The 144,179-nt window shown below is 39.4% G+C and overlaps 1 protein-coding gene and 1 long non-coding RNA gene across 25 annotated transcripts in view; both read right to left on the reverse strand.

Moving 5' to 3' along the window:
• The window catches only part of LOC100436713 (uncharacterized), a 20,776-nt gene extending 20,625 nt beyond the window's left edge, over positions 1–151 (reverse strand). The window contains exon 1 of the long non-coding RNA XR_008522147.1: positions 1–151. This exon is cut by the window's left edge and continues 208 nt beyond it. This is a non-coding gene — a long non-coding RNA (uncharacterized LOC100436713).
• Positions 152–39,136: 38,985 nt separating this feature from the next.
• Positions 39,137–105,387, reverse strand: SOCS5 (suppressor of cytokine signaling 5). Of its 24 annotated transcripts, XM_063713691.1 has the most exons (6): positions 103,332–103,837; positions 69,174–69,296; positions 65,997–66,060; positions 48,633–48,695; positions 48,331–48,418; positions 39,137–43,397 (listed from the first exon to the last, which is right to left on the reverse strand). In XM_063713691.1, the coding sequence occupies exon 6, from the start codon at positions 43,383–43,385 to the stop codon at positions 41,775–41,777; it is 1,611 nt and encodes a 536-aa protein (XP_063569761.1). In that variant the 5' UTR covers positions 43,386–43,397; positions 48,331–48,418; positions 48,633–48,695; positions 65,997–66,060; positions 69,174–69,296; positions 103,332–103,837; the 3' UTR covers positions 39,137–41,774. The 24 variants fall into 24 exon arrangements, with proteins under 24 accessions (XP_063569761.1, XP_063569758.1, XP_063569765.1 ...); XM_063713688.1 differs by lacking the exons at positions 48,331–48,418; positions 48,633–48,695 and adding an exon at positions 74,100–74,173 and having other exon boundaries at positions 65,997–66,065; positions 103,810–103,947; XM_063713695.1 differs by lacking the exon at positions 48,331–48,418 and having other exon boundaries at positions 103,810–103,931.
• Between the last annotated feature and the right edge of the window lie 38,792 nt (positions 105,388–144,179).

A 144,179-nucleotide genomic window follows, 5' to 3' on the forward strand; every position in this document is an offset into this window, starting at 1 on the left:
TAAATGTGCCCATGAAAAAGAAGACCTTTAGAGATGTGCTCATGCAGATGATTCTATCCCACCTGTCACAGAGGGAGGCACGGCAACCATCTGCTAGATTCTCTATTCCCACCCCACCCCTTACATTTTTAACCACAGATTTTCACAGTTTGCCTTACTTATTTAAATCTGTTATTTAGAAAGACACATGTATTGCTAAGTAAGGAAACGGCAGCTTTTGCCCATTGAAGCCTGTTCTTCTCATATTCTGTAGCTGGCTGGGGTCCGCTGAGAGACCCTTATATGTGCAAGCCTGGGTGTCCTTTAACCAGGCTGGATTTAGGACTGAATCCACTCCAGATTATCGAGTGCTCTGTACTAGACGGGGAGGAGAGCTGACACTTAATGTGACTTATCTTTCAGAGTAACAGTGAGACCCCAATCTCTTGGTCTCTACTGCAGGGGATGTGGATCCCTCCTTTAACCTGGAGACAATACTGTATATCCAAATGCTATGCTCTTGAAGTCATGCTGCATGGCCAGACCATTGAATCAGTTATTTGGCACCCACTGTATGCCACACATCTTGTGCCAGGCACTGGCAATGCGTCAGGACGAGATGAAGTCCCCACCCTCATGGAACTGACACTTTTGTGGGGAGAGAAGAGCTAGAAAGCCCAACACGGACAAATTGTGTTAAGTGCCCTGAAAGGAACAAACTGTGATAGAGAATGGAGAACAGCAAAGAGGACCGGGGGGAAGGAGGGTCCGCAGAAGAGTGACGTGGAAGCCAGGCCCTAGCCGGGGAGAGGCAGGAAGAATGCAATACATGCAGAGGGAAGGCGAGTGCAGTCCGGGAGGAGAGAGAGCTTTACATTATCTGGGAAGCAGGAGAAGAATCTGGCCCTGGGCCTCCTCCCTACCTCCTACCTGCAAGCCCCGGGGTCCCCCTGGCCTTCTCTGTCTTTGCAGCTCCTTAGAGTGGGAAGGATCAGGCCCTGTGTTTCTGCCCATGGCCAACAGAGCTCCCTAGAGAGCCTGGGCTGCCAGCTCACCCAGTAGTTCCAGGCTATGCCAGAGCCTGCACCTGGACAGAGGCCCAAGGAATTCTGACACCTCCCCCAGCCCACACGACTCCCGCCCCACCACAGCCTGATAGAATAACAGAGCTTGCAGCCTCGCAGCCACTGCTGCCATCTCTTTGGGCTTCTGGTCACCTCCACACAGCCTCATCACCCTGATCATTGCTGCTGCAGCTACAAGGCACCACTCACTGCCCTGCCATGCCTTCAGCCTTCAGCACGCTGTCAGGAATATGCTACTGCCTATTCCCCTTCTTTCTGGTGACATCTGGTGACTTCTTTGATATCTCTTCAAATGCTGCTCCCTTCTGCACCCCTCTCCCACGCTTTCCTGCCTCCTTCCCCTCTGTTCCTGGCACTTCACTATAAGGCTTACTTACCCTGCTGTTAGCTATTTGAGTCTCTCCCCAGCTTCCCAAGGGCAAGGTCTGAATCACTTTTATACTTGCAGTCCCAGGAGCTGATGCAGAGAGTAAATCATCAATACAGCTTTGTTGAATGAATTCTTCATGTGCCCCTTAGAATAATAATCTCCTTCATGTATTCAGCATTTAGCAAGCTCATCCCAAACTTTGTGCCATTGTATGCTTGCAACACCGTAAGACTAGGTGCTGACCTGCTGCACAGGTAGGGAAATGTGGAGAAAGGTTACATGATTTATGTTAGATAGCACACAAATTGGTGGCAGGGCTAGGGCATGGTCCTAATATCCTTACTCTTAGTTCACTGCTCTTCATTAACTTCAGAGCACTCAAGCCTGGAGTCAGAGAAAAAACACATTTCTCAGTAATACATCTTAAGATATAAACTGAGTACACACCTGTTTTAACACAAACTTTAAAAAAAACTACACTATATTTGATCTTAGACTTCCCAAGCCAAATAAATTAATTAATTAAAAGTACGCTATAAGATATGAGGTAAGCCTTTATTGAGCACCTATTACATACTGTTATATACGGAACTCAGTATTCTGGGAGACACAAAAGAATTACAAGACTCTTTTACATAGTACTCACAATTATTCAGGGAAAACGACCCAGGGACAAACACAGCAAATGGGGATAATGTATGGGTGGGTAAATGCAGAAGCTCTTGGAGCAGAGTTGTTCCTGAGGGGCCCATGGAGCAGGCTCTGGGAAGTCATTCCCATCCATGGGAGAAGAGGAGTGATAGCAGAGAGGAGACGTGGGGATGAGAAGCAGGGGTGGGAAGGCGCACAGGACAAGGGGGCGACCCAGGGGCTGGCCAGAGGGAGGGGCTTTATAGGAACACTTGTGAGAGTGCTCCTCTGAGGACCAGAGAGGACCTAGATGTGGTCTTCAGGGATGTCTCATCCACAAGTAAAGCATGACTCTTTCTCAGTTGCCAGAAACAGTTTTGAGAATAACAAACTCAATCTCTGGCATCAGAAAGGGTGCCTCATCCCCAGTGATTCTAAGAGGGTAGGATTTGTCTTTCCAACTCAGCTTAACTCAACTCAGCTCAGCTCAACTCAACTCAGCTCAGCTTGGCTCAGCTTGGCTCAGCTCAGCTCAACTCAGCTCAATTTGGCTCAGCTCAGCTCAACTCAGCTCAATTTGGCTCAGCTCAGCTCAACTCAGCTTGGCTCAGCTCAGCTCAACTCAGCTCAGTTCGGCTCAGCTCAGCTCAGCTCAGCTCAGCTCAGCTCAACTCAGCTTGGCTCAGCTCAACTCAGCTTGGCTCAGCTCAACTCAGCTTGGCTCAGCTCAGTTCAACTCAGCTCAATTCAGCTCAACTTAGCGCATTTCAGCTTGGCTCAGCTCAACTCAACTCAGCTCAGCTCAACTCAGCTTGGCTCAGCTCAGCTCAGCTCAGCTCAGCTAAACTCAACTCATCTTCACTCAGCTTGGCTCAACTCAGCTCAACTCAACTCAGCTCAGCTCAACTCAGCTCAGCTTGGTTCATCTAAGCTCTACTCAACTCATTTTAGCTCAGTTCAGCTCAGTTTAACCCAGCTCTTCATATTACCTGTCAGTCATGGATCTTCACTTCCTATCCCCAACTGCCACAGACAAAGCTAGTGAAGTAAGACACATGAACAGAGGTTCCTATCTCCTCTCTGTCCAAACCGTAATCATGACATCCACTCCCCGTTACCTCCGTCTACCCCCATTGCAGGTGCTCATAACAATGTCCAAGGACCCAGCTTTGTTAGTGAATATGGAATTTGCGGGATGGTTGGCAAAGGCTCCAGCCCTGATGGAGAGCCCTGGAGGAAACTCGGCTCAGCTGAGAGTGTGATGATTCTCCTCCCATTGCAAACTGAGACCATGGTGAAATGGACAGAAGGAGAGAAGGGGTTGTTGTAGGCTGATGACTCTCCCTGCCTGGCCCCAACTGACCTGGCCATTGAAGTTGTGCTGGAACCCAGGCGAGTGTCCAATGTGTCCCTAGGTGAACTTCTAAGGTTGTAAGGTGGTTTCTGAAGGACACGTAGGGGACTTATGGAAAAGCAGGTTTGGTAGGGGCCCTTTTCTATTCTCTCTTTCAAAGCCATGCATTGGGCTGGTTCAGGGCACCAGGCAGGGCTCTGCTTCTTTCACTCTGTCCTCAGGCAACACTACTGCATTTCAGCAGCCCTTTAACCTCAAAGACCTGTGAGTCAGCGTAGAGCAGGTCACACACAGAGCAGGTCACACACAGAGCATCTCTAGTTGAGCCCGCTGGCCTCATCACAATGCCTGTGAGCTGTTCATGGGCCTGTAGAGTTCATGCCCCTCCTCATGTGTCAACACAGGAGCTAGTCCATGCTGAGGAAAACATTTATTGTACCTTTCCCCAATAGAGTTTCTGTGGAGAGATTCCCCACCTATTTTCATAACTTCTCTCAAAGTTTGACAGCATTTGTTCAGCTGTAACCTGGATCTAACCTTCTAGTACAACACAAACCAGTTCTCTTTGGTCTGATCCTCAGAGACAGAGCCTTGAGTGAGAAACTCCAGGATGTACACCATCACACTGGGCGTGGGAAGGTGGAAGAGAGAAGAGACAACAGAAAGGGGGATATGCCTATAGCCACTGCAAAACCAACAAGCAGAATGGTGGTAGAGACTGGCCTGGCCAACATGGTGAAACCCCATCTCTACCAAAAATACAAAAATTAGCCAGGCGTGGTGGTGTGCACCTGTAATCTCAGCTACTCGGGAGGCTGAGGCAGGAGAATCACTTGAACCCTGGAGGTGGAGGCTGCAGTGAGCAGAGGTCATACCTGGGTGACAGAGCAAGACTCTGTCTCAAAAAAAAAAAAAAACAAAAAACAAAAAGAAAACCCAAAACCATTTGTGGAGTATGTATTACATGCCAAGCACTATTCTAGGCATCACGAACATACATGAATACAAACACGTGGACAGATATCTCTGCCTCACTCATTTCAGAGTTGTTCACAGAGTCACAGCTGCAGTGGAGAGAAGCAATTATGCACAGATGGGTGAGAGAGCCCAGGGATGCTGAGTGACATGCTTTCAGTCACCCAGGAAGTTGAAAGGCAGAACCAGGTGTCTCGTCTCTTGACCTCTCCTTGTTATTCTTCTCATGGTTGGAAATGAACATTTCCTAGGAAGACAAAAGAATCCTTTATTTTCTGGGTTCCTAGCCAGGAAGTCCTGTTCACTGCCTTGGAGGGGTTTTCCTTGCCCAGGGAGACCCTGGCAGGTCAGCCCTTGCGTTCGTGGTGCCTGCTTCTTGCAGAGAAAGTTATGTTCCTGGACCTTCATCTTCTGGAAGTATGTAAATGCATGACATTACTTTTTTTTAATGCTTGGTATTTATGAGGCCTTTTCCCCCTGAGGCTGCCCCATGTTCTGAAATGTGAACGTGGTAGGCAGGATGGATACATTTTTGGAGCAGTAAGTACAACCAGATGTGTGGACGGGGCTGAAGAAACACACCAAGCTTTTGTGAGGGATGCAGAGCTCAGAGACCCAGCCTGTTTATCTCCTCTCAGGGGAAATTAGTTTAAAACTGGCAAAAAAAAAAACAAAAACAAAAACACAGTTCAAGGTGTTACCTGCATACGAGTTTCACATACCCCCTGCCAGACTGCGAACCTGGTCTTGCACCCATTCACCCAGCTTTCAGTGACGGCAGATGGCAGCCAGGTGCTGACACAGTTCTCTCATTTCACTCCAACAATACCACCCAAGAAATGGATGAGGAAGCTGAGGATCAGTTTGGCTAGGTAACTTGGCCAGGGCCACACAGGTAGGCAGCAGGAAGGGCTGAGATGCAAACCAGGACAGTTAGGCTGCAAAGGCAACCACACTGTCTTTGCAGACCTGCCTCTTTCCCCCAGAGGCTCTCTGTCCAGTGGCAGAAGATCTACAGGGTTCCAGCAAAGATGGGAGGCTCCATCGCAGGCAATGAGAAACAACTCCTGGCAGTATTGTAGCAGCCAGTTGTGAGGTTTCAGTGGAAAAAAAGTAGTACTCATCCTTGCAGAATTCAAAAGCAATGGTGAAGCAAGACGTAGATGCATCAAATGAGTTGTGAATGATACATGTCACTACACAACCATGCTTAATTTTGGAGAAGCAAGTGGTGGATGCTTCAAGCGTTCTGCACTGTGACCTGGAGTAACCTGGAAAACATTCAGGCTGGAAGGATTTAAGCTGCACCTTGAAGGATGGGAGGAATTTGGAGAGGCACAGAGGTATGAGAAGCACATTACGCTGAGAGTGTGTGAAAAGAGCAGGAACACAGAGAGAAATTAAAGAGGTGGTGCTGGTGAGATGAGAAATAACATTTGCTGAGCACTTATTGTGTACCATGAATGGTGCTGGGGGCTTAAGCATATTATGTCACTTATTAAATCAACTATATTTAGTTTTAATTTACATATATAAGAAAATGCACACATTTGAAGTGTACAGTTCAATGAGTTTTGGTAAGTGTATATACCTGTGTAATCATCATCACAATCAACATACAAGACAACATTCTGTACCTGCAGCTCCCCTTGTATGAATTCAACCAACTGCAGATAGAAAATATTTGCAAAAAAACCACAATAAAAAATAACAATACCACGCCTGTAATCCCAGCTATTTGGGAGGCTGAGGCAGGAGAATCACCTAAACCTGGGAGGTGGAGGTTTCAGTGAGCCGAGATCGCACCAGTGCACTCCAGCCTGGGCTACAGAGTAAGACTCAGTCTCAAAAAAAAAAAAAACAATAAACAACAATACAAATTTTAAGAACAATAGAGCATAACAACTATTTCCGTAGCACTTACATTGTATTAGGTATTTTAAGTAATCTAGAGATGATTTAAGTATACAGAAGGATGTGGGTGGGTTATATGCAAATAGCACACAATTTTATATAAGGGACTTGAGGACCTGAATTTTGGCATTGGCTGGGTTCCTAGAAACAACTCTTTGGTGGATATGAAAGGACAACTGTATGCATTTCCATCATTCTCAAATTCCATCATTCTCATGTTTTTGTGTGTGTGTGTGTGTGTGATAATTCACCAGCTCCCTCCCTTCAGCCAATCACTGATCTACTTTCCATCACTGTAGATGAGGTTTGCTTTTTCTAGAATTCACATAAATAGAATCCTACAGTAAGTGGTCTTTCATGTTTGGCAACTTTGGCTCAGCATATTTCTGAAATTCATCCATGTCGTTGCATGTATCAGTAGATGTTCCTTTGTAATACTGAGTAGTATTCCATTGTAAGGCTATCCTCCTGCCTATTCATGAACATTTGAGTTGTTTCCAGTTGAGGGGGTTAATGAATAAAGTTTCTATGAACCTTTGTGTGCAAGCCTTTGTGTAGGCATGTTTTGATTTCTCCTGGATAAATATGAAGAGGTGGAATTGTTGAGTCATATGGTGAGTGAAAAATTTTATAACAAACTGATGAATTGTTTTCCAAAGTTGATTAATCATTTTATATTCTCAACAGCAATGTATGAGACTTCAAGTTGCCCCACCTATTTGCCAACACTTGGTATTGTCAGTCTTTTTAAACTTAGCAATTCCAGTAAGTGTATAGTTGTAGTTCATTGTGGTTTTAATTTGCATTTCCCTGATGATTAATAATATAGAGTATCTTCTTGTGCTTATTTGACATTTGTATATCTTCTATGAGTGGCTGGATTTAAATTAGTTTAAAATAATTAGCCCACTTTAAAATCGGGTATTTGCCTTCCAAAAATTGACTAGTAAGAGTTCTTTAGGTGTTCTAGATACAATTCCACTGTAAGATACATGTATTACCAATATTTTCTCCAAGTCTGTTGCTTTTTTATCTCCTTAACGGTGTTAAAGAGTAGGAAATTTTAATTTTTATGAAATCAAATTTATCAGTTTTCCTTTTATAGTTTGTGTTTTTTGTGTCCTATCTAAGAAATCTTTATCCATCCAGAGATGGCTGAAGTTTTCTCCTATGTTTTCATCCTGCTGTTTTACAGTGTTAGCTTTTACATTTAGGTCTATAATCCATTTCAAGTTAACTTTCGTGTGGTGTGGGGTAAGGGTCAAAGTTTGTCTCCTTCTATATGATATCTTATTGTTCTGGAACCACTTCTTGAAAAGAATATCCTTTCCTCATTAAATTGCCTTGGCAACTTTGTTGAAGATCAATTGACCAAATAAGTGTGGGTCTATATTTGGACTCTATTCTGTTCTATGGATTTATATTTCTGTCCTTATGCCAATACCAATAGTCGTGATTACTACTGTGAAACAAAAATGAAATCCAAAACTCCCTGACTGACTAAACACACCCCTTTTGTCCAAAGAGACCCCCAAGAACCTTAAAAACTAAGTTTTCTGGCCATGATGAGATGGGAGGTTGGTCACGCCTCATTTACCCTCTCCCTTGCTAACCACCATTAGACTTTTTCCCTAAGAGTTAAACAGAAACCAGTCCTGGAAAACAAAGAACAGAAGACTCACTCAACAACCTGGTACCTTGGCTAGACTTCCCTCCCCTTTCAGTTTCAACAGAACAATCAACCAGCATTCCTTCCTGATAAGAGACTGCTGACCACGGACTGGCTCTGGCGTGTCCACGGAGGCTGCACACAGAGCACCTGGGTGTCCTTCGTTTTAACTTTTGATGTGTAGATCCTAATTTTACTGCATTTTAATGTTAAGTCTCCACCCCAAAGTGAACATGGGACATACATAACACATGTTTGCTTACTATGCATGTGTGCAACGTCCCCTCATGCATATTCATAGCCCCTCCTGTAACCTGTTAAATATGTATGTCTATCCAACTGACCAAGCATGAGACTCCTGTAACACACTCCCTCCCTCGAAATGCCTGCTTTCAGTCTCTGCCAGAGGCTACACCTCCAAGTCTTCAGGTTGCAACCCTTTATAAGAAATAAAGTTATCCTTTCCAAACTTACAAATTTTGTGATTTTAAGTAAACACTACTATTAAGTCTTGAAATCAGGGCATCTAAGTTATGTAATGGTATTTTCTTCTCATTTTTTTCCTAGCTATTTAAGGTCTTTAGTATTTTCTTATAAAGTTTAGAATAATTTCCATAAAATAATAATTTTGTAGAAATTTTATAAATTTCTATAAAAAAGTCTGCTAGGATTTTGATTGGGATTGCATTGAATCTATAAAGCAATGTGGGAATAACTGTTTTTCTCTGTTTTTGTTTTTGAGACAGGGTCTTACTCTGTCGCCCAGGCTGGAGTACAGTGGTGTGATCATGGTTCACTGCAGCCTCAACCTCTTGGGCTCAGGTGATTCTCCCACTTCAGCCTCCTGAATAGCTAGGACTACAGGCACATGCCACCATGCTCAGCTAACTTTTTGTATTTTTTTAGAGATGGGGTCTTGATATGTTGCCCAGGCTGGTCTTAAACTCCCGGGCTCAAGTGATCCACCCACCTCAGCCTCCCAAAGTGCTGAGATTACAGACGTGAGCCACTGTGCCGAGCCTGACACTTTAAACACTATTATTTGTATTCATCCAAGTTCTCCAGAGAAACAGAACCAAAAGGATGTGTGTGTGAGCACATGTGTATGTCTTAGTCCTTTCTAGCTGCTATAACAAAATAACTTAGACTGGATAATTTATAAACAACATAAATTTATTGCTGGAGGCTGGGAAGTCCAAGATCAAGGTGCCAAAAGATTCAGTGTCTGGTGAGGGCTTGCTTTCTGCTTCAAAGATGGTGCCTTCTTGCTGCATCCGCACATGATGTAAGGGACAAACAGGCTTCTCATAGCTTCTTCTATAAGGTAGCTTTTTACCTTTTTCTATAAGACCTCATAGCTTCTTCTATAAGGTCACTAATCCCATTCAAGAGGGTGGAGCCCTTCTGACCTAATCACCTCCTAAAAGCCACATCTTTTAATACTACCACATTGAGGAGTAAATTCTAACATGATTTTTTTGGGGAAATCAACATTTAGACAATAGCATACATATATTTATTTAGAGAGATTTATTTTAAGGAATTGACTTATGCAATTATGGGGGCTGGCAAGTCCAAAATCTGCAGAGTAGCCTGGTAGGCTGGATATCCAGAGAAGAGCCAATGTTGCAGTTCAAGTTCAAAGGCCATCTGCTGCCCAAATTCCTTCTTGCTTGGGGGAGGTTAGTCTTTGTTCCATTAAAGTCTTCAATTGATAGTATTAGGCCCACCCACATTATAGCATATAATCTACTTTACTCAAAGTCCACTGATTTAAATGTTAATTTCATCCAAAAAGAAATCTTCACAGAAAGAGCCAACCAGTACACTGACTAGCCCTCCAGTACAATGTTGAATAGGAGTGGTGAGAATTGATATCCTTGCCTTGTTCTTATTCTTGGGAAGAAAGCATTCAGTCTTTACTATTATGGATGATATTAGTTATAGGTTTTCCCTAGATTTTCTTTATCAGGTTGAGGAGATTCCTTTTTATTTTCAGTTTGCTGAGAGTTTTATAATAAATGATGCCGAAATTTGTCAGATATGTTTTCTGCATCTGAGATAACTGTTTTTTATTTTTTACTTTGTAAAGATGATGAACTACATTGATTAATTTCTGAATGTTAAATCAACTCTGCATTCCTTAGATAAGCCCCATTTGGTCATGATGTATTATTTACTTTATATATTGCTGGATTCTTTATGTTAATGTTTTGCAGGAAATTTTGTGTCTGTGTTTATCAGGAATATTGGTTGGTAATTTTCTTACAATATATTTTCCTGGCTTTAGTATTGGTAATGCTGGACTCCTAAAATGAACTGAGAAGTATTCCTTTCTCCTATATTTTCTGAAAGAGTTTGTGTAGCATTTGTATGTCTTCCTTAAATGATGGATAGAATTTCACCAGTGAAGCTGCCAGGGGCTATATTTTTCTTATGGAAAGTTGTAAATCAAAAATTGAATTTTTAATAGATATAGGGCTACTTAGATTTTCTATTTCTTCTTGATTCAATGTTGGTAATTTGTATCTTTCAAGAAATTTATTCGTTTTCTCTGCATTGTCAAATTTATTTAAAATTGTTCATAGTATTTCCTTATTATTCTGTTTATAAGATCTTTTAATTTATATAGAATTCCTGATACTGGTAATCTATATTTTCTCTCTTTTTTTCCTTGATCAGTCTAGCTAGAAGTTTATTACTTTTATTGATATATATGAAGAAACAATTTTTTCATTGATTTTATTCTATTATTTGTTCATTTCATTGATTTCAATCCATTTCATTGATTTCTGCCTTTATTGTTTCTTTGTTCTACTTACTTTAGGTTTAATGTACTCTTATTTTTCTACACTCTTAAGCTAGAAGTTTAGATCACTGATTTTAAAGCTATTTTCTTTTCTAATATAAGCATTTAAAGCTATAAATATCCTTCAAACACTGCTTAGCTGCATCTCACAAGCTTTGACATGTTGTATGGTCATTTTCATTAGGTTCAAATATGTTTCCATCCCCTTTGTGATTTCTTCTTTGACCCGTGGGTTATTAGAAGTGAGTTTTTATGTTTCTAAGCATTTGCATATTTTCCACATCTTTCTGTTACTGATCTATAATTTAATTTCAAATTAGTATGACCATTCATATTAGTATTAGTACTCTGGATTATTTAAATTATTGTAAGTTTTTTGAGACTTACTCTCCATCTCAGCATATAGTCTATTTTGGTAAATGTTCTATGTGCACTCGAAAAAGTGTGTCTTCTGTTATTGTCACGTGAAGTGTATTATATATGTCATTTCTGTCAAGTTAGTTGATAGTGTTAAGTCTTCTATATCTTTATTTGTTTTCTGATTATTTATTTTGTCAGTTACTGAGAGGAATTTGGGGGTCTCCAACTACTTTTGTGGATTTGTCTATTTCTTCTTTCAGGTCTGTCATTTTTTTGCTTCATGTATTTTAAAGTTTTCATATTGGGTACATATACATTTTGGATTGCCTTGTCTTCTTGATCTATTGACCCCTTTATCATTATGAAATGTTTCTCTTTATCCACAGTACTACAATATTCTTTGTTCTGAAGTGTACTTTGATATTAATGTAGTTACACTGGCTTTTTAAGTAATTAATGTTGTGCATGCTATTACTGCATGGTATATCTTTTCCCATCCCTTTCCTTTAATTTAACTGTATCTTTATATTTTAGGGTTTTTTTTTAAAGAGTGTATAGTTGGGTGTTGCTTTTATATCCAGTCTGACAATCTATGTTTATGAATTATAGTGTTTAGATAATTTACACTTAATGTGATGATTAAGTCAGATATATATCTACCATCTTGCTACTTGTTTTCTGTTTGTCCCATCTGTTCTTTGTTCCCTTTTTATTCCTTTTTGTCTTCTTTTGCATTCATTGTACATTTTTTAGTATTCTACTTTATCTCCACTATTGACTTGCAAAATATATCACCTTGTTTTATTGTTTTTAGTAGTTGCAATAGGGTTTAAAATATACATAATTAATATATCACCTCTACCTTCAAATAATATTATACTAATTCACATATAATATAAAAACCTTCCAAAAATATACTTTCATTTTTATATTGTCATCATACACTTACTTTACTGCTGTATGTTATTAACATCACAATATATTCTTTTGTTTTAAATCATTGTTTTAAAAACTAATTTTAAATAAAGGAAAAGGAAAAAAGGCCTTTTCTTTTTATCCACATATTTGCCATATCCTAGTCTCTCCAGTTCTTTATGTTGATTCGAGTTTCCACTGGACATCATTTTCCTATTGCCTGAAGAACTTTCATACTTTCTTAAGTCCAGTACTACTGGGAGCGAGTGCTCTCATCTTTTGTCTATCTGAAAAAGTCATCATTTCACCTTCATTTTTAAAGTGGGTTTGTGCCATAATCTTAAAAGACATAATCCTAAATGCCATAATCCTGTTAAAATTCCAAGAGATCAAAATCCCTAAAGTCTTGAAAATCATAATGCTGAAAGATCAAAGTCTGAAAATCTAATTTTTGGAAAACTAATTTCAAAAAATTCTTTAAAGACATTTATTTACATTTTTAAAGAGAGATTTACTTGAGAAACATATAAAGACATAACAGAGCACTTCACACTTTACCCAATAAAATAGGCAATCATAACATACATATTTTTACAAGCATAAACACTCAGGTACACTAACAGCACATGGATATAACAGTTATAAGCAGATGAATCATATTCATAAAGGAATAGGTGAAAAAGCAAAATGTATAAATGCATATCAGTATGGTCGGTAATTGTGTGCACCCAGCTTTATAACTGCTGTCATTTGAAATAACATGATGGGCAACCTAAGTCTTTTGAAGATATCAATCAAAAACCTCGGTGGGTCACTATTGTATATGAAGTGGCCCAAAGAGCTAAGATTTTGAGACATCTTTCTCAAGTGCAGATGTACAAAAAGAACACCTTTTCATTTACTGAGGAAGTTTCAATATTTTACACACATGGACAATGCTTATACAACAAATTCAATTCTATGATAATGCACTTTTGTGAAATTACATTTGCAAAAATTTCATAAAACAAATTAGAACTCACTAAAAGTCTTTATATAATTTATACTTAGTACTGGAAATGATGTGAAGATGAAATACATAGCATAGCAAATTGGTGCTATCTGTGAAGGGGCAGAAATCATACACAATTGAATAATTTAGCAGGGGAGATTTCTTATATTTTTTGCCTGCATTTTCACTTCTATGATCTTTGAAACACTCATTGAACTTGTATTTGGAGAGTGGTTGTGGTGTACAAATTTTGTAAGTATACGATGTCCTTTTGAAATTTTGGTTATTGCTTGGCTGTTACAATTAAGCAATTTTCTGTTTTTGCAGCGTCAAAAATAATCGTCTCTCTTTTTTTCCCCCCCTGAGACGGAGTTTCACTCAGTTGCCCAGGCTGGAGTGCAGTGGTGCGATCTCGGCTCACTGCAACCTCCACCTCCCGGGTTCAAGCAATTCTCCTGCCTCAGCCTCCGGAGTAGCTGGGATTACAGGTGCCCACCGCCATGCTCGGCTCATTTTTTGTATTTTTAGTAGAGATGGGGTTTCACCATGTTGGCCAGGTTGGTCTCAAACTCCTCACCTTGGGTGATCCGCCCGCCTCAGCCTCCCAAAGTGTTGGGATTACAGGTGTGAGCCACTGCATCCGGCCATAATTAGCTTTTTTTTTTTTTTTTTTTTGAGATAGGGTCTCACTCTATTACCCAGGGCTGGAGTGCAGTGAAACAATCTCAGCTTACTGCAGCCTCAACCTCCTGGGCTCAAGTGATCCTGCCACCTCAGCCTCCCAAGTAGCAGCTGGGACTACAGGCTTATGCCACCAGGTCCAGCTAATTTTTTAAATTTTTGTAGAGATGAGGTCTCTGCCATGTTACCCAGGCTGGTCTCAAACTCCTGGGTTCAGGCGATCCTCCTGTCTCAGCCTCCCAAAGTCCTGGGATTGCAGGTGTGATCCACCATTACTGGCCTAAAATTAGCTTTTAAAAATTTATACCTTTCACCATTAAGTAGCCTTGTACACTTTTAACTTTTCACTTTTTTTTTTTTTGTAAGGAAACAATTTCACAGCTCTTTTCCATTGTGCTGTAAGGAATGCAGTAAGAAGGAATGATATTTGGCTTCCCCAATACCAAATCTGTATTAGGCAGTGTTCTCCAGAGAGATAGAAGCAATAGGATATGTATATAGGTATATGAGAGGAATTTATTAGGGGAATTGGCTAATGTGATTATAGTGGCTGAGAAGTCCTACAACAGGCTATCTGCCAGCTGGAGACTGGAATGGGAAGTGTGGTTCAGTCCAAGTCTGAAGGCCTCAGAGCCAGGGAAGCCAATGGTGTAACTCTCAGTCCAAGGCTGAAAGCCTTGGGACCCAGGCGGGGGCTGCTGATGTAAGGCCTGGAGTCTAGAGGCTGTCAAGTCTGGATCTCTTATGTCAAAGTGGTAGAAGAAAAGCCTGTCCTAGCTCCCAGAGAGAGACTCATTCACCTTCTGTATCTGTTCTCTCTGGATCCCTGGATGACTGAATTGTGCATACCAACAACGAGGGTGGATCTTCCCCACCTAGTCCACTCAGACTCACACAGCAATCTCCTCTGGAAACACCCTCACAGACCCACCTGAAATCATGCTTTACCAGGTTTCTAGGTATTCCTTAATCCAGTTGAATTGACACCTAAAATTAAGCGCACAAGTCCCCTTGTCAATTTGGCACATATATGCATCTCTTTAAATCAGACTTAATTTCCAAATAAAGACAATAACGAGGTAATAGTTCTGCCTAACATGCTGCAACCAACATGATGCAACTATCTTGTGTACAACTGAAGACGCACTAATCCCTTCTCCAGAATTTGGCTTTCAGAATTTCAGATTGAGATTTTAATCTTTTAGGATTGTGATTTTTCAGGATTTTAGACATTAGGGATTTTAATCTTTTTGTTTGTTTGTTTGTTTTTGAGACGAAGTCTTACTCTCACTCAGGCTGGGGTGCAGTGGTGCAATTTCAGCTCACTGCAACCTCTGCCTCCTGGGTTCAAGGGATTATCCTGCCTCAGCCTCTGGAGTGTCTGGAGTAGCAAGTGCCACCACGCCCAGCTTTTTTTTATTTTTTATTTTTTATTTTTATTTTTAATAGAGATGAGGTTTCACCATGTTGGTCAGGCTGGTCTTGAACTCATGATCACAAGTGATCTGCCCGACTTGGCCTCCCAAAGTGCTGGAATTACAGGGATGAGACACCATGCCAGGCTGGATTTTAATCTTTGGGATTTTGACATTCAGGATAATGGCATTCAGAATTATTATTGGCAACATTTTAAATTATATTTTTGCTAGACTTAGAATTCTGGGTTGGCTTTTTTCCTTTCCATACTTTAAAATGCATTCCATTGTCGTCTGAATTGCATTGTTTCTGATGAGAAGTCTGCATTAAGTTTATCTTTTCTCCTTTGTACAAAATGTTTCTTTTGTCTCTGGATGCTTTGAAGATGTTTTCTTTGGAGGCTTTTTCAGAAATTTGGTCATATATTAATAATATCTTTGTGTAAGACATTTGGCTCTATAGATTTATATTTCTCATCAAATTTAGGGGGAAATTCACTATAAAATTTTGAAGCTTTTTTCTATTTCTTCCTCTCTCTTATCTTTGTGGCACTCCAATTTCATGGGTACTGGACTGCTTGATATTGTCCCACAGGTCATTGAGGCTATGCTGTCTCCCCCTACTCCCCCTTCAAATTTTCTTTCTTTCTTTTCTTTGGTTTAGATAAGTTTATATTGCTATGTCCTCAAATTCACTGTTATTTTCTTCTGTAGTGTCAAATATGCCGCTGTTAGTCTCATCCAGTGAAATTTTCATTTTATCTCTTGAAATCCCATTTGGTTCTTTTTCATATCTTCCGTTTCTTTCTCATTACATTTATTTTTCTTTGACTACATAAACTTATTCATAATAGCTGTTTTAAAGTTTTTGTGCGCTAATTTCATCATCTCTGTCATTTCTTAATTAATTTTTATCTACTGATTTTCTTCCTGGTTATGCGTCACATTTTCCTGCTTCCTTTCATGCCTTGTAATATTCTTTTGGATGCTGGACATTGTGGATTTTATTTTGTTCTGTGTTGGATTTTGTTATGTTCTTTTAAAGAATGTTGATCTTTGCTCTGGCAGGCACTTTAGTTACTTGCAGATTAGCTTGACCCTTTTGAGGATTGTTTTTTAGCTTTGGTAGCACTTCTGCTAAGGTGTGACTCTTTTGTAGTCTCTAATTGAATGACTCTGGAGCTCATTGTGGACTTCCTATTCCGGCTGGTTGAATACAAGTATCTTGTAGCCCTGTGTGACTGCTGGGAATTGTTCAGCTTATATCTGCCTAGTACTTCTTTACTTAGTCTCATGGAGTTTCACCATACTCAAGTTCAGCTTAGTGTTCAGCAGCAGATTCAAGGGGACCCCTCTGCAGATTCTGGAAGCTTTCTCAGCATAACTCCCTTCTTCATGGTACTTTGTCACACAAAGTCTGGCTGACTCTGCCTCCCCAAACTCTGATCTCTGATAATTCAACTCAGTAAGACCACCATGCTCTCCCAGGGTCCTACTCCCTGCCACATGGTCCCAGAAACTGTCCCCAGGTAGAAACCTGGGGCAACTAGAGGGTTCACCTCATTAATTTTTCTTCTCTTATGTATATAGTCCTGGGCTGACTGTTGTCTAATACCTGAACACAGTTGTGGTATATAATTTGTCCATTTTTGTAGTTGGTTATGGTAGGAGGCAAGTTTGGTCCCTGTTTCCCCAAAATAATATTTATCATTTTTAAGAAAATGAAAAATTACAAGCACATAGAAAAATATGGAGAAAAGTCAACTAGTGAACATGTTAAAATTTGCCATATGTGCTTCAGAATTTTTTTTAAAGAACAAAAGTATTCCAGATACAGCTTAAGTGCTTTAAATCTTTTTTGATTTTTATAACAACCCTGCCAGGTGGTGATAATTACTTGAATTTTATTCAAGGAAAAGGAAATTTTCCAAGGACAGCATAGCTGGTCGCAGGCAGAGCTGGGTTTAGACCTTTTTAGGCCATCTTCAGCCTACAGAAATAGACTCTCAGGTGACCTGCACATAGCATGTTGAGGAGCAAGATGGCGTCTGGGCTGACGGGGTGGCAGTGGAAGGGTCCATAGGGAGTAGTGGGAGAAATGACTTTAGGTTAGCTGGGTGTGCCCACCGACAGTCTTGAAAAGCACACAGGAAACTGGCTTTCTTTCTATGAGTCAATGATATGTGAACCTCTTTAACATGCATATGACTGGGCTTTTGAAATGAACCCCAAAGCAGTGTGATTTAGCCAGGGCCAGATGGCTGTGGGAGGACATGAATAGCCAGTAGGTATGGATGAACTCATTCCCGCACAGGATTTTTCCTCAGGTGCTGCCATGAATCAGGTTAAATAAGGCTCCCTGAAACATCCCTATCATCACCTGAAGTGACCATCTGTGGCATCACTGCCGAGGGGCTCCTCTCATTGTCTGTGATTTAGTGGCTGCTTTCTTCCAAATGGCTGCCTTGCTGCTCATGTGATCCACCCACAGACTGCATGGCTCAGGTCCATGTTGAATTTCACAGATTGTTTCATTATCAAATTTTAGTAGTTGGAGAGGAGGTGAAAGTTTTCACGCAGGTGTGCAAAGTTCTAAGCAGGATATAGGAGTGGGAGGTGTCATCTGGAGCCCTCCATGGATGGAAGAACAATTCTTTTTAACCAAAGAGCCAGATTAAGCAAACACTAATAATCATGGATATCATGGAAACTTCTTGTTTTGTTTGGGGTCCCCTCCCTACTTTCTGGGAACCATCCCATACTCTCACTACACAGCTTCGGGGGGAGGGGGACAGTCATATTCTTATGTGGCTTGGCTCCTGGCCATAGTGGTTCTCTCAAGCTGGGCCATGAGTCCCTCCCCAGGACCTCTGGACGTGGGACCTAGAGTAGCATTGGTGTGTCTCTGTGAAAAAGGAGCTGTGGGCTGTCAACTCTGTCAAATGTGGGGCAGTCTCTACATTTCCTGCCCCGGGGAAGCAGAGGCTGCTGGTCAGCAGAGAGAAAAATGGAGCAGGTGCTTTCAGAGGTACACAGATAAAAGGTGGAGAGAGCCCCATCCCATGGCTGGGAGCCTAGTTGTGTCCTTGAATCTTATGACACATCCCAGGTTGTTTCTTTTTTTTAATCTCCATCTTGTGTAAATTCAATGTGAGATTATGTAATAATAAAATCTGTGATGGGTCTTCATAATGATAAACATTACATACTTAATCTCACCTAGGGCTAACAGCAACTATAGCATGGCAGCTGCAACGGGCATTAAGAGAATTGTTGGGGGCAGGTGAGAGGGTTTCCCTGGGGTGGAGTGGGGGCTTTAGAAGAAGGTCCATTTTAGCTGGACTTGTTGAGGCTCAGCATGCCTGGAGGCAGGAGGTTACGTGTGTTGATTCCTTGAGACTTCAATTTCAGTACTGGAACTAATTAATGTGATTGCTAAAATATCTACAGTTCTTCTTTCTGGGGTATTTCAGTATAAGGCAGGGTATTCAGTAGAAATATTTAATATAATGTGAACCACATATGTAACTGTAAATTTTCTAGTGGCCACATTAAAAATGTAAAAAGATACAGGTGAAATTAACTTTAATAATATCTTTATTTAAATTGATATATCCAAAATATTCTCATTTTAATATAATCAATATATAAAAATTATTAGTGAGATATTTTACCTTCTTTTTTTGGTTCAGGGTGCAGTGTGAAGTTTAGACTCACAGCACATCTCAGTCTGGACCAGCCATAGTGCCACAAGTGCTTGAGAGCCACGTGTAACTAGTGGCTACTGCATTGGACAAGGCAGGTTTCTAGCATTATCCTCAACTAGCCAGTATATCTGCCCTTGATAAGCGGAGGTTCAGAAACAGAGACTCCTCCTTGGGCTGGCTCAGAAAAGAGGGGTTTTGTGCAGGGATCTATGTTGAAGAGATGGTGTCTCAGAACAGGAGCCTTGGCCTGGGTGGCTCTCGTGGGATCTGGGACTGAGATGGCAAAGCTGTCGCAAGCTAGGGCCACATTCCCACCTTTCCAGGAACCTGTGGAGCATTGACTCTGCTCTCTGAGCATCTGCTCCATTCTCCTGACTCTGCACCTGGCTCCTTCATGCCCTCGCCTGCACATGACCATCATGGAGAAGACCTGTTTCTCTTTGCTTCCCCACTTTCTGCACCACAATCCTTCTGCTTTGGCTCTCACTTCAAATGTCAACAGCCGCTCAGTTTCCTAAACTTACGTCCTGAAGGAGGAATCTTAAGAGGCCCGGATCATCTTTTTCACCAGGCCACAACTCAGTGGCCTTGGGAGAGGCTACCCTTAAGTCAGAGCGCACCCTGATCTAGCTAGTTACAGCTAAGAGGGGAGGAGGGGCAGATTCCTATGGGGGTGGTCTCTGAGGAGCTGATACAAGATTGGCCTCTCATCTGACATCTTTTTCCTTATGGGAACAAAGGAGACAAAAGCCACTCTTTTGAGGCTTCAAAGACAGCCTTCTCACAATACTCTATACAAAGGGAAAATAAATGTCCTTTCTACAGGCCAGGTCAATTCAGTGGCAAGTCTAGAGGCTTCACAGGGAAACAGTCTCTGTATTGCGGCAGCTAGACTCAGACTTGAGGGTTTAAAAGGAGCGAGAGACGTGAATTCCCAGTCATCGGTGCCCTTGTGGAGATCTAGGCACAAAAGCACAACATTCACAACGGAATCTTATTAGAGAGCTTCCTTTTGGTTTGATTCCAGCAGAAGGGTTTTGTAACTTGTATTTTTGAGTCCTCACTTTCCTGGGAGGAAGATGGAAAGGTTAGAGGAAAATGCTGGTCAAGAAAGGTCATAATTCCCTGGAGTTGTTGGATGTGACAAAGAAGCAGATATTTCAGTAGAAAAGGCACCAATTTGCCTACTCCTTGCTCCCCAGTTGGGAGACTTCAGGCCACTCTAGGATTCGGAGTTTTCCCTCCACATGGGATTGAGCGGGACTGAGCAGCGGGGCCAGGCCTGGAAGGACTTGGAGTCTGTGGTGGATGGATGGGGCAGGGTCCCTGCTTCCGGCTCCACAGCTAGCCTTGCCAGGAAGGCTTGGAGCTGCTCCCTGGCCTTGACCACCCCTGGGGAGCAACAAGCAAAAGGTTCTGAGCTAGGGCATCGGTGCTGCCGGAAGGCCCCCAGCATCCTGCCAGAACTGAATCTGACATGGCCACCCAACAGCCCACCTCCCCCAGGTTGGGGAAAGCAGCCTCAGAGATCACATTCATTCAGCTTCAGAGACTACACTTTATTAGTATTGCTTTCATCATATTAACACAAGCAATAACAAGTGCTTTCAACATCCTAAACCACACATCTGGAAGCTGCACTAGGCTATACAGATATAAACCCTTCAAAGAACTGGCCACTTGTCCAGGATTTAAGAGGCTCTGATGGATTTCAGGCCTGTCTCATTTGATCCTGAGCCCAGCCCCACATCACCAGGCTGCCCTGCCCATGCGCGGCCAGGCCCCACAGTCATGACTGCCCAGGCACCAGCTGAGCTCTGATGTTCTATCCAAACCTTGCCATCCCTAGAATCAATGGAAAAAAACAGGACTTGGAAATCTCCTTGGTAAAAGAGCTTTCTGCTGTTAGAAAGTCCAGCTGGCTGCAGTTGGGGCTCGAGAGGACAGATGGGTAGAAGAGAGCTGCATCTATAGGCGCTGGCTTTCTGCCCCTGGTGGGGCCAGCCCAGCCCACTCCTGGAATAGCTCTGAGTCCGCCAGCAGAGGGCCGGCACCCTTGGGGCCTGCTACAGGAGTGAAGCCACGTTGACAGGCTCTGTGCACTCCCCCGACCCATGCTACTCACAGCTGGGGCGCTGTGAGCACATTAGCCAGCATGTCAGAGGTGGGCATATAACCCTCGCCTTGCTCACTGCACAGGATGATTTTATCAGGACAAAATGGAAGAGCTATGTAAGTGGCTGGGTGCTGAAAAATGTAATGATGGCACTTGCTGAAATGCCATTTAACCTGGAGAACATATTTTATTAGCTGCAAAAGTGTAGTCTCCTCTAAGGAGTAAGGACAATGGAAATTCCAGGGCAAAAATGTAAAACAATAAATACTGGGCCAACAGCAAGCCAGTAAACGGCATTTCCCATTCCACTCCTTAAAAGACTTGGCTGAGCCGCTGCATGAACGTGGCCTCCCTGGCATTGGTCCTGGGGCCCACTGGCACAGTTCCCTTTGCTGATAGAGGCGGGTTCCCAGCCCTGATTCCTTCCCCACCACCCCCAAGGATGTCCACTGTCCCCAACCTCCCTCTTCCTCTCACACCTTCCACGCTAGGCTCCTGCCAGAAATGCCATCTGCCAACCTCAAAGCCTCACCTCATCCCTCCTCAAGCCACACCCTGAGTGTCTCCCACTCCTCCAAAACTCAGCCCTGAGCCCCGGTCCCAGGGGGTCCATCTGCCTCAGATGTGCAAAACCTTAGGACAGGATTGCTGTCTTCCTCGGTGCGCCCCCAGAAGCAGACCCTGAGACAAGGATTCGGGTGCAAGTCGTTTATTCGGGAGCTGATTCCTGGAATCACGGAGAGGTGGTGAAGAAGACAGCCAGGGAAGGAGGAGAGCTGCTGAGGGCCACGCGAATGAGCTCTGGCCAGGGAGCCACCGCGGGTCGGTGTAGGATGCACCTTGGAATCACGTCACTAATGGCACGGAGGCTGGAGTGGTAAGGAAGCTGGGGTATTTCCACTCAATCTGGGCCCTTATTGTTAGAGAGGTGCCTCTGGAAGGCATCGATCCCCTGAGACTTTCAGTCTAAGCTGCCCATGTGCAGATGGTGTCAGAGAAAGCCCTCAGGGAGAGAGTCATAGGTCCTTGGGGAAGGAAGTCATCTGCATGTACAGGAACTGTCCTCCAGTAGACCAAGGGAATGTGTGCTGGACATAAACAACACCACATTGACCAAGGCCCCAGAGGAGCTCTGGAGCTGGCAGCCAGGCGCTCAGTGCTCGTACAGGTGAAGGCCTGCAGGATTCAGAGTCGAAGATCTGAGTGGGAATCCTGGCTCTGTTCCAGAGCAAATCTTGAGCAACTTCCTTTCCCTCCAAGCCTCACCTTCTTTGTTGAAATGGGATACTCATACTTTCTCCACAGGATTGCTGTGAGCCCTGAAGCCAGGACACCAGGTACTATTAGGAACTGGCTTTCAACCTTTCAGATAATGTCTTTTTGAAGTTACAAGTTGAATGCTTCCCATTCTTACCAAGAATTACTCATTTTTCTGACTAACATTACTAATGCCAAAGCAATAATGCTGGGAGTGGGGAGTCTGAAGTTGAGAATTAGTCTTGGAAGTCATATTTTAAATAAGCATTATTCCACGTTATCCTACAAAGAACTGGCCACCTGAGAGCCTGGTACTAAAGTGCGTAGCAGCATGATACGTCAGTTCAGCTAGTGCCCACAGTTATCGGTAAATTAGCTGATTCTCTCTCACCTTACTGTTCTGAACATATGATTTTTGCTCATCTCAAAATGGGCAAAATTACCTTGTGATTAGTGGGGAAAATGACTGATTTTGCCATTATAAAATTCTTTTGGCAACAAAGATTTCTCATTAGAGGAAAATGGCTATATTTAGAATAAATAAGCCAACAGGTTGAAAATACAATTTGCTAATAATTGATAGACAGTATACTATTGAAAGGAGAAAAGTAATTAAAAATATACGTTCATATATACATACACATAAACATATATATAGAGACAGTACGTGTGTGTGTGTGTGTATGTATGTGTGTGTGTGTGTGTGCGTGTATTCAGCCCTGGCTGGGAAAATGTTACAGGTTAGATTCTCCAGAAACAGATAATGAGGCAGAATTTCAGGTGCAAAATTTTATTAGGGCTCAACACCTGTGAAGGAAGGAGGGAGCGAGTAGAATGGGAAAGAAGTTGAAAGGCAACAAGGTCTTGGCCAGTCTAGCAGGAACTCTGGAGTGGATATTGTCCTGCAGAGCAAATGAGATGGCTGTGCTTTCACACCCCTGCCTCTCTGTGACAGGATGCAAGCTGCCACCAGAAGAGCATGACCTAGTGCAAGGCAGCTCTTTGAGCAAGGCAGCTCTTTGCAGGGAGGCAGCCCTTTGCAACAAGGCAGGCCCTGAGAGAGCTGATGGCTGGCTGCTGACCAAGCTTTCAGTGGATGGGCAGCAAGTCCTTTAGAGGAAGGGGATCTAGGCTGTGTATCCCTGCGTCTATAAAGGCATTAACTCTTGGTCATTTTATTTCAACAGCTTCTTGTGGCTGACCATAACTCATCCTGGAGTTTCCCTCCCACCTCCCTCTGCTGCCCCCCACCATTTGTCTTGGTTTACTTTCAATCCTCCTTGCTAAACCAAAGGCAAAGAGGGTAGGAGAGTGAAAAATAAAAGAACTATTCCAGTCTGTTCCTTCACCTCTCAGCTCTGGATATGGCTGTCTGCAAATATTCACAGCACCAGTGACCTCCATTCCCTCAAGCTAAGCTCCATCTTCCTGCCTCTGTGCCCTCATCCAAACGAATATTCTCTTGGAATAACCCTTCTACTCTGTTTCTATCTATTTCTATTTATCCTTCAAGGCCTTTTTAAGTCTCACCTCTGTGCAAAATGAAAATCTCTTCATGGGCCCTATTCTCATTGTTTATAACCTACATTCAAGCATTTGAGGCAATATTTAACTACACATTTTCTTAAATCCCAGTCTGGAGTGTAGTGGTGCAATCTCAGCTCACTGCCACCTCTGCCTCCTGGGTTCATGAGATTCTCCTGCCTCAGCCTCCCCAGTAGCTGGGAGTACAGATGCGTGCCACCACGCCCGGCTAATTATTGTATTTTTAGTAGAGACAGAGTTTCACCATGCTGGCCAGGCTGGTCTCAAACTCCTGACCTCAGGTGATCTGCCCACCTCGGCCTCCCAAAGTGTTGAGATTACAGGTATGAGCCACCGCGTCCAGCCGCAAAAATTAATAATTGGGGAGTAGGATATGCACCTTTTGTATTCCCTTTAGTACCTGGATAGTATGGGTGCCTGATATGTACTTATGAATTTTTACATTGAATCAAAAGAAATTGCTTTTAGAAGGAATGCTCAAAATGTAAAGTGATTAAATTCCAACCATATGCGACACTTCTAATTGCTGCAGTTTCTGCTTGAATGATCATGAAATGATCTGGAGAAGCAACATGTGGGAATTTACATCCATTCATTTATCAACAGCAAAACAGCTATTTCCAGCTTTTTTTTTTTTTTTTGAGATAGAGTCTTGCTCTGTTGGCCAGGCTAGAGTGCAGTGGTACAATCTCAGCTCACTGCAACCTCCGTCTCCCAGGCTCAATCTCCTGCCACAGCCTCCTGAGTAGCTGGGATTCCAGGCGTATGCCACCATGCCCATGCCACCATGCCCAGCTAATTTTTTTTTTTCTTAATTTTTAGTAGAGATGGGGTTTCATCATGTTGGCTAGGCTGGTCTCGAACTCCTGACCTCAGGTAATCTGCCCACCTCGGCCTCCCAAAGTGTTGGAATTACAAGTGTGAGCCACCACGCCCGGCCTATTTCCAGCTTTTTAACAAGGACTGATCAGGGCTTCTAGACTCATGCTGCAAAGGTAGAAGGATTTAATGGATCAAAATGAGAATTCATGGCTCTTGAACTGTTAACCTCTGATGTCTCTTACTTCATTCAAAGCATCAGCAGCTCCTGAAGTCTAATTTTAGGTTCTACAAGGTGCATCAAATAAAGAAAGTGTAATAAGCATATTTAAGATAATTTAAACTCATTTAAAACTGATGGCTCCCTAGACCAGTGATTCATCAGATGTAGCCTGGGGACTCCAGGGGGCGCTAAGATCTTTTGAGGAGGACTGTGAGGTCAACACTATTTTACAATAATATGAAGACATCATTTGTTTTTCTTACTTTCATCCTTTCTCAAGAATATGGTAGAGCTTCCAGAGGCTACATGACATAGGATACTTTATTCTGGCAACAAGTGCTTTTCGTATTCTTGTGTTTTTTAGAATTTTCTAAGGTGGTAGATTTAGAATATATATATATATGCATTTTTGGAGATTAACTCAGTTTGTTCTTAATACTTTGACTGCAGTATCTATCTTTCATTATACCTGCTATAATTTCTGTAACCTCATTATTGTCCAATGTATTGTTGCTTTGAAATCCCGAATTTCCCTTGCATCTATTTGAAAACTCAACAACAAATAATATACCGTGTTGTTTTGCAATATTTTAAATTTTTTTCAAAACTTCATAAATTTTAAAAAATTCATCTAAAACTGTTATTGCTTTAGAGTTCAATATTCTAAAATAAAAAGAAAAGTTATTTATAGAATATTTTTCTTATCATTAAGGATAGATCATTGGCTTAAAAACAAAAGATAAGAAGGCTTGCTTTCTCAATTCCCACATGTAGCATCTACATATAAGATGCTGATGTACCTGAACCTGAAATATCAGAGTTCCCTGACTCATGGAAGGGCGGATCAACTTCAAAAAAAAAACTGGATGAAGAAATGAAAACACAATGAAAGATATCTTCCCCTCCCTTTGTGGATGCTAATAATTCCCCTTATTGTGTCTTATGCAACAAAACAATTTCAAATTGTCATTTTGAGACTGATAAGAGTATAAAGGAAAAGAAATATTTTTAATGTACACAATATGAGCTTTTTAAAAGCTAAGTATTTCTTCAGGTTTTCAAACTAGAAATGAAAAAGACACCAAAGCATCCTACGGGGTGAGTTATCATATTGCATTGGCTGGAAAAGGACATATACTATCTGAATGACAAAGCCTTACGCAGCTGACATTGCTCAATGCCTGCTGAAGGACAAGTTAGTAAAAGAAACCAGTGCCACTTCCCCAAAACATGGTACCTTGTCAAATTTCGGATTTCACTATAAACATGAAGACTAATATACCATCTGCAGAATTGCACTTGTACTTTCAAAATGGACACATCTACAGATATGACTGTATTTGTTATTTTTTAATTTTTGTTCTTATCAGCCACACTTCATGATTGAAGATATTGTATTACATAAATGCTTGGCAACAAACACATGTGCTGAAATAGTCAAAGTGTTGAATAACTTTTTGAATCTTATGATTTATCCCGATACAACTGTGTTGAAATGTGCATGGACGGTGCAAAATCAATTGTCAACAAAAGTCATGCCTTAGCATCAATGAAATCAGTATACTAGGAGTTAACTGACTGTTTACTGCTATGGCCTGGCAAAAGCAAAAGAAAGCCAGCTTCACTCAAGAATATCCTGGGGCCAGCCATGATGGTTCATGCCTGTAAACCCAGCACTTTGGGAGGCCGAGGCTGGAGGACTGCTTGAGGCCAGGAGTTTCAGACCAACATGGGTAACATGGCGAGACTCTGTCTCTGCAAAAAATTTCAAAAATTAACTGGGCTTGGTAGCGCACACCTGTAGCCCCGGCTACTTGGGAGACTGAGGCTGATCATACCACTGCACTCCAACCACTCCATGTCAAGAAAAACAACAGACAGTATTTGTTGCTAATGATAAAATCTGAGTTTTCAACCAAAAATTGGAATTTGGGGGAAATTTGTATCCAATATTATGAGTTTCCCAGTACTTAAGGATGAGATCTGTGGTGCTATTATTAAATAGGACTTAAAAAATATTGTATACTGAAATGACTAAAAATTTGGAAGAACTGTGTGACTCAGTGAACCAGTATTTTCTAAATGACCAATGCAATGCATGATGCTACAAAATCCACTCAGAGAACAGGATAGACCAGTGCATTTTAATGTAATACATTTTCACAGTTCACTGATAGGGTTTCAGATTCTACTTTGCAACTGGCCTCTAAGAAACTATGATTTGTCAAGTTTTGCTCTAATATCACTGAAGAATACCCACAATTATTTGAAAAGGCTATCAAAATACGCCTCTCGTTTTCCAACTACATATATATGTGAAGCCAAATTTTCTTCATATTCTTTAACCAAAGCAATGTATTGGAACAAATTGAATGCAGAGGCAGATGAGAATATCCAGCTGTCTTCTATTGAGTCAGACGTGTGTGTGTGTGTGTGTGTGTCTGTGTGACAGGGTCTCTGTTGCCCAGGCTGGAGTGCAATGGCACAATCATGGCTCACTGCAGCCTCAACCTCCCAGGCTCAAGCAATCCTCCCACTTCAGCCTCCCAAGTAGCAGCTGGGACTACAGCCTCATGCCACCATGCCCAGCTAATTTTTTAATTTTTTGTAGAGACTGGGTCTTGCCATGTTGCCCAGGCTGGACTCCAACTTCTGGGCTCAAGTGATCCTCCCTTTTCAGCTTCCCAAAGTGCTGGGATTACAGGCATAGGCCACTGTGCCCAGCCTAAGCCAGATATTAAAGGGATATGCAAAGATTAAAACCATGCTGTTTTTCTTATTTGTTTTACAAAATAGTTATTTTCCAAAAATATGTTATTTATATTAATGTATGTTGGGCTTATTGTTATTTATAACCAAATATATATTTCTAATTTGTGTTTTAACTTTTAATATGGTAAATATTGGTAGGTAAATCCACAAATAAAAGTGTTTTGGGGTCATCAATAATTTTATGGCATGTAATGGGGTCTTGAAACCAAAGAGTTTGAGAAGCACTGTTCTAAACTGATGGGAACCTAGGGTATGTTGAGAAGTGGGCTCAAGTGACTTGAGGTATGTATCAGTTAGAGGAAAGAAGCGAGTCTTCCTAATTCCAGAAAGAGACAAGAGAAAAAAGGCACAGGCCAAAGACCACATAACTGCCACACACCTGAATGTGTTTCTTATTACAAATGGTGGAGACTAGAGCAGAGCTTTCAAGGGTTGGGCCAAGTTCTTTCTTGGAGGAGTCATTTACTGGACACAGAGGTGGCAAGCATGAGATATCCTTTTCCTGAGTTGTGAGGTTCAGAATTCCAGATGGATGATTTTTTTTAGCCACTTAATATATTTAACCAAAAAATTCAAATTAAATATATTTTGGGCCATTAGATTTTATCCTTTCATTCGATAGCAGAATAAAACCACAGAATCAAAGACTATATAAAGTTTTTAAACCTAAAAGAACTGGTCACCCAAAGAGCCAGAGAATCAGAGATAAAGGGATTAAGATTATTTACTTCTTTCCTCAAAATTTTTCTGATTTGATTATGTAACTCACATGATGTTGGTTTTCTTTCTTGTTGTTGTTGTTTTGAGATGGAGTCTCAGTCTGTCACCCAGGCTGGAGTGCAGTGGTGCGATCTCGGCTCTCTGCAACTTCTGCCTCCCGGGTTCAAGGGATTGTCCTGCCTCAGCCTCCCAAGTAGCTGGGATTACAGGCACACGCACGCCACTATGCCCGGCTACTTTTTGTATTTTTAGTAGAGACGGGGTTTCACAAGGCTGGTCTTGAATTCCTGACCTCAGGTGATCTGCCCACCTAGGCCTCCCAAAGTGCTGGGATTACAGACGTGAACCACCACAACTGGCTTTTTTTTTGAATCGGAGTCTCACTTTGTCACCCGGGCTGGAGTGCAGTGGCACGATCTTGGCTCACTGCAACTTCTGCCTCCGAGGTTCGAGCAATTCTCCCACCTCAGCCTCCCAAGTAGCTGGGACTACAGGCGTGCACCACCATGCCTGGCTAATTTTTGTATTTTTAGTAGAGACAGGGTTTCGCTATGTTGGCCAGGCTGGTCTTGAACTCCTGACCTCAAGTGATCTGCCAGCCTCAGCCTCCCTAAATTTGGGATTACAGGCATAAGCCCAGGAAGAAATACATGCCTCTGCATGGAATAGCATGCACCTTGTGACACACCAGGACCTAAGGACAAACATGCACTAGAAGTCACAAACCATTAAAATCAAAAGACCACTTTCTTTCACTTGATCTGTGTTTAGGTGTTTGGAGGCATTTCTCATAAGTGTAATATAGTTTTCAGGACATCCTGTTAGAAGCCTCTCCATCTAGGTCCTAAGGACAATACTCCAATACTCTAAACATGCTGCCTTAGAGAATGAAAGCATGATTCTGGTATCCATCCGGTGTAAACAGAAACATCCAGGAGTGACAGCTATGTGGCCTTTTACCTATGTCCCACTGTCTCTTGTCTTTTTTGGGGGAAAACTTTGTTAATAGGTAGAACTACTTTTCTTCATTTCCTGATACACAACAGGTCCCACTTCTCAACAAATGGTAGGCACTTCAAAATAAAACAGAGATCTTCTAACTTCTAGCAGTTGTAGAATCAAAGGATGTGAATCCCGTTTCTTATGGTTTAAAGGGGGTATATAACCAGTAGAATGAGGTAATAAGGCCTAAAAAGGTTGGGTCTCAATTTCAAAATTAATAAGGTCAGAAAAGACTTTTAACTGTAGGGTAGTCAGGTGATTGAATCTAGAGTTGGAATAAAAGAATAAAGCATTATTTTTTTTTAAATTTTTTGCAACAGAGTCTCACTGTTATCCAGGTTGGAGCATAGTGGCACAATCTCAGCTCACTGCAGCCTCTGCCTCCCAGGTTCAAGGATTCTCCTGCCTCAAACTCCTAAGTAGCTGCGATTACAGGCGCGTGCCACCATGCCTGGCTAATTTTTTTGTATTTTTAGTAAAGGTGGGGTTTCAGCGTGTTGGCCAGGCTGGTCTTGAACTCCTGACCTCAAGTGGTTTGACCACCTTGGCCTCCCGAAGTGCTGGGATTATAGGCATGAGCCACCACACCCAGCCAAAGCACTACTTTTAATTAAACTTTTTGACATGAGGCAAGGTAAAACTAGCAGACAATATTATCTTATTCTTTCAATTCTTTTGAATTGAAGCGATTTAGTTTTAGGGCAAAAGACGATGTTTTATGCCTTTAAAATATTTATACAGTAGATTATTAAATATTACTTTTGAAAATTAATTCATTTTTCAACAAATATTTACTGAGGGCCTACCATAAGCCGAGCACTGGGCTGGGCTCTCAGGATGCAGCAAGGGCCAGGATGGTAAGGTCCCTGCCTTCAAGGAGCTCCCAGGAACAACTAGCAAGTGTGTAAAAGGAAGGAGGCACTAAAAGAAATTAGATGAAAAGGGACAGTTGGGAATCTTCCCAGAAATTTCTGTTGTAAAAGGAAGCACACTGGTTTTCAAAGTCTCAGGCAGCAGCTGAAGACAATGTAGATTTCCCACAGATGACACACCTGTGATGATTAGTATTAGTGGGAGAAGATAGTAAAAGAGCTCTTATGGCTGCTGTAGCCATGCCCCAGGTCATGTCGTGTGTGTGTGTGTGTGTGTGTGTGTGTTTCCTTGTCCTAGACTCCTAGCCAAGGTTACAAAATAGGATGGTGCTTTTGAAGAAAAAAATCAATGGAACTTTTATTTTTATGTGTATTGCTACATTTCTACCAGGATGTAAAAGCATAAACTAAACTTATAATAACTATATTTCTATTGATTCCAAAGATAAATTCACTTGATGGAAAACTAAAACATTTTATGAGTATTAAAATAAAATTTTGAATAGAATTATGGTTTGCTTTTATACTATCTGCTTCCTAGCAATTTTCTGAGTAAGATATTTTATAGATTTTTTTTTTCCTATGAAGATTTGGAGATAATGTTTCAACATTTTGCCTCCGTCCTTCAATAAAACTCCATAGTAAACCAATAGTATATAGGAGAATTACCCGCTGAATATATATTTTAGCCAAGCCTTAGGCAGAAAAAAGAAAGACTGCAATTTTGATCAGGACCCCTGGATTCCAGGACTGCATTTCCACGAATGGACTAGCATGCATAAATGGATGTAAGCACAAAGAAAATGATAACATTTACCAAGCACATATGCTATGCTGGGGCCCTGGGCTACGTATCTCTCAAAGATTATTCAGTTTACATTTCCACACCACCATGAGGTAGGTGATGAAGAATCCACGCCTGGGAAGAGTTAAGAAACCCACCAGTTAATAAGTAGCTGGGCTGAGCACAAGCCAGGCAGTCTGACAGCAGTTCCACAGCTACGGAAGAAATCTGAGCCCTTCAGAAGAAAAATGTTACTGAAAGAACAGCTTCTCAGCTCAAAAATTATTTTAAGTAAATCTGCTCTGTCTTATATTAATTCATGTACATATGTTACAAAATGTCCATTCTTCCCAAGTGCTACAGTTCTGAAAACTAATCACTGGTACTTTATCTGTCATTTCTTATCTGAGATGATTTCCAAATAGAATTCAGTGGTGTAGGCAGGTATTGTTTTCTTCATGAGAGGAAGAAACAAAGGTCATTGGAAACTGATCTGATCAAGATGATGTGGGTGACAGCCCCCAAACCTTGAGTCAGCCCAATTTGCCTAACCCCACCATACCTCGACTCCCAAAGATCTCATAAAACTTCATCCAAGGTTTATTCAAGGGTATTGTTTTTCATTAAAAAATAAATAAATGACTTTCAGTATCATATAACTTAGGACCTGTAGTTTCACGGCTACGGTTACCTCTAATTACATGAGCCTTAGTGTTTTCCAGCATTCATTTGTTCTATGAATTATCCACAGGCTTCTCCATTCATCACAGGAAGACCAACATGTTATCTACTTGTCTCTTTTTTAAAGACAGTTTTGTGCCCATACTGCAAGAGAGGACACAGTACCCATACCTACATTTCATCCATTCAGATGTGAACATAGGGTTCTCTTGAGCCTCATTTATTAAGACTGAACAAAGAGTAAGCCTGCACCTGTCCACTAGAGGTCAAGATCAACAAATTGAGACTATAATCACAATCCACTTGAAAATATCACACCATACTTTTGAATATTTCTCCATTTCCAAAGCAGCACTTTTTCATGGTTTTACTGAAGTTCTAAATGGTTTTAAGGTGCTAGTATAAAAGGAATCACTTTTTATTTTTGTGTTTATAATATACATACACCCCTCTTTGTGTTGGAATTCACAAGAAATTACCCAAAGAAATTTGAAAAATAATATGTATACATAAAAAATCTCTTAATGTATAAAGGAGAAAAAATATTTGAGTGTGAAAACAAGATTGAGGAAACAGGTGAAGAAGGAAAAACAGATTTGTCCATTTAATTTTATCACTCACCGGGCCCTGTATTCTGGATATTCAGGTAGAGAACACAATCTGGATATTTTTTTTCATATGAAATCTCCTCCTAAACACTTTTTTTCTTTTTCTTTTCTTTTCTTTTCTTTTTTTTTTTTTTTTTTTTTTGAGACAGAGTCTCGCTCTGTCGTCCAGGCTGGAGTGCAGTGGTGCAATCTCAGCTCACAGCAGCCTCTGCCTCCCAGGTTCAAGCAGTTCTCCTGCCTCAGCCCCACGAGTAGCTGGGATTACAGGCACCCATCACCATGTCCAGCTAATTTTTGTATTTTCAGTAGAGATGGGGTTTCCCCATGTTGGCCAGGCTGGTCTTGAACTCTTGACTTCAGGTGATCCGCCTGCCTTGGCCTCCCAAAGTGCTGGGATTACAGGTGTGAGGCACTGTACCCGGCCTATTCCTAAACACTTTCTAAAGTTTCAGATGTGGCAAATTTTCGATTTTCTAATTTCAGTGAAAAATAGCACTCTGCATTCTTTTAAATATCTAGTTGTACTTACAGCAGCTACAAAAGTGTATTTTATCTTAAAATGCAGGCTTTTCAAGAGGAACTACTTTAGAATTACCTGTTTTGGCTAGACAGCTGTGGCATATTTTAAAATGCACTTATAAAGATATTTGATCTTATTACCTTTGGAAAGTATTTTGATTACACACACACACAGGGTTTTAGTTATGTCTGAGACAGACTATAAAGGAAATGGTAGATGATATAATGTTGATGAATGATGGAAAGCTCAGCTATCCAATTCCTATTACACTTCTACTTTTTCTGGAAAAAGGCAGAACAAAAGCTGGCAAGAAGGAATCAATGGTCTGAATGGGTGAAGGGATTCTAGAAAAAAAACACAGTTACTATAAATATGTTACAATACCCTGGCCTGGATTAGTTTCTTCCAGAGAACTGAGTCTCCAAATAAAGTCTCTGCAGGTTGTCATCAAAGGTGCTGAGGCAAATGAAAGGCAGGCTGGAAGACCAGAGAGAGGTGATTCTTATCTTTAAATAAGGGGAGTCAGGTGGTTCCACAACCTGCAGACTGATGAACTTGACATCATCCTGGGCAGCATTCTGTGGATTATTAAAGGTAGGGCCTGTGAATATTTAGGGGAAAAAGTGTAATCTCCAGGAACCAGCATGGGTTCACCAAGAATAATTCATGTCAGATTAATCTTTCTTTTCATAGAATAAGTGGGAGATTGTGGAAATATGTGAAGCAATCTACATTTTAGAAGGACAAGCAATAAAGGTTTCATGACTTTTATGGGTAGACAGGAGAAATACAAATGAATTAATTATTCGTTCATTTAACAAATATTGGGTTGGTGCAAAATTGTGGTTTTTGGCATTAGAAGTAATGGCCGAAACTGCAACGCTGCACCAATCTAATAAATACCTGCTCTGTATTAAGAACTATCCTAAGCATTGAGGATAAAACAGCAAATGATAGATATGGTCTCTGTCCTCAGAGTTTCTCAAGAGGGACAGTCAAAACCCAAAAGCCCAAATAAATAACATATGCGCAAGTTTTTTGTAATACAGACTATAAAGAAAACAGAGGCAGGGCAGAAATAAGAGAATAGGGGGCAATCTCCTTTAAATAGCGTGAGCAGGTCTCTCTGAGGAGGTGGCACTTAAGCTTAGGTGTAAAGAATGAAAGGAATCTACCTTGCTACAAGGAACAGTGGGAAGATGACAGTTTCAGGAGGGGTAGCATGTGCAAAGGCCCTGAGGTGGGAAAGATACTGGAATGAGGGAGCTTTGAAAGGCGGCCAGCGTGTCAGGAGAGTGGTGAGTAAGGGGGATAGTTGTACTAGATTAAGGCTGGAGAAATCGGCAGGGGCACTCCCCAAATAAACTGCAGAAGACGAATGAAGGAGATTCTAGTGGCCAGTTCTTTCAATTCTTTTACCAATGGTTTAGAATCCATTTTTATCAGTTATGTATAGCCTATTGTTTTGAAATACAATAAAAGAGAACAAAACATTGAAAGAAATGTTAATTTGGTTGATAAAATTAGAATCCAAAGAGCAAAGTATAGTGGATCAGCACTTAGGCTCTGGTCTCAGACCAGTGTTTGAAAACTAGCACTAACATTCTCTCTACGGCCTTAGACAATTTATCTAACCCCGCTAAGCCAGGTATCAAAGACAATATAAGGGCTGGCACAGTGGCTCACACCTGTAATCCCAGCACTTTGGGAGGCCACGGTGGGCGGATCACCTGAGGTCAGGAGTTCGAGACCAGCCTGGCCAACATAGCGAAACCCCATTTCTACTAAAAATACAAAAATTAGCCAGGCGTGGTGGCGCGCACCTGTAATCCCAGCTACTCGGGAGGCTGAGGCACGAGAATTGCTTGAACCCGGGAGGCAGAGGTTGCAGTGAGCCGAGATCATGCCACTGCGCTCCAGTGTGGGTGACAGAGGGAGATTCTGTCTCCAAAAAAAAACAAAAATAAAAATAAATTTAAAAAAAATTCAAAGCAGTTTTCATACTTAGTAAAATTGAGAAATGAGAAAAACTACAATTATAATAGTGTTTTGGGGATTAAATTCAGTAACTCCCTCTTAAGACTGTGCCACTTTTTCTCAGCACTTTTGTCAAGCAAAAGTTTTTTTGATGTTGCTTTAACTTTTTTTCATGTTCCTATTTTCTCACATAAGCATAGTTAGCAGTGATAGTTTTCCTTATTTGATCAAATCTTATATTAATTTTTTGCATTAAAATGTGCCTTTTAAAATGTTATCCATAATTAAAATGTTATCCATAGAAAAGTCATCCTATTTTCTCTATGTAAGCATAGTTAGTAGTGATGAAGTTTTCCTTATTTGATCAAATATTTATTTTTTGCATTAAAATGTCTTCTAAAATGTTATCCATAATTGGATATCCATAATATCCAATATACATGTCTTACTTTACTGTAAGCTTATGATTTACTTTACTGTTGGCTTATGATTTGCTTAAATTTGGAGTAACTATGACATATTTAACTAGAAGTCTCCTAGGCAAGCAAACTGCTTGTTTTTCCTTACCGAAAATTATGCTGATTTTCCTTCCGCATGTGCTCCTGTTTGATTCCAGTGCTAGCGACCTGATCTAGGCAAATTTCACAGGACTTCCTAACTCCAATCCCTCTTGGTTATACGCTATCTTACACCTGCTGCCATAATTTCTACTTCTTCCTTGCTGCAGAGCCTAGATAATTTCAGACTGTTCAGTCCAGTGTATGCTACAATCACCTGATTCCTCCACCTCAATCCTACTCCTCTTCTGTTGCTACCTGCCACTCTACTTCTGCACCTGGCCTCTCCATCATCTTCTGCTAAATGAAATTCTCATTCTCGTGATAAAAGAAACCCAATACCTTCCCAATCATCCCTACTCCACTTGGGTCACTTTTCTGTTTTTCCTTATCACCAGTGAAACCAGTTTTTACTTAATTACTTAATTTCCATATATTCTCATAACTATACATTTATAAAATTGCCTACATCTCCACCAGTTTATAAACTTAGTAAAGTAAGGGTCTTAATCTTCTACTGAAATCCTATTTCAAAAAAACCCTTCAGTAACTGACTCAAGATGTACAACTTTATCTTTCATGTGATTTTTTTTAACTGTCAAAAATACATGAAAAAAATATGAAAGAGAATGTACCAAATATTAATAGCAGTTACCTCTGGAAAATTTCAAAACGGGAGTTGGAAGGGGCAGGGGTAGGGTTGGTGGTAGTAATGTACCTCAATATATACCCATTACCTAAAATTGTGACTGGCACATGGGTCTTCAATTAATATTTGTGGAATGAATGGTCAGAGTCTAAATATTCAGTCAACAGTATGAACTTTTTCTGGTAGGTTCTTTTATAATCTTTAGTACTTCTTGAATAGTCCATAATGAACTTGGATTTATCATATAAAAACTCAAACTAAAAAAGATACACAAGCAAATTTGACATGGAAAGCATGACAACCAAAGTTGACGTGGATAAAGTTTGAAGATTCAGCGCAAGGTTTGATTCCAGTATCTTAAAAGTTTTTGGGAGACAAGTCCTCTATTGAAAGCAGATGGGTTTTAAAAACAACTAATGATACAGAATCTTGAACTGATAAACTAAGAGAAATGCTGTCATAATTATTTCCTCCAAAGAAATTCTTAATCCCATGCAAAATTCCTAGCTGTTGCATCCTGTTCAGTGGCTTCAAATACCATCAATATAGTGACTCCCCATTTCATTTTTAATATTTTTTTAGAGACAGGAACTGGCTCTGTCTCAAGTGATCCTCCTGCCTCAGCCTCTCAAGTAGCTGAGACTACAGGCGCATGCCAACCCACCCAGCCAATTTTTATTTGGTAGAGATGGGGTCTTGCTACATTGCCCCAGCTGGTCTCAAAATCCAGGGCTCAAGTGATTCTTCTGCCTTGGCCTCCCAAAAGTGCTGGGGTTACAGGTGTGAGCCACCATGCCTGGCCTAGTGATTCCACATTTTAATTTTTCTCCCCTTAACACTACACTCATATATCCAACTGCCTACTATGCAATGTCTCTGTTAGAATTATTAATAGGAATCTCAAAACTCAATCACCCTTCTCACACCAAAAATTGGAGTCATCTTTTGATCTTTTTCTTCTTGTTCACAACTAATCCATCACCAAGTCTTATCAGCTCTACCACTAAAACATACCCCAATTCTGACTTCTCCCCACGACTATCACCCCAGTCCAAGGTCCCACCATCTCTCACCTGGATGACTGTAAAAGTCTTCCTTATCTTGTTCCACTAGTCTTTTCTCCACTGACCAGAGAAATTTACAACACACCACACATCTCCTTTGCTTAAAACTCTCCAATGGCTTCCCATCACACTCAAAACAACATCCTAAATCCCTCACTATAGGCTTATAGCCCTAAATGGTCAGGCCCTTGCCAATCTCTAAAACCTCATCACCTACTGTTCTCCACACTCAATGGACTTACCTTACTGGCATCCTTTCTTTCTCAGCAAGTAATTCCGTATGTGCTTTGGGGACTAGTTTTATTGTTCTCTTCATCTCGAACGTTTGTTCTTTAGTCTTGGTCTAATTTTCTTTTATCATTCAAGGTTACGACCCTATAAAATTGTGCCCCAGTCCCTCCACCACCATATTCTGCCTCATTTTACTCATAGCTTCGGAAATTACCATTTCATTGCTGTCTTATCTACTAGAATTCAATAAACTCTGGAAGGCAGTAAAGCTTTGTCTTATACCCCAATGTACACCCGTTACTTAAAATAGTGAGTGGCACACGGGTCTTCAATAAATATTTGTTGACTGCATGGCTGAAGAGAGTCTTAATGTTCAATCAAGCATCCAGGGCATAAAAACAAAACAGTTGCTCCAACTCATCTATACTTTGCAACAGCAACCTCTCCTCCCGTCCCCCACAAATAACCAGCTACCTCCCACAAAAATTCCACCCCAAACCTCTTTAGAATATACTATTTTAAAAGCCTATGTTCTGGATCAGCTGTTGCAAAATTATAAAACAAAACCAGAGCCTCAAAAATATGTAGCTTTTATGCACATGGGCCAAGCAGCATTGCCCTCTTTGGAAATCTTCTCACCCTTGAGTCAGCCCTTGGTATGCATTTCTATCTAATTTCATCAAAGTAAAACTGTACGTGCTGGGGTACAGGTAAGCAAACAAATTGGTGCTATTTGCTCTATGTTAACACTCTCAAAGACAGACCTGGCTCTGTATCCTTCTTAGGAGGGTCCTATGGCCAGGCGCGGTGGCTCACACCTGTAATCCTAGCACTTTGGGAGGCTGAGGTGGGCGGATCACCTGCGGTCAGGAGTTCGAGACCAGCTTGGCCAACATGGTGAAACCCCGTCACCACTAAAAATACAAAAATTAGCCGGGTGTGGTGGTGGATGCCTGTAATCCCAGCTACTCAGGAGGCTGAGGCAGGAGAATCACTTGAACCTGGGAGGCAGAGGTTGCAGTAAGCCAAGATCGGGCCACTGCACTCCAGCCTGGGTGACAAGAGTGAGACTCTTGTCACAAAAAAAAAAAAAAAAAAAAAAAAAAGGAAGGTCCTGATTCACTCACAGGCTCTTTGGCTCTACCCAAAAGCAGTATTTGCTATAAAAATAAGAGATCTAAGACCAGTCTCAGTAAAACTTACCAAATTAGTGTTTAGTGCCAGAGAGAAAAGCAAGCTTTGAAATAAACATAAATAGCAACCAGATCAAAATGTGAAATAAAAAAATTCTTAAGCTTTGGATTTTGTCAAATGAAGCTTAAAATTCAAGTATCAGTTCTTACGGTTCTAGCCATTATAAATCTTATGTAAACATAGGAGCTAAAAACAGATTGGCGTGTGGAGAATGATTATTTGGGCTCAAGTTTTGTCTAAGAAACATAAATTTAATTATAACTCTTAGTAACTATTTAATCCAAGCTGTTTTTCTTCAAATATTTTGTACTGTGTTTAGCCAGAAAACAAAATACAGATGAACTCTTTCTCTTTGTAAGGTGACTGTATTATAAACAAGGCTAAAGTAGCAAGGCTAAACTTTTAGTGCAGATAATAAAATTTGAATAGTACAAGAATACTCTTTAGGTAATATCTATAGAATAAGATATCTACATGTTTTTGTATCAGGTGGAAATGCCATCTAAAGTAATATTAACAACATAAATGTATATATGTGCACACATAAATATATAATACACACTTATACGTATGGGGAAGGAAGAGGTGTGTGTGTGTGTGTAAGGGAATGAAGAGAATGAATGAGAATGGGTACAAATCCAAGCAACCTTTTCTTGGGTTAATTATTTCAACTAAAAAGATGTATCTCAACTTCTAAAGAAATTCCTGGTTTGTATTTAAATGCACTTTAAAAAGACCGTAACACTCAAATTTAGTTTACAGGCTACAATGGGATTCAGAAAAGGACACAGTGAATATAGACTTAGGTGCAAGTTCATGCTGGTGATTTTTCTTTTTTAAAATGTAAGCCACTAATATTTTAAGACAAAAATTTAAACCAAAAATTGCATATTAATATTATACACAAACTGAAACATAAGTGACTTTTAGCACAGTGTATACATGCTTACATAAACACATTTAAAACAATTTCCATTTAACATATGAAAGTTTTGAAATACATAAAAGCATTAATACTTTCTATAAAACTACAGTTAGAACATCAATTTGCTACAAGCATATAAAAACATCAAGTGCTTTCTTGGAGTTTCAGGTTTCCTCTCTAAAACACGATCTTGCTCACATATATAGTCCTTTTCCAATAATCAGTATGAACTTTTTTTTTTCTCAAGAGGTTTATTTTCCAGGTACATTATATAAGCTCAAGAAAACAGACCCAACAATTATGCAATATAATTATGTCATAACAACTTAATTGCACATAATGCTTTAAAGTAGGTTTGGATGAAGTTCTCAAACACTTTGGTATATGATCTTCAGGGACTTTAATTAGAAACAACAGAAATTATAAGTCCCTTCAATCCCCATTTTGCTTTAAAATGGACAAGTCTTTGGTTAAAGTTCTACATTTTGGGCATTTATTTTTAATTAAGATGGTCCCCAAACCAATAAATGGTACTGATCTATTACGAATTCACAAGACTTCATTTAACCTGCTTCTGATGCAGTGGGAGGTTACAGATACTCATTTACTATAATATGTCATTGGATAGTTTCAATCTTTCACTTACAAGCAGAGAAATCAATAGGTTTATTACTTCTCTGTCAGTTTTCTGTTATAACCTAAACTGTACAGTAATTTGCAGTAACTACAGATACTGTTCCACAGTATATATAATTATGACTGATAAGATGTAGAGCATTAAATTTAGAGTTAGCTTATTCTGATAAGTCAATATTAGACTGTTCAGTAACTCTGCATTAACTATAGAAAGGTTGTTAGTTAATGCTTATTTAAAAACCCCAAACCATTCCATTTACAAGAGAAATTGTTGCAAATGTATAAAACAGCAGATATACAAGGAGAACACCAAACATACTTTATTAGCACAAAAAAAGCAGCCATAACAAGGCACAGCAAGCAGAAACATACATTAGCAGTCAAAAGGTTAGTGTTGCATACAAATATAGCTTTTCTTTTTTGTAGCCTTGGCAATAGCCATAGGGATGTAAAATAACATTCTGTAGCAGCAGGTAAGGAAACTATGGAGCACTCACCAGTGGTACAGAGCACATTAACGAAAAGACACGAGAGTGGATTCGGCTACTTTAGTGCAAAATGTCTAGGACAGAACTGTAAATTCAGTTCAGTTACTAAGAAGCAAACACTAGAACTTGATATAACTTCCAAAAGAGCTCACTCAAGTAGTAGTACATATTATTCTAAGTGACAAAAAGGTGCTAAGTAAAGTTATTTACAGTTATAATGGTTGTACAGTACCTTTTAAATCTGCAATTTAGGTTTCAGATTTTCCATTAAGAATTAACTGCACTGAAATTCTATAAATTATACTTAAGCAATTCAGCTACGAGAGTTTACAAAAAAGAGATAAATTCTGCCATCCAAATTATTAATTATAGTTTAACAATAATCTCAACATCAGCAACCACTGTAACTATTATCTGACTTGTTTGGGTGTCTTCTAGTCTTCTGTACTTCATGGTTCACAAAATCATCCTGGGCATAGGAACAGATCCAACTTTTATGAAACAACAATTAGACTGCACATCAACTTAAAAAAAAATCACACGCAAGACTACATTGCAGCAGCTATTCCAAACGCCTGTTTTAAGTTAAAGCACTCATTTAAAAAATTAATACCTAGGCCTTTCAATAAAATTCTACTACTAGCTTTGTAAGTCTGAAATTTTAAGAATGCCTATTTAGAAAATCCGGTTTACTTAACAGTACCTTTTGCAGAAGAGAAAAGGCGTCTGATTATAAACTACATCAACACATAAGTGAACTGCACTATGCCCTTGTGGCCAGAAAATTGCATTTTTTTCTAAAAGGAAGGCAGTCTTTTATTCTTTTTGGACTTTCAAAGCTTGATTTATAGTAACTACAAACATCACTTTTGGAAGGTTATAGAAAAACTCTTAGAAAAAATAATTTCAAACATTAGTCACACTGTTGAAATACTCATCCAATATTAATAATTTGTTCTTCAGTAAGAAATAGAATTCTTCATAACAAATGACCCAGAGTTGCCTCACTCAAATACTACAGCCATTAAAAACCAAACTGTTAGCGAAATCGGCAAAATGTTTTTGTAGTCTTACTGAACACCTGTAGCTCTATCCTCTGTTGTTCCAATAGGCACCATGTTTATCTGAATAAGTAACAGCAGGTAGCATCTGACAGATACTAACACTAAGCTTACATACTGTATGAAAAAGCCTAACACTGCTACGTGTGCTTGCTATAGGTGTACTGTCTGATGCACATGAAAGCGGACCTAGTTAACACCCTTTGGGGACCGGAGAGTTTACTTTGCCTTGACTGGTTCTCGTTCTAACCAGCGAACTCTAACTTTTTGTTTATAATGATACTCTTTTAAAAAATCCTGTAACATTGAGGGTAGAGGGAGCCCATCAATTCCATCATACGTAGTGCACCTGCAGATTACCGCGCGACAGATATACTGCAGGCTAAAAGGGAAAGTCCTATTTAGTGATATAGTAAGCAATGGTTCAAAAAACATGCACGAACTGGGATCTTTATAATGTTCTAAAAGTCCTGTTACAGTGGAGGAGTGAAATACACACGGGTCATGGGCGTCGAAACTAAAGTTGTGATTCCACTGCTCAATTCGAGCATGCAGGGATCTGTTGTAGCGGCGGAAGCTCACAGAGAAGAGGTAGTCCTCTTGCGCAGAGTCCCTGAGCAAAAACGTGCCTTCAGGTTTCCCTTCAAGAAGGGCTTCTGCTTCATAACGGTCCATCACTCCCCAGTAACAGGGATTCCCTGTAATTTGAAGTAAATCAGGCACGAGGCAGTGTATATAATCAATCTGTGTGTGGACTTTCCAAGCTCCCTGTCTGCTAACATGGGTATGGCTGTCTCCAGATATCTGACGCTGCTTCTGCCTCCGTGACTGCAAACACAGGGTGGTTGTATCCTCTTCCGAGTCACAATTAGCTTGTGGAATTGCAGAACTGTCCCCACTTATTTCAGTCATTCCAGGAGCTAACTTTGGTCCCAGTTTATATAATGGATTAACCTGTGCAGTAGCTTCAAATGTATGTATTTGTGCATTGGGAGGGGGATCAACCCCTTCTTCAATACTAAGCCGCCTTCTCTCTCTAAGCCTATCTTCTTCATCTTCTGTAGAAACCAAAGATGGATCAAATGTATCAAAAAATGTTGAATGTGGGCTCACAGGAGCTGTATGCTGTTTAATCAAATGCCATTTTTGGGCTAAATCTGAGCCAGCAGGAAAAGGGCATTTCTCAAGCATTAATTCAGAGAGATGGATTTTTCTTTTATTGGAAAAGAGAGGCTTTGACTGCTTGCTGTAAGTTCTCATAGGAAAACACAAGCCCACAGTATCCTGCAACCTCTGTCTTAGAGAGCGACTTCCTACAGTTCTGCTGGAAACACTGTCCATGTCGTGTACAGAACTTACACCGTAGCGCCTCTCTCTCCTTTGAAGTCCACTTCGAGTTCTACCAAACTTTTTATCAGCATCCAATGAACTCTGGGTCTTTGTAGAACAGGAATGTTTTTTCTTCCCACCCCATGGAGCATGTCGAGAGTAGGAATCTCTTCGTGCAAGTCTTGTTCCTGGGGTAACACAAGAATCATTATCTTTTTCGATGCTTATTTCAACAATTTGAGGGATTTCTGTGGCACAATTCTGATTTCTCCTTGAAGAATTCTTTGAAGGGCTTAATCCCAGTTGTAAGGCAACATTTTCTCTTAAGGGACTGCTTTGTTGCTGAGGAGTTGAGTCTCCTATGCTGATGTTTTTCTCTTTGACAGACATACATCTGTTGGAGTTCATGTCCACATTTTCACTACGGCTTCCTCCCTCATGACCGAAGAGATTCTGACACCTGTATTTGAAGTTATTCCACATTTTTCCCACTTTATCCATTGATTATAAAATCTAAAGACAAAACAGCAAAAAGAGAAAAATAAATTAATCAAAGTAGCATGTGAAGGTAGCTAAGCAGTGCCCACACCCCTTCCCGTTCGGAATTTCAGTGATACTGGCCAAGAGTTCACCTACACTGCCCTGCTGAAGTGATGAGGCCATGTGTTCTGTCGGGCAGCAGGAAGGCCACCGGGCCTTTTAGGCACTGACCTTGTTCAAGCCAGTCATTACTTCCCAAGTCCTTTCAGGTAGAATATTCTGAACTCAGGTGAAAGGAAATAAACGCTCTTAAACTCTGGTTTCTTTTTCCTGTGCTTCAACCTGTCTCCTTAATTTGAATATTACAAAGGCAAAATAGGTTCCATATTGTTGAAACACATTTGTATTCAACTTTTCAAAAGTTGTAACTAGAACCACATTTGTGTAACACATTAAAATTAGTTCAAAAACCTTTCATTAGTAGCAATCTTCCCAATTTTACTTAACTGGTTCCTTGCAATTCTAAGGTTTACAGGTTCATCACTTGTAAAAAACCCATATCTTCCCTCCCACCCTATAATGTATCAAATTTATCCATGATTTTGAAGAAGCAGTTTGAGTAGAAAAGAAAGAAAAAGAATGTAATATTTAGGAAAGGTGTCTTTTTTCCTTTTTCTTTTTTTTTTGAGACGGAGTCTCGCTCTGTTGTTCATGCTGGAGTGCAATGGTGAGATCTTGGCTCACTGCAACCTCCACATCCCAGGTTCAAATGATTCTCCTGCCTCAGCCTCTGAGTAGCTGGGATTACAGGCGTGTACCACCACACCCGGCTAATTTTTGTATTTTTAGTAGAGACGGGGTTTCACCATGTTGGTCAGGTTGGTTTCGAACTCCTGACCTCAGGTGATCCACCGGCCTCGGCCTCCCAAAGTGCTGGGATTACAGGCGTGAGCCACCACGCCCGGCCAGGAAAGATGTCTTTAAACTTCCCAATTCTTTAATCCTGGAAGAGTTGGGAAATTACAATAAAGTAATAGAGAAAGGCTATGATACTGTAGTACTCACAAAAACAAAAACCAAAAACATACAATTTGGCATCTTTATTCTTGTTCCTTAAAAAAAAATCTAAAGCAGTGTATGATACTTTACAAATAAATTCTTTTAAGACTACAGTATCGACAGGCACACTGTCTAGTTCAGTAACTAAAAGTCAACATTAGAAGAAATGGAAAAACCTAACCTTAAAATTCAATTGGTTTTGTCACATTATGATAGCAGAAAACTAGCTGATCTTGCCATAACTTCAACTGATTATTTTTGTCATAAACGCTTATATTTTCAAGAAGTTAACTAGGAGTAAGAGAAGAACAGAGAATAAACTTTCTTAGAATGAATTATAGGTCTTCTCATTAGTTTCTCACAGAAAAGGCTCTTGGACTAATGGAAACACAACACAGAAAATTAATGTCCATGATATTATAAAATGTACTTTCAGATGATTTAATTCTTTATTAAAAGCACACTGTCAGGCACATAGGAAGTTTGCACAGTAGTTGGTATATATTAGAATAAAATATATTAGACAGAACTGTTAAATCTCAGTAAAGTCTATTTTAGAACACGGCCTCCTCTGTCTTGCAAAAATCTTTCTTGTAAGCATTTTTTATGAGGTTTATGCCATTTGAACTTCACATGCCTTGTTATCATTTATTCTTCTTCTTAAATTAAGATTTCAGTTCCTTGCCCATAGTCCTGTTAATACAGCCGAATTCCTGCCGTATTCTTGGTGACTCCATTATCTTTGTAGATGTTCTCTTCCAATATCCTACCCCCTTTCTAGCCTAGTTTCTTCTCATTTATTTTAAAGTTAGTTTTTATTTTTACCTAATTCATATATTTGTAGTTTCAAGGTCAAATACCACTACAAGACTCTTAACAAAAAACAGCACCACCCACCATGTGGCTACTAAAAATTTAAAAGTAACATATGTGATTCAGGTTATATTTGTATTGAACATTACTGATGTAGAGCAAGGGCCAGCAAACCAAAGCCTGAAGGCCAAATCTGGCCCGTGGCCTGTTTTTGAAGGGATCCCAGCTCAGAAAAATTTTTATATTTAAACATACACACACAAAGAACATTTGACAGAGACCACATGTAGTCTGCAAAGCCTAAAATATTTTCTATTTAGCCCCTTTCAGAAATAGTTTACTGACCCTAATCCACCTATTTAAGATAAACCACATCACTCTAGACACTAGAAGAGCCATATTCAACAAGTCCAAGAATTTAACTCTCTTCTCTGTGTTTATAAATTTTGTAGCTATCTAAAGATACTTCTCTGACAAGCAAATTATACCCAAAAAATAACTTTTAAAAAGTGACCTAACCTAAAACCACTCATCTCCTTATATAGTTCTTTATAAGTTGTATGAATTAGTATGATATGCAGAAAACATTTGTACTTGCCAGGGCACAAAATGCAGTTTCTAACACTGAATCCCCTGGTTCAGTTTCACAGAGCGTGAAATTTAGTTATTTCTCTATTCTTATTCTGGAGCATGTTATCAGACTGCATCTTACTCCATGGAGAAAGATAGTTGATTTTTCTTGACATGTGAAATGTGATGTGGGCAGCTTTAATATTAGGAAGGAAAAAATACTGACAGTAATTCATAGACTAGTCGACATAACAATCAGGAAGGCATTTCAACTATCTTGGTATTAACAATGTCAGATTCGAAGTTCTTTTATTTTGTTAAATTTTTAGAAATGTGTTTAAGATAGAGCTGAAACCCTTTGAGATCTAAATTACAACTCTACTACTTTATGGTGTTATATGAAATCATACAGGGCTAAAAAAAGTGTTAAATTTCAATTGCATTGATTCTAGAATAAAAGTTTATCATCCATTACAATCTCTTACATTTCTACACATGCTTAGCTATTCTTAAAACTATCCAAAGCAAATTTCTAAAACGTTATTCTTTCCCCGAAGGAATAATAATTTAAAACTGATTTTATAATGCTTTTGGAAGTTAAATAGCTTTTGTTGAAAAATTATATTTAACTGGATAAGCTACAAATTAGAATTATGGAAAATTAGGTCAAATTCCATCACTACATAAGTTTACATATATAAAAATGAAATAGTACAGTCAATGGCCCTTCTTAATGCCAAGTAGTATCTATTACAAAATTTACACAAAACAAAATAATTGAAATAGTTCCCAGGAGTTTATTTCAATGGGACTTAACCCATGCTTTATGAGAAATAAACTAAGTTTAACATGTTTTAAGAATACGTTGAGAGAGAACTATTATACTTACACAATTATAAGTTATATTGTTAAACTATACAGTTATAACATAACAGTTATATTCTTAATGCTGAATGCCATAAAGAGGAAGAATGTGACAACTCAAATCCTTCCTCTTCTTCAGTCTATCTAGACTTCTTAGCCGTAACACCTTTCCTTTCCAACAGAAAGTCCTTCAGTTACAGTAACAAAAACTGGGACAGGTAGACTGATTAGAAGTATTTCTGTATCAAATTCAGGCACAAGAGGCAGTTTAGGAGACAAGCTTTGATTGATATTTTGGTGGCATTTCAATAATTTTTAGAAAAAGATAATACAACGTTTGACAGTAAAACTGACCCAGAATTTCAGGAATGTGTGGCTGTCATAACTACAGCTTCTTAAAAGAATCTAAGAATCCCCTGGCCTTTTAAAAATGATGTATTTTTAATTGTTATTTACACATCATATTGTGACAGGATCTATTATTATCTAATTGGATGGCCATTTATCCTTTATACTGTTATTTAATATTAGGTTGAACCATATAAAATTGCTATTTTGTGGGTAAAAAATAAACATATAATTCAACCTTAGAGTTACACTATCACAGTGTACATAATATATTAATACAGTAGACCATGTACACTCAAAAAAAGGTGCAGTCTTCTAATCTAGTATACCCAGACACCTCCGGTTCCCAGCAGTGAGTTACACTTTTAGTTATGTTAGGTTCCAAACCTGTTCATGCCATTTATATTAGTGTAACTATGTGATTTAATTAAATGTCAACTAACCTAATGAAGTATGGAAGAGTGGGGAGTTTTATAAAGTTGAATGACTCTGAAATACTCAATAAAAGTGAAATACTTCTGCTGCTGAATTAGGTACAGGCCAAGAAAATAGTTCAAAGAAATGGAAAAAATATTGCAAAGATCTATAAGGATTTTAAACTAAGAATTCATCTGAAGAGCCTAAATTCTTGTTCTACTTAAAAAAACCCAAACTAGAATCTTACAGGATACATTATGGGCATGACTTCCCCAATACAGACAATATGGATCTATAACTAGTAGACCTACTCTGAAAGAAAAGGCCTTGGCTCTTTCAGAGGTGTTTGAACCAGAGCAACCCCATCTTGAATAGGGGCTGGGTAAAATAAGGCTGAGACCTACTGGGCTGCATTCCTAGGGGGTTAGGCATTCTAAGTCACAGGATGAGACAGGAGGTTGGCACAAGATACAGGTCACAAAGACCCTTGATAAAACACAGATTGTGGTAAAGAAGCCAGCTAAAACCCACCAAAACCAGATGACAACCGAAGTGACCTCTGGTTGTCCTCACTGCTCATTATACATTAATTATAATGCATTAGCATGTTAAAAGACACTCCCACCAGCACCATGACAGTTTATAAATGCCACAGCAATGTCAGGAAGTTACCTTACATGGTCTGAAAAGGGGAGGAACCTTCAGTTCCAGGAATTGCCCACCCCTTTCCCGGAAAACTCATGAATAACCCACCCCCTGTTTAGCATATAATCAAGAAATACCATAAGTATACTCAGTCAAGCAGCCCATGCTGCTGCTCTGCCTATGGAGTAACCATTATTTTATTCCTTTGCTTTCTTAATAAACTTGCTTTCTCTTTTATGTATTGACTCACCCTGAATTCTTTCTTGCGCAAGGTCCAAGAACCCTCTCTTGGGGTCTGGATCGAACCCCTTTCTGATAACAGCTCCTTAATCAAAAGACTGGCAAATGAACATAGTTATATTCTTACAATTAGAATAAACTACTTAAGGTATGTATCCCTTCTATGATTTATTGCTTTATTAGACTTTACAGACAACTGGTTCTGACTGAATCAGATAAGAAGTCTTCCTCAACAATCATAATTAAAATTTATAGTAGTACCAGGATTGAGTAGCAAGTAACCAAGTCCTAAAGATAACAGGGAAACGTTACCTAGTTTCGCGGTTGGGGAGCAAGGAAGACTTTTCTGAGGAGGTGATGTTTCAAAATTTTATCCTGAAGGATAAGAAGAAATGAATCAGGACAATGTTCTATAGGCAGAGGGAACAGCATTTGCAAAGGTCCTGAAGCAGAAATGAGTATGACATGAACAATGGCTGAAGTTAACACAACCCAGTGAGTGAGGGGAAGTGTGTCAAGATGAAGTTGGAGAGGTAAGCCTCATAATCCGTGATAAGAGAGCAAGGGTGGATGCTGATATGGCACTGAAGACTACTGCAGGAGTCCAAGTAAGCACCCGACTAGGATGGTGATAGTAGAGATGGCTATGAGATGTTCAGATGTCAAATCTATAGGATTGAAGATCAACTGAAAATGGGAAATGAGGAGAGAGTGGTGTTGAAAATGACACTAGGAGTCTAGCTTAGGCAAATGCATGAATAGAGATGCTGTTTCAGAGAGAGAAAACATGAAATAAAACAGTTTTGTCAGGTAGGGGTTTGAAGACAGTCAACAAATTGAATTTTTAAAATGTTGCTGTTGTGGCTGTCATGGAGATATATAAGTAAATGATAATTAGTCCATTAGTATACATTCATACAATGGAGCACTATATAGCAGAAATGATCAACTATAGCTACTTGCATCAATATAAAATGTAACACTCAAAACATAATGCTTAGAGAAAGAAATTATAAGAGATGAATATATCCATTATGAAACAATTTACCTTTTAAACAAGCAAACCCCCAAATATATTGTTTAGGTAAACATACATGTATAATAAAGATACAAAAGCAGCAAGGGGATGTCAGCAAAGTTAGGATAATGGTTGCCTATTACGGGGGAGGGTAGAGAATTAGAAGAGGCACTCAGAGACTTCGAAAACAGCAGTCCCCAACGTTTTTGGCACCAGGGACTGGTTTCATGGAAGGTTTTAGGATGAAACTGTTCCACCTTATATCATCAGGCATTAGTTAAGATTCTCATAAGGAACATGCAACCTAGATCCCCTGTGCGCAGTTCACAGCGGGGCTGAATCCTATGAGCATCTAATGCTGCCGCTGACTGGACAGGAGGTAGAGCTCAGATGGTAATGCTCGCTTGCCGAAAAAAAAAAAAGAACAAAACACTGAACTAAATAGGTGTCTCTAATGTGGTACAGGGCTCAGCAAACCTTTTCTCTAAAAGGCCAGGCAGTAAATGTTTTAGGTTTCGTGGGCCGTACAGTCTCTATGGCAACTACTGAACTCTGCCACTGTAGCCTGAATGCAGCCATAGGCAACATGCAAGTAAATAAGCATAGCTGCATGCCAATATAACCTTATTTATGGTCAGTGACACTTAAATTTCATGTAATTTTCCCTTGTCACAAAATATTATTCTTCTGATTTTCATTAACCATTTAAAAATGTAAAATCCATTCTTAGTTCATGGTGGGCTATACAAAAACAAGTGGTGGGCCAGATTTTGCCTATACGCCATAGTTTGCCAACCCCTGATGTACTACATAAAACATTTAAGATTATGTTTACCAAATCTAACAGTCATTCTATGGAACAGTTTGAAGATCAATACTCTAAGAAGATTTTCTTAAGTGCATAAAGTAAATGGATGATCACTAGAGCATAAAGTGATAAAATAGAAAACTTTCTTAGAAAAATAATATACACACAGAATAATTAAAATACTCCAGAAATATTTTTAAAAATCTAACCCTCACTTGAAGTCCCACCACCTAGAGATAATCACTGTTAATATTCTGGCGAGTATCTTTCCACATGTTCTCTTTTATGCAAAACCTGTACATAATCTTCTCTTAAAAAAAAACCACTTGCATGTCTGTGTCTACATTCCTTTTTATTTCTTATAAAGTGTATTTTTTTTAAGTAAACTATGTCAGAGATGGAATCAGACTAGCAAAAGAGAAAAACCTCTGGCAATTACATTTTTTAACAGTAAATCTAAGATTCTTTGAAGTGAGTAATCAGAGAAATAAAACTCTGGAAAAAAGCTGAATCTTGAAAAAACAGTAATAATCTTGACAGTAATGGCTGTGATGACAATTTACATTATTGGGGGCTAACAATGTACCAGGCTCTGACATAAGCATTTTACTTCTCCCAACAACCCTACGAGTAATAATTATCTCAATTTTATAGATGTAGAAACCGATATATCTGAGAGATTAATAACAACTTGGACTTCAATTTCTTCTATTATTATTTAGTCTATTCAGCTTCTCTACCTCCTTGAGTCAATTTTAGAACAGTATATTAATTACTCTAAGTCCAAGTACAATAGTGTCATTAATAAGTTCTTTAAAACTTCAGAGAATACATCATATCCATATTTTGAATTACTGGAGAGCATAAAAAGATGGAATATATCTCAAATTGTTATACAAACTCAGTATCACTCCAACATGAAAATTTGACAGAGGTAGCACATGCATACTCAAAAGAAAATTTCTAGCCTATTCTATTTTAATTGTAATGAAACAATACTCTGACCAAAAGAATCTCAAGTATATTCATGGGCCTACCAACAATGTTTCGGTATCTGTACTTTATATGCCTATCAACTATTAAACCCATGACCCTTGTGTAGGCCTGTATACCGCTCAGAAATGTTCTGGTATTATTGTAACAAATGGTTCTATATTAGTAAGTTCTACTGCTTCTCTGAATACTACTTTTAATTACACGGTCAGTTAAGAATGTATTTTGTAATCAGATGCCTAATTTCGAGGGATGGAGTTTAATAAGTTCTTGTATTTTTCTCTGTACATTAATATAGTGGTCCATTTTTAAAAAGAAGAAAAAAGAAGACACAGAACCAAATTAAGAGTCATGTGTTATATAGTCCCTGCAATCCTACTCTCCAAAAAAGATAATTTTAGGGCTATTTCTTTTTCTAATTAAAAAAAAAGTAAGTATTTAATTTTACATTTCCAATTCCTAAGTTTTATCCACACAATTCTAACTTCTAGTATCATGTAGGGGGGCACGCCAAGCCTAGTTAAGCCCAAATCTCACATACAGATACTGCCTATGCTTTGCTTAGGGCACCAGAATGAAAAGCGGATAGGCAATAAAATAATCAAACATTTGGGAGGCAGGAGCAGAAAGGATGAATTCCAGCATTACCATTTAAGAATGCTATAACCTTGAATGTCTTTCTTCATATTTCTGAACCTAAATTAGCCCCTTGGTACAATGACGATAATATCTACCTTATGGGTTGGATGTGATCATAGAAATAATATACCTAAAATGGCTCATAGGAGACATTCAAAAGACAGAGAAGTTTTTAAAATGTTACCAGTATTATCTAGCATCTTTAGCTTTTCTCTCTTTTAAAAAATACTTCTCTCTTTCAGTTCTTCTGGGTCATGCCACAAATGTCATTTTCCTATGTACAGTATCTGCCAGAGTGAAAGTTCTATCCATGACTCCAACTTCCATATTATATCCTAAGAAACACTATGGACATTTCAATGTTCCTGAGCCATTGACTCTACAGCTCATCTACAAAAACTAAGGATAGCTAATCTGTACAGTACTGGGTAAGGTCCAGGAACGCAATCCTTATTCATTTGGAGGGGCTTCTGATTACTTTTTAGTCTATAAAACACTACCACAATTTAAATTTTGCTCTATAGATACCGTACACTAGAGAAGCCTAAAATCCTAAGAAGTTATGCTTCATTTTCTTATGGGGAAAATATCTTATGTAATATACTAACAAATACACCATTCATTGAAATGTTTCTTATTTGGCCAGCATTATTGGCAGACTGTGGTATAACACAAATAACATAAGCCTTAGATTTAGCAGGACCTAAAATCAAATTCAAGCTCCCACTAGCTGTGTAAGAGACCTAAGTCTCGGCCTTTCCAGGATAACATGACATAAGGTAAAAACAACTAAGTATATAATAGGGCCTCAAAAATGATAGCTTCTGATATACAACCAATCCAAAGCATGTTAGTTCATGTTAGTGACAGTAACAAAAAGTAAGGCTGTTTTATGTCTAGGGAGAGATTATTGCTGAGTCAGTTCTGCATTGATATCCCATCTCCAGGGAGACTACTTCTGTTAGGCAAACCAACTTAGTAAAGTAAATAACATTTTACTCAGCATTATAACCACATGTGACTAGTACTGTCAGCACTGCCTCTACTGATCATGCTTACTAGAGCACAGGGCATCAATGCTTCCCACCAATCTCCCTTAATATAAAAGATGGTTAAATATAAACAAAAGAAACCAACAAAGTAAAACAACTCTCAGTTGAGGAATTTGGCAGACAGCTTAATCCAGGAAAGAGTCTCTGATTGGGGGAACTACTTAACAGTGAGCTCATTATGATCCTGCTAATAATTTACAAATAATATTCAGTTACAAATGGTAAGTGAGCAAATGGAATCTGCACCATTTCCTTCTCTAGGGAGGATAATCATTTTATAACCCCAGCAGTTTACATCAAGTATCATAAGAAATACAAAGACTCTAAGGACTAAAATAAAATAAAATAATGTTTTGATAATAACAACTTTTTTACTTTTTATCTAAAACTGCTTAGAATACATTTACTAATCTTTAACACACTTAAAAGATACTACTGTCTCCTATGCCAAATTTTAGCTCTAAAAAAAACTAATGGAAAATAATTTGACAACTTGTAATGAATCCAAGAAAGAAAGAAAGAAAGAAACTGATCAGGACAATGTGTGCCCCTTTTTGGATCTACCTTCCCTGACACATAAGAAAAAGGAATATTTGTCTGGACACAGTGGCTCATGCTTATAATCCCAACACTTTTGGAGGCTGAGGCAGGAGGATCGCTTGAGCCCAGGAGTTTGAGACCAGCCTGAGCAACAGAGAGACCCTGTCTCTACAAAAAGATTTCCTAAAATTAGCCAGGCCAAGTGGCATGCATCTGTGGTCCCAGCGACTCACGAAGCTGAGGTGGGAGGATCGCTGGAACCTGGGAGGCTGAGGCTGCAGTGAGCCAAGATCGTACCACTGCACTCCAGCCTGGGTGACAGAGTGAGGCTGTGTCAAAAAAAAAAAAAGAAAAAGAAAAGAGAAAAAACAATGGAAACATCTCAAAATTAGTCTTTAGCAGGATATTTGAGAAGGATATTGGGAGAAGTAAAGGCAAATAAGGATAACTTTTAATCACTAAGAAAACAAATGTAGAGAAGCATGTTGAACAAAATCATCAACTAGAAGCTCCAACTAATACAGTTTAGTTTTGGTTTTACCAATTAGCATGTAACATACAAATTTAGTTTTTAGAAATAGGACAATGAAGAAATCTTTAGTTTATTAACAACTAAAATTAAACCTAACCTATCAAAAGCTGAGAATCTGAAAAGATTTTTTAAATATTCATTTTAACATTTGCTGAGTACCACATGTGGACAATATGACGATAAAGTTCAAGCTCTCAGATGTAAATATTTAAAGCTCTTTCTCTATGCCTATTTGCTCTAAATTGACCTTCAATTTAAGCAAACTTTATTTGCTAGACACCAAGTGCACAGCAGCTTAGAAACTGCAAATTAGAAGGGTTGGGGATGTGGTTATAGAGGAGTACTACGTGTAAGTACAATGACCACAGAAAGAGAAGAACAAAGAAACCTTAAAAAGTGTAACAGCCCAGGGCCACAGACTACATGGACACATTATGCAAGACATAAAAAAGGGAACACATGGAGATATAAAACAGATGTAAAAGAGACCAGCTGGGCATAGTGGCTCATGCCTGTAATCTCAGCACTTTGGGAGGCCAAGGCAGGTAGACTGCTTGAGCCCAGGAGTTTGAGACCAGCCTGGGCAACAAGGCAAAACTCTGCCTCTATATACAAAAGTTAGCCAGGTATGGTGGTGTGTGCCTGGGGTCCCAGTTACTCTGGAGGCTGAGGTGGGAGGATCACTTGAGCCCAGGAGGTCAAGACTGCACTGAGCTGTGACTGCACCATCACACTCCAGCCTGGCCAACAGAGCAAAATCCTGTCTCAAAAAAAAGTAAGAGACCACTATGAACAACTGTAAGCAAATAAATTTAAAAACTAAGAAGAAATGACTAGATTTTTAGAAAAACATAAATTACCAAAACTGACTCAAGAAGAAATTAAAAATCAATAGCCGTTAAACACTATGAATCAGTAATTAAAATCTTTGCTCAAGGAAAACACCAGCCCATGCAAAGTGTTCTTCTAGGCAGAAGAAACAAATCTGTCTAGCAACCTTGATGTGTAATCACTGATGGCCAGAACAAGAGATCAAAAGGGATGCAACAGCTAGCTCAATAAGGCAAAAAAAAAAAAAAAAAAAAAAAAGAAATAAATAAGGTCATGCAAATTGGAAAAGAGAAAATAAAACTCCATTTTCTGATGATGTGATTGTCTACATAGCAAACCCTAAGGAATCTTAAAAAAGAAAGAAAAGTAAACTAAGTAAGTGAGTTTAGCAGGGTCACAGGATACAAGATCAACACACAAAAATCAATTACATAACTATATACCGTACTAACAACAAACATGTAGAAACCAAAATTAAAAGAGATGTAACAAAAAAATATAACCTTAAAGGAGACAGGCTGATGGGATCTTTTTTTTTTTTTTTGAGATGGAGTCTCTGTCGCCCAAGCTGGAGTGCAGTGGCGCAATGTTGGCTCACTGCAACCTCCACCTCTCAGGTTCACACCATTCTCCTGCCTCAGCCTCCCGAGTAGCTGGGACTACAGGCGTCCGCCACCACTCCTGGCTAATTTTTTGTATTTTTAGTAGAGACGGGGTTTCATGAACCGTGTTAGCCAGGATGGTCTCAATCTCCTGACCTTGTGATCTGCCCACCTCGGTCTCCCAAAGTGCTGGGATTACAGGCGTGAGCCACCCAGCCCTGATGGAATATTTCTATACTCCAAAGGAGAAGATTCAAATGGCAGGAGAGAAAAGATGCTAGATATTCTAGAGTTACCACTGCGTTTGTACTTACTCTGGGGAGTGGTGAATAATAACAATGTGAGTCTATAGTCTACCTCACAACCATTTCAGGCCTATCCCTCCTCTCCATCTCCACTGCCCCCTAACAGGTTCAGTCTTCATCATTTGCATGGATGAATCAGATGCCTAAACAGTCTACCTTTCTCCACTCTCACTCCCTTCTGGAGCATCCTTCGTAATATTGATCCCAGGATTTCAAGCATCAAAGAAAAAAAAAACTCAAAGGCCTCCATGTCTGGCTACTTCCTCCACCCTTTAAAAACTGGGAAGAAAAAGTACAGCAAAACAACAGTTAACGGTATTATAATTTAGGAATATTGAGATAATATAGCTGGAATTATGCCATCTGGAGAATGAAGGTGATCAAATGTTTGTTTTTACATATACAGAGACCCTTTCTTTAAAAATGGGAATTCTGACTGGCCGCTCTTCAATCTTCTAAAGACCAAGACAAAGAAACTCTCAGGAAAAAATTAAATTTCAAATGGTTAAAAAAGGTAAATAAACAACTGAAAGAGATTTGTGCAGAGTCTTTCATGGGAAATGTTAAAGAGGATAAACAACCCTCTGTCTCTAGCCAGCCCAGGTAGTCCTTCCTCTACAAGCAACTCAATTAGCTAACCTCAAAGATCTGTGATTTTTCTTTTAATATTAGAATTTTTAAAATAAGCAGAGCATTCCACAAATGGAATCAAGTTATTTAAGGTCTAACATAGCACAACAGTTACAACTAATTCTGATCATACTACTCTCCAATTAAATTAAAGAAAAATCCTAATGTATAATACTGGGTTATTTAAATAGTCTCATACTCCATAGCTAGACATGTTTTCGATCAGGTACAATTTTATGTTCAATTTAAACAATGTAAATGTAGTGTCAGCTACAAAAATATGTAATCGAAGAAATGCTATTCTTCCAACACAAACCTTCCCTTTCCTGTCTCCCCCTAAAAGAACTTCCTACACAATTTAAGGTATAGTCATTTCCCATAAACTTGGCTTAAAATTGAGACTTCTTTTGCAGATAAAGAAAAGCAGGTTTAAACAGTCTCAAAGATGAACTGGTAGTTTAAAGCAGAATTCTCAATATTCTTTGATAAGGATGTAGTGCTACATTAATATCCCCAAAATTCTTAGACATTCTCTGAGATCTGAAATGAATTAAGACTTACTATTAAACAGTTCGCATCATAATTGTTTGAAGTATAGTGGGTAAAAATCCTTTGTTATTGCTTGCAGGTCAATCCTGGAAATCCACTTAAATGGGATAATTCTACATCTTGTTATATGGATTTTCTAATTTTCACAATAAAATGTAAAACTTTCCAGGGGAAATACTTAGACCTAGTATGGATGAACCATTCCACAACTATTTCCCAAGCACTAAATAGAAACCACAAATAGACATAAAATAAAATGTCAAAAATCTTGATTACGGCCGGGCGCGGTGGCTCACGCACGTAATCCCTACACTTTGGGAGGCTGAGGTGGGTGGATCACCTGAGGTCAGGAGTTTGAAACCAGCCTGGCTAACACGGTAAAACCCCGTTTCTACTAACAATACAAAAAATTAGTGGGCATGGGGGCATGCGCCTGTAATCCCAGCTACTCAGGAGGCTGAGGCAGGAGAATCACTTGAACCTGGGAGGCAGAGGTTGCTGTGAGCCAAGATCGTGCCATTGCACTCCAGCTTGGGCAACAAGAGCAAAACTCCATCTCAAGAAAGAAAAAAAAAGTCTTGATTATTATTTTGAAAGAACCAGTTTGGAAATATCTCACCACCCATACTATTTTCTATGTTCTAACTGTTATCAAATTACTTCACCACAAAGATATATATGTGGTTTGTATTATTTTGGCTCCCTACACAAATACTTTACCAGAATTACGCCTTAATGTTATGCTCTCAACTTCTTAAGAGTTTATCAAATAAGTGGTCTTGTATTATTCCATGTTCTATAAAAATGGTATCAAAGGGCTGGGTGTGGTGGCTCATGCCTGTAATCTCAGAACTTTGGGAGGCCAAGGCAGGCGGATCACTTGAGGTCAAGAGTTCACGACCGGCCTGACCAACATGGTGAAACCCCATCTCTACTGAAAATACAAAAATTAGCCAGGTGTGGTGGTACATGCCTGTAATCCCAGCTACTCGGGAGGCAGAGAAGGGAGAATCGCTTGAACCCGGGAGGGGGAGGTTGCAGTGAGCCGAGATTGCGCCACTGCACTCTAGCCTGGTGGACAGAGTAAGACTCCTCAAAAAAAAAAAAAAAAAAAAAAAAAAAAAGTATAAAAGACATCACCCCTGATATAAAGACCCACACAAAAAAATTCCTCTTTGACTTTACTGCCAAGGTTTCTCTTTAAAAAACTGATATGCTTCCTTTATGTAGAAAATGAGAAAAATATAACTCATTGTTTCTCTCCTTTTTTCCTATTACCAACAGAAAATACAAATGGAAGTCCTTTGTTTAAATTTCGGATATATTTGGAGATGCCCCCCAGTCCCTTGTATGACACTTAATCAATTATCATTATACTAAATGTTCAAGTATACATATGTTTGCCAGAGGCATGTGAACCATCTTGAGTAGGGGTTGGGTAAAATGAGGCTGAGACCTACTGGGCTGTATTCCTAAATGGTTAAGGCATTCTAAGTCACAGGATGAGACAGGAGGTCAGCACAAAATACAGGTCATAATGACCTTGCTGATAAAACAGGCTGCATGACAGAAGCCAACCAAAACCCACCAAAACCAAGAAGGCCACAAGAGTGATCTCTGGTCATCCTCACTGTTACATTCCCACCAGTGCCATGACAGGTTACAAATGCCATGGCAATGTCAGGAAGTTACCCCATATGTTCTAAAAAGGGGAGGCATGAATAATCCACCCCTTGTTTAGCATATCATTAAGAAATAACCATAAAAATGGGCAACCAGCAGCTCACGGAGCCGCTCTATGGAATAGCCATTCTTTTATTCCTTTAACTTACTAATAAACTTGCTTTCACTTTACTCTATGGACTCGCCCTGAATTCTTTCTTGCGCAAGATTCAAGAACTTTCTCTTGGGGGTCTGGATTGGGACCGCTTTCCTGTAACATGTTAAATATAATATATATATATAGTGGAAGGAGGAAGTAGATGAAAAACTCATAAAAAGTTAACAGTCAAGTTTTCTGAAACTAAAAAACTATACTTTGGGGCCTAAAATTGAGTAATCTCAAATGTTCCCATTAGATGAATGGGTAAGAATTTCAACGGATTGTAAAAACATAAACCTTCCATTAAAAACAGTAGTAAACAAGCCAGGCGTGGCACGTCACGCCTGTAATCCCAGCACTTTGGGAGGCCGACATAGGCGGGTCACAAGGTCAGGAGTTCTAGACTAGCCTGGCCATCATGGTGAAACCCCGTCTCTACTAAAAATACAAAAATTAGCCAGGTATAGTGGTGTGTGCCTGTAATGTGAGCTACTCAGGAGGCTGAGGCAGGAGGATCGCTTAAACCTGGGAGGCGGAGGATGCAGTGAGCCGAGATCACGCCACTGCACTCCAGCCTAGGTGACAGAGCAAGACTCCGTCTCAAAAAAAAGAGTAGTAAACGTAAAAAAACTTATGACTTCTCAAATAGGAGATGGGAAGGTGCACTTAAGCAAAATGCTGAAGCAATAAACCAAAAGGCAATGATCAAAAGACTAAATGACATAAAATTTAAGACTTCTGTATATCAAAAAATGTCATAAACAAAGGTAAATGATAAGCTGAATAAAACATTTTCAACATATGACATATGGAGACGACATGATATACGACAATGTTGTCATATGCTGAAAATTAAGATATATAAGAAAAAGGTATGTCAGACACAGTGGTGTGCACCTACAGACCAGCTACTAAGAAGGCGGGGGTGGGGGGTGGCGTATGGAGAGGATGCTTGCTTGAGCCCAGGACCTCAAAGTCCAGCCTGGGCAACAAAGCAAGACCTGTCTCTATTTAAAAAAGAAAACAAGACAAAGAAAATGGTAAAACACAACAACTCAATTAAAAAACAGCAAAGGATATCTCTAGAATAATCACAAATCAGATGTATACTTGGCCAATAAAGGTCATTCTTGGAATTTGTCAAAGACATCCAAATTAAAATGTGATACAAATTTATCACTTATCAACCTGGCAAAGTTTGCTTTTATTTCTTTTACATTTTAATGGTACTATCTAGCATGGGTATTGAGAAAGTAGCATTGTCACACACTAATGTGAGAACATAGATCCACATGACATTTCAAAAAGGAAATTGTATATTATGTACTAAAGCTTTAAAACTATGCACATCTTTCTATCCAAGGCTTCACAATTAGAAATTTATTCCAGGAACATAATCAGATAAGGATGGAGATTTATATGCAGGAAATATTCATCATAGCATTAGTTATATTAGGAAAAAATTGGCAATAATCATATTGCTCAGTGAATAGAAGAATGGTTAAATAAATTCTGGTGCCTTTACATGCTGAAATAATAGACATAAAAACCCATGTTTCTGGAGCATTTAATATTCTGGTAATGTTCACGATATTAAATAAAAATGGTTATAAAATAGTACAACTAAATAGACCTCAACACACATATATATCACAAACATTTTTAAAAATATATAGTTAGGAAATACCATTGTGGTTATCTCTGGATAGTTTCTATTTATTGTAATTTCATATTTTCTTTGTTGTACTTTCCAAAATATTAGATTCAATATTTTTAAAATGTTATCTAAAAAGGAAGTAGATCTTGGGGCCAGGTGCAGTGGCTCACGCCTGTAATCCCAACATTTTGGGATTTGTAAAAATACAAAAATTAGCCCGGCATGGTGGCGCACACCTGTAATCCCAGCTACTCGGACACTGAGGTAAAATAATCACTTGAACATGGGAGGCGGAGGATGCAGTGAGCTGAGATCGCACCACTGCACTCAGCCTGAGTGGTAGAGTGAGACTCCGTTTCAAATAAATAAAAGAAAAAGGAAGTCGATCTTGAAAAAGATCAATCTAATTTCATATTATAAACTCAAAGATATATGCAAAATGCAGAAGAAATGAATAATGAAATATTTTTAAAACTTTTTAAAGATGAAGCAATGGTGAGGAAGGAAAGAGACACAAGTAAATGGTGGGTTAGAGGGGCAGAGAACACAATCAATGGAGAAAGGAATCACAAATACAGGTCTCCATTCAAGCCAGTGTGACTTTCTCAAACAGTATTAGGAATTAGTGGTAAATAATATCACTAATGAATTTCATCTCATTTATGAGTCTCTTCTGGTTGCAAGGTTCTGACATACTCGAATGTAGGTGTGTATGGCTGAGGAAGGATCCTGATTAATAAGCATGGATTTGACAAGGAAAACAGGTCAGAAGTCCAAGAACAAAATCAGTAACACAAGTGGGTCTGGGCCTCAAGGATACTGGGACTGAGAATGGGTCTGGTTCCAGGGCTGCCCTAGGAAGCAACAAGAGGAGCAGTAGGCAGTGGCAGATCCTCATTCTAGAACTCTGGTTCTTACTGGGACCCAGCAACTCCCTGGGTATCAGCTTTAGATATGTGATTTGCCTCCAGCCACCAGCTGGTATCTCTGCTTCTAGACTCTGTATTCTTCTTCTTCCTCATAGGTGCCACTTTCTCATACCTTTTGCTAATTCTTGGTCTATCACAGGCCCCTCCTATCTCTCTCTTGATTTTACAAATTCTGCTTCCAATACTTAACTGTCAATCTCTATTTCTTTTTGTGAGTTTTATGATACACATCATGTGTATCCTTACAGTAACCAGCACTCCACCTTGTCTATCTGGAGTATATCCAGACAGAAAATTAAAAGCAAAAGCTATATTTCTTTAACCAAATATAGCCAATTGTAAGGCCTGTCAGAACCTGATTGGTTAAGCTCATTCCCATGTGGAGACAACTTTCTGTGCTTCCACCTGGTTGGGCAGTGGCCGACCAATCACTGGTGACTTTAATTTGGATACCCATGCCAGTCCAATCACCTATGGCCAGGTAAGGTAAGGTCATTCATGATCGAAAGCACAGCTACCTTGGTTTACTCCCTCAGTGAATGTTCTCCTTAGACATGATTGTAGGAATAGCAGGTACTGAAATTACTCAGTGACAAAATGTAATAACAAAAGGTCTTATCCAGTATTTCATAACTCATGTTCCCTAGAATTCTAGTATACCACATGACGTTAACAAGTATTCTACAAATAAAGGTTTCCGTTTGAATATGTTAATACCTTAGTTTTCTGAGAGAGGAGATCCTCCTGGGCATTATTTCCTAAACTGGTCACAGAAGCATTTTTCAATATTATGAAGTAGAGCAGAATACATATCTTATAGTATATTGATACAATGGAATAGTATATGCACAATGGATTAGAGAAATAAAAATATACACATGAATACTGACATGTATACATATGTGTGTAGACATGTGTACAAAAGAGGCAAAACTAAACTATACCATTTAGGGATGCACATATAGATGGTAAAAGTTTAAAGAGAAAGAAAAAATGATGTTCACAAAAGTAAGAACATGGTTACTTCTGGGGGATGCGATGGGGTGGGGACAGATGGAGTTTGACTGGGAAAAGGCACACAGCAGGCTTCTGGTTCACTGGCAATATTCTATTTCTTAATCTGGGTAGCAAATATGCTTTATAATTACTCATTAAACTGTACCTTTATAATGTATTCATTCTTTTATATATGGGTTACATTTTACTACAGAAAAGGAGAATAACCAAAAAGCAGCATACACAAGACAGACAACAAAGAAAGCAGAAAGCAGTACTGTACTTGTACTTGGAGGCACTCACAAAGTGCTACTAACAACCACCTCAGGTACCCTTCAGTGAAACCCCAATAATAGTTCACCCCTACACAAGACTATTATTTCTCTAATTATATTACCTTTCGAACTATCATTCCTGTAAGATATTACATCTTAGGACAATTTACAATCCAATAACAATGGATATAGTCTTCTGCCAAGTTTTTTTTCTCTTTGACTCCCTATGGTTACGTATGTTTTGCTATTTACAAAAAGAGCCATTCTGAGAGAGAAAGCCACAAATAAAATTTGGCACAGTTGACCCAATTAAATATTCCACCAAAGAAAAACATGAAGCATCCACTTTCTACTGGTACATTACTTCAAATGTTGTAAAAATCAAACGTGTTAAATAATTCAATAATTTACAATATTTAAGAATATAATGCTCCTTGATATGACATTATTCTGCTACAGTGTTTATTCTAAGATGTTCCTTAAAGAATCTGAGTTCTTATCCTGGTTCTGCATCTTACTTACTGTTAGCAAGATGCAGCTTACTAGCTTTCTTATTTCACTGTATGGGAAAAAACTTCAGTTTCCTGGATGTGATTAATGAACTTCATCTATTTAACCAACCTAGTTCCTTCAAGTGAAATGATGCTAATGGGAAAAAAATTTTATTTGACTTACAGATTTTTTAACATATACATAGAAGCTATGAGAACATATGTTCCTGCCTTTACAGTTATAAACAAATATTCTCTAGGACCAATTTTCACCTCCTCAAATACAACTGGACGTGTATGGGAAACACACTTGAGTCCACACATTCAACACATACTCTTCAGTCCACTAACAGCTTAAAACTCTGTCCCAATCTGGCTATTCTCCATCTCACCTCAAATTAACTATATCCAAAATTAACAATATGTCTCCCCAGGTTTGTACTTGAAATGTTATTTACCAGGTTTGTACTTGATTTCTTGGGAAAACCTTAGAGTATCTTACTCTTCCTCCACTTAATACCACCATATTTAATGTTACCTAGTTCAACAGTTTCTTTTTTCAAGATGTCCCTCCAATGTACCTTTTCTGTCTACTTTCACTGCCAGTAACTTTGTCCAGATTTCTTTTGCCTCATTCCTAGATTTCTACAACACCTTAGTCTCTCTCCTATCTTCCTGGACTCATAATAATGCCAGATTGTTTCTTTTAGGAACATTCAACAGTTAGAGCATCTTGCGCCTCGCATTCACTCATTACCACCCATAATCAGACCCTGCTTTATCCAAACTAATTTCTCCTTACACTGAAATACCTCCCTTAGTTGGCCCTCTACCATTCAATTCTATTTTTAACATCTACATCAAGTTCAAATGTCTCCCTGTTGATTTCTCTAAAAGGGTTTATAGTTAACACCACAATTTGTTCTCATCTTTTCAGATCATTTCAAGCATATCAATTTAATCTCTACAACTGTAAGATTCTAAAGATAAAAAATGGTCTTATATTGCTTCTTAAAACCCAAAGCACATAGGAGAGGGATGGAAATTTACATCCCAATTTTTTTTTTTTAGAAAAGACAGAAAGGTATCAGAGCCAAGGTACTATCTTCTATTCTGCTGCTTTGATCTTGGCTCAGGTAACTGATTATATCAACAGCTGGTGTGTGAGTTGGCCAGTAAAGCATGACTCACCATTTTGCCAAACAATCAGCTTCAATGGGAAAGCTTCTGTGAAATTCTGTTTAAACCACTGGATATGTATTCTACGTAAATGCATGAATTATTTGAAAGCTTGATCAGATAATTTTAGTAGAAGAATCTGATTGCTAATTTGGGCTATGTGCCCACTAGAATACAGACCCCAAATCAGAATTTTCTAGGCATCAGGCAAATTATTAGCAACCAAGCATCCAAAAATAATTATTGTCACCAAACTGATAATAATCAGTTATCAGATTGCTATCTGATAATAAAAGTCACGCAGTAGGAATGGAGTTAATTTTTCTTACTTTACCCATTAATAATCTTTTTCTCTTCAATACCAGAAGAATTTTATAAAAGCAAAACCATCAAGCTACAGCTGTAATATTTCTTCTCATTGTCCAGTCATGATAAAATCTCCATAGTTCAAAACAATAGAAATTCACAGATTGTATTGTCCTGTGTCTCTCATCAAATAATTAAGAGACTCTTAAAATCCAGTCTTTTATTGTGAAAGGCCACTGTATTTCTCTAATTCCACTCTTGGATCTACTTTTAAGATTTAACACCTGGATAATGTTCTTCATAACTTTCTTAGTTTACATTTCAGAAGCTAAGATTGGGAGAGGTGATAAATTACTTGCTAGAAAAATAAGTTCTTAATATAGGTGAGTGTACTTTTCTTAAATTTCCTTTCAAGAAGCTATGTGAGTACAGGTTGAGCATCCCTAAATCCAAAAATCTGAAATTCAAAATGGTCCAAACTCTGAAACTTTTTGAGTGCCTACATAATGCTCAAAGGAAATGTTCATTGGAACTTTTCGAATTTCCACATTAGGGATGCTCAACTAGTAAACATAATGCAAATATTTAAAAAAAAATCTGAAATCCAAAACACTTCTGGTCCCAAGCATTTCAGGTAAGGGATACCAACCTGTATGTGGCTTGTGTTTGTGGGTAATAGGTGTTTGGGGGTAGCACAACAACCCAAGCGTCCATCAACATATGTATGGACAAACCAAATGTGCTACATACATAATGGAATATTATTCAGCCTTAAATAGGAAGGATATTCTAACACATGCTACAACATGGATGAACCTTGAAGACATTGTGCTAAGTGGAATAAACCAGTCATAAAAGGGCAAATATTGATGATTCTTCTCATGAGGTTCCTAGAGTAATAAATTCATAGAGACAGAAAGCAGAATGGTAGTTTCCAGGGGCTGGGGAGAGGAGGAAATGAGGTTAGTTTTTAACGAGTACAGAGTCTCAGTTGGGGAAGATGAAAAAGTTCTGCAGATAGATGGTGATGATGGTTGCACAATAATGTTGATGTGCTTAATGCCACTGAACTACACACTTAAAAATGGTTACAATGAGCCAGGTGTGGTGACTCACATCTGTCATCCCAGCACTTTGGGAGGCCAAGGCAGGAGGATCGCTTGGGCCCAGGAGTTCAAGGTATAGTGAGGCCTCACCTTTACAAAACAAGTTAAAAATTAGCTGGGCATGGTGGCACACATCTACAATCCCAGCTACTTGGGAAGTCGAGGCAGGAGGACAAATTGGGCCCAGAAAGTCAAGAGGCTGCAGTGAGCTATGATGGCACCACTGCACTTCAGCCTGAGCCAGAGAGAGAGACTGTGTCTCAAAAGAGGGAGGGAGAGAGGGGAAAAGAGAGGTAGAGAAGGGGAGAGAAGGGAAGGGGGTTGGGGGAGAGACAGAAATGGTTAAAATGGCAAATTTTATGTTTTGTATATTTTACTACAATAATAAAAAAATATAACACAGAGAATCATATTACCTTTTAAATAACTCTATGTTCCATGTGGTCAATTTTGAGGCATTACTTCTACTATTGACTGTGTCTACTCTTTTCACATAATGGAGAAAATAGGAAAAAAAATTAAGTATAAGAAAAGACATCAATGTCTACATAAGCAATTATCTTTGTACACATGGGTATTTAAATACTGTCATCTGCTATGTCTGATATTTTTGCTGTACTCTTCCCAAACGTCTTTATCCATTCATTCAACAACTATGAACATGGACTATGTGCTAAACTTTATGTAAAGTGCTAGAGATAAAAAGATGAAAAACACAGTCTCTGCTAAGTCCAGAATCCAGCAGAGAAGGCAAATGACAATATAGCCTAAATGTGAAATAATTAGAGTGCTCTGGGAACGCAAAGCAACTACCTCTAGTTGGAGTAATGTTGCAGACTGCCAACTGTCCCCATACCTGTTCTCTTTTCTTCCATAATAATATAACCTTCCTTGTGGCCATGGACTAAGTTCTGGCCAATGAGATGCAACCAGATACATGGTGTGGGAGGCTTTAGGGAAGCTTTTTTAAGAAACAGCTGGTGTATGCCCTTTGTCTCTTTTTTCTTCCATACTGCTACTTAAAACAAAGACACCTCAATTTTGAACCATAAGGACAAGGGTCGAATCTGAGAGCTTCCAAAGCCATGAGCTGAAAATTACTTTGTGGAGCAGAGCTGTCATTTTAGCCCTACACTGCAAACTCTGAACTTTGATAGGAAATAAATTCTCATTTTTAGGCCATCCTTATTTTGGACTTTCTGTTACTTGCTACCATACCTAACTAATGCAGGGGGTCAGGAAAGGCTTTGCAGAAAAGGTGATCATAAGCTAGGTTTTAATGACTGAATAGCTATGTGCCAAGTGGAAAATGGAATTTCAGGCAGATATCACAAAGGCATGGACTCAGGAAAGGGCCTGGCTCTCCAAAAGATAGAAAATGATTCAGATGGCTGATGTATGGGGTGGATGATGTCAAGTAAAAGACAAAGCAACCCGAAAAGTGGGGAAGAGAGAGACTATCAAGGGTCGTCCATGCCATGTTTAAAAGGTGCTTTTATTCCTGGATGTAGTCTTATTAAATGACTAAGACTTCATTTCTCTGCATATGCTAGAAGAACCAAACGGCTCAGCTGGAAGACAATCAAATCAGTATGGATTAGGTATGATGAGGACAGAGGTTCAGGAAAAAAAAAATCTTATTTCTATAAGAGAAGGGTACATTATTATTTTAGTAAATATTGAGGACTAGAAGAAATATTATATGACATGAAGAAAAGATTATGACTCTGAGAGTTAAGGGAGAAGAGTATGGATAAATGCATACTTTGGTAATGGCCAGATTAAGTAAAGATTCAAATATCTGCCTATTAAAGTGAACTAAGGCCAATGAATTATGGTATAACTATAACCATCTATCAATAATAAAATTCCTTTTTATTATATGCCTATACCTGTATGCAGGTTTCCTTTCACAAATGGCTGTTATAGGTTAGTAAGTGATAGCTGAACAGTACCAGAAACTTGGTATTTGATGATCTGACCCTTATCAAAGAGTTATAAAGAAAAATCAGTGCTTTCAAAGGTTATTAAGAGCTTTAATTTTTATTCATACAAGTGGCATTCTTTCATTTTCCGCAATGATTGTATATTATTTTTGTAAATTTTAGTTTTCTAATAAAAAAAAACCACCAGTGTCCTATTAAGAAAATAAAAAACAGCACCAACTATTGCTCCACAGAAGTATCAGAGACAAATTACTGAAAGGGTATATGGCCTCTGTGAATCCATAATCCATTAATTATACTCTCCAAAGTGTCAAAGATCAGAAAATTCCAAAAAGTCCCATAATGTTTCCATTATTTCTTTCAAACTCTCCGTTAAGTACTAAACTTCAGTCTTTTAATAAATAGTTACTGCATACTGATTACATCCTAAATAGAGTGTGGGACAGTTTATTAACTAGAAAACTGTAGGACATGGTTTTTATGTTTTAACCTGATATTCCTGCTTTCAATTACTTTTGGTGTGTCATTAGTATCTTCAACCAGATTATGAGTTTTATCAGCACCTTACTCTGTAACAGGCACCAAAACACTTGCTAAGGAGCACTGTGGGAAAATACTGATTTTTTAAAGAGTGAGATATATGGCTTTCTTCATTTAGATGTGTTATTCAAATCATTTGTATCTAATTGTAACTTTTGCTTGAAAGAATGTTATAGCTTTTTTTAACCTTGAATTTTACTTGCTTATTATTTATTCATCCCTTACAATGGTTATTCCTTTTTTTTTTTTTTTTTTTTGAGACAGGGTCTCAGTTTCACTCTGTCACCTAGGCTGGTGCAATCCAGGATCACTGCAGCCTCGACCTTCTGGACTCATGCAATCCCCCCACTTCAGTCTCCCAAAGTGTTAGAATTACAGGCATGGGCCCCACACTCAACTAGTTATTCTTTATTAGAAAATAATCTGGAACTGGCTGGGCATGGTGGCTCATGCCTGTAATACCAACACTTTGGGAGGCTGAGATGGGTGGATCACCTGAGGCCAGGAGTTCAAGACCAGGATGACTAACATGGTGAAACCCCGTCTCTACTAAAAATATAAAACTTAGCTGGGCATAGTGGCATGCACCTGTAATCCCAGCTACTCAGGAGGCTGAGGCAGGAGAATCTCTTGAACCCGGGAGGCGGAGATAGCAGTGAGCTGAGATCGCGCCACTGCACTCCACGCTGGGCAATAGAACGAGACTCTGCCTCAAAAAATAAATAAATAAAATAAAAATAATTTGGGCAAAAATAGGAATCTAGTATGTAAAGAGGCCTTTGACCCATGTAATTATTTGCCAGTGGATATACATTAAGATGTTAAAATCTCTCCAATTATGATCCACCACATGATTTTTAAACATTGTAAGAATAAAGCTAACAGTGAAACCACCTATTGTGAAAGCTGATTATAAATTCACCTAACGCATCACCATATAAAAGACTAACTCACATGGCCCTGGCCCTTAATATCAAGACATGAAATTACGGTGATAATGATTTCTAGGAACAAAGAAAGGACACAGTTGCCAGTGAGCATCTATAGCTTTTATAATATTCTCAAAGGGGTCAAGCCTATTAAAGATACACATTGGTTCTTCCTTACCTCCAGATTCTCAGAGCCCAGCTGGGCCTGCTTCAAACTATCTTCCATACTGTCTCCAGGAGTGCCACATAAATCAGCACTGGGAAATAGTTTCTGTTCAAAATTCTTCAGTGGTCTCCACCCCTTGAAGGATAAAATGTAAATTCTTTCAAGTGGCACACTGGGCCATGATGAATTTGGCTCCTGCCTAACCACTAAGTTTCATTAACAGCGTTTCTTTTTCTTTCCAAGTTCAAACTACATAGGAGTTTTCTGGAGACACCAGGCTTCCTTCTGCATGCTATTCCACAAGCTGCTGTTCCCTCTGCTTGGAATGTCCTCCCTCTACTTACACTATACCTGGCAAAAACATTACTACACTCATTCGGCAAGTCTCAGTTCATTCATCATCTTCCCTGTAAAGGCATCCAAGACTCCTCCAGGCTGACTGACAGCTCCTTCCAGTGATGTGCTCTAGGAATGGAATAAAAGCCTTGATACAGTCAGTTCTACTATAATGTTTGTTTTGAAAACTACAATTTGTTTCAACGTGCTGGTTACACTAGGGCACAACATGAGCACATGAATCCCATTTGCTTTTGTGCCATTTAACACTAGACGAATGAAATAAAACCGCATCCAGCCACAGAGCCTGAACATAGGAATACATAACACATATACCTCAAACACCTCCCAGCTACCTCAATACATCTTTTATGTCACCAGCCACAGCCATCCACATCTGGTGTTAACTTTTCCTCAGATTTCAGGCAACTGTCCTCCCACCATTTCATAGTAACTCACAAGAGGCAACTTTTCCCATGACTACCTTCACAAGCAAACTTCAGGTCTTTTTTAAGGTAAAGTGCCATATTTATTGTAGTTTTTATGTTTCTCTTATGTAAAACTGTTAAAATGGTGCTATCATTTTTATTAGGTTCCTACTTCTTTTAAAAATGTGTTACTGATGAAACTTTTATGTGTTGTGCCCCTATCTTATTTCTCCCTACACTTGATGATTTTTAAGAATGTATACATCTCATTATAGCAGAACTGACCGGATGCAGTATTTTGCTGGTTTCTGTGGTATATGTACCAACAGTTCAGTTCTACTGGCCAAACCTGGCTCCAACATACCACATCCACAGTCCTTTGTACATATCTGTGTCATAACAATCACATTTTTGCTTAAGTCCTTTCCTGTTTATTTCAATAGACAGTAAACTCCTTGAGGGCAGGGTCCTTGTCTTAGTATTAGTATTTTCTGGCTGTCATAACGAAAACACCATAAACAGGGTGGCTTATACACAAAAGAAATGTATTTCTCGTAGTTCTGGAGGCTGAAAGTCTGAGATCATCATAGCACTGGCAGATTTGGTGTCTGGTGAGGACCTGCTTCCTGGTTCAGAGATGGCCATCTTCTCACTGTAACCTCACATGGTGGAAGGAGAACTCTCATCTTTTCAGCTCCATACAAAGGCACGAATCCCATTCATGAGGATACCACCCTCATAACTTAATCACCTCTCAAAGGCTCCACCTCCTTATATAATCACACTGGGGATTAGGTTTCAACATATGAATTTTGGGGGGAATACAAACATTCAGTCTATAGCAGCCCTTTCCACCTTAGTACTGATACTCCTTGAAGAGTATCCAGCAGATAGTATGCATCTTGCTAATGCAGACACAATGGAGTAATGGATTTAAAATCGAATACAAAAAGAATGGCTATAAAGCCTATTTCTACAATGGAGAATTAATCACATCTGCTCTGCTCCAAACCCCCACCAACCTTATTAGTAAAAGGAGAGCTTGGATTTAAACACAAGTGTTTCTGACCCCAAAATTTAACACAAAAGAGACAATGGTCCATAATAAACCTTCATATCTGAATATACCTACTAATCCAATATGCTAGCCTACATATACTTCAAGGTAAATGAGAATTATAGACTAATTAATAAAGCAGACTCCGGAAATGTGGTTGACAGATTTTTTTCCCATCAACTGGCAGGTGTACATAAAATGTCTTATAAGAATATGCAAATTAAATTTAGTTATACATTTAATATTTCATGGGAAAAAAATTGTATGAAATAGGACACATTCTCCAAATATGGGCCATTTAATCTTTTTGAGACAGAGTCTCACTCTGTCGCCCAGGCTGGACTGCAGCGGCACAATCTTGGCTCACCGCAACCTCCGCCTCCTGAGTTCAAGCAATTCTCCTGCCTCAGCCTCCCAAGTGGCTGGGATTACAGGCACCCACCACCACGCCTGGCTAATTTTGTATTTTTAGTAGAGACGGGGTTTCACCATGTTGGCCAGGCTGGTCTCAAACTCCTGGCCTCAAGCAATCTGCCCACCTCGGCCTCCCAAAGTGCTGGGATTACAGACGTGAGCCACCACGCCGGGCCAACCTAATCTTAATCTGAGCCAATCTCAAAAGTTACCCTGAAATCTAGGACAAACAGTATTAATATCCTGAAACTTAAAATACAGGGCATTACATGGCATAGTAGTTACCAGACGTGAAGTGATTTGTTGGCCAAAATCCGTATCTAAGATTGATTTCTTTACATATACAGTCATGTGCTGCATAATGACGTTTGGGTCAATGAGAGACGGCATATATGATGGTGGTCCTTTAAGATCATAACAGAGCTGAAAAACTCCTATTCTAGTGATGTCTAGATGATCCTAACCAAGTGTATGCTCAGGACAATGTGTGTGTTTGTATCTTAGTCTTTAACAAAAAAGGTAAAAACTTAAAAACAGAAAAAAGCTTATAGAATAAGGATATAAAGAAAAAACATTTTTGTACAGCTGTATATGTTTGTGTTTTAAAACAAGTACTACTACAAAAGAGGCAAAAAGTTATAAAGAATTAAAATGTCTACAAAGTAAAAAAGTTACAGGAAGCTAAAGGTCAATTTGTTATTGAAGAAAGAGATTTTTAAGTAAATTTAGTGTAGACTAAGTGTACAGTGTTTATAAGGTCTACAATACAGTAATGTTCTAAGCCTTCACATTCACTCACCACTCACTCACTCACCCAGGGCAACTTCCAGTCCTGCAAGCTCCATTCAAAATAAGTGCCCTATACAGGTGTGCCATTTTTAAATATTTTATACTGTATTTTTACTGTACCCTGTGTACAGATGTTTAGATACATAAATACTTACCATTGTGTTACAACTGTCTAGAGTATTCAGTACAGTAACATGCTATACAGGTTTGTAGCCTAGGAGCAACAGGCTACGCTATACAGCCTAGGTGTATAGTACACCATACCATCTAGGTTTGTGTGAGTCTTGTCTATGATGGTCGAACAATGAAATCGCTTAATGACGTATTTCCCAGAACGTATCCCTGTTGTTAAGCAACATATGACTACTTTTGGATCCCCTATTATATGCATACATTTAAATTTTTTAAGTCACAGTATTTATATTTTAACTACTGTTGTCTTGAGTAACATAGAAAAGTATGAATTTCAAGCTATATGTCAGTGATGTTAGTAAAAAATTAGATTTTAGCATACTAGCGTATGTCTCAAACAATGGTGAAAATTAGTTTCTTATATTAAGGTTTTGCTAAGAAACTAAACCACACATAGTGCTTGTGAAGTTATACAGCACGGAGAAACGGTTCTCAAATTAAGCATGTATCAGGATAACAGAGGGCTTGTCAAAACAAATTACTGGGTCCCACTCCCAGAATTTCTGATTCAGTAGATCTGAGGTGGAGCCAGAAATTTTGTGTGTCTAACAAGTTCCCAGGTTGATTCTGACGATGCTAGCCCTGGTACCACACTTTGAGAACCACTGGCATAGAGGCAAATGACAAAGCTTTGGGGGTCAGAAATACAAATCGCTGGCCAGCGTGGTGGCTCACGCCCATAATCCCAGCACTTTGGGAGGCCGAGACGGACGAATCACTTTGAGGTCAGGAGTTCAAGACCAGTCTGGCCAACATGGAGAAGCCCCATCTCTACTAAGAATACAAAAATTAGCCGGGCATGGTGGCACACACTTGTAGTCCCAGCTATTTGGGAGGCTGAGGCAGGAGAATGGTTTGAACCCAGGAGGTGGAGGTCGCAGTGACTGAGATAGCAGCACTGCACTCCAGCCTAGGCGACAGAGCAAGATTCTATCTTGAAAAGGAAGAAATAAAAATCCCTGCTTGTATTTAACATCTATGGACACAGGTTAACAGTTTTACCCTTAAATTTCCTCATGCCTAAAATGAGGAAAATTATTGGAGAATTAAACAAATAATATATGTAATAAGTGCCCAATACATAGTAAGCACTCAAATGATAGCTACGTGTGTTGGCTTATGAATAAATGAATGTCATACTTAACAGTACACATTGCTCCAATGCAAACCAAGATAGAGTAAAAACACTCCATCCTGTCTCTCCTACTGAATATAGCTATAAAACCCCAGAATGCTTGGAGCAGCTATTTAAAGATTCTGAAAAGTAAATGGTGGGAGGTAGATGGCAAAATATCAAAATTCAATGGTAGCATGGAACCAGTGGTAAGTTTACTTTTTTCTCCTCTTGTATCCTGCCACCTGGACTTGGGGGAAACCTGGAAGTGGAAATCAATGCAGAGATCCAGGAGAAGACGTCCAGTTCAGGCTTAAGAAACTGGGAAAAGGATCCTGGCAGTTAACAGTTGGGCGCCCACAGGTACCTAAAACTCTGAGGGAGGGAAACGTTCCTCCACAATCCCAGAAGCTGTCATTTCAAGACAGTAGGCAACCTCTTTCCATCAGCCTTTTTTTCCTCTCTGTACTCCTACCACTTAGCCCTGGATGTGGGTGCAATCACAGGAAGTGAGCAGAGTAGAAAAAGACCCAGCTTTTCCTCTCAAGGACTGAAAAGAGGTTGGGAGCAGAAAGTATAAAGGAAATTGCGGAGAGGGAGGAACTCACAGGAAAGTGAATCCATAAAGTTGATTATAAACTCCTGGCTTCATCCCAGAGCTGAACATGGCATGGATCTCAACCTAAACAGCAAACCAAAAACTATGAGAACTGAACTAAGAGAGAGATTACCACCTATCTCAAACTGACTGGAACAGTATCAGACTGATACTGCATATAGGACAGACCCAAACAGCGAAGCACTACAGGCTTTGAAAACAAACTGACATTGAAATCACCACCCACAGAAAGCTGGCTGCAACTTGAAGGTTGAACCCAACAGACTCAACTGACTGCTAAAACACAAATAGCAACATTCTCCATGGAATTTAAGTAAGATCCAGAATCTTATAATGTAATATTGAAAATGCCCAGGATGCAATCTAAAATTACTTAGAATATGAAGGACCCAGAAAATATCAACTTGCATGGGACAATAAACAGACACCAACACTGAGATGACACAGTATTTGAATTATCTGACAAAGACTTTAAAGCAGCTATTATAAAAATGCTCCGCTACTCGGGAGGCTGAGGCAGGAGAATGGTGTGAACCCGGGAGGCGGAGCTTGCAGTGAGCCGAGATTGCACCACTGCACTCCAGCCTGGGCTACAGAGCAAGACACCATCTCAAAAAAAAAAAAAAAAAAAAAAAAAAAAAAAAAATGCTCCAACAAGGGAAAACACTCTTGAAACAAATAGGTCACAACAAATAAACAGAAGCCATTAAATAGAACAGAATGAAAATTTTAGGCTGGGCACAATGGCTCATGCCTGTAATCCCAGCACTTTGGGAGGCTGAGGTGGGCGGATCACCTGAGATCGGGAGTTCGAGACTAGCCTGACCAACATGGAGAAACCCCGTCTCTAATAAAAATATAAAATTAGCCGGGCGTGGTGGCAGGCACCTATAATTCCAGCTATTCGGGAGGCTGAGGCAGGACAATCACTTGAACCCAGGAGGCAGAGGTTACGGTAAGCCGAGATCGCGCCATTGCACTCCAGCCTGGGCAATAAGAGCGAAACTCCATCACAAAAAATAATGATAATAATAATAATAATTTAGAACTGAAAAATACTGTAACTGAAATTAATCACTGGATGGGCTTAATAAGCAAAATGGAGATGACATAGGAAAGTCAGTGAACTTGAAGATAGACTGGTAGAAACGATGTAGTCTGAATAACAAAGAGAAAAATAGTGAACAGAGAGCCATAAGGACCTTTGGGATATCAAAAGGTCTGACATTCGTGTCATTGGTATCCTGAAAGGAGAGTGAAAGAGAGCAATGGGGAAAAATATTTGAGGAAATAATGGCTGAAAACTTTAACAAACTTGGTAAAAGATACAGTGTATATGAGATTCTAGAAGCACAGAGAAACCAAGTAGAATAAACCCAAAGAGGGCCAGGTGCAGTGGCTCATGCCTTGTAATCCCAGCACTTTGGGAGGCCGATGGGGGTGGATCACAAGGTCAGGAGTTTGAGATCAGTCTGGCCAGTATGGTGAAACCACGTCTCTACTAAAAATACAAAAAATTAGCTGAGCATGGTGGTGCACGCCTGTAATCCCAACTACTCAGGAGGCTGAGGCAGAAGAATTGCTTGAACTGGAGAGGCAGAGGTTGCAGTGAGCTGAGATTGCACCACTGCACTCCAGCCTGGGCGACAGAGTGAGACTCCGTCTTCAAAAAAATAAATAAATAAATTTTTAAATAAACCCGAAGAAATCCATGCCCAGACATATCATAGTCAAACAGGTAAAAAATAAAAACAAAAGATTTGACAGTAGCAAGAAAAAAAAAAAGTGATGCATTATTTATAGGGGAATAGTAATTTGACTGCCTATAAATTTCTAACCAGAAACAATGCAGTTCGAAAGGAAACAGCACATTTTTAAAGGGTTGAAAGAAAATAATTGTCAACTCAGACTCTAGGGAAGTAAGTAAAATGAGGACACTTTTGAATAAAGGTAAAATTATGAGAATTCATTACCAGCAGATCCACTCTGAAAGAGTTACTAAAGGATAGAAGAGAAATGATATCAAGGGAAAAAATGTATTATCTATAATTAAGGAAGAACAAAGAAATGGTAACCATCCAATGGATGCTGAGGTTTAAAAAAACAAAAAACAAAAAAACAGTACCCATTGGGTTCAAAGCAGAAACTACGTAATTGTCTGATAGGGTTTTATATGTATGTAGATGTAATATAAAAGACAATACAACAAACAAGAAAGAAGGCAGAGAAATACATATGGTGTTAAGATTTCTACAACCCACTTAGGTAGAAAAATACTTATTTTAAAATAGAATACTAAAAACTGTTTAAATAACTCAAAAGACAGCAGGAAGGGGGAAAAGAGGAACAATAAACAAAGAGAACAAACAGCAAATAATAAAACAGCAGAGCTAAATCTAAACATATCAGTAATTATATTAAATGTAAATAACCTAAAAATACCAATAAAAGACAAAATTATTAGATTTTTTTGAAAAGGATGACTCAATTGTATGCCACCTACAAGAAATTTATTTCAAATATGATGAGATAAGTAGGTTAGAAGTAAAAGGATGAAAAAAGATATACCATAGAACTATTAATAAGAAGAAACCTGAACTGGCTATATCATTATCAAATAGGTACATTTCAAAGCAAAGAAAATTACCAGGAATAAAAAGAGCCACAACATAATAATGAAAAGGCCAATTCACCAAGAAAATATAATCCTAAATGTGTATGCACCTAACAACAGAACTTCAAAATATATGAAGCAAAAACAGACAGAACTGGAAGGAGAAACAGACAAATCTACAATGATAGTTGGAGATTTCAACACCCTCCTCTCAAAAAACTATGCAACAAAAATCTAATAGACAAAAATATCAACCAGAAGATAGAACACCATCAACCAACTGTATCTAGTTGACATCTACAAAACATTCTACCCAGCAAGAGCAAACAAAATACACTTTCTTTTCAAGTACACGCAAAATGTTCACCAAGACAGATCACATCCTAGGCCATAAAACAAATCTTAACAAATTTAAAAGCACTGAAGCAACATAAAATATGTTGTTTGACCATAATGAACCTAAACTACAAATAAATAACAGAAATAATCTCCAAAAATTTAGATATTAAGTGATGTACTTATAAGTAATCCACAAGTCAAAAAGGAAGTCTCAAATGCAGTTAGAAAATATCTCGAACTGAAAAGGAAATAAAAATACATCATTTGTATGATGTAGTTAAGCAATGCTCAGAGGAAAATGTATGGCATTAAATACTTATATTAACAAAAAAGAAACTTATCAAATCAGTAATCTAACTGTCCACCTTAAGAACCTAGAAGAAAAAAAGAGCAAAACAAACCCAAATCGGGTAAAAGGACATGCCTACATTTAACGTCATGCTTAATGGTGAAAGCCTGAATGCTTTCACTCTATAATTGGGAAAAATGCTTTCCCCTCTATAATTGGAATCAATGATATTTACTCTTGTCACTTCTAGTCAACATTGTATTTGACGTCCTAGCCAGTGAAAGGAAGCAAGAAGAAAAAAAAAAAAAAAGCATACAGATTAGAAAGAAATAAAACTATCTCCATTTGCAGACATCTTTATTTACATAGAAATCCCAAACAATCTACCAAGCAAACCTCTTAGAACTAAAGAGTAAGATTACAAGGTCACAGGATACAGGTCAACACACAAAAGTCAATCATATTTTTATATATTACCAATGAACAGTCAGAAACTAAAAATTTTAAAAACCAATCATAATAGCCCTGAAATACTGAAATATTAACTCTAACAAAACATGTACAACAGCTTGTTTGCTAAAACTAATAACACTATGAAAGAAATAAGAAAAGATGTAAATAAGCAGACAGAGATACCACATTCAAGGGCTGGAAGACTCAACACAGAAAAGATGTAAATTCTTCCCATCTGATCCACAGATTTAACACAATTCTAATCAACCCCTCCCCAGGATATTTTTCACTGATACAGACAAACTGATTCTGAAACCAAAGGCAAAGGAACTAGAATAGCCAAATAATTTTGAAGAGGAATAAAACTGAAAGAATCATAAATCATAAGGTTTAAAAACATAATAAAACCCAACAGTAATTAAAACATTCTGTAGTATAGGGAAAGGACAGATACACGAAACAGAATAGAGCTGAGAAAGAGACCCACACAAATGCAACCAATTCATTGCTGACAACAGTGCAAGATGACTCAAGGGAGAAAGGGTAGTCTTTCCCTAAACAATAGGTGTTGTAACAATTGGACACCCATATACCAAAATACATGAACCTTAACCTAAACTTCACACCTTATACAATAACTCAAAATGGATCACAGATCTAATGTTTTGTAGAATGCAAACCTATAAAACTTTCAGAACATGAGATAAAATCATTGTGACATGGAGTGAAGCAAAGAATTTTTAGACATGACACTGAAAGTACCACCCATAAAAGAAAAAAAAATTATGAACTGGACTTCATCAAATTAAAAACTTTTGTTCCATGAAAGACAATGTGAAGAGTATGAAAAGCAAAGTATAGACTGGGAGAAAATATTGGCAAATGACATATCTGACACAGGATCTGTATCCTGGATATGTAAGGAACTCTCAAAATTCAACATTAAGAAAGCATATAGCCATTAAAAAATGGGCAAAAGACTTGAACAAAGTTCACTGAAAAGAACAGATGGAAGGCAACTGAGTACATAAAAATATTCAATGTTATTAGACATTAGAGAAATACAAATTAAAGCCAAAATGACATAAGAACAAATAAAATAAAAAGTGGTGGTAACACAAAATGCTGGCAAGGATGCAAAGCAACTAGAACTCTCATAACATTGTGAGTGGGGCTGTTTTCAGCTATTCTTGAAAATAGTTTGGCAACTTTTGATAAAGTTAAACATACATATGCCATATGACCCAACAATCCCAACCCTTTGTATTTATCCTAGAGAAATTAAAACTGTGTTCACACAAAAACTCATATATAAATGTTTATAACAGTTCTATTCACAATTGCTCCAAACTGGAAATAACCCATATGTCCTTCAACAGGTGAATGGATAAACAAACTGTTAGTGCAGCTATACAAAGGAATACTCTTGAGAAACAAAATGGAATCAACCATTGATACATGCAACAACCTGGCTGATTTTCAAAGACATTATGATGAATAAAAGAAGCCAGCTTGAATATACCCACTAATCTAACCTACTGGCCTACATACACCTCAAGTTAAATGTGAATGACAGACTAATTGAAAAAGCAGACTCTGGAGATGTGGTTGACAGATTTTTTTTCCCCCTTGACTGGCAAATGTATACAAAATGTCTTAAATCCTTTGAGTATGTGTGCATCAGTGAAACAGGAGAATGAAGATCGCTGGAAGGAGACTTTAAAAAATTACTTACAAAGATATGACGTGGGTATAAACTCTAGACTGAGAAACAAGCATATCTTTCAACCACCCATAGAGGCTATTAATACTTAATATCAACTAAACACGAATATTTAATATCACCATGTAAAAAAGAGAATTTAAGACAAAGCAAACAGAGTATATACAATCAAATAGAAGTTTAAATAAAGATTATATATTCATACTAGATATTCATTGGGTCCTTGAAATAGAAATGACAATACTGTCCATTATTAATATGGAATGTGCCTGTTTTTTCTAATAGCAGTTACAGATTTATACTAATCTATCCATATTTTTTTCATCTAATTCCCTCTGACACCAAAAACATGCACTTTGAATGTGGACTGGGATCAAGTACTTAGACTGGTCACAGTTGCACCCCTCTGTAAAACCATCCTAAGAAGGCATGAAATATTTCTTTTTCCTCCAAGATAAACCCACAGCAAATCAGTACAACAAAACACACAGAGGATTATAATTCAAAGAAGACAGCTAATTCATTATTTGTAACTACAAATATTTTGGGATGATGCCATAAAAGTTAGTAGACCAACCAGATGACTGAAAACTATTTAAATAAGTGACCTATCTCACTCTTCCTAATTTTAATTCTTAACGTATTAAACATAAGTCTAATGTGGAAGCACTAGGCTCCTTTTAAATGACAACAGCACAAGATAACTTCTCTATCTTAAACCTTCTGAGGATATGAGCTTTAAGTAGCAAATCCAGCTCTTCTTATGTTTTCCATTATGCTAAAATGTAAAATTTGGTACAATTAAAAAACTGATAACAAATATTTACCTACTAATCAAGTTAATTATTGAATGCTTAAAATATCCCATGCCCTAAGGGTCATACAAAAGAGAGATCAAAATAATACAGGGCCTCAGAGATTTGGCAAAGGAGACAATGCAGATCTGAGATAATTAGACACCAGGACTGTGCAAAATAAAGTACTATGGAGTACAGTTAGGGAATAACATCTAAATAGATGTCAAAACATTCTTTAATAAGTCTCCCATATAAATCTCTTCCATGGAAGAGAAAATAAATTCATTTAAAGTAGAGAGGCACTGCGATACAAAGGAGTCTCAGCTCTGCCATGAAAATGCTCTTAGATAAGTCTCAACTGCTGTAGTGTCTAGGTAGTAGACATGACACCTGACACAAAAAGGACATTTGTTCATTCACCTCTGATTTGGATTTGGCTAATCAAGAAAGCAGGGGCAGGCAGGGGTTCCCTCTAGAACGGACTCACTGAGGATGTCTGCACCTTGGGACAGCAAGCTCGCTGCTTAATTCAATACTGCTTTCTCAGAACCGTGTGAAAGAAAGGATGCTGACACCCAAAAGGAGGACTTGGCTCCTCTCCTTGCCTCCTCCAGAGTACACACACTTATATTAAGGGCCTCACTGTCCTGGGCCCAGCTGCACTGGCACCTCACAGTCCCAGGGACCCCCTATGATGCATCAGCTGTCTAGCTTAGTTTCACTCTGGTTCTCTGTAAACTCATCTGAAAAACACGGAATTGGACCAGATCCCTTACAATACCACAATCTACAAATACAATGAATTACAAACACTAACCACAGAACATTAATCTTACAAATTTGTCAGCTATTAATAAAAACAGCTTATTAAATTTGCTACCTGGATTTTACTTCTGGTTTTATAAGAAATATCAAGCTGTTTTAGAAATGCCAAATTGGAAAAGCAAATACTGCTGAATTCTTTAAAAGAGATTCTTACCATAGACACAAAGTAGTAAAATAGCCAGATCTCACAGTAAGACATAATCTATGCAAAAACTCATCATAGTTTGTTATTAAAGTTTTACCATTCAGAACAAAAAATATTCTTGTAAATGAAGTAATGTTAGTATCCTATGACACCAAGAGCAGTACAGTTCCCAGCAATGTCTGCAGGAATCAAGAAAAGATCAAGTGAACCTTTAAGTTCAAGACTTCAAATTCAGATGTACAGGAAAACAATCTTAATTACTGAACAGCAAGGATGTGCAGGAATTGTACTAATCACTTTACTCGGATTATCTTTAGTTCTCACAATAATCCTATGAGGTACAAGTTTTTATCACAGTTTTAATGATGAGAACATTGAGGCTCAGGTTAAATAATAAGACTTCAGAACAACATGCTCTGATCAGTGAACCCAATCACTCACATCCTTTCAGCAGATATAACCCTACAATGAAAAGGTGGGCCATCAGACTATCATAGCCTGATATTGTTTCTTAATATAAATTTTTTTAATTAGCTTTGCTTTCTTTATCAGTTTTCCATAAATCTGCTTAGAATAGAATCAGTTCCCTGACCAAACTGAGTTTCTGGATCTGCGACTGCCGAGGAATAGACTCTAGACCACTTAGGTTAAGGTCATTCTTCTTTGAGGTCTGGCATGAATGATACTTCCCTGAAGGACGCACCTATTTCTTTGTTCATTCACCACAACAATGCTTTGACTTTTAATTGTTAATTTTCTGCTATGAATTTCCAACATGTTCTCTATATAGCAAAATATGTGGAGCTGAGTCACTACAGTGAGTTCCTAAAGAGCACCAGGTCCATATGCTTAAGATGCCAGGGATACAGACGTCAAACATAATATTTTACTGAGAAAACGAAGACTATGACGTCCATTCTTTCTTTAACATAAGGACATCCACACCTGCAAGGAAGTGGGCAGGAACACTGGCTGAGAAAGCAAGATCAAAACTTCTTTAAAACCAGCTCTAGAAAAAAGAAAAAAGGAAAGATAGTAATATTAAATTTATTCAAGTGCATAAAGAACTGTTTGATAGAAACTCATAATTTTAAACTACGAAACATGAGAGACTGCCTTAGTTTCGAAAAAGTTTAGGATACATATTACATGTACAGTGTAAGAATAAGTGTTCCTTTCATTAAATCTAATTATAAAGCTCAATAAAGCTCAAGCTAAAGTACCTGCAAAAATGGAAAAAAGGATTGGACATGTATCATCCTGCTTTTATCATTCACTATATTGTGAACAGTTTCTTATAACCCTCAAAATCCAAAAGCTCTTAATTTTTCATCTCCTGTCAGTTATTTTTATTATAAGCAGTACAGTACACTAAATAAAAATTTTAAAGAACACGATTTGTAATAGTTTTATGGTATTTGGTTACACAACTATAGCATAACCTAATCATTTGAGGCTTCTAATTTTTCAACATTATAAATACCATTGTAATGAATAAGTAACATACACATTTGTGTGCATCTCTTATTTCCTTATAATAAATTCCTAAAAATTAAACTTGGGCAAAGGGTATGAACATTTTAAGGATTCTGAATATTGCCAAAGTGCCATTTAGAAAGCTGTATCACTGTATGTTCCTACCAGCAAGATATTTGCCAATACTTTATTCTTTTCTATGTGAGAGACCTATTGGAGCACACAATTATTGATATCATAACTCTAAGCTCTTTGGCTTTTTCTGTAATCTTATTTCTTAAGCCTAGAGAAAAATCTTTTAGAAAGTATTATCTCTGGTAGTAAATATTTATCTGTGGTTGAGCAGTTTTTCCCATATTGCTTTTATTTAACAAATTTAGCTCTGTTAATTAAACTTAAATGCCTTATATCAGAAATAGTATGAATGGCATTTTAAAAATAAAATAATTATCCTTCTATGAGTAGATGTGCAATAAAAGATGCCCAAAATGATGTTCATATAACTGGCAAACTTTGGGTTTGGGGATACTGAGTTATTTTTCCTTTTTTAAAAAATTTCTTCTGTAACTCTCTGTATCACTTGAAAATTAAAATATGAGCTGACATGATTTTTAAAAATAAAGCCATAGTCTAAAAAGTATAATATACCAAAAACTGTAAAGAGTTTTTAAAAAGAAGAAAAAGTAAACTCCTAAACTTCCACTTTCAATTATGATGGAGTAAACTGTACTGGGCTAGATCTTCTGTAAACAACTATAAAACTCGGCAATATACATGAAATATTATTTTCAGATATTGGACAATAGGCAGCACAGGATTGTGATTCCTGAGAAAAGAGAAACAAAGACTCACAAATGCCCTGGCTTTCTGCTTATACCCCATACAGGGGAAACACACACACACACACAAAAACACAAGAATCTCACTGAGTTGAGGAAATAGAGCTTGAAGTTTGAGGCTACTGAGGTTGCTGGAATTTGAGCAGCAAAACTAGAAGAAGGGAGCTGTGGAGACAAAGTTTCAGAAATCTTTAGAGAGATCTCCTGAATCTTTGCCTAGAGACTAAGCTGCATATGTGCAGGTAATACTCCATCAGACCAGTGAAAGAATAACATCTAGGGAAAGAGCAACTAAACAGTATGAACCAAACAACTACCTAAGCTTGTAGGCACAGGTCCCGGAGACATTAAAATTCCTAACAGCTAAGCTAGAGTAAAAAGACCTTGTTGAATACCCCATGCTTTCAACACAGACTCTGAAAAGGCATGCCTCTATATTAGAGGTAACCTAACCCTAAAATTTACAAAATTGCATAAAACCAAAGATAAAAAGAGAAATCTTTAGAGGACTGGGATGAGAAAAAAATACATACCACATTAAGTGAGCAATTATAAGAAATACCACTGACTTCTCATCAGAAATAATATAAACTGGAAGATTATGAAATGATGACCTTAAAATGTTGAAAGAAAAAAAAAACTGTTAATCCGAAATTCTATATCTGGCATGAATATCCTTAAAAAATGAAGGCAGAAGATTTCTGACTTCTAGTCATGAGCCAGAAGCAAAGTCCAGAATTGTCCTGCAGTTACAAACAAGTAGAAAACTAGACAAAATATCAAACAATAGTTTTCACACGAGAAGAGGCAATATGAAAACATGATCCCCTAAAGAAGGAAAACAAGCAAGGGGAGCCCTATGATTGCTCCAGCTTTCTGCCTAGAACCAAAACAGAGGGAGAGGAAGCCAAATAGAGTCAGTAGTCTCACTAAGTTGACGTGACAGAGCTCAGAATTTGTAAAGTCTGAGACAGCTAGAATTTGCAGGGCATCGAACCACAAAGGAAGAAGTTACACAGAGAAACTGCTCCAAAAACATGCAAAAGGGGTCTTCTTGAGTTTCTGGCCAAATACCAATCTGCATACATGTGGTATGTAACTCCATGAGGCTGCACAAAGAAAAACGTCCAAGAAAATAACAAATACTGGGACACTCTCCAACGATTTAGAGTTCACACAGGGCCAGGATCAATAACCAGCTGGGATGAATAAACCTTGATGAATACATGGGGAAATTAAAGGAGATACAAAAAAGTGCACACCTCAGTGGTGGGCCCAAACAGGCCCTAAACTAAAGCTATTCCGTATCTGTCCAGAAACAAACAAAAATTCCCCAAACAAAAAACCCTGAAGACCAAACTTGAAAGTTCAAGTTGATCCATAAAATTGGCCAAGCACAGTAGCTCATGCCTGTAATCCCAGCATTTGGGGAGGCTGGGGCAGAAGGACTGCTTGATAGAAGTTCAAGACTAGCCTGAGCAACATAGAGAGGCCCTATCTGCACAAAAAAGTCAAAATATTAGCTGGGTGTGGTGGTGTGCACCTATGGTTCCAGCTACACAGCAAGCTAAAGCAGGAGGATATCTTGAGCCCAGGAATTCAAAGCTGCAGTGAGCCATGTTTGCACCACTGCACTCCAGCCGGGGTGAAAAAGTGAGACCCTGTCTTAATTAATTAAATTTATTAGTTAATTAAATAAAAATGTTTAAAAGTCAATCCATAAATAAACTGCCTGCCAGGACAAAACTCAACAATCAAGAAACACTATATGCAAAAAAAAAAAAAAAAAAAAAAAAAAAAAAAATGAAGACATTCAACATCATGAAATCCATTAAAAATTACCAGGCTTATGAAAAATAAATAATAAACTATAATAAGGACCAAGAAATGGCTGGGGTAAGTAAAGGACATTTGAGTAAAAGACCTTATAACAGCTATTAGAAAAGAGTTTAAAGACATAAAGAAAAACATCAACACAATGAATAAAAAAGGAAATACCTCATAGAGAAGGGGAAACCATATATACGTAAGAGGACTTCTAGAACTTAAAAAAAAAAAAAAAAGGGGGGGTGTCTGATATGAAAAACTGACTGGACAGGCATAACAGCAAATTAGACAAAGAAGCTATTAACAAAAAAATCAGTTACCTTGAAGACAGGGCAGCAGAAAATTTCCAAACTAAAGGAAAAAGAAACAGATTGGAAGAAAAATGGACAGGGCCTCAGTAAACTGCGAGTTAATATTAAGTGGTTGAACATATGTGGGATTAGAGTCTGTAGGAGAAAGACACCTGAGAAGAAAAAAAACTTCAAGATAGATGGCTAAAAATTTTACAAATGTGATGAATACAATACACCCACAGATCCACGAAACTCAATAAACTTCCAAAAAGCCACACAAAGGCTCAACATAATAAAGTTGCTGTCAGTGATACAAACAAAATCTTAAAAGCAGCCAAAGGAAAAAAACATATTATATACAGAGAAACAAATACAAGAATTACAACAAACTTCTTGTCAGAAACTATACAAACAAGAAGATAGCGGAACAACATCTTTAAGATGGTGGGCGGGGGGGATCCTAAAAACCTAGAATTCTATATCCACACCAACAACTTTCAAAACTGAAAACAAAATGAGAGGAATGTTGAACTACAGGAAATGTAACAGGAAGTTTTTTAAGCAAAGGGAATATACTAGACACAAACTTGGATGGATACAAAGAAATAAAGATCTAAAAAAATGGTTAAATGAAGGTAAATATTAAAGATATTTTTCTTTTTTTTTTGACAGGGTGTTACTCTCTGTCATCCAGGCTCAAGCACAGTGGCATGATCTAGGCTAACTGCAGCCTCGACAGCACAGGCTCAAGCAATCCTCCCACCTAAGCTTCCAGAGTAGCTGGAATTACAGGCACAAGCCACCATGTCTGGCTAATTTTTGTTATTTTTTATAGATACTGTGTCCTACTATGTTGCTCAGGCTGGTCTTGAACTCCTGGGTTCAAGCAATCCGCCCACCTCAGCCTCCCAAAGTGCTGGGATTACAGTATTTTTGTCACTTTTAATTGCTTGAAAAGGTAACTGCCTGACAAAGCAAAAAGAACACTTCAACTCAAAATGCATGACAACAAAAGCACAAAATATGGAAAAAAAGAAATGGAAGTAACTATTATGATTCTTGAACTACACATTAAGTGGTAAAATATTAGTTGAAGGCAAATCACGATTAACTAATTAAGGCCGCTAATAAAAAAAAAATTGAAAGAGATGTAAGTTACAAACCAACAGGAAAGATAAAATAGAATCATAAAAAATAATCCATCCAAAAAGAGGTAGAAAATCAAGGAAAAAAGAAACAACATCAACCAACAGAAAACAAATAGATGGCACATTTTCATTCAACTATATCAAAATTACATTAAGTGCAAATAGTCTAAACCACTGGTTGGCATGGGGGCATGACTGTGTTCCAATACAATTTTATTTACACAAACAGGTGGCAGGCCAGATTTAACCTGCCAGCCACAGTTTGCCAACCCTGGTCTAAACACATCAATTAAAGGAGAGATTATCAGACTAGGTAAAAAAAGCAAGACCCAACTACATACTCCCTACAAGAAATCCACTTTAAGTATAATGATATAAATAGGTTAAAAGTAAAAGGATGAAAAAGATACATCATGTAAATACTAATCGAAAGAAAAGTTTGTATCAGACAGAGACTTCAGAACAATGGAAATTACCTGGGATAAAGAGGACCATTTGATGATGACAGAAGAGTCAATTCATCAACAACATTTAATCTCCAATGTGCATGCACTCAACAGTGCTGTAAACTATGCTTGAAATAGGAAACAAAACTTAATAGAACTGAAAGAAGAAACAGACAAATCCAAAACTGCAGTTGGAAACTTCAACTCTCCTCTCACAATAGTTGACAGAACCATAGACAGAAAATCAATAAAGATGTAAGATATAAGAAGATCAGACTAACCTAATTGGCATCTACAGAACACCCCACCTAGTAACAGGAAAATAAACATTCTTTTCAAGTATACATTGAACGTTCACCAAGACATACCATATGTTGGGGCATAAAACAATCAAAAAGTTTATATTGGTTGAAGTTATTAGGAGTATGTATGTTCTCTGATCACCATGGCATTAAATGAAAACACAGTAACAAAAGGATACCTGAAAAACACCAAATATTTGAAAATTATTTGGAAACACTGTTTCAAACAACCCATGGGTCAAATAAATTACAAGAGGAATTTAAAAATATTTTGAATGGAATAATAATTAAATCATATCAATATCTGTGGGATGCAGCTAAAGAATGCTTACAGGGAAACTTATAGCTTTAAATGTTAATAATTGTTTTTTAAAAGGAGTTTCGAAAATCAATGATCTAAGCTTTCACTTAAAACTAGAGAAAAAAGAGCAAATTAAACCTAAAGTAAGGAGAAGGGAAGGAATTAAAGAGCTCAAATCATGAAACAGAAAACAGGTAAACCACAGAGAAAAAGCAATGTCAAAAGTTGGTTCTTTGAAAGGATTTATGAAATTGATATTCCTTTCTCAAGTTAGATTAATCAAGGGGAAAAAAGGAGAAAAGGCATCCAATCTCAAGAGTAAAAGAAGGAATAGATCCTACTGACATAAAAAGGAAATACTGTTTCATAAAATTTATAATTTATTTTCATGCTGATAAATTCAACAGATTCTCCAAAACACAAATTACCAAAACAGACATAAAAAAGAAAAAGAAAATCTGAGTAGTCTTATATTTGTTTTAGACCCAGAGACTCACTCTGTCACCCACCCTGGAGTGCAGTGGCATGATCACAGCTCACTGCAGCCTTGACCTCCCAGGCTCAAAGGATCTTCCTGCCTCAACCTCCTGAGTAGCTGAAACTACAGGTGTGCGCCACCACATCTGGCTAGTTTTTAAATTTTTGGTAGAGATGGGGTCTGCCTGTGTTGCCCAAGCTGGTCTCAAACTTCTGGGCTCAAGTGATCCTCCTGCCTCAGTCTCCCAAAATGCTGGGATTACAGGCATGAGCCACCATGCTGGGCCTATATTCATTCTTTTATAAATTAAATTCCTTAATTAAGAACTTTCCACAAAGAAAACTACAGGTCCAGATGGCTTCATTGATAAATTCCATCAAACATTTAAGGAAGAACATGAATTTTACCCAAACTCTTCCACAAAATAAGAGGAAACGCCTCCTAATTCATAAAAAAAGTCAGCATAACTCTGATACCAAAACAAAAAAAAAAACTATAGACCAAGAATAATCCCTCATTGAATCTAGAGGAAACAAAACAAAAAGCAAAAACAAAAACAAAAAAACAACAATACATTTCAACCGAGTTTATCTCAAGAATGCAAGGTTGGTTTAATAATCAAATACCAATCAATGTAATTCACCATCTTAATAGAATAAAGAAGAAATATCACATAAGCATCTCAATAGTGCAGACTCATTTTTTAAGAAAGCTGAACAGGCTGGGCGCAGTGGCTCACGCCTGTAATCCCAGCACTTGGGGAGGCCAACGCAGGCGAATCACAAGGTCAGGAATTCAAGACCAGCCTGGCCAATATGGTGAAACCCTGTCTCTACTAAAAATACAAAAATTATCTGGGCGTGGTGGCACACGCCTATAGTCTCAGCTACTCAAGAGGCTGAGGCAGAAAAATCGCTTGAACCCAGGAGGCAGGGGTTGCAGTGAGCCAAGATAGCGCCACTGCACTCCAGCCTCGGCAACAGAGCTAGACTGTGTCTCAAAAAAAAAAAAAAAAAAAAAGCTAAACATCCACTTGTGGGGAAAAAAAAAAGCTCTAAGCAAAGAGAACTTCTTCAATCTGATAAAGGGCATCTATGAAAAATGTATAGCTAACATATACAATGGTGAAAGAGTTCTCTCTACACTAAAAAAGATCTAAATAGAGCTATATTATGTTCATGTTAAGATGTTAATTCTCTCCAATTCATAGATTCAAATGCAACCCTAATAAAAATTCCAAAAGGCTTTTTTGTAGATATTGATAAGCTGATTACAAAATTTATGTGGAAATGTACAATACCTAAAAAAAAGTCTAAACAATCTTGAAAAATAAGAACTAAACTGGAGAAGTTCTATTACCTTATTTCAAGACTTAATGCTGTGGTAAATCAAGACAGTGTCATAGTGGCAGAAAGACAAATAGATGAACAAAATAGAGTTTGGCGACAGATCCACACCTACTCCATTAACTGAGCTTTAACAAGGTGCCAAAGCAATTAATGGGGAAAGGAAAGTATACTGTGTTGGAACGATTAGCTATCTATACGGGGGCAAAAATCTAATCTTAACCAATAAATCAGCCTCAATACACAAAAATTATCACTATAAAGCATCTGGAAGAAAACACAGGATAATATCTTCACAACTGTGGGGGTGACAAAGATTCTTAGACAGGACCCAGAAAAACACTAGCATAAGAGGAAATATTGATAAAATAGACCACTAAATTCAAAACTTTTGTTCATCGAAAGATGCCACCAAGACAGTGAACAGTCAAGCCACAGACTGGGAGAAAAATCTCTAACACATTTATGTGACAAAGAAGTTGTATCCAATTAGTATACAAATCCTAAAACTTTTTTTTTTTTTTTTTGCTTTTCTTTTTTTTTTTTTTTTTTCTTTTATTATTATTATTATTATACTTTAGGTTTTATGGTACATGTGCGCAATGTGCAGGTAAGTTACATATGTATACATGTGCCATGCTGGTGCGCTGCACCCACCAACTCGTCATCTAGCATTAGGTATATCTCCCAATGCTATCCCTCCCCCCTCCCCCCACCGCACAACAGTCCCCAGAGTGTGATGTTCCCCTTCCTGTGTCCATGTGTTCTCATTGTTCAATTCCCACCTATGAGTGAGAATATGCGGTGTTTGGTTTTTTGTTCTTGCGATAGTTTACTGAGAATGATGATTTCCAATTTCATCCATGTCCCTACAAAGGACTTGAACTCATCATTTTTTATGGCTGCATAGTATTCCATGGTGTATATGTGCCACATTTTCTTAATCCAGTCTATCATTGTTGGACATTTGGGTTGGTTCCAAGTCTTTGCTATTGTGAATAATGCCGCAATAAACATACGTGTGCATGTGTCTTTAGAGCAGCATGATTTATAGTCCTTTGGGTATATACCCAGTAATGGGATGGCTGGGTCGAATGGAATTTCTAGTTCTAGATCCCTGAGGAATCGCCACACTGACTTCCACAAGGGTTGAACTAGTTTACAGTCCCAGCAACAGTGTAAAAGTGTTCCTATTTCTCCACATCCTCTCCAGCACCTGTTGTTTCCTGACTTTTTAATGATTGCCATTCTAACTGGTGTGAGATGGTATCTCATTGTAATTTTGATTTGCATTTCTCTGATGGCCAGTGATGGTGAGCATTTTTTCATGTGTTTTTCAGCTGCATAAACGTCTTCTTTTGAGAAGTGTCTGTTCATGTCCTTTGCCCACTTTTTGTTGGGGTTGTTTGTTTTTTTCTTGTAAATTTGTTGGAGTTCATTGTAGATTCTGGATATTAGCCCTTTGTCAGATGAGTAGGTTGCGAAAATTTTCTCCCATTTTGTAGGTTGCCTGTTCACTCTGATGGTAGTTTCTTTTGCTGTGCAGAAGCTCTTGAGTTTAATTAGATCCCATTTGTCAATTTTGGCTTTTGTTGCCATTGCTTTTGGTGTTTTAGACATGAAGTCCTTGCCCATGCCTATGTCCTGAATGGTAATGCCTAGGTTTTCTTCTAGGGTTTTTATGGTTTTAGGTCTAACATTTAAGTCTTTAATCCATCTTGAATTGATTTTTGTATAAGGTGTAAGGAAGGGATCCAGTTTCAGCTTTCTACATATGGCTAGCCAGTTTTCCCAGCACCATTTATTAAATAGGGAATCCTTTCCCCATTTCTTGTTTTTGTCAGGTTTGTCAAAGATCAGATACTTGTAGATATGTGGCATTATTTCTGACGGCTCTGTTCTGTTCCATTGATCTATATCTCTGTTTTGGTACCAGTACCATGCTGTTTTGGTTACTGTAGCCTTGTAGTATAGTTTGAAGTCAGGTAGCGTGATGCCTCCAGCTTTGTTCTTTTGGCTTAGGATTGACTTGGCGATGCGGGCTCTTTTTTGGTTCCATATGAACTTTAAAGTAGTTTTTTCCAATTCTGTGAAGAAAGTCATTGGTAGCTTGATGGGGATGGCATTGAATCTGTAAATTACCTTGGGAAGGATGGCCATTTTCATGATATTGATTCTTCCTACCCATGAGCATGGAATGTTCTTCCATTTGTTTGTATCCTCTTTTATTTCCTTGAGCAGTGGTTTACAAATCCTAAAACTTAACAGTAAAATGACATAAAATTGGTAACTGGTTAATGTCTTGAACAGACATATCAGTAAGGATGATATGCAAAATAGCCTATAAGTACATGACAAAATGCATGACATCGATAGTCACAAGGAAAATGCAAATTCAAACCACAATGAGATATCCCAGTAAGATGACTAAACCAAATATTGATGATAATAAGAAACAGAACTCTCACAGATTGCTAGTGGGAATGTAAAATGGTAAAACTATCTCAGAAATTAAATTGTTCTGCAAGTTTCTCATAATGCTAAACATAGACCTGTTTTAAAACCCAGCAATTCCACTTCATGTATTGACCCAAGAGAAAAGAAAACGTGTCACAAAAAGACTTATACAAGAATGTTCATGGTAGCTTTATTCATAACAGTCGAAAACTGGAAACAATCTTTCCCACAATAATAATATTCATATAATGGAATACTACTCTACAACTAAAAGGAACAATTATTATATGTAACATGGATGACCCTCAAAAACATGCTGATAAAAAGAAGCCAGACTCAAAAGAGTACATACTGCATGACTCCATTTATAAAAAATTCTAGAACAAAGTTAATCTTCAGTGAAATAAATCAGAACAGTGACTGCAGCCATGGAAAAGGAGAAACAGCAAGGACTCAATGGGAAGGGAGCACAGGGGCTCTTTCTGGATGACAGAAATCATAAATTACAAAGACGTATTAATTGTCAAAACTAATCTTGAACTTAGGTATTTCTTGAACCTGGTATATCCCTATTTAGATCTTTAAATTTTCTTTTTTAGTGTAGAAAGAACTCAGTCTTTCACCACTGAATATGATGTTAGCTATAGGTTTTTAATAGATGCCCTTTATCAGACTGAAGAAGTTCTCTTCTATATTTAGTTTGCTTAGAGTTTTTTTTCACAAGTGGACATTTAACTTTCTTAAGGTTATTAAAGATATTTGGTGTATGGAACTGTATATACACTTAATATCTGTGTATTTCACTATATGTAAATTATACTTCCACTTTTTAAAAAAATTAAAGGAGGCCAGGCACTGTGGCTCACACCTGTAATCCCAACACTTTGGGAGGCTGAGGCGGGTGGATCACGAGGTCAGCAGTTCGAGACCAGCCTGACCAACATGGTGAAACCCTATCTCTACTAAAAATACAAAAATTAGCTGGGAGTGGTGGCACACACCTGTAATCCCAGCTACTCAGGAGGCTGAGGCAGGAGAATTGCTTGAACCTGGGAGGCGGAGGCTGCAGTGAGCCGAGATTGCGCCACTGCACTCCAGCCTGGGCAACAGAGCGAGATGCTATATAAAAAATAAATAAATAAATAAAATAAAGGAAAACAACAACCAAAAACTGAAATTCTATCTTCTTACTCTTTGCCCACCCTCTAGAACAGTATTTCCTAAACTTTGGTCTGAGGACCACATATATCAGAATCACTTGAACCCTTGCCTTAACTTTTACTGAAGCAGAATTCAAGCATGGGGGGGCGGAGACTGGAAATCTGTATTTTAAAAAAGAGCCCCAGGTAATTCTCATGTCCAGGAAAGTTCAAGAATTGCTGTTATAGAAGTATCTAAGGAGAAAACAAAAAGATACAAGGGATTTTAAAACAGTACGTAAATTAAGTAATCAGTGCTATAAACATCATAAACTATAACAGTTGTCACTGAAGTCCTAAATTGCTATTTAAATTATGTTATAGTATCCTATGTTCACGTTCAATTTTCTACTTAGTGCTTTAGGGAGTTGCAATTCCAAATTTTAGTCTTCAATCATCTAACTACCCAAATTTCTCATTAATCCCAACTCAAAACATGCATTTTAGATAAGAAATCTTGTTCACCAGGTCCTTCACTTCCCTCTGCTGCCCCACCCTTAATGTTCTATTACCTTCTTGGTACTGTTTTTCCCAACTCTTAATAGTGTTATTCCTACTTTTCTCTGCACAGCCTTGTCTTTCTACCTCCTTTAAAACCGAACCCAAAACTCATCTTTTCCACTAAGTGCTAAACACCACCTAAGTCAGATACTTTCCAAATTCCCTTCAGCACCTGAAGATCTTCCTCCTAACAGACACATTTATTTTACTGAAATTGGACACCTCATCTTTATGACAAATTAACTCCATCCCTTGCTTAGAAAGCAGAACCTTTGGGGGAGAACTGAAAAGATTACAGCCTCTTCTCTCAAGCTATTTTTATTTTTCCCTCTTTGAGTTGCTCTAAGGGGCTGGAGAGGTGGAGAGGTAAAGAGGCAAAGTGCTAGTTGCTTAGGGATGCTCTGGAATAGATACTAAAGAAGGTGAAAGCCTGTAATCGCAGCACTTTGGGAGGCCAAGGCAGGCGGATCCCAAGGTCAAGAAATTGAGACCATCTGGCCAACCCAGTGAAACCCCGTCTCTATTAAAAATACAAAAATTATCCGGGCGTGGTGGTGCATGCCTGTAGTCCCTGCTACTTGGGAGGCTGAGGCAGGAGAATCTGCTGAACCCGGGAGGCGGAGGTTGCAGTGAACCGAGATGGCACCACTGCATACCAGCCTGGCAACAGAGCGAGACTCTGTCTCCAAAAAAAAAAAAAAAAAACTTCAGGATTCAGTATCTGTTCAGAGACCACTTCACCAGCCCAAAGAAGCAAACACGGATTCCAAAAAGAAACTCTAGTTGAGGGATAAGGATGTATATTTGCCTAAGAATCCTGTGTTGTACTGGATGGCTAGCCAGGATTCTGAAGGCAGGAAGAAAGATCCCAACTGGTACAGTGTTTCAAGGACACTCAAATATTTCTGGCTTTCTGGCAGCAAGTATTTTTCTACATTTTTTGTAACAGAGTTTGGGGTGGCAATGGGTAAGAGGTAAATATTATGAAATGTCTACACTCTTGAACTAAGTACCAGTAATGGCAGTTACTTTTTGTTCTGAACGCATTATCATTTAGATATTATGGGCATTACTCATCTATTTTCATAATTTTCAGCTACAAAGTATATGCCTTCAAAATCATATCTATAAACCTGACCACGCTCCTGATCCAGACCCATATTTCCAACTGATATTGTGGTATCATTACTTACCTAAAAAGCATTATCACTTATCTGAAATTAAACTCAGTATTCTCTCTCTCCCAGACTTGCATATATTCTATTGCCAAGCCAGGAACCTTAGACTCATACTCAACTTCTAACACCTTCTAACATTAACAAAATCTGGAGGACTCAAACTTTTAAGTATCTCTGAAATCAGCAGTGCTCTTGTCTCCAACCCCACTACAAAGTCCTTAATTCAGACCATCATATAATTAGTCTCTTTCTTGAACTAGAGCAGAGCCTTAAATGTCATCCTTGACTGTCATCTATCTACCACAAGCCAAAGAGAATTGCTTCATTCACTCACCTTGCCATGCGTATTACAGACAGTCTCTGACTTACAATTTGGTTAAACTCACAACCATTCTGTTTTTCATTTTCAGTACAGTATTCGTTAAATTATATAAGATATTCAACACTTTATTATAAAACAGACTTCGTGTTAGATGATTTTGCCCAACTATATGCTAATGTAAGCGCTCTGAGCACATTTAAGGTAGGCTAGGCTAAGCTATGTTGTTTGGTAGGTTAGGCATATTAAACGCATTTCTGACCTAATGATATTTTCAACTTAGGATGAGTTTATCAGGACTAAACCCACTGTAAGTCGAGGAGCATTTGTATTTGCTCAGTAATTATTTGGTAAATGTCTCCAATCTTTTCTCCTCCAGACTATTCTCTTTATGACTGCTATGATCAATTTTCTAAAACACAAAACTGTTTGTTTTACTTCCCATCTATAAAACTAAATAAAAATCCAAACTCCTATACGGCTACATACAAAACCCTTCACAATTTGTTCCCCTCCTGCCTTGGTCCTAGTCTGATTTCCTAATTTTCTTTTGTACTAGTTTAGAAAAATCAAATAGCATCTTCCTCCTTAAACACTCTATGTCCTTTCATTTCTAATAATCTACAATAAATAGTAACTCAGTCCAGCTTATTTCATTTTATGAGCACTCTTATACTATTTACAATCATTAGCTAAACCTATACAGAAGTAATGAGTGAAGAAACAATCAGACAACACACCAACTCTCAATTAGCTTATTTTCATAGCCTTATTAACATGGTCAATATAGACTAAATGAAAGTGATTAAAACGTTTCAACTATCTCCTGAGCTTCCACTTTACAGTAAATTGATGTTAAAATTCTTCCGTTATAGATGTAATACCTACCTTTGGATTGACAGGCAGAAAGAGAACCATAATTCAACTTTCTCCACATTTGTCCTTTTCCTCTCATCTTTAACACCTCCCTTCCCCACTTCTCCTCCTCTACCTTCTGTGCTAGTCCTGCCACCTAAATTTTCACTGCATCCTCTTTGTCCACTCTTCAAAAGAACATCAGTATTCCTCTATCCTCATCTGTACAGCGTTTAAAATTTGTAAAGCATTTTTACATATACTTACTCACTTGATCCTTACAATCTTACTCTTTGAGATTCCAAAATCAAATGCTGCCCTTGGTACTTTCTTATATTTTATCTCAATTTTGAGGAAACTGAAGTTCAAAGAAGTTCAGTGACTCATCTAATATACTGCTATTCCCTCTGCCTGCAACTCTACAACCCCTCTTCACCGGCTGATCTCTCAAGACAGTTCAAGCTTTCATCTACCTCCAGGGCAAGAAGCATGTTATGCTTATTTCCATGTCATCTTAATGTTTTTCACATTACTACTTTATACCACTAGAACAATCCAGGTCTCTGGACTCCTATTCTGGTGACTTTTCTATTAAACAATATTTTCCTTGTTAATTAATGTTCCTTTTATTAATGTAACCATTCAGCATTTTATAAAGTCAAGGGGAGAAATGTCAGGGGTCACCAGAGGTGACTAAAACTGTACACCAAGACATTCCTAGCTTTCCTTAAAAATCAAGAATTTAAGGAATGTCTCTAAATCCTCTCAAAGTATTTAGATACCATCCTTGTGGTAAAATGACATCCAAAGCTGACCATAGCAAAGAGTAAAAGAGCACTTCACAAACCCTAAATTAAATTATTACAAGTTTTAAGTGCTGCCTCCTAATATCCTGGGAAATGTCTAGGATTAACAATCAAAAGACTAGCACATTAGACCCAACTCTACCACACATGGGCTGACTTGGGAAAGTCACTTAACCTTCCTGTGTCAAACGTGCTCTTCTATAAAATGAGATAACGCCACCTACCTTTCTGAACTAAGAGAATTAAACGAAAGAGCAGTCATAATAAATCACTTAGCCTGGAACATAATAAACAGTCAAAATATGATAACCCCTTTATTATTTTTATATAACATCATTTTTGTTTTCAGAACCATGCCCAACAATGTTTAACATATTCTTGGACTTTCTGGCCCAGCAACAACCACAATAAATGCCTTCAAGGAAGTCATCTACATAACTTCTGGATCCCCTTCCTGGGTCACAATTCAGGTCCTATAAATATAATTTGGAATATCTTCCCCTAAATGCATTATCTTGTTCTGTGCCACATGAAAACTCATCAGAGGATATTCCTGTAGCTTCTCCTTGCTGGCTTGGCTTTTAACTACTGGACAGCACATGGAGTCAGCTGCAAATCTGGCAACAGTCACTGCCAGTCCGTCTTTTAAATCATTTATAAAAATGTTAAATAAAACTCATCCCAGTACTGATCACCTGAAGGATAATGGGGTTGGACTGCTGTTCTCATGTAAATAGCCAACGTCAAAAACTAAATAATTAGATAAATGAGCTCCCCTTTGGCCACATGCATATTTTAACCCAGAAGAAAGTGCTTGAGCTTCTCCTTAACAGATTATATTTAACATTCAGTGGGTTTATCCTTTAGCGTTAAGTGTATTTCAGACGCTTTCCTGTCTGGTAATCTGTAGGAAAAAACAAACTCAGTTTCTTCACACTGTCCTTCAACAATCAACACAGAAGACTTTTGTGACCTCAAAACATATGTGTAGGGATTTCTCTCTACCGAAAAGCAAGTAATCAATTCTAAAGCAGCTACCAACTGGCTGTCCTCTAATTCAAACCAATTCTGACACCAGCTACACCTAGAGACAGCGTGAGATTGCACAGGTTGAGGACCCAGACCCAAAAGACTGAGCCCCACTTCCGATGCCAATCCCAAGCTCCATTATTTTACCTGTGCTTCTGACCAACCGGCTATAAACTGGGGTTCCTACAACCCTCTCCTTGAGTTTGATTAATTTGCTAGAGCAGCTCACAGAACTCAGGGAAACACTGTAAAGTAAGTAAAAGTGTTTTAAAACACTTTTGCTGGTTATTACAAAACGTATTTTAAGGATACAAATAAACAGCCAGAAGTAGTGACAAATACAGCAGGGTCTGGAGTGCAGGAGCTTCTGTCCCCATGGTGTTGGAGTGTGCCATCTTCCCAGCACATGGATGTGCTTCCTGGATGTTCACCTTCCTGGAAGCCCCTAAATGTCTGGCCCTTCTTTTCTCCCCAGTGGTTGGGAGGTGGAGTTGAAAGCACCAACCCTCAGAGCCCAAGGCTGATTTCCCTGGAGGATCAACACCTCCAACCAGTGCTTACCTAGGGACTTTCCAAAAATAGCCTCATTAACATATGCCCAGGTGTGTTTGAAAGGGCTTGTTGTAAATAACAAAAGACTATCTTTCACCTTTATTGCTCAGAAGCTGTTTCAGAACTGCTTCAGGAACCAAGGATAAGAGGCCAACTACTTCAACAAAAGATATTCTTACTGCTCTAGTCACTTAAGAAATGATGAGGCTTACAGGAGCTGTGTTGAGCCAGGAACCACTGCCGAAAAGCAAACTGTATACAGTACATAATAATATTACATCCTGATACAAAGACGTGCCAACCTGTGGGATTCAGGATTTACACTAGGGCTAAATTCCTACAAAATCCAGTTTACCTCAACACTTTTCTCTACCCAGCCTCCGATTCTCATCCTAACTCCCCTTCCTCCAACTACCTACCATATACGCAGGTCTAATCTGCAGTTCCCGTATCATTTCCATTCCATCATTCTAGTTCTTATTGTTCCATTTTCCCTATATCTATTATTTAAATAAGCTTCCACCCTTTTAAATTTCTTGAAATACTTCTAACTCAAGGATACTGCTCAGAATAGGAAGACTGGACATTGTTCCTGTTTATGGTCATCTTCAAATAAAATAAGGAAGTCAATTTAAAGACAATCCCAGAGCACATAAGCCCATTTCAAATACAATTTTAAAAAAATTATCTTCATTACTGCTTCCTCTTACTAGCTTTGATAAAAAGATTACTGTATGAAAGCTCATCAAAGTAAGGTAAATTTAATTTTGGTGTTAAGCAGCATATGAATCTGTGAAAATATATTCTTGCTATATTATATTTTATAATACAGTATGGTCTATCTGAAATCATTCCCTACAATTTTTCACCTACATGTAAAGGCAGGCAACTAATTTTCAGGTCACTAAGATGCAAATTTATCCAATATTAACACGAGTCAACAATCCAGCCTAATTACCCTTTCAAGATTACTTCTGCTCCAACCAGATTCAAAAGCCCTCCCCGCTCCCCTTGAAAGTAGGATGCGTGGCTGACTCAGATGAAGAATTTATAAGATGGACAATGCAAATAATTCATATTTTCCCTCTTTCATTCTCTAACAACTGCACTGAAGCTAAGAAAGTAATTTGTACAGTCCACACCTACTCAGTTCACATAACCATGAATTTTAAATATGAATAACAGTCCATTCACAATGGCATAATTATCTTTAAATGTATAAAGAAAACTCCAACCTAATGAAAAAATGAGCAATGGTTGGTTATATTTTAACATGACATGCCTTCTAAAACCATATTTAACTAATTTATTCACATGATTAGATTATGTAATAGACTTGAAGAAAGTACCTATGAAATTCCTAAAAGTATGTCATGAATGCAATAAATGTCCAATAAATTGTGGTAACTTCATAATCCTTATTATGAGAGTTAACCAAAAGATTATTAGAAATTGGTCACTCTTCAAACACTAAAATTCTGTATCAGTGAAAAAAAAATAACTGTGAAAACTTGTGATAGCTACATGTGACGTTCTTAGCCCTGCTAGCATCACTTTGGACTCAAGAGTTGGCCCAGGTGTTTATCATCTGAAGTACCACCAACAGCATGCCTGCCTGAGATCTAAAACAATAGCAAGACTATTACTAGTACAATAACATTGCTTTTGAGCTATAGCTTGTTTTTAATTTTAATCCCTCACCTGTAAAATACTCACTTCAATGAAACTCTACAAATAAGGGCAATTAAAAGACATTATGTGAGATACACTGAAAAAATAATGAAAATGAATGTTAAAACATAGTCATTAAAAAAGAGCTCTTGCATGACAGATAAGAAGTTACATATTGTGACAGAAGGCAAAGATGCTGTAAGGAAAGACCACAAAGATGCATGAGAATCAAAGTTAAAAGGACTACAAATGGAAGAAGGGCCGTTACAAAAGCAACAGAAAAACCTGAGAAGGCAGAACCACAGAACACCAAGAGAAATTCACCATTCTTTAAGTGATACACCATTAAGAAGGATTCTGAGATAACTTATGACTCAAACTGTCACCGTCAAAAACATTTGCTAAAACACATGGTCATGACACTAGTTGGACCTGGGTTACAGCAAATTAAAAAGAACCATATGTTATAAAATTGCAGTCACACACATTTTATCACTAAATCTCACAGCTTAATCAATGAAATCATCAAAATATTCGTTTAATAGAAAACAGGGTTCAATGATTTTCCCATGGTTCCACTGGCAGAGAAGAGCTGAGATCAATAATAGACCTTATAAATTCCTGACTTCCTCACCTAAGCGTACCCAGCAGGTCTCTAGTACTCTAGTACTGTATTTTCACTAGAATACCTGCAAATCAATTATTAATATTTTTGTTCTAGAATAATGAAACTGCAACAAGGATCTCCCAATGACATTCAGAAACAGTAACACATTCACTCTAATTTGATATGCAGACCTAATTAAAGGTCTAAGGTAAGCAGAGGAAGGAGAGCAATACCAAAAATCAGAGCATCATTTGTACCAAGTACCCCCTTACCGAAGGAGTATGATTTGATCGTGCATTTTTCTAGGAATTTTTGTAACTTGAAAGTGCGTGTACAGCAAGGAAATAAATGGGCACACAACTGCATGCTTAGATCTAACGAACCACAGAGAATAATGTCTAATATTTGCTGTACCCTTTCTATATAGTAGGCAGGCACGGTTAAACCTCACCACTATGCTGTGAGGTAGGTACTTTTAACACCCTCCCTTTACTAATGAGTAAACTCAGGCACACAGTGGTTAAATTACTTGCCTAAGATCATGTGAAGGGGCTGGGATACAAATCCTCTTTCTCTATTACAACTATGATAGGAATGATGTATTCATAATGATCATGTAATTCTACTCTCTTTTTAAAGGTACTAAACCCATTTTAACAAAACCCCCACACTAACTGAAAATAATAATTTTCACATAATTTACTTTCAAAATATAAAAGTCTTCTGAATTTTGAAAATCTTTTAAGCAATTAATTTTAGCATAAAAATTATAGAATGCTAAACTACTCTAGGGCATTCATTTAATATTTTCATCTAAATGACAGTTTGTCGCTTTCCAATGACAGGGAACTATCAGCACTAACACTAACAATGCAGCATATTGTTTTAAACTTAAACAAAAGCTCACCCAGTTTTACAAAATTTCACGGATAAAAGTAGTCAACTCAAACTTTTTCATCCTTAGAAGGGAACAAATCACAAATAATCCAAAAACCATTCACAGCTGGCACGAGAATGTTTTAGAAATAAACAATGTGAAAGTGATAAAGAAATCTCTGGACTGGAGTCCACAGACCTGCCCACCAATCCTGGCCCCACCATTAAATAGCAATTTAATCCCTTCAACTGCTCTGGGCCTTGGTTTCCTAATCTGCAAAATATCATCTCCATGGTCTACCCTTCCAGCTCTAGAAGAAATGTGACTCATACACATACATCTTTTTTCCAAGCCTCCCATTCTCATTCTGTTTAGTTATTACTACTACTTCACAGCCAGTGAGTCTTACTTTTCCTTAGTTCTACAAAAGGAGAAAACAGCCCAATCTAAACAAAGGTGATAGGGGAAAGCTTTCCTAACCACTGGTTTGCCATAGATGATTCTCAAGGTGAATAATGTAGAAGCTATTATAATGTTAAAAGGTGTTGGTTTCAATATTTTAGGCTACTGTTTTGTAAGCCAGTACATTCTCCCTGAGGACGAATAGTAAAATTCAAGGACAATAGGGAGAAAACATATATAATTATCCATTAGTTATTCAAGAACTAAGAAGGTGCCAACTGAAAATATTAACACCTTTTTGCAGAAATGTTTTCTCTGATGGATAAAAGGGCCAAAATATGATATACAAATTTTTCCAAAATATGTTTAAGTACTAATCAGCTTTCATTTTGTAAACTCTAAAGTACTCTACAAATGTAAAAAATTACTAACATATATAAAATTAAGAAAATATTCATAAGATTAAAGATCTCTTCTCAGTGAAATGTAGAACCGCCACGGATTGCCACAGAGGTGCACTCTGGGGACCACCACTGCCTAAACCCGGTGTACATTTTCTATGTTCTCAAGAGTGCTATATAAATGAAAAATTATTAAAATTAAACTAAACAACTGACATTAAGATTACCAATTGTTAGGAAACTCAACCTGATTTTAGTATTGCTTAATAGAGCTGCTAGCTTACCACCTCCTTCCCAGTCAACACAAGTTAAAATATTTTAAAACTTATATAGAATCCGTAGTTCAATTTTGCATGATCTTGTAGAGAAACGAAAGTAAGGAAAAGAAAGAATGTGAATTACTTATTAGTCTTCTAGAATAAAAGTCAGTAGTACATAATAGCACAATCCATTCTAAATGTTAAATAGGGAAGAAGTAAGCCACCACTAATGGATAGAGAAGTTGCTACAAGAATTTCAAGGTGTAGTTATGGTAATTTCCAGAAAAACTTGTGACTGATAGAATACCATCAAACATACACATACATTTTTCAATAAAAGATAACTGACAAAGTCCAGCAGCCAGGCACCCTTTAGTTGGAATGCCACAAGAAAATGTCAAAATTTCCTTCTGACTCCAATCCCTCAAGCCTTTCAAAGTTCGGAACCAAACCAAGATGTACTTACACTGTTTTTTAGCATCCTTCTTTAAATGCAATTCCCTCTCCACAAAAATCACTCCGCTTCTGCTACTCGGATGCCCAAACCCCACATCAAAGACTCTTAGGAGCCCAAGTAGTTCCAGAGGGGTCTTCCAGCTCCCGCTTCCGCATCCCTTACCCACCTTGTTAGTTAAACCTCCTAGGGCACTCAATTCATTTCCCACATCTGTACTCGTTGGTTCCCTCCCTCATCCCCAAGAGGATCTTTTCTCCTCGACCTTGAAGACCCCCAGATCGGGCTCTTGGAGCCCCAAGTGACTTGGTCGGTGCTCCCTTCCCTGCAGCCTGCGTAACTGCTTCAGTCTCCGGTGGCCTCCCCGCGACCCACCACGACCCCGATCACGGATGCCCTCCTACTGGCCCCGGACGACCCCCTTCCCCTTAGGAACCCCACGTTCCTCCAACCAGAAAAACAATTCCACAGAAATGCATCGAGAGCCTACTAAGCGCAAGCTCCCACTGTGAGCGGCGTGGTCTGCACGGGGCTCGCGGCCCGGGCTAGCAGTCCTTTTCCCGGCCAGCCCATCCCAGCCCGAGGCCGGCGCTGCCTCCGCCAGGGTGCGGGGGCGACAGCCGGGGGCGGAATGCGCCGGGCGCGGGCACTGGGGCACCCAGAGGCGGCCGCGGACGACGGCGCGGGGGCCGGGGAGCAGGCGGGCCAGGCGCAACCGCGGTGACACTCACCGTTCGGGGCGCGCGGGGCGGCCTCATCCAGGGCACCTGCGGCCAGGCAGGACGGGCCCGGACGGCGCAGTCACCGACAGGGCGAGACCGCCTGCCCTCCGGTGCGTCCCGTCCCCTCCGACTGCCCAGCGAGCGCAGCGTCGCTTCCTCCGGACGGAGCCCGAGGACCCCAGCTCCGCCGGATGCCCCCGCTAGCCCCCCCTTTCCCTGCCGCCTCCCCCTCTTCACCCGTTTCCCCTCCCCCCTCCCCCCAACCCCCACCAGAATGGAAAATACCTCCCGGGGCGGGGGGCGGGGGGCGGGCAGGGGCACGCCTCTCTGAAGGGCAGCCTACCGTGACCAATAGCAGGCAGGGCTTTAGAGGGGCGGGATTCCTAGCGGCCAATCCGGAGGCGGGTAGGTGAAGGCCGAAGGAGGGAGGCAGGGCGCGAGACGGGGGCGGCCCGGGAGTCAGGGAGGTCTGGCCGCTTGGGTGCGCGCTGCGCGCGGCTGCCATTTTGGAGTCGGGCAGCTGCGACGGCTGCAGTGTCCAGCCGGGGAAAGGGAGGAGCCAGTCAGGTGGGAGAGAGGCGGTCACGTGGACCTGAGAGGCGGGGTAAAGCGGGCTGCGGCCCGAAGGGAGGGGTCGACGGCGGGGAGTCTCGGGGGTTGAGGGGGAATGTCACGTGGTCGGAGAAGGGCAAGCGATGGGCTTGTGGGTGGAAGGTGAACCTGAAGTAGGAGTGGGGGGAAAGCTTTGTCCCTGGTTTCAAGTCTTAGGGAGAAGGAGAGGAAAGTGCTGAATGGAGGGCGTGAGTGCCAAGTAGGAAAATGTGAATGAGTCTCCCTAGCGCCCTTCAGCATGGAGCCACCCAGTTAGCAAGTTCCAAGACCCACGGGAAACCGGGCACCTCCTGCAATTCAAGTATTCCCATCCCCGCCCCCAGGTGCCACAAAAATGACTCACAAATCGAAGGGAGGGGTGTCGGTCTCCGTCGTTTCGTCTGCATTTTATATGGAAGGGCCCCCTCCCTGGAAATGGCTGAAAGGGTGGAGGAAGAGAAGCATAGTTTACGCCTGCAAGGGCTCTTCCCGCTGGCTTTTTTTTTTTTTTTTTTTTGGTAGACAGTGTCTTCCTGTGTTGCCCAAGCTAATCTCGAACTCCTGGGTTCCAGGGATCCTCCTACCCCGGCCTCCCCTCCCAAAGTGCTGGGGTTACAGGCGTAAACCACCATGCCCGTCCCCACTAGCCTTTTAGAAACCTTGTCGTCGTTCACAAACTTACCAGTCACTTGTTAAGTGTTAGACATAACCTTGATCATGTTCCAACGCCTCAACTTAATAAACCAAAAAGCTCTCCTGTGAGACTGTCTAGCTCTCATCCTTTATTTCAATTCATCCCTCAAGTACTGGCCAAGTTATTCTCCCAACTAATCCACTAAAAAGTGCTTCTGTTAAGGCTCGCAGTGACACCCGTATGACCGGGTTCAAAGGTCGATTTTTAGTCATCCTGCTTGGTCTCCTGCAGTGGATTTTGTGGACTACATGAAGCCTTTTTCTCTTCCCTGATGCACCCCTCACCCCACTTTTCCTAACACCCTAAACCCTTAGATTGTCTTTCTGTTCAGTTAGCCTTTCTAAATCTGTTCTCTGTTGACTCTACGCCCAAGGATCTGACCCTCAGTCCTCTACTTAGTGGGCATGCAGTCGTTTCTGTCTCTGCCCACTGGGTAATCTGACCATTCTGATGGCTCAACAGCTGAATGTATATTTAATGAAGTCCAGATCTGCCTCTTGGCAGATGTATATATAAGTGCCTCTTGGGCATCTGCACTTGCAAGCCATGATGTCTCCACGTGGGACCTCATATACCCTCTGAGGTTCACAAAACCTGCTCCTCCTTCTCATCCGTTCCTTATCTTTTTTTGATGATAACAACCATCCGCTTACTTGCCCAAGCCAGGAACCTGGGAGTAACCTTTTATGCCACTTCCTCACTGCTCTAACATCTCCCTACCTCTTCTAACTTTATTGTGTTGGTAATATTTACTAAATGCTTTCTCCTGTTCACTTCTACTGCCACTGCCACTGCCTCACCTGCATCATTTATTTATCAGGCCAGTACTTAACTGAGCACCTTACTATGCAGCAGGCATTGTTTGAGATGCTCAGGATGTAGTGGTGAACAAAACTGACAAAGTTCCTGAGTGGGACAAAGCAAATGGTAAGAGTAAATTAGTAAATAAATGAGATAATTCAGAGAATGATAAGTATTATGAAGACAATAAAGCAGGGAAACCAATAAGAACTTCCCAAGTTGTTGCTCAGCTCTTCACTGATGTCCATTCCCCCTTCCTTCTGCTTTCTTCTTACTCTCCAAGAAGAAATTGCCTTGATCCTTTCACCTAGTGTGTTGATTCCATGCCCTTTCATCAGCCAGGACTTTCCTCTATCTTTATGTTTTTATATTACAGCTACCTGAATACAAATCCCTCAACTAGATGATAAGCTATTTGAGGTCAAGGATTATATCTTACACATCTTTGTGCCCCTACGGTGCCTTAGCTCAGAATAGGTGCTCACAAAATGAGTGTTGAATGAATTGGTGAGCCCCCTGACACCTCAAACAGGCTACCACAAAAGTATCTCCAGCCCAAATCAGAATGAAAAGGTCAGTGAACTCACCTACTTGAGTGTAGTGGCGGTGATGCCTGAGGGCAGGGGACAGAATTATGAATGATATCACCTGTTTTGGTCCCTTCCCGGCCTGGGACTCCATGATCCTGTGCCCCATGTGTGGCAGTAGTTGCTTCATAAATGCTACTTTACTTGACAGTGCCAAGTACATGCAAGCAATTTAAAAGTACTCTTTGTTTCTGATGATGAGCTTCAAACCCAGAGAACCCTGGGTGAACTGCCAGGATAGGCCCTGCAGGAGAAGGCTGCAGTTGCCACTTCACTTTGTATTTCCAGGCCCTTGGGTATTGCACCTCAGTAGGGAGCAAGATGTTGCCAGTTCTGTCATAGTCATTGTAATTAAATCCAAGTTCTGGCAAAGGGCAGTACGTAATTATGAAGTATTATTATGGTTTTTATCATTATTAGGCACCCAGCTGCCCAGCCCAGGAAACCACAGTAGTAAAACACTGAGAAGCCAAGCTCCTTTCCCAGCTGGCATGAACCAATACCAGGTGTATTGGCACATCATCCTGCAGCTTCACACTCATCAAGATGAGACTTTCTGTCCCCTCTTTTTGGCAAAATAAAATTGTAAATGAATGGAAAGAGGAAATGTAAAGAAAGACCTTTGCCACCGCCTCTGAATCAAATTCCTTTTTTTATCCCCTAAGAATGATCTCTCCTCATCCACCTATTTATTGCATAAATCTTTTTCAATTTTATCCTTGACCTGCTAGCTTTGTAAACATCGTTCCACAATTACTCCTGAGAATATATCCCACTGTATTAGGGTGAGAGTACAAAGCACAGGAAAGAGTGCTTTCACGTTCAAGAAACTAAAGAGACTAAATATTTAGGAAAGGATAGTCAGGTTTGACAAGAAATTTGCCATGTATTGAGCACCTACTCAATGCCACCACTGGCATTTTCACATATACTATCTGACTTAATTCATACCACCCTGCAAGGCAGGTTTCATTATTCCCATTTTCTTCAAGGTCACAAAGACTTAGTAAGTGATGGAACCAAGATACCAACATACTTATGTAAGTTTGATGATTGTATACTCATAGTGGATTTGTCCATACTGGTAGCTGAATAGAGGTAACAGATTTCTGTTACCTCTTTCTATCAAAGTAAAAATGGTTTCTTGTATACAATAGATTTTAAGCTGAGCACTGAAAGGACAGTTCATAAGTGATGCTGAGGGAATTATGCCAAATGAGGAGGCCAAATTGGCCATAAGCCTAAAATTAATCAATAAGGAAAGATTTCTTGTTCAGCGATGAGTCACATTGTATTCTTCAAGTACTTTTGTTGTCTCAGCCACACCAAATGTGGAAGTCAACCCATGTGGCACTGAGTTGGCAGGCACAGGCTGAGGAAGAGTGTGCTCAGGGTGGAGGCAGGTGGTTTGGGGAGGGAATAGGTCTTTGAATGGAGGGATCCCCCAATGGCCAATAAACTGGCACATCTAGCAGTGGCTTCTGAAACAACTGAAACCATGGCAACTTTCTTTGCTGCCAATCACTTGTTTTTAACTGATGTGTGTAGAACAATTTCCCCTTAAATAGTTATATAGTTAAACTTAGTTAACTATATAACTTAAGTAGTTAATTTCATCTTTAAATAGTTTAATGTTTGTCAGTTTTTTAACTATTCAGTACGTATATGTTGTACAAGGCAGTTTACTTCTACTAATTTTAGTGGGGTTTTCTAAGGGATTTAAGTGGTAGTAAAATAGACATGTTCTAAGTGTACCAGTTTAATCTGTTTTGAGACATACATAACCCTGTAACTACTACCATAATCAAGAAATAGAATATTTGCATTACACCAAAAAGTTTCCTTGTGCCCGTTTACAGTAGGAATTTTAATAAAACTTGTATTTTGATGACTCTAAAATTTAGATCTCCAGCTTAAACCTTGTTTTCGAAGTCTAGAACCATATTTTTAGCCAACTGCTCGACATACCTACTTACCTATTACAAACAAGCATCTCAAACCAAACATGGCTAATGGTAAATGCTTTAACTACAAGAAAACTCCCATCCCCCGCCTACCATTTCCTTCTCAAACCACTTTTTCTGCACTCTCCAATATGGTTGAGCTAATCATCATTTATCAAAGTCACATATGCTAGAAGTTGTCCAAAATAATCTTCTCTTCCCTCTCTTCCACCTCCCAAGGTCAATAAGTGACTCTAACTCACACATACATTTTTTAGTAAGTATTTTCCATTTTCACTATCCTCATTCAGACACTTACCTCACTTGCAAGATCGCAAAAACTCCTAACTTGTTTCTTCATGCTCCAATTCATCTACCAATCTGCCACTCTAATTTTCTTTTGAAAGCCCAGATCTGACTGTTTCAGTCCCCCGCTTTCATGGACTACCCAACTACATACAAAATGGCACAAAATTGCCCCAACCTTCCCTACTGGACCTCTCTGCTACCCACTACAGAGAATGTGCTGTTCATTTTCATCTTTCTGTGTTTTTTCATCAAATCTTTGCTTAAAATGTGACTCCTTCTTTACCTGAAAAACTCCTGTCTGTCCTTCACAGCCCCATTTAAATGACTTTTCCTCAGCAAAGTCTTTCCAGACTTTTCCAATAAAAATAGTCCTCTCAGTCACACTTAACCTCCTATAACAGGTTGCACATACATTTATCACACTAAATAGACATGGTGATGAAGTAGAACAGGAGACCTGAGTCAGAAGATCTGGGCTTAAATTTAAAATCTCAGTTATTTGCTATGTCATCCAAGACAAATCACATAACCTCTCTGAGCCTTGGTTATTTCACATATAAAATTGTAATAAAACCATAGTAATACCTTACCTCATGGGACCCTTGTGGTGATCAAATAATTATAAATATGAACATGATTTGCTTTATGCAGATATTAGATATTATAATTACAGAACTATATCTCCTGATAGATTTTGAGTGCCTTCAGTAAAAAACCAGTGTCCAATTATCTTTGTTTTTTTTGTTTGTTTGCTTTGTTTTTGCTTTTCTGTTTTTTGAGACGGCGTTTCACTCTTGTTGCCCAGGCTGGAGTGCATTGGCACAATCTCAGTTCACTGCAATCTCCACCTCTCAGGTTCAGGTGATTCTCGTGCCTCAGCCTCCCGAGTAGCTGGGATTACAGGCACCCGCCACCATGCTCAGCTAATTTTTTGTATTTTTAGTAGAGACAGGGTTTCACTATTTTGGCCAGGCTGGTCTCAGACTCCTGACCTCAGGTGATTCACCTGCCTCGGCCTCCCAAAGTGCTGGGATTACAGGGGTGAGCCACTGCACCCAGCCTGTCCAGCCATCTTTATGTGCCTTCTACCTGACATAGTGCCTAGGCCTCCCTAGATTGGTTTATGACATAAATTATTGTTTTTTGTAGAATCGTGTTCTCCCAATTAGTCCCTCAATTAACTCTCTTAGCCTACTTTCTTTTTTTTATTTTTTGAGACAGGGTCTCACTCTGTCACCCAGGCTGGAGTGCAGTGGTGCAGTCACAGGTCACTGCAGCCTCAACCTGCCAGGCTCAAGCATTCCTCCTGCCTCAGCCTCCCGAGTAGCTGGTACTATAGGCACATACCATCATGCCCAGCTAATTTTGGTATTTTTTATAGAGACAGGGTCTCCCTGTGTTGTCCAACCTGGTCTCCACCTCCTGGACTCAAGTGATCCTACTGCCACAGCCTCCCAAGTGTTGGGATTACAGGCATGAGCCACCATGCCCAGCTTCTTAGCTTACTTTCTACAATGTTTCTTCAAAAATCAATCATGACATCCTCATTTATTTTAATAATTGTTTATTGCCTTTATAATTAAATAGTGACATAAAAAGTTCTCTAAAGAAATGAAATAAATATTCTATCCATGTTTAATTTTAAAGGCCTTTATTTACTCAACAAAAACTTTTTAGAGCATTATATACCCGGCCCTATTCTAGGCATCAGGCATGCAAAGATGATCACAAGTCTTCATCAAACTTACAAGATAGTGGGGGCAATAAGCACAAACCAACCAAGATTTTCATCTATATAGTTAAAGGTGCTAGAAATAGCACAGAACAATAATGTGACTGGAGTGGTCATGGTGGGCTTCGCTAAGGAAGTGATGTTTAAGCATTGATGACTAGAAGGAAGCAACTATACGAAAATCAAGAGGAGGGCATTTCAGGCAAAGGGAAGAGTGCAGAGACCCTGAGACAGGAGCGCGCAAAGTAGATTTCAGAAACTGAAAGAAGATCTTTGTGGCATGACAGAAGCAAGGGGCAGTGGTAGGAATTGAAATCAAAGAAGCAAGTGGGGCCAGATCATGCAGAACTTTGAAGGTCAGGGTGAATAGTTTAAATTTTAGTCTAATTGTAACAGGAAACCATTGAAGTGTTTTAAGCAGAGATGTGATATGACTTATTATTAAAAGAGTGCTCTGGGCTAGACGCAGTGGCTCACGCTTGTAATTCCAACACTTTGGGAGGCCTAGATGGGAGGATCCCTTGAGCCCAGGAGTTTGAGGCTGCATTGAGCTGTGATCACACCACTGCACTCCTCCCTGGGTGATGGAGCAAGACCCTGTCTCTAAAACAACAATAAAGATTGTTCCATCTGCATATGGAGAGTGCATCCTGGGGTCTTTGGGAGTGAGGATCAGAAGGAAGATTAGTTGTTTTGGTTCAGACTACAGATGTCAGTGGTCTGGATTAGGGTGGTAACACTGAAAATGGTGAAGAGAAGTGGGTTTTAATGTATGTTTTGCAGGTAGAACCGAAAAGTCTTATTTAATGGGGTGAGTTAGGGAAAGACATTAAATATGACTCTTAGGACTTTGGCCTAAGCAATTCGGTGGATGAAATATCAGTTTGTAGAGTGCCAATCTTGTGGCAGGCACTGTGATAGGCTCTGACAATATAAAACTCAGTGAATAAGACACATTGCTTGCCCTCAAAAAACTCAGTCTAGTGGAAAAGACTGCCTCATACCCCAGTGATTCCCATGGAATGTTTTAAGCTCAATAACAAAGCTACACACAGGTGACCATGAGGGCATCGAGAAGGAACCCAGTCCAGATACGTGAACTAGGAGTCTCACCCTCTTGGGAAGATAACTAGGGAACTTTCTTGGCATTTATGAATATATGCAATAACCCATATTCTTAGTAAAGCTTTAACTTAACTCTTTATTATATTAATAAAGCATAATCATTGTCATCAGCATCTTCCAGAATCTCTGATTTCTTAGAGGAAAGAAAGCTATGAAAAGATAGCCAAGCACACTGAAGATATTAGACAGGCCAGGTACTCAGCGAATGGGACACTCAGAGAATGGGAATCAGTATGGTCTGGGTTTCTGTTGCAGCCCCCAACTTGACCCCTACTGACAGGATGCCTTTCGTTGTGGAGGGTGGATTCAGGTTTTTTGTTGTGGTTTTAAAAGCAACTACAGCTTTTGTGAAATTTCCCTCTGACTCCTTTAATGACTTCTCTCAAGCATTTTCCTTTTTAATATTTATTTATATTTAACCAGCTGATACATTCACATTTTACAAATCAAAACCCCATCCATGGTTTTGCTTTCTGTGATTTGTTACCTCTAGTCAACCGTGGTCTGAAAACATTCGATGGAAAATTCCAGGAATAAACAATTCAAAAGTTTTACATTTCACGTCGTTCTGAGTAGCGTGATAAAATTTCCCATCATCCCACTCTGTCCCATCCAGCAGGATGTGAATCATCCCTGTACCCACCAATTAGTCACTTAGTAGCATCTCGCTTATCAGATTGACCGTCGCTGTATTGCAGTGTTTCTCTTCAAAGAACCCTTATTTTACTCAAAAATGGCCCCAAAGCGTAAGAGTAGGGAAGCTGGAAATTCAGATATGTCAAAAGAGAAGCTGAAAAATGCTACCTTTAAGTAAAAAGGTGAAATTTCTCAAAGAAAGAAAACAAAATAGTAGGCTGAGGTTGCCCAAATCTGCAGTACAATAAGGTATTTTGAGAGAAAAAGAGAGACCATTCACATAACTTGTATCACAGCACAGCATATTGTAATTGTCCTGTTTTATTATTAGTTGTTCAAATCTCTTACTGTGCCTAATTTATAAATTATAGTTTATCATAGGTATGCATTTATAGGAAAAAACATAGTATATGTAGGGTTCAGTATCATTTGCAGTTTCGGGCATCTACGGGGGGTCTTGAAACACATCCCCAAGGGGGATCAGGGGAGACTACTGTAAAAAGGTGGAGTGGAAAGTTTCTCTCCTTCTTTGTAAGAGCTGGCCATGAAAAATTAAAAAAGTCTCTCTCCTACCCTGCCCCTTTCACTCTGTTCTCACCCTTAACACACTCTCATAGGTAGAGCTATCTATTTATATTGGTTTGTCTGTATATCCTTTTGGTATTTCTTCATACAAGTACAAGTAATTCTTACATTTCTTCTCTTCCCCTCTTCTTACATAGGAGGTGGCATATTGTATCCCTGATCTGTATCTCGCTTTTCTAACAATGTTCCTTGGGGATCTTTTATATCAATACTAAGAGAGCTTCCTCATTCTTTCAACATCTGTATGGCATTACACTGCATGATATGCCATAGTTTATTTAATCGTTCCCCTCTTGATGAACACTTGGGTTGTTTCCAGTCGTTGCTATTTCTTACAAACAATTCTGTAGTGAAAAACCTGGCACATCTCTGTGCAAATATATCCTCATGATAAATCCCCAGAGGTCTCCCAAACTTTAATAAACTGATAACATCTTCCAAAGGAATGTTCTAAGATGTTGGGACTCCAAATTAGAACCTCAGTTTTCCAAGAATTAACTTTCTCATTTCATTAAGAGTACCCTGTACAGGCCGGCACGGTGGCTCACGCCTATAATCCCAGCACTTTGGGAGGCTAGGGCGGGCGGATCACGAGGTCAGGAGTACGAGACCAGCCTGGCCAATGTGGTGAAACCCCGTCTCTACTAAAAATACAAAAATTAGCCGGGCATGGTCGCGTATGCCTGCAATCCCAGCTACTCAGGAGGATGAGGCAGAAGAATTGCTTGAACCCAGGAGGCAGAGGTTGCAATGAGCCGAGATCGCGCCACTGCACTCCAGCCTGGGTGACACAGTGAGACTCCGTCAAAAAAAAAAAAAAAAAAAGAATACCCTGTACATTCTTTGTGGGTTTTGTTTTGATTTTGTTTTGTTTTGTTTCTGAGACAAGAGTCTTGCTCTGTCATCCAGACTGGAGGGCAGTGGCACCATCTCAGCTCACTGCAACCTCTGTCTCCCAGGTTAAAGTGATTTTCATGCCTCAGTCTCCTGAGTAGCTGCGATTACAGGCGCCCACCATCATGCCCAGCTAATTTTTGAATTTTTAGTAGAGACAGGGTTTTGCCATGTTGGCCAAGCTGGTCTCAAGCTCCTGGCCTCAAGTGATCCACCAGCCTTGGCTTCCCAAAGTGCTGGGATTACAGGCGTGAGCCACCGCACCCAGCCGTATTTTTTCTAATAAGGAACATTTAAAAATATTTAATCTGCCTCTCCTGCAACCAGTAATAGTTGGAATGATGCTTTAAAAGGGAAGAAAAAAAAACTCAGAGAGAATAAATTTCAATTTGATTATGCCCCAGCTAATGAATTGCATCCTCTAGAAAACTTGCGTTTTCTTAATTCAACATATAGAAGCATCTCTGGAATGAAGTCTCAAATAGGATTGATGGGTTTGGAATTGAAAACTTGTAAGGTATTCCCCGCCCGAAACAGCTCTAGTGCTACCCTAGCCCCAGGGCCAAGTACCCTTTGACCATTTTTCATTAGCATTCCTTCTCGTTTTCCTTAGTAATTTTTCACTTTCCCATAGTTGCTTTTGGCAAATAGATTTTAGGGCTTGGTGAAGTGGGTAGACTTTTGTAAATGTGCTTTATAACTGGGTCATGTAGAGCAGGTATGCTATCTTTACATTAGTTCACCCCTCTACTCCTAAAAGACCTTTTCTTATTTATCAGGTTCCAGATATACAAGATGAGGATAGAAGGATTCTATACTTACATGAGTTCTTTGCAAGAATATATACCGATGTAGAAATGTGTATGAGTGATGTGGTAGTGTGAGCTGCCATTTAAAAAATATATACATCTTAAGAAGCTAGCCCAGCCACATCACTATGATTTTTATTTTATTTTTTATTTTCTATCTTTTTGAGACAGAGTCTCACTCTGTCACCAAGGCTGGAGTGCAGTGGTGCAATCATGGCTTACTGCAGCCTCGACCTCCTGAGCTCAGGAGGTTCCCTCCCTCCTCAGCCTCCCAATAGCTGGGACTATAGGCACGTGCCTCCACACCCGGCTAAATTTTTGTATTTTTGGTAGAGACAGGGTTTCACCATGTTGCGCAGGCTAGTCTTGAACTCCTGGCCTCCCAAAGTGCTGGGATTACAGGCATGAGCCAACATGTCTGGCCACTATCATTATTAGAAAATAAAATTATCTTTCCACATAGAATTTCTCTTTGGTTCTGTTTCATGTGTATGGAGGTTTTTTGTTTTTTGTTTTTTCTTGTTTAATTATAGCATAAGAGAAAGTATTTAAAAATAGCACATGAGATTAACAAGATACAGCAAATAACCATCCAGAAAGTTTTTCTTAGCTCCAATGCACTTCAGGAATCACAAAATCTACAAATTGTAGAACTGTCCAAACTCCCTGAGGAGTATCTAGTCCAACTGTAGTTGAAACTGTTTTCCATTTTTTAAATGGTACAGTCTTTCCTTTAGCTATTACTTTTTTTCTTCCTCAGCTGGTAAGACTTGGACTCTATCTATCCAGAATTCCTTCTTATGTGAAAAATAATATTTTCTGAAATTATTTGTGCACATAGTCCCAAAGTCTGTCGAGAACATCAGTTCTACTGACCACACTCTCATGGTCTTCAGGGAACTATGGTCCTCCCTTACTCTCAGTCTATGGGATTGACAAGGGGAGTGATGTCCCCACATCTAATCCTTCCCTGCCTGCCTTAGGGGTGAAGCATGTGACTTTGGCCTATACCATCTAGTATGTCCTATTCCCCCAGCCACAATAATCTGTTCTGGACTCACAAGAAAAAGTCAACTTGGATCTGAGCCTAGGTGCAAGTAGTCCCTGGAGTAGCTTGCATCCTTATTGGGCGTACAAAGGGAGAACTTGCCCAAGGATGGAACCAATATTGAAGATGCTGAATTGAGAATGGAGAGAGAGAAATCAGGTCCTGGGTCACACTGTTGGAGCCCTAGATCAAGCTTCACCTCAATCAGATGCCCTAAATTGTTCAGTTACAAGAACCAATAAGTTAACCTTTTTGAACTTTTTTTCCTTTTTAAACTTTTATTTATTTTTCTTTTTTTTTTTTTTTTGAGATGGGCATCTTGCTATGTGGCCCAGGCTGGTCTCGAGCTCCTGAGCTCAAGTGATTCCCCCCTTCTCGGCCTCCCAAAGTGCTAGGATAACAGGCACGAGCCACTGTGCCCGGCCAAATTCACCTTTTTCATTAAGTTAGTTTGGATTACGTTTTTAAATCTCTGGCAGAGGATTTTTAGTTGATGTAATATCTTCAAGCAAAATTAGACAAATTAAACTCATGGTGTTCCCATGGTTTGACAAATGATTTCTCTAGTTAATTCCCAGAGTCTGCTTTTCATGGTAGGAATAATGCTACTATTGCAGCCCTACTCAAGGACTGAACACCAACCCAGGCCAGAATTCCCTCCCCTGCCTCCAAGGACTCCTCCAGGTCTATGATTAAACTCAGCCCACTGGTGAAGTTAAAGAAGGAAGGGAACAGATGGTAACCTGAGGGAATTAAGCCAATTTACTTTAGGGGTCAGTTGCAGTTCACATTCAGCAGTGAATGAAGTTGTTTGAATCAGTTTCTGGTTCAGGCCTGTAATCATCTGGACGGATCCAAAATTCTTCATGTGGGACAAATATTTGGAGGGTTAAAATGTTATTCTAATTTGAGAGAACTATGAAACATGGTATCAGGTAGCACCTGTCTTACCAGGTCTTTAGTACTGAAAGAGGTAGCATATGAGCAGGGTAGGGGGACATTGATAATATAGTTAACACTTTAAAAAGTGAGTCTAGACTGCATCCAAAATAAGCAGTGTCATAAAGCCTACCCTTTGGATTTACTTTTCATATTTCTAATCCATATGAGAGCATACTTTGAAATATATCCTGTAGTGGCCACTAAGTTACTAAAATATAGATTAAAACATCTTTTGTCATTTTTGCCTCTTTTAGAGGATCAAGATTTTTATAGGTGAAACATTTATAGCCTGTATTTGAAAATTATTTCTAGTTAGAGTGATATTTCATCAGTATCTTAAGGCCTTAACACCTAGTGAGCAGTCTTGGGACAGAATTATTCTGTGGAAAATGTCATTAAAAACATAGGCTCAGAATATCAAATAGATCACTTTAAACTACTTCAGGTAATCTATTGAATATTCTCTGATATGAAGGATCATTTGTTCCATTGCTTCCATAATTTTTTTAAAATTTCAAGACACTTACAAAATGCTCAGCTTTTTCCAGCATATATTTTGTGAGTGGGTGGTATGCAAACAAAAGATAGAATGACAGATGCCGTCTATATATTTTACAAAAACACCTCTTGCTTATGCATGTGTAAGCAGAAGTTGGATTTGACAAGATGCAAAAAGATGTCTTACAGATGGTACATGTGAGTAGGACAGGTCTTCCCAAACTGATGGAGCCATCAAAACAGTTGTCATGAATATGTGGACGTCTGTCACACCTGTTCTTCTGCAAAGAAATGCCCTCTTGTAAATATGACCAGATTTTCAGAGAGGCCCAAGGTTAGCTAAGCTTAGTTCACTTTTCCATTAGCTCAAGAGAGACTATGGCTACCAAAGTGGATTGCATGTCTTTTTGTGGTTCTGAGATTCTTGTGTGTTCCTTGGTTTTGTATTATTTACAGTTAAAGTTTAAGATTAAAATTCTTTTACTTGGTCCTCAAAAGAGTAACCATAATTAATCTTATAGCATTAAATTCATTGGCAATCTGCTTTGGAGGGAATAAACTCATGTTCTGCAAAAGGGCTTGGATATACAGAATTTCAATGCTTCAAATGATGTAATTGTCTATAATATTTAGCCTGCCATTTTTAGTTTGGTATTCGTATAATATGAGATTTCGAAGAAAAAGCTAAAGAGAGGCTAATTTGCTTGGTAGTGCTTCTGTTCTTTTGTTCTTTTAGAATCTAAAATTAACCAACATCTGCAGTGTCAACAAGGACTCCATATGGCATTCAAGTTTGTACTTTTCCTAAATAATGCATTTGAGGCAATGTAATCTGAGAGGAATTCTGAGGTAATAATGAGCAGAATGTGTTATATTGTATAGCACTTTATAGTTTCAAAGTGATTTAACAACTAGGACCTTATTTGATCCTCACAACAACATTAAGAGGCAAAGAGGTGTAGGGTATTTATCATTTCTGTTGAACAGATGAGAAGGCAGAGATCCAAAGTGTTGAAGAGACATGACCATAGTCACAAACCTGGTAAATAGCAGGGTGAAAATAAAACCCGGATTATCTGATTCCTAATTCAATGCCCTCTCTACCATATTACTAGAATCAAGTTATTGACAACCCATGTTATGATAGCATGCTTTGAAAATAATAGATTCCACAAACAACTCTGCAGGTAAATAAAAAGAACTCAATCATGCATGTTTGATTTTTGAAAGTTTAATGGATTTCACTTGCTCAATTAAGTTAGTAGATGATTTCTATAGGAGTTCATCTATAGTTACACTTGTGATTTTCTATTTTACCTCCAAAAAAAGTTTTCACTCAAATCCTTTTTCTCCTTGTGAAGTTGTACCTCATAAATCGTTATTAGTCATATCTAAAAAATTCAAAAACTTTCATGTAAGAGATGTTACAACTAAGTGTTTTCCTCACAGTAATAAATATAATTTATGTCCAGCTGAGTTTTGAAACTTTTTGTTTCAATTCAAACTTCTGTAAATTTCTGTATCACAGCAATCAGAATTTCTGGGACAAAAAGAAAGTTGTTTGAAGCTAAAGAACGTTCTAGAAACATAATTTGTGACTGGCACACAAATGTAAATTTAGAAGGACTAATTTTTTAAAGCATAAATAATGTTAATGCCAATACATACCTGATAGAAATTTCTAGCTATGTAATAGTACCATTTCTACTTTTAAATGCAGCGAAATTCAATTGCTTCCATTTCTTGAAAGTTTGAGGCTTAAAAATTATGAATGCTGGCATTCTGGAAGAGGAGCACTGTGAGTTCGTAACATCAAAAAGGTGCTGGCATTCTCAAACATTGACAGGCAGATATATTTCCAACAAGTGGAAACACAGGACTGCACTGGGAGAAGGAGCAGACAAGAATTTTCATCATGATTTGGCTTGGTCTATGCTGGTTCTGCAGAGACTTCACAAAGTGCGTCTTTAGGAAGCATCTTCTACCAAGTGGAAAGCTGGCAAGAGGCAGCAGTAGAGGCTGCTGACACCAAAGCAACAGAGCTTACTTAAAACTTAGAAAAAAAATTGTTTCCATTAGTTGTTTGGATATGTCTCAAAGAACCACAAACAGAAAAGCAATATTTAAAGTTGCTACTGTCCAAACATTCTTGCAACTCTAATATCCTACCTACTCAGTGTCTGAGATTTGTGGAAATACACTCCACATTTTTGAAAAGGAGATCATCTAACCTAAGTAGAATGTCTCTCCACACATGAGCATACCTGGACATGGGAGTGGTAAAAAAGAGAGAAAGAAAATGACAAAGGGAACAATATAGAATGTACAAGGGAGTGAGAGGAATTGAGGGGAGGTGGAGAATTTGGGGAGGAAAGCCTTGAGAGAGGAGGTTTAAATCATTTGAAAAGGCAATAATTCTGTCTGGCGAGTCCTGGGAATCTGTGAGGAGGGAGCAAAGGGTGACAGAAGAGAGTGGCTGTGGTGGTAGCATTCAGAGGGACTCTGGTTGCAGAGAGACAGCAGGTGCAGAGGCGGGGCATGAGGAAGTCCCCGAGCCACCATGAGAACTTCCACTGTGGCTGTTTGCTCTTCACTTATTTGGTTAGGTCTACTTTTGGCCCCCCTTCCCACCACACCTCTGCCCCCGACTGCAAGAAAAAATTGTGTTCAGTAGGCTCAACTTTGTTTAACTTAGTTTTAATTGTCCACTGAGTGATTTGTGGAGATGGGGACTGGTAGTAACTTAGCAATGACTTCAGAATCCAGAATCAGAATTGGAGTGATAAAACTTTGTTCCCAGTCAATCCACTCACAACCACAGACCTCTCTGTTCTACAGCAAAGTAATGTGGTCCCTTGACTATTCTGCTGCTGAATGGATTGGACAGAAAAGCAATGGAAGGGCTGATGCAACTCTCACAACAGTCCAACTCTTTTCTGCCAGATTGGCTTAAAAAAAAAAAAAGGCAGCTTATCATGGCAAATCAAGTTAGCCAATACCTGTATTGTCTGCCTGAATTATAAAGCATAACAGTACATCCTGTTCTCTTGCAGTCGTTTATTAAAAGAAAGAGGAAGAAGAAGTATTGGACCATGCCTATAATAGACAAAGTAACTAGAAAACCTCCTACACTACCCACTGGAACTTGTCATTTGCACACTGACACAGTAATGATTACTCTCAAAGTTAGACACAATATCACCCCCTCTTCCCCTTGTGGCTTAGACACAGCTAAGCAGTGACTCTCAGAGGCAGTGGGATGAGGACATGGCCTTGCCAGCTGATGCTGAGAAAGACCAAACAATTAACTACACATAAATAGCTCATGAACCTGCCTTTCCCAAAACTCCCAGGCCACATGCATCATTGCCACAGGAACAATCAGGTCCCCAAAGTCATCCTAGAGATGTCTGTGGTGGGTGGCTGGACCCATGAGACTTCATCCCTTAGGATGGCCTTTTGGAGCCTGGAGACTCTCAGGAAAGTGATTTCTTATGTGGGAAGATATTGAGAGCCAGGAAGAATGGAGCACAATGTAATTTATTTCTGAATCTTTCATCTTGTTGAATATGCCCCAGGGTGGAGTAATTCTTTCGATCACAGATAATTCAGCCCTGGATGGATCAACATGCTTAAGAGAAGTTTCCAAATATGTCTAAGACTCTAGGTGCAGAGACTTAAGTGCCTATTAGCAAGGGCAATTTAGAATAGAACAGAGGTTGGAAATAAGAAAAAATGAAGAGGCACCATGGTATAATGGAAAGAGCCAGCTATTGTTGGCTGTTAGTATCTGTCAGTAACTAGTAGCCATCAGTAACTGGTTGTGTCACTGTATGTAACTAGTTGTGTGCCTTTGGTCATTATGCCCATGTTTCAGTTGCCTCAACTCTAAAATAAACACTAAAATGAAAGGAATTTCATTTTAGAAAAAACTTAAGAGGAAAATCTTTGAGATACTGATTTAATTTCTCTCTCTGTATTTTCCCCTTTCCCTTTTTCATTCTGGCTGGCTCTGTGTCTCAGCCTCAGGAGAGACTTGTGCTGGACTTCCAGGCTTTCATTTCAAATAAACCTGCAAGAATAGGGTTTGAGGAGGGCTGTATTTTCCTAAACTAAAAAGGTCTGTGAATCCAGAAGCCTCAAGGATGTCACCTGCTTCTTGGTGGTACCCCCTTGCTGTATGTGCCTCAGGGAGGCTGGGTCTTTGCCAAAGTCTTTTTTTTTTTTTTCTAGAAAATATTTAATAGCAGAGGGGTAACCCCAAGGAGACCATGCAGACTGGGACGTGCTCGTGTGAACTAATGATGGGAAGAGCCTCCAGATGACCTAGTGCTTCTTAAGATGCCTGGTTCCTAGCAGGGCCCTCAGCAAGTTTGTGAAAGATGTTCCAGGGGTGACCTGGACAGCTGCACTTCATACATGGGAGTCATGACCTAGACAGTTCAATTTCTTGTCAGTCCAGCAGAGTAGGGGCTCCGCGTTTAAATTGAATTACCATGTTGTAAAGATCCTAAGGAGCCATCCAGGGCAAGATCACCTTTAGTTTGTTTAATTGTGTCTCTTTGTTATTTATTAATACTAAGTCTAAGCAAAGCTTGCACACTCCAGGAAATCTGCTTTCTCAGGGTTGAATTCACCATGGGTTTACTTTGCTGGCCATCCTTGTCATATTTTTCCCACACCAGCCCTTTCTGGGTTCCATGTTTTCCCATTGGAGATGTTTTATTGAGAAAGGCTGGTGGCACCTTGAAGAATATCACGTGCCTGCTCCCCGATCCCTGGACATTTTCTTCAAAGTTGGAAAGGAGTTTCTTTCATCCACAAGGACAGCTATGTGATGTCTGAAAAGCAACTCAGGTCTGTGGTCCTCTTATTCTCTGGGGCCATGTGTGTTTTGGGAGTTGCTAATAAAACAAACAATACAAAGCAAAATACAAACTTAAAATAAAACATCTCTTATACAGTTGTTTTTGTTGTTGCTGTTTTATGGTTTGATTGGTGAAAAGTATTTTTGTAGTCTGGGTGTGGTGGCTCACACCTGTAATCCCAGTACTTTGGGAGGCCAAGGCAGGTAGATCGCCTGAGGTAAGGAGTTTGAGACCAGCCTGGCCAACATGGCAAAACCCCATCTCTACTAAAAATACAAAAATTAGCCGGGTGTGGTGGCGTGTGCCTGTAATCCCAGGCTGAGGCAAGAGAATGGCTTGCACCCGGGAGGCAGAGGTTGCAGTGAGCCAAGATTGCACCATTGCACTCCAGCCTAGGTGACAGAATAAGACTCTGTCTCAAAAAAAAAAAAAAAAAAAAAAACTAAAAAGAAAAATATTTTTTTAGTTTCAAGACTGTGTTGCAGTTGGAAAGGGAGAAAATACTTAGCAGAAGTAAAAACCCAGGTCCCGGGCTGCCAGCTTTTTTGACTCTGAAAGCACTTATTTGACATTATCTCTTGTATCTTTTTCTGGGTAAAAGACACAAATTGCCATGTTCTTCTTAGAACATTTTCCTACTGTTCTTTGCTTCTCTCTTTAAATATTTTCAGGAGGAAAAGTAATGTGTTTTTTGTTTGTTTTGTTATTATTCTTTTTTTCTTTTTTGTAATTTAGAGGGCCTATGTTGTTGATTCAGTCAAAATAATCTTTGGATCAATTTGTATTTCTTGCCAAATAGGCTTTCTCAGAACTTGGAAAACAAAGTAAAGTGGTACCCTAAATCTTCTCTTTCCTCTTATCCTCGAAATTCTCCCATATAGCCAAGGAATTGCCATTCTGGGGCGGGGGGGAGGTGGGAGGAAGCCTCACTCTAATTTAAGTCCTTCTAAATCTAGATTTTTTTATGTTGTTCAAGGAACTAAGTAATCTAAAATTTCTACCAAAAAAAAATAATGCAAATAGTCTTCTCCCAATAGAAACTACTAAAATAGTCACATGGCCTACCTCTCAAAGTAGAATATATTCCTTCTTTCTTAATTAAATGAGAAATAAAAGGAAGCCATGCACAAGCTTTCAGAGCAATGACTATAATATTAAAAAATGTAGTTCTGGTCAGAAAAAAAATGTTGAAAATGGAAACAATGTGAGATTGTACTCAAGTAGATCCTTATACTCCAACCAAATGCTGGAAGAATCAAGAAAAGCTCTAAAGCAAGGTAGAAGAATGTGAACAATGGAGAAAAGCAGAGGAGTACAGAAAATCACTAACAAGTGCATAAAATCATAAAGCAGAGTCTGAGGTGGTTCTTAAATTACTCTCAAAGTTTTCAAATAAAACATGAGATTGAAAAAACTCATTGCCAGGAAAGATAACATCAATTCATTTTATTTTATTTTATTTTATTTTATTTTATTTTTGAGACAGAGTCTCACTCTCTCACCCAGGCTGGAGTGCACTGGCACCATCTCAGCTCTCTGCAACCTCCGCCTCCAGGTTTCAAGCACTTCTTGTGCCTCAGCCTCCTGAGTAGCTGGGACTACAGGTGCGCACTACCACACCTGGGTAATTTTTGTATTTTTAGTAGAGACGAGGTTTCGCCATGTTGGCCAGGCTAGTCTTGAACTCCTGACCTCAGGTGATCCACCTGCCTCGGCCTCCCAAAGTGCTGCGATTACAGGCATGAGCTACGGCACCTGGCCAACTGGAGTGCAATGGCGCAATCTCAGCTCACTGCAACCTCCGCCACCTGGGTCCAGGGGATTCTTATGCCTCAGCCTCCCAGGTAGCTGGGATTACAGGCTCCCACCACCACACCCAGCTAATTTTTGTATTTTTAGTAAAGACAGTTTTACCATGCAGGCCAGGCTGGTCTCAAACTCCTGACCTCAAGTGATCTGCCCACTTCAGCCTCCCAAATGCTGGGATTACAGGTGTGAACCACCGCACCCAGCCAGAAACAGAACTTTTGTCCACCACGTAAGAAGCCAGAAGTTCTCCAAGTGCTCTGCTGTGAACACGACTGTCTCCCTCCCCTATAAGTAACTACTATACTGACATCTACAGAAATCACTTCCTTCTATTTGTGTGTGTGTGTGGTTTATCACCCAATTGGCATCCCTAAACACTGTAGTTTAGTTTTGTCCACTTTTGAAAACTTTGATATGTCCTTAACATCTCTTAAACCTACAGTTTTCCTCTTCAAACTTTTCTTTTCCATGATATTTATCTGTTGAAGTACCTAGAGCATTTGGCCTAGAGTTTCCTGCAGTCTGGATGGGGCTGGTTGCTTACTCCTGATGCAGTTCAACACATTCTTCTGTCTTTTACATATTTTCTGCAACCTGCCAGCTGGATTCGGAGGCTTAACCAGACTCAGGTTTGATTCCTTTGGCAAGACAGTGATGGGTGGTACCTCTAAGGACACACAACATCTGGTTGTCTCTCTTCATGACATTAGCAGACATCAATGCTCAATGTCTGGATCTATTAATTTATTGTGGGCTATAGAATATTCCAATTCTGTTATTTCTTTTTCATTTACTAGTTAGAATAGTTCTATAAAAAGGTACTTCCCTTCATCTATTATTTGTTTAATCAGTGGTACAATATAGTTGGGAAAGGCAAAGTAAAAGCTTGATTTTATTTACCAGTTTTCAAGACAATGAATTTTTCCTATCATCCTACAAAGGTGACCTTTCATTTTAGTTATCCTGATCTGAAGTATGTATGTATTCACACATGCATTCAACATATTTTATGGGTTTTAAGCTATTGCAATCGTTATCTTTATTGCAGCTCAATTTGACCCATCTTTGGATAGTGAGAGCCTCTCCCATTGGCACTTGAATCCTTTTGATTTGACCATAGTAGCCTTTGATAGCTTCCTTGCTATCTGACATGACCAGATATTCTAGGCTCATCTTGTGCATCTCACACCCCAGACCTGGAATCTGTCATTTCTCCAACAAACCCTGATTTCTTTTCATGGGAAATAGTATTTCAAAACCAAAATCCAGGCACTAAACTTGTTCATCATTAGTGTGTTAGTTATAGTTTCTAAGCCTTTTCAGTGGCCAGAGCTAGAAAATCTCTCTCTCTCTCTGTTTTTGAGATGGAGTCTCGCTCCGTCACCAGGCTGGAGTGCAGTGCCACGATCTCTGCTCACTGCAAGCTCCGCCTCCTGGGTTCAAGCGATTCTCCTACCTCAGCCTCGCGAGTAGCTGGGACTACAGGCATGTGCCACCACATCCGGCTAATTTTTTGTATTTTTAGTGGAGATGGGGTTTCACCATATTAGCCAGGATGGTCTCGATCTCCTGACCTCGTGATCCACCTGCCTTGGCCTCCCAAAGTGCTGGGATTATAGGCAGGAGCCACCGTACCCGGCCCAAAAATACCTATATGTTTTTAAAATATAAAATACCTTTTGAATTCATTTTTATATTCCAATTCAAATTTAGTCTCATTGGTTTTTATAAATGCAACAGGCTCAAAACAACAATGCTGCAGTACCTCAACCAATGATTACTAAGAGTTATGCCCAGGTGTGGTGGCTCATGCCTGTAATCCCAGAACTTTAGGAAGGCAAGGTGACAGAACTGCTTTAAGGAGTTTGAGACCAGCCTGGGCAACATAATGAGACCCTGTCTCTATTGTAATAAAATTATAATAAAACTTTTTTAACTATTAAGAGATACATTTTCTCATTTGCTCTCTGCATTTGCCTCTATTTTCTAAAAGTAACTTTTACTGTATCTACATTGTCAGAGTATGTAGCCATTGCACACAATACTTGATCTCTTTTATCCATCACTTAATCTTTTTTTTTTTTTTTTTTTTCTAAGAAATGGGGTTTCGCCTTGTTGCTTAGCCTGGTCTCGAACTCCTGGGCTCAAGGGATCTGCCCACCTCAGGCTCCAAAGTGCTGGGATTACAGGCGCGAGCCACTGCACCTGGCCTTAATCTTAATTCTACATATTTAATGCTTACCAGGAGTCTTTACACTGATGTGTCTCTGGTCATTCTGAAGTTTGTTTTCCAGTAGATACACAGGAATGGTTCACAAGAACAATATTTCCTGAATTTTTGCATATTGATAGCAGTTTGTATTATTTGTAACTGAAAGTCAGTTTTTCCACATATAAAATCCTCAGACCATATTTTCTTATGAATCTTAAATGTTACTCCATTTTTTTAGACATAAGTGTTCTTGTTGAAACATATGATGCTAACTTAATTTTCTTTCTCTTACAAGTCACTGTCTTTTAGAACTATATACCAAAAGACTTTTTCCTTTTTTAAAATATTCAGTAATTTTATTAGAATATGTCTTGGTTCATCACTCTAAGTCAATTCTCAGGTACATGGTGTGCTCTTTCTACACATAGTTTCAGATAGATAGATAGATAGATAGATAGATAGATAGATAGATATCTTTTTAATTTCAGGAAAGTTTCTTGAATATTCCTTTTAAAAATATTTATTCTGTTCCCATGCTTTGAGTTTCTTCTTCAGAGACTCCTATTATTGTATGTTGTGTCTTCTTTGCCTACCATGGATATTTCTCACTTTCTCTTGGATCTTTTTATTTCTTTCTTCATTTCATATGGATTTTAAAGATTTTCCTCCTTTTTGCTTTATATGTATTTTAAAGTATTATTTGTTGTATTTATTTGCTCTTTGGTTCCTTCTTATTTAGTATTATTTTTGAACTAAATTTTTCTTTTATTTCTAAGTCTTTCCTGAGTTCTGCCTCATTTCTGAGCTTTTCTAATTTTGATTTGTGTTATCCTTTCATATGTTATATAACTTTCCTAGTGTCTTTCATTTCATTTTGAAATGGTGGGTTACAGTTTTGATCTTATTTAATATTTGAGGACTTGCCCTATTGAGCTCCTTATTCTCTTTTTTCTAATAAAACTTGAATGGGATTTAACCTGGATCCTTTTCTGTTGTTCATTTCTATGTAAAATTAGTTTTCCTAAATTTTTATCTGGGGGCATGTTTAGTTAAAAGACATGGATCAGGATGGGTACAGTGGCTTACCTGTAATCCCAGCACTTTGGGAGTCCAAGGCAGGAAAAATCAAATCACTTGAATCCAGAAGTTCAAGACCAGCCTGGGCAACATAGTGAGATCCCATCTCTTTAAAAAAAAAAAAAGTCATGGCTCAGAAGTTAGAAAAGCTAACTTCACAGAGGTCCCTGTTTTGTAACCTTTGTGAGGTGTTCAAAAACACAGTGGCCAGCTTTCTGAGATGTCTGGCTGTGTTCTTCTCCCCTTTTTAAATCAGAAATTTATCTTCCTTTGTCTCTATTATCCTAATCCAATTTTTGGTTCTACTCCAAAAGTAGTAGAACCACAATTTTGGTTCTACTCTCAAAAGTTTCTCCTTAGTGTGGGGCCCTGCCTTGGAAAGATGCTCTGACTTTTCAGTCTTAAGAGTTCATAGGGGTTACATTGCTTCAACTCCCTTCAGTTCTTCTCACTGTGGACTCTATGCACTCATCCACTATTGAAAAGGGTGAAATTCCTCCAGATTCAGCCGCTGTTATCACACCGGCCTACTGTGCCTTCCAATGAATACCTATCATATTCATAGCTTTCCTGCTCCCAGATCTTTTAGATACACTATTCTTTCCCTCTGCTTCTTCCTGCACAGGTGTTAACAGCATGCAGGTCTTGTGGCCATCCCCTATTGCTAGTGTTTTGAAGTTTATGGAGATACTCTGTCACCTAGCTTTATCATATATATTTCCAAGAGTTGTGGGCTTTGCTATTTAGTTACTCTTTTTGTAAAGGGATCTAGGGAAATTTACACTGATGTTTCCTCCTCTGCCATCTTCCAAGAAGCCTCTCCTGATTTAAAAATTTGATAGGTATTACCAAACTTCTCAGAGGATGATATGCTTCTTGTGGACATTTGCTTTAAATTAATAAAGGCTTCCTATTCCTAAACAGCAAAAGGAAAACTATGAACATTCCAGGAAGAAGCCATATGTCCTATGCCTTCTTCTCATTCTGAACCCAAAATCTGCGAATAGTATCAAAGAGCTTTGCAAAAAAGGGCTGGTAGGGTTGTAAATTCTGTGGAATCTTTACAGAATCTTTTTGGGCCGCTCTGAGATAATTAATGCAGCTGGAGGACAGGGGAACATACTGACTTCCAGAGTCCCAGTCAAAGGAAAATGTATATGAATCCTTCCATGAGCCATCATATCTACGAAACAGAAATTGCAAATCTCTGTAGGGTCAAGTTTGTATCTAAATACATTCGAGGAGTTTATTTGGGAATCTTTCAAACCACAGGTCACATGTCAGTGTTTCTTCAGCTTTCTTCAAAAATTAAGTCAGCTGAGAAGGACAGTTGGTTTTTGTTATATTTTTCTATTCCAACAGGCTTTTCATTAACAACAAGCAGCTTCTGACAGGGACTTTTAGTTATGTTCTCAAAAAAGCTAGCTGTTTTGAACCTCATATTTAGTTTATGCCTATAATGTAAAAATGAGTCCAAGGCCTCTAAAATTAGGAACTGACAGTATTGTCTAGTCAACTAGTGCAGATATTTAGGTTACAAAAAGAAAATATTCTGTCTGTGACTTATCTTTCCAGACTGATATGTGGATTCTTAGTTGTTGACAAATTATATATTTTAGAATATTAGATTCAACAATCTTCTTCCTTATGCTTGGGTCAACATTATTCCTGTGAATTTCATGTTTAGTTCAAATTCACTGAAATATAATGCCACCTACTTACTCAGTGGCCTGATTACTTAGAGGTGAGGATCCCACCTACATCTCCGTGCAGCCCTGTGGCATTGAACCTGCCACTGGAAAATTCAGGAAGAAAACTCAATAGAAGCTTTCTTTGGGGAGTTCTAGGCCAATGATGGTTTTGTAGACTAGGCTAAAAGTACTTAGAGTGGACCAGTTTAATAAAAGATTTAAGACCCCTGGAGTCCCATTACTATCAAGTTTCATGTGCTTTTTTTAAGCTTCTCCAGTGAATGCATACAACAGTGAATGAAACCTTTTTGAGGACACGCCAGTGGAACATTAAAAAGCATCAGTTTCTAGAACTCATTAATTTATTTAAATGTATGTTGCTCCCATATTTGCATGAATTCTACAGAACACTAGCCCACAGACCATCTAGATGGTACCAAAGGACTATTACCTCCTAAAAAGGGAAAACCCAAATACTCCATCCCATTCTTCACCAGGCCACCACATGATTCCCATCCATTCATCAAAAACATTCACAGAGCTAACTAAACTTCCACCAGACATCTGCATTAAAAAGTACAACCTACAAGATAGTGGGATATTTTTCATGTAGTCATCAGAATAAAGACTGATAGAGTATTTAATATATATTTCCTGCACCCAAGGCATCATCATAAATCATACCCAATGTTGTAGAGTCTAGTTTTAAAGCAGTTAATTATTACCTAAATACACTTTTGCAATTGGCATTCATAAAATATGAAATGTCAAGAGTTTTTTTTTTTTTTTTTTTTTTTTTTGAGACAGAGTCTCTCTCTGTCACCCAGGCTGGAGTGCGCTGGCACAATCTCGGCTCACTGCAACCTCTGCTTCCCAGATTCAAGTGATTCTCCTGCCTTAGCCTCCCGAGTAGCTGGGATTACAGGGACCCACCATCATGCCAGGCTAATTTTTGTATTTTTAGTAGAGGCAGGGTTTCACCATGTTGGCCAGACTGGTCTCAAACTCCTGACCTCAAGTGATCCACCCACCTCAGCCTCCCAAAGTGCTGGGATTACGGGCATAAGCCACCGTGCCCAGCTAAAAGCTATATTTTTAAGTTCCATGCACAGAAGATACTGCTGATTGCTAAAATTCATGTGGCTTAAGAGACCTATTCACTCCTCATTGCATTAGCTATGCATTAGCTGGGGAATAAGCAGTCTTTTCTTTTTGTTATGTTTTTAACATACACCATGTGAAAAAAAAAAGATGAGAAAGAACCCCTACAAGCCAGAAGAGAAAATGGAGTTTAGGGAGGGAGTAGAAATAGGTTAAAGAGAAAATAAGGGATATGTAGGGAATAAGGAGAAGGTTTGTTGTTTGGTGTCTTGCCAGGAGGAAAGGAGGGATATATTATGTTTTGCTCTGTTTTGCTCGTTTGTTTTAAGTACATAGATGAGTGCTTAAGTGTACACAGAAAACCAAAATCAGGGAAGAGAATGCAACAACAGACAAAGAGTGTTAAAGGAATGTGCTAAACAGGTGTCTGTTACATTAGGGCTGTTTTATTTGTTTGTTTGTTTTTGCAGTAAGGAAGTTCATATAGCAAAAATGTGTCTGGATCAGAAACATGAATTAATGATAAATGATTGTATGACATACTGACCTATGTATTATTAAGTAATCATGGAGACATCAACCTAAATATATACAGAATCACACTGTCTACATTTGTGTGTTTATTGCCTACTCTTTTGTTAACCACACACATCAATAAAAACATGAAGAGCTAGAAAATTTTCAGGATGGCCTCAAAAATGACTTAAGGACTGATGGGCTTACTGCAGGGGATAACGCATTTTGGAAGGAAGACCGAATAGGAACATGATTACATTTCATGAAAATATGAAGTTTATATACTGTGTAATCAGGAATGGTTCACCAGATTATGCAGCACTGAAACTGAAGGGGAGAAGGAGCACTTGCGTGTTGAAAGAAGTAATTTTAGAACATATAGAAGGAAATTCTACTGTACTCTTTGAGTTATACATTCATCATACCAAGCAGTGCTAGAGACATGAACAGAATACATGCTGAAGGGATTCAGATAACTGCATGGATAAAGTACTCACAATGAGTTGTTAAAGGGAGATAGAGCTGTTTAGGATATGTCTACACTTTTGTAAACATGATGTACTGAAGATTATTTTTGTTCTTCCACAAAGACATTTCTTAGCTTGTCTATCACAGTAGTCTTCTGAATGAACTAAGTGTCACAGTACCTAGGACAATGCCTGGTAGGAAGTAGGCTACAGGTCTTTGCTTGATTTGTTGAATCCCTTTTGTATTTCAGAGAGATATCACCTTCAGAAGACTGATGTTGTTGACCTAATATGTTAATATTTAATTTGGATGAGGAAGTTATCTGAGCAATGCATATAACTGTCATTAATAAATAAACAAATGGGATGAATTACTATTAGCAATGGGATATTAATGCATAGGATGCCAGACTTGGTTAAGACTCCTGAGTTTCTCTGTGGCTTCTGCTACTGCCCAGGGAATGGTTCATTCCCTTTGAAGTAAATGGATACAGATAATCAAGGCTAGACCAAGACAGACAGCTGTCTGTGTAGGCCAATTTAGTATTGCTTCAAGCCCATATTCTTTAAATATATGTTTATTATTTATTTAAAGACAGCCTGATAAGCACAGAGGAAAGAGGATAGGATGGGTCTCTTCTCCACTGGCTTGAACAATTCAGCTCTGACTCAAACTTGTACCCTCTGCTCAGCAGAATGTGACAATAGCAGTAACCAACACCCCCAGCCCTCTTTGAAGGCAGGTAGGTGAAGGGAAGGTCTGTTGTTACTTGAGCAGGCCCTTGGAAGTCTCAGCGTTCCATTGCTACCCCAAACAGCTTCCTGAGAGGCTCCTAGTAAGCATATTATCTGTTTTATTACATATCAGTATACAGATTGATTCAGTATACTGTTTCCATTTTCAGTATATGTTTCATTTACAGAATGGTGCCTGGAGTTCCACCCTTAATTCAGTTCTTCAGCTGAAGCAAAAAGAAGAGTAAGAACGATTATCTAGTAAATTTGAGAATTTTACTTAAATTCTTTGCAGTGGCCACAGATGATCAGTAGATTGGGACTCTATGAGGGTAGAGATTTGTGTTATTTCTGTATTCACATCCTCTAGGCCAGTGACAGAACACGCTTAGTCAATGCTTATGGAAATAGTGAATGGATGACTGATGGAAGACACAACACCAGGTCACTCCCTCATTCTCCTCTTCATTTGGTCCATGGATACACCCCAACGACCACTATACTTTATTCTCACACTACTCATGGTGAGAATTAATACAAGTTTATGAAAGAAGGAGGACTTCTTGGGAGGGGATACGCATTTAATGCTAGCCAACGACAGCACAGGAAGTTCAGTTTTCAAGCTCAGCCATTTAAACTATTTTATTCTGTCCAAACAGTTCAATATACATTGGGTTAGACTGCACCATACGAAACAGCCTATTTTCAACCATGATTGGCCTACAAAGAGGCAAATCACAGTAGAAACTGCATTGCTTTCAGAATGACTTGGTAGAAGAAACATGGAGATCAGATTCTGGGGTTCTGTTCAGCTCTCAACACTGAAAATCACTTTCATTGACTCATTCAATAAATATTTAGCTTATATCATATGCAAGACTGTGAGGAATACTAAGATGTGTGAAATACAGTTGCTGCCTTCTTCAGGCCCACAGCTTACTTAGGGAGATAAAATTCACCAACAAAACACTATAATCCAAGGCAGAGTATGATGGCACCAAAGTTGCCCATTTTTTTAATTAACTGCATTTTGAGCAAGAGAAATTACTTCCTGCTGTAATAATCAGGAAGGCAATATAGAAGACAGGACAGTTGAGCTTGGGATTAAAGGATGATTAAGTTTCATTAAGCAGAGAGTTGGGGGAGGGTGGTTCAAGCCAGCAACAAGGCAGGAGCCAGGGTGCAGAGGCTGGAAGCACAGTGCTATTTTGGTTTGGCTGGACAGATGGTTTGCGTGGGCGGACTGTGAGAGATAAGACAAGAAGCCTGTTTCTTCCATGCCATGTAGTAGGCACGTTTTCATTTGAGTTGGTACATTGAATAAATGATATAAGAAAGATCAGTAGAAAGAATCCCAGAATGGAAATCAGGAGACCAGATGTCAGATTTGTCACCAATTCTCTGGGCTTCTTCAGACAAGTCACTATGGGGCTGTATTGTTCTCGTTTGTCAAATGCAGGTAATTTGACTAATCTCTACATGGTCCAAAGAGGTACAAAGACAAAATGAACAATGATAAGGAAAACTCTCCAAAAAGGAACACTGGTATGCCATTTCCCCTAACATGAGTTGTTATGGATTAAAGTTAAGTTAGACATTCTTGGTAACAACAAACATATTTACCTTCTTCTTAGAGTACTTATTGCATGGTAATCTAATTTGTCAGTAACAGGTGATTGTGATCACCTGGGTCAACCAAGAATACAACAAACTCTCAAAGATGGAGGCATGGACAGAGACAGTGTGGAAATAGCTGCTCAATATCAAATGAAAGGCCCGTCATGGTACCTGGGGAGAAACGAGGGGAGGAAGTCTCCTGGAAGTAGGAGACTGGATGGAAGAATTCCTTGAGCCCCAGGAATGTTATCAGACAGCAGAAACCTCCTGGTGTCCTTCCAGTCTACCCTTGCTCCAGCAGCTCATAATCCAGGCACAGGTTGCCGATGCAAAGCAGGAAGAAGTGTTCTTTTCTTTGCCAGTAACCTATCTGGAACTCATCTACAGTGCCAGCCAGCCATCAGGGCAGCATGGGCGTGCCTCCATCGCAGCTTCTTGGGTGAGTCTTGCTCTTTTTAGCCAATTTTCCTCAGCTCTTAGGTCCCGGGATGTACCCTACCAGAATAGCCCTGCATTTCCAAAACAGGATTTGTTTTGACAGATTCTCCTCTGCTGACTCCAATCCGGTCAGATGCCTGCTGAGACATTTCCTATGCAGGTCCCAGGGACTGTGGCTTCTTTTGGTGTTTACATTCTGTGGATTTGAGAAGGCTACCAGGTAGACTGACCCATCTGTGTGGCACTGCCACCAAAGCCACAGGGAGGAGCAGCCATTTTCTGGGGAATTGTCCTTGACACTCCTGATCAGTCACTGCCATCTGTCTGATCAGTGACTGGATGAGCTCATTTTCCCCAGTGCAGTGAGTTGTCCTAGAAAATCCAGGCCAAACCCCTAGGGGGCAGAGCCTCAGTGACTCCAGTTTCTGCACAGAGTAGCTCCCCAGGCATCTGCTTTCTAAGTTTGGAGTCTCCATCTTACTTAGAGCTCACAGGCAGTTTCAGGAAAGGAAATGAAGACTGGGTGGCCATGGAATTTGGAATTGCGCAGATGTGGGGCATTGCTCCACACCGTAGGCATCTGCTTCTTCTGTTCCCTGGGCAAGGTGATTTGGGGCTAGTCTTAGGTGTCTCTGATTGGGAGAGCCCCATGCTCCTTCATTCAACCTGGGTCACATCGTGGAGAAGCAGGAGTCTCAAGGGGAGAAGTCCAACCACAGTGGGAAAGTACTAATATCATGCAGAAGAGCAGTGCTGCCACTTACCAGGTATAGGTATGATGAGAACAACCAATGTTGCTGCATACAGAGACTTAGAGCAAAACAGCACTTGTCTGGACCCCTTGGGAAAGTTTCTCTTAAAATTTAAGTGAGCAAGAAACATCCAGTCCAGGGAAATTCTCCACCACTAAGTTTTCTGGTCTGGAACAGAGTACCAAAAACTCTCCTTTATGTCTGGAAGTAAAAAATACCTGTCATTTCCTTGCGTGCCTGTCACTTACAACATAATTTCAGGAAGATTGGCTGGTGCTCATGGTGTGCTTCTGCTACCATGAGGTGGATGAGTTTCAGAAGAGTATTGTTTATAGCATTTGAGAGTCTTTCAGTGTTCTATTATCGTAAAAGGAGATAAAGGTTAGGCCTGAGTTATAACTCCAAGTCGACATGAGCCCAACGTTGAGCTATTAACAGGGCTGGCATTTCACAGCAGAGCTGCCATGAGCGGGATCAACATTAATTAATAATACCTTGGCATATAGCAGGGAATTGTTTGGCAGCTCAGAAAAGCCCTTGTCAAGACAGGCAAAGGTCTAAGCCTTAAGGCTGTAGATCTGCATGCTGAACCATCCAGGAGAACCAGGGTTGAATTAGGTTTCTGAGTGATAGTGATAACGATGCTCTTGTGACTCCTGAGGACATAGTGAGATCAGGCAGTTGGGAGTGCGTGGATATGCTGCATAAGGATGTATCACCACGTGTTTGCAGTCTATAGACTTATGTATGTGATTATTCATGGCTTGTTTTCATACAATGATACGTAGTTACAGTAGATATTTGTGTATTGGGTGTTATTATTTTTTACCAATGTAGACTAGGCCAAATATTTTATATTCCTCAATCAAGGCACACTTGGAGAATTGACTGGATGTGTCAGATTTTCATTTTCTGACACATACTTTCTAGATATGTGTCCGCATAGCTTCATTGAAGTACAATTCTAACAGCCACAGAATTGAAATTGGAATGGCTGGGCAAGATCTGTACCTGGGCTTCCTTTGTGTATGACTATTGGATTGGAAAGGGTTTTCTTTTTTAGCAACCTTTTTCCTTCCAAATAACCCCAACCTATTCTGTTCACTCCTTCACTGTGTCCGCTCAATATTTTTAGACTCCTTTCCCTTGGAACTTTCTAGCACATGGTGCTCTGTGACTATTCTTTTCTGGTAAGCCAAAAGCTCGCCAGCACTAGGACCTACCTATGCCTCATAAGTTGGGATTTTCTAAGAGCAGGAAGGGTTTCTCTCCTTTTTGACCATGGGCACTCTTGGGGTAGAGGCTCCTGCCTCTCGCCTCCCCTCAGGTCCTTTGGAGAAGGGGCTGCAGTTGTCTGACTCAATTCAGGTTACCATTCAGCCACGTGGTTGCAAGGGACCTGCAGGCCAATAGACCTGTCTTCACAATAAAGAATTCTGTCACGGCCAGAGCAGGTTCACAGACCGTGGAATTTTCAAGTGGCTCAGTGGGTCTGTTCCTTCTCCCCTCTCTCTCTCTCACATACTCTCTCTGTCCCTTCTCTCTGTCTCATGCTGATTTTCCATAACTTAGCCTGAAATCCTTGAATATAAGAGACAATCTTCCACATCTGACTTGTACATTTTGTGTAAGCTAAAATAAAACAAAACCAAAAAGTAAAATATATTGCAAATCCCTGGCATTGCCCTGGAGTCCCTGTGGCATCATTGCCAGCTGGTGAATTTGGGAGGTGGGGAGTGGAGTGATGATCAGATGCCTGTTAGTTTTGGAGGCTTTTCTCTGAGCTCCATTATATCATACAGCCCAAAATTATTTGGATCCACTTTGGGGCAACTGCTTGGCCTAGAATGTTCCCCAAGTGCTTTTTTTTTTTTTTTTTAAGAAATGAATTGGCTGTATTTCGCAGAGTAGAGTTAGTGTTTTTAAAAGTCTGAAAAATGATATCCAGATGTTCAACACAAAGTTGGGGGGTGGGAGCTTTCCTCCAACTCCAAGCCTGCCACAGTGATCCTTATTTTGGTTCCTCCCATCTGGACAGCTGCCTTGAGCTCTCCGGGGGGCTACCTTGGGAGACCGCCCGGGAGCTCCAACTGGCCCCAAACCTAAAGAAGGAAGGCGGGCCATCTGGAATGCATCGTCCAGATCGGCTCCACGCTGCCCAGGCACCCTGACAGCTTTTTGGGACTGCGCGAAGCTTGGATTTAATCCATCAGGCTCTCTCTCCAGTCGGAGGCCTCCAGACTTCTCTTTGTCTCCTTCCAGAATTTGGATTCCATAGAGGCACAATTAGACCTGCTAGTCACTTCCAAGTTTGGCTTTCTCAGGAAAAGGACCAAGGTGTACTCTGAGAGACACTGTCCAGCAGCCCTTGGGCTGGGAATAAAGGAAAGGGAATGGTTTAGGCAAGAACCATCTCGCCACCTCCTTTTATTCCCACTGCAATATCTCAACCATCCACTTCAGTCCAATGATCGACGTTTATTTGGAGAGAAGAAAGAAAATTTGTCCAGGATACTACGGGGAGCCTTACAAAAAATGGCAACCTGACTTTCCGTATCATTTCTACACCATGGAAGGCCTGGTTGGGAGAAATAAAGGGATGAAAGTTATGGGAGAGAAAGGGGTTAGGAAGTTTAGGACTGTCCTCAAACCAAATTTCAAAAAAGGATTGAGGGTTTCACATTTTAAAAACCCATAAATTCCTGTAAACTATTGATGGATTTATTGCAAATTATTTTTCTAGGGCAATAAACACTTTGTTAGTATGCGAAAAGTACTGACTTGTTCCTTTACAAAATCTAAACCTTCTCCCTCTCACTTTGTTTCTACTTCTGAGTTTCTTCATAGACAAGACAAAAGATTATTTCCCCCAAACTTCTGACCAAGGAAGCACAGATTCCAAGTTAGTTGGATCTAAATGAAAGAGAATCTACCGGCTGGGTGCGGTGGCTCATGCCTGTAATCCCAGCACTTTGGGAGGCTGAGGCAGGCGGATCACTTGAGGTCAGGAGTTTGAGACCAGCCTGGCCAACATGGTGAAACCCCATCTCTACTAAAAATAGAAAAATTACCCGGGCGTGGTAGTGGGTGCCGGTAATCCCAGCTATTCGGGAGGCTGAAGCAGGAGAATCGCTTGGACCTGGGAGGCGGAGGTTGCAGTGAGCCGAGATTGTGCCACTGCACTCCTGCCTGGGTGACAGAAGGAGACTCCATCTCAAAAAAAAAAAAAAACGAAAGAAAGAAAATCTGTGTCTCACCTCAGGCTAGTTCTCTCAAATGGCTAGAGTGTGCTGACAATAAGTTCCAGAATTATCCAGTACTGTCATCTAAGAGTTGCCTTTGAAGCCTCTAGTATGTTTGGCAAACATACTAGAGCAAACTAGGTGTATGTTTCATGCATCTACTCAAGTCACCCATCTGCCAGCTGCCAGTTGCATTAAGCTCTCCTTGCTTCCTGTTCCAGCCCCATTTCCAGCCACTGCTCACTCTTCCAGGTTCACCACCTAGAACTGGTAGAGTGCAACCTAGAACCAAGTTACAATGCTGCTAGCTACACGTAGGTCTCAGCAGAGGTGAGTGGAGCAGGCCACACTTCTATATATGGCCCTGCTATTTCACCTTCCCCCCCCCCAACCCATGCCACCACCACAAAAGCTATATAAATGTATCAAGATTTGGAGCAAGAAGGAGGTCATATTGTTCTACAGTGGACAAATTAAAATTGAGCGGCAAAAGTCCTCTGGCTATTCCACATAGGGAATTTTTTATTCTGCTTTCCCCAACTATGTTCCAGCCTCCTGCATCATTCAAACTGTTCCAGTCTTCGCCAAGATTCTCTATTGTATTTTCTCCATTACCTCCAGTATCAATCAATTCTTTATGCAGAACAATTGAGCCAACCCTTTGTCTCCTTCCAGATGACCACCTCCCATATCAAAAGAGACCTGCAAACTATTACAATAGACAGGTTAGTGTACTCCTTCCCCATGCTGGAAAAAAATCACTTGAAGCATTGTCCTCTGCAGGACATCTTTGTGCTAGATCTCACTGGCAGATGAAGGCATGTGGCCAGGGTGAGGTGGGGCTGGGGAACTGATCCAGTGCAGAAGTTGGCCCTGGAAATACCAGTGACAGGTAGACAAGCATCTCAAGGTCAATCTCAGCTTTGATTTCATACCAGGTTGAGCCTGAGGTTTCTAATATGGCAGGCAGAGCATAGCCCAGGGAATTCGAGAGACAGTCAGAGCTCAGAAAGCCTCTGGGTGGGCAGATACCACATGGGCGGTTGACCCGTGGGCTGCAGGACTCAGCAACCAAGTTTGGATATAGACCAACACTCCAGTTCAGGAACGAGGACCAACAGAAGTAGAGTCTCCTATCATGGGATCATTATTCAGAGTGGAGCTCTAACCTCAGCAGAGGATTTAGGTGCTAGGCAGAATAATGAGCTGAAATGTCCGACATCAAGGTCAAAGCCTCATGAAAACATGGAGAATGTAGAAAGAGCTATATATAACTCAGGGCCAATATGCACACCCAGTAGTCACTACAAAGGCCTCAGATCTCCAATTCATTTACCAGCAATAACCCTTGGACAGTAACATAGACACCAGGTGCTTAGGCACCTGGCTGTGGGGCATGACCTGATTCTAAGCCCCACTGGTTGGTGGGTGAGTGGGCTGGGCTAGGCTATTTCTGTACTGAGCCAGCAGGGTGGGCTCTGTTGGACTGGGGAAGGCAGAGGAAGAAGAAACCATGCAGGGAATGGTAATCTTCAACCATGAAGGATAACATGTTTATTATTAGAATAGCAACTCCCTGGCATCCTGGCCAGGTACCAGCCGGATGTGGTGGAGAAAGCACCGGATTAGGAGTCCAGGAGTCTCTGTTCTAGTCTGGCCTTAGCCAGTAACCAGTTGTGGGTGCCTGAGCATGTATTTTCATTAACTGTTGGGCTTTTGGGCTTCAGTTTCCTCATTTTTGAAATCAGGAGGTTAGATTAAATCACTGGTTTTCAAAATGTGATCTTCAGACTGGCAGCACCAGTGTCACCAGGGAGCATATGGGAAATACAAATGATTGGGCCCCGCCCCAGACCAACTGAATCAGAAACTCTGGGGGTGGAACCAGTAACCTGTGCTTTAACATGCTTCTGGGGGTTCTGATCTACAACAAGGTTGGAGACTCAACAGCCTAAATAATTTCTAAGTCATCATCTGTTAGGAGAGATGAAATCAATCTCTCCGTTTCTCTATGTCTTCTCTCTCTGTTTTCACACACACACACACACACACACACCCCAAGCCACATATAACTTGGCCAGTAAGACAACCCATCTTCTAAAATCTTGCAGTGAAAAGCCCCAAGAGCAGGTCTTGGCTGCATGTACCAGAGACCCAGCCCACAGCTTCTCTCTCCTCAGCCTGTCCCTAAAACCAGAGCCTGCCTCTGCAAGGGCTACATTAGCGTTCTAGCCAGCAGGAGGCAAATTGTACAATAAATTCTTGTCTCTTCTACCTCCTGCCCAATTAGCCAGAGGTAAGATAGGAAGATTTACTTTTTTCCACAAGCAAGGTCACAACCTGAAGTCGTAATAGAAGCCAGTTTCCATCCTGGCTCTCCTGAGGCTGCAGCAGCGGATTGGCTGACACGCAGATGGCTCTGCCTGGTAGCAGGGATTTAATAGGCAAAGCAATGCAGGGAGGAGAACCAAAAGGGAAGAATAGCTGTGCTAAGCCTGTTGCCTTCTGGTTAAAAAAATTTATAGATCTATTTATAACCTGCCTTGCTCCACAAAGGATTTGAGGTGGCTGCCTTCTTGTTGGGAATTCCTTGATGCCAATGCTTGGCATCTGATACCATGGACTTCCTGGCCCGCACCAAGGGGCCAAGTCTTCCTTGTTCAAGAAACCTCTGTGGAGGATAGAATGGCTACTCCTCCCAGTCTGTTGTAGAATATTTGTCTTCCTGCTCATCCCCTTCCTTCTGCCTGCCTCCCCTCGGAGAAGATATGGTCACCATGATCCTGTCTGGTTTTTGTGTTTAAATGCTATAACCTGACTCCTGGCTTTACATTTTCCATTCAGGCCAAATAAACAAGATCCACAAGGAAAATGTTCAAAAGCCCAGTTTGAGGAGTGGTTGTCAAAGGTCTATACATAAAGGGAATTCTTCACCTTTCGTCAGTGATTTATTCCTATGGGAAATATGCCAACCGATCAATCATCTGTTGGATACATACTCTGAGTTGATTTGGGTTGGCAGGGGGCATGGAAATAAGTTAATACATATTAAATGCTTAGAAGAAAGCCCAGCCCATAGTAAAAGCTCAATAAGTGTTATCTTAAATGAACAACAAAACCAAACAACTAAAATAAACCCCAGTAATGAACATGGATTTGTACTGAAACCACCTAAATTCCCTTTGGGAAAAAGCAGGCTGGAGCTGTGGATTCAGCTAGGTTTGTCTCTTTTTGATACTAATTGATCCCTGTGAGTCTGAATTCCCAACTCTGGCCTCTTTTCCACTTTCACTTATCTTCTTAGCCTAGAGTAATATTTAACAATTAAGTCCTTCCTAGCTTTTTTCCTCTTTCAGAATAAATAATTCCATTTCCTTAATAAACCTCCCAAAGGAGGCTTATGATAAAGGTTTAGTACCTTTGTGATGTCCTTGGGCCACTGGGATAATAGTAAGCAGAGACTGCCACCCATCATGTTTTGACATTGGCTGAGCCTCCCTACATGGGGTGGCCTTGCCCTGGACTGCAGACGTGCTTTGGTCTGTGACACTGCTTTGCATGGTCTGGCCCCTACTCTGCCCCAGCATTGCTGCACCGGCATTATTGATCTGCATGTAGATGCTCATCCCTGCCCTTGCTGTTTACCCATGACACTGCCTGCTCAGGCTCTTTTTGGAATCTGATAAACCATTTAAAAAATTTCACAGGGAAGAGTCAAGGGCAAAGAATAGACAAGATACTTCTAAAGAAGAAAAAAGGACTTATCCTGACAGATATCAAGACTTATTTCTAAGCTATAGAAATGGGCACCGTGGGCTGGGCATGGTGGCTCATGCCTGTAATCCCAGCACTTTAGGAGGCCGAGACAGGCGGATCATGAGGTCAGGAGATCAAGACCATCCTGGCAAACACGGTGAAACCCTGCCTCTACTAAAAATATAAAAAATTAGCTGGGCGTGGTGGCACGTGCCTGTGGTCCCAGCTACTCAGGGGGCTGAGGCAGGAGAATCGCTTGCACACAGGAGCCAGAGGCTGCAGTGAGCCAAGATCATGCCACTGCACTCCAGCCTGGGCCACAGAGCGAGACTCCATCTCAAAAACAAAAAAGAAAAAAAAGAAATGGGAACTGTGTTGTTGGTGCAGGGACATAATAACACACCAGTGGAATAGAACAGAGAGCCTAGAAACAGGCCCACATATTTATAAACACGTGGCAGAGGAGGCAGTAAAGATGGGCAAGCGGGGCTGGGCGTGGTGGCTTACACCTGTAATCCCAGCACTTTGTGAGGCTGAGGTGGGGGTGGATCGCTTGAGCCCAGGAGTTCAAGACCAGCCTGGGCAACATGGTGAAACCCAGTCTCTACAAAAAATACAAAAATTAGCTAGGTGTGGTGGTGGGTGCCAGTAGTTCCAGCTTCTTGGGAGGCTGAGGTGGGAGGATTGCCTGAGCCTGGGGAGGTTGAGGCTGCAGTGAGCCGTGTTCATGCCACTGCATTCCAGCCTGGGCAACAGAGTGAGACTCTGAAAGAAAGAAAGATGGGCAAGGGGGCTGATAGTCTATTCAATGAGTGGCACTGGAAACTTGGTTTCCATGAATATGAAAAAAAATGAATCCTTGCCATATACAAAAAAAGGAAACTTAAATGTAAAAGGCACAATTTTAAATATCTTTTAAAAGAAACTACAGAAAAACTTTAGGAATTCAGCATAGGAAAGAATGTCTCTGATAAGTCACAAAAGACACAAACCAGAAAGGAAATGGTTAATACATTTTCTCCATTAAAATTTTAAATGTATATTCATCACAACTTATTTTTAAAACAGTGAAAAGACATGCCACAATCTGGGAAAAAATATTTGCAGTTTATGTAACTTGCAAAGGGTTAACATCTAGAATATATGAAGGAAACCAATGAATCAATAAGAAAAAGGAAACACTGCAATAGGAAAGTGGACAAAAGACACAAACTGGCATTCACAGAAAAGAAAACCAAATGGGCAAGAAGTGGAAAGATGCTCAACCTATCAGTAATAAGCAAAACAAAAATCAAATCTACAATGAAATACCTTTTCCATACCTACCAGACAGGCAAAAATTTAAAAAGTCCAGCAATAACAAATGCTGGAAAGAAGGTGGAGCAACCAGAACTCTCAAATCCTATTGGTATGAAAATAAGTTGGTATCATTACAGGAAAACAATTTGGCATTTTCTAGTAAGGAGAAAAATAGGCATACCCTACAATACAGTAATTTTACTCCCAGGTTTGTACCCTAGAGACTCTGTATATGTATATGTATGTGTATATTATGTATATGTATATCTATGTCTTTACCAAAAGATACGTACAAGAATGTTTTGTGCCATGTGTTCAAAATAACCAACCCAAATATCCATCCCCACCACTAAACAAACTTGTAAATTTGTATACGTTCATCCAGTGCAACACCATATGGCAGTAAAAATGAACAATAACTACACGCATCAATACGGATGAATCTCACAAATATTGACAAAGGCCAAGGAAAAGAAAAATATACTGTGTTCCTTCACTTAAAGATAAAAACCTGACAGAACTAAAATATTGTTTATGGACACAGTATATTGTTATACTATTTATTATATGTTTAACTAATACATATACTATAACAATATGTTGCATAACATATTGTTATATATGTTAGTGTCTTGGCAAGAAAGAGCACACTAGAAATGGGTGATTAAAGAGAATGTATTAGAGAGAACTACAAAAATATGAGTTGGGTTAGGGTATACATTCCTAATAAGGTCAGTATCACCCTCAAGGGGTGAGATTGCTTCTTGGTGAGCAAAATGTAGTATTCTTGTCATATATAAAACACAAAGATATCTACAGTACATAAATAGATCAACAGTATATGTGTGATATTAAAATTTCATGGCAGGGAGATGATCAGGGGGAAAAAGCCTGAAAAGGGTATTTAGGGGAGTCATGATTTTTAAAAATGATTAAGAAACACTAGGTTTGGGAAACCACCAGGGAATGGTTCAGCACCCTAGGGCTGGCAGAGCAGCCAGGAAGCTTTATCATCACTAGACCTGAAGGAGCCTGGGAGGGCAGGGAAAGGGCTGCAGGGTGGAGAGGGCTACCTGCCAGAGCCAAGAGTGACCTTGGTAGATGAACGCAACCGATTCATGGTGGGCGCCCCAGCAGAGAGGGAGCAGGGGAGCAGACACCCCGGCCTCATTCTCATCCTCTGCTTTCCTGTCAGTGTTTCACTTTGGCCAAACCCACCAGGAAGCCAAGGATCAAGGGAGCTCCCTGGTGCAGTCTAGACGGGCCAGCCTCACGGGACACACGGCAGTATGGAGAAGCCTGGAGATGGAGCTGGAGGGGCAAATGGAAATTATTCAGCAGACGTATGTGGCAACATTGTGAAG

Source organism: Pongo abelii, chromosome 12 (assembly GCF_028885655.2).
Source record: "Pongo abelii isolate AG06213 chromosome 12, NHGRI_mPonAbe1-v2.0_pri, whole genome shotgun sequence".
Lineage (NCBI taxonomy): Eukaryota > Metazoa > Chordata > Mammalia > Primates > Hominidae > Pongo > Pongo abelii.

Bases quoted from the DNA above. Each gene is read 5' to 3' on its own strand.
- SOCS5 (XM_002812057.6), bottom strand. From the start codon at position 43,385: ATGGATAAAGTGGGAAAAATGTGGAATAACTTCAAATACAGGTGTCAG.